The 143,875-nt window shown below is 44.6% G+C and overlaps 1 protein-coding gene across 6 annotated transcripts; it reads left to right on the forward strand.

The window, feature by feature from the left end:
- Positions 1–355: 355 nt before the first annotated feature.
- Positions 356–121,228, forward strand: BMP2 (bone morphogenetic protein 2). Of its 6 annotated transcripts, none has more exons than XM_033056544.2 (4): positions 356–374; positions 92,205–92,629; positions 93,412–93,770; positions 96,026–97,683. In XM_033056544.2, exons 3-4 carry the CDS (start codon positions 93,419–93,421, stop codon positions 96,868–96,870), a joined length of 1,197 nt encoding a protein of 398 aa, XP_032912435.1. In that variant the 5' UTR covers positions 356–374; positions 92,205–92,629; positions 93,412–93,418; the 3' UTR covers positions 96,871–97,683. The 6 variants fall into 6 exon arrangements, with proteins under 6 accessions (XP_032912435.1, XP_032912436.1, XP_032912432.1 ...); XM_033056545.1 differs by lacking the exon at positions 356–374 and adding an exon at positions 91,479–91,497; XM_033056541.1 differs by lacking the exon at positions 356–374 and adding an exon at positions 91,520–91,760.
- The last annotated feature ends 22,647 nt before the right edge of the window (positions 121,229–143,875 follow it).

A 143,875-nucleotide genomic window follows, 5' to 3' on the forward strand; every position in this document is an offset into this window, starting at 1 on the left:
CCCTGTAACCTAATTTCTTCCACCCAGAGTGTCTTGTAGGAATTTCAGTGCCATCCAAGCACGAGCTCCTGTCTATGATTCAGCTTCCTGAAGGAAGGACAAGTTCAGCTGTCATTTGTCCGAACACATCAGGGCTAAATTTCTCCTTTGGGCCCCTACATTGTCCCAAGTGACCTGCCACTCCTGCCCAGGCCCTCCATGTGGTGTGGAATGTAACCTAGTGTCCAGGGCAGGCTGCTAATTACACCTTTAATTTTATTGTGCTTAGGAGGAGACAGAGATCCAACCTTCCCTTACTTACAAGTATGGATCTGAAGAAAGGCAGATAAGGTGTGCTGACAGACGGGACAGCCCGATGGCAAATTGCCCATCAGGTGAGTAAAACCTTCGACTGATGAGCCCCATGAAAGGGTGCCTGTTACTAGAACAATACATGTGGATAGATAAAACTGTGTATCTACACATATATTACACACACAGGTATATGCATTTGTTTCTATGTGCTGTTCCAAAAGGGTTTAGAAAAGAAGAAAACGTGTGTTTTATATTATTCCTGTGTATACACTTTTTTACCTAATACATTCTTCATTTCCTCTGGGGCCTTCTTAAAGAAGTTGCTAATGTATAAGCAGTGCTTATAAGAAACCAATAGGAATTTAAATAGTGTCTTGCAATGCCTAACTTTGGTGATAATTTAAAAACCCCTGCACTTTGTGGCTCAGAAATGACCTATCATTTTGCATAATAAAATAAAAGCAAGGGTCTGCTCCTAACTGTAAATACTGCAAAAATTATTTTAATTTTGAAAATGGTAAGCTGTGGTTTTGTTAGTTGCAAATTGCTGCAACTCCATAGCTTTGAAAGGGGGAACAGCTGATTTATATCAGTTGAAAATCTCTCTTGGATTTCTTGATGTTTTATTCAGAATTCTTGGATCACAATACATTAGAAATCGCTGTGGTAGATTTACCATAAATATTCAGGTTTTGTGGTGCATTATTCCTTGAATAATCCCATTAATTTCAGAGGTTTAAAAGCACTCAAGAGGACAGATTCTGCTGGAAAGAGGAAATGCTGATGAGCCTTGGACTGTGACTCTGCGAAGTATTAGCACAGCCTGCTTTCCAGTGTGGTGCTGAAGTGAGTGCTGTAGCACCAGCTCTGCTCCTTGTTCTGTGTGCTGTTGTGTGCCAGCTGTGCTGGGTTCAATACAGCACCTCTTGGGATGGGCAGGAGCCTTTCCACTGACTTCATCAGGCATTGGGTGTTCAGGGATCTTGAATGAGATCAAATGGCAGCTATTAACATAGCCTGGCCTTCTTCCAGCTTTAGTTATTGCCTGTGGTGCTTATACAACCTGTTTGGTACCTAATTTTCTCTCATTTCATAAAACAGAGAATGACTCAGCCATGCTATGCCACTCGGTATTGTTTGTATATTGTCACTTATCTTTGTATTCAAAGGAGCTAAATCCAACAGCCATCCAGTTATTGACCCTTTCTATATGAGTTTGTGTGTCCAAAGGCTGCCTGTTACCTTTATGTGACTCACCAAAATGATTATGAAAGTTCAAATCCTTACTCATGCTCTCTTAAAATGCTCACTTTTCAAAACTGAGACAGGTATTTGGTGCGGTTGGAAGAAAGACCTGCAAGAACTGGAACAATGGTAAGGTCAAGTTTTGCTACTGATGATGTTTCAGAACAGGAACTGGTTGAAATATTTCCAATTTTAAGATGCTGTTGGTCTCTTTAAATATAAACTTTGGGCAAAGGAAACAAAGCAATAAAGGAAATAACTGCACAAAATATTTCCATTAAGTAGCTTACACATTTCTACACTTGTGAGATTTGAAGAGGGGAGGCACAGTTGATCAGGAGCAGCTAAGTATCACAGGCACATGAGTTTGGTACTGTAGATGCTGAGTGTGTTTTGCACTGGTGACTGAAGAAGGCAAGATATCCACCACTTGAAGTCTGGTAGCTCTCATCACAGCAGGACTTTGCTGCCATTTCTCTCCATTTCTGCCAGCAGTTTGCCCCGCTTACTGAGTTTTCCCCCTCAGGTTATTTGAGGGAAACAGGTGTTTCCCAGGGAGCCCCAGTGCTCACAGCTCTAATCACTGTCTCTGACAAATGGATCCTTTGTGCTGTATGGAGCATTAATAGAGGGTTAGGTGCTTAAAAAAATAAACAGTGAGTGCAAACAGTGGGAAGGAGTAAAGCTGCGTGCGGCTGATGAGAGAGGTGATGTCATTTATTTAGCAGGGGTGATACAGTAGTCAGAGATGCCATGAGGGGAAGGCTCCTTTGAAGGAAACGGGGGAGCTGTGAGGCAAACCACAGAGGAGCTGTTAGTGGCCAGTGCAAAAAGGTTGTTGGGTTTGAAACCTTGGAGCTCAGGTGCAGTGCAAGAGAATAGGGGCTCATTGTTAAGGCAAGGATCAGCACTCCCTTTTGTTCTGTCCCCTGTCCCCCTCCTCCTCTGGCACTACAATAATAATATCTTGTCACTCTTTAGACAGGCTGGCACAGATCATGTTCACTGATGGATGTTCACTCCACGGGTGCACTAAAATGGTTTGTTTCTGTTGATGTATGTCTTTGCAGGCTGTTTTAATGGTAGTGTCAATAAATGAACCCTTCAGCAGGGATTTCTTTCACTGCAGTTCAGTTTAACCTCTGAGTGCCTTGCTGCCTGAGTCACTCCAAAAGCTTTACTGCCTTGCATTGCTTCTGCCTTTTTCTGGAGTTTGCTTTCCATGTGCACAGGCAACTCGCTATATGTGGATGCAATTAACTTTTTATAATGAGTATTTAGTAAAACAAGGCTGAGAAATTAGAATGAGCAGCCAAAAAAGGTAAGGCCTAATATTCACTGAGACAGCTAAAAAGATTTCCCATTATTTCACCTAGGGGTGATGAAAAGCTCTTGAGATTCATTTCTTTAAAGTTGTGTGCAAGACCTGGTTTGTATGAGGTTGTGGATCATAGAACTGAAACTTTGTTCCTGTGGTCAGTTCTCACAAGTACATCAATACTGCAGTAGTACTCTTCCTCAAGACAATGGAACTCAAAGACATCTTCAGAAAACACCCAGAAGGAATATATTATAGTGATAAAACACAACCAGCTTTTACAGAGAAGGTACACCCTCATGTATTATCCTCTGGAGATTTTTTCACCACAAGTGTGTGGGAATGAGAGTTTTGGAAGGAGGTCAGCATATTTTTCACAGCTCTGTTCTAGAATTTGAAATGCTCATACTTGGCACAGTTTTCCTAGCCTAAAAGTGCCATAATCCATTATCCTGCATTTCAAGAATTTAATGATCACTGACCGAGCCCCCTTTTCTCAAGTCTTCACTTAAAAAGGCTTCTCCAGAGAAACTTGTACACCAGCAGCAAGGAGCTTCTGGTGAATATGGAAATGGAATTTTACCGGCCTAGTGCTGACAGGGAAATTTCAATTGTTACTTGGAAAAATTATGAAACTGGTTGCAGTCTTTCCTCCATTTCCATTATCAGCTGAATCAGTCATGGAATAGGATGTGCTTGCACAGAGAGAAAATGTCAAATAACTACAGAAATGCTGACCAAGTGCAGAGATCTGATACGATCCATGTAGCCTCCTAACAAGTTGGGTGTTGGAACAACATTCTGTCATATCATACATCTGCAGCAAAGATGATTAAAAGCAGCCTTCTCCCACTTCAGTCTCTGGCAAGTAGGAGATGCAAATGCCAGATTTTGCTGGGAGTCCCAGCTATTGACAGAGATCAACCCTTCCTGAAATGCTTTTTCTAATTCTTGTCTATTCTATCTGGAGTTTTCAATGCAAATATACTCACTGAGGGAGAAAATCCTCTTTTTCAAATATGCAGTTTATTTTTCAGCCTATATGTTTGCTGACTCTGCTAATAAAGTGGTATTTAAAAAGCTTCATTCTAGAAGAGGGGACATTGTCCCTTCTCCCTTTCTCTTATGTGTTTATTGTAGTGAAAATGTAAGGTTGGCCATGAGGAGGGAGCATTCAGTATCTCCATATCTTTCCTTCATTATTTATGGTTGCAGCTTAGTACATGCAGCCCCAGATGTGAGTAAGAAGAAGGAGGGGTGCAAAAGAGAACTTCAAATGACTGTGATGAATAGTTGAAAGTGAACAGAGGGGCTTTTAAGGCTCCTTTAAAGAAAGCCTAATGCTCTGCTTCCCTAAGCAGCAGGCTACTGATGATGGAAAAGTCACAGACATACCTGCAGAGATTTGGGAAGCTCTTGTTTCACTAGGTCTTTATGGCAGCTAAAAAATAGAATTCCTGTGCTCCTGCCAACTAGGTTGGTGTGTCCAGCTTGCTTTTCTCCTTTCCATTTTGCTCTGTAGGGACAATGTGCAATGACACGGACGGTGCTGAACTCCAAACCATGTCTATTCTTATTTACCACCCCTCCCAAGACCAGGTCCTACTTGATCTGGTACTCTTCCATACTTGAGCAGTGCCATCTTGAGGACTGCTGTTTCCTGCCTGTATTTCTGGTTCTGATGGTGGCATGAAATGCCAGGCCCTGCGAGCCTCGAATCTTCTTTGCCTTACAAAACAAATGGTGACATTTTCTTAGACATACACAACCTGCACTTCCATAATGGCACCCTGGAAATCCAACATTAGTATAAATCAGAAATGAAGAGCCTTATGTCCTTTTCCTTCATCACCCTGAGAGTTTTTTAAAGGAGTTCTTGAATCTTCTAAGTTTGAGCACAGCTAGAATTGTTTAGAGTGGAATCAAACAGCCTTTGTGCACTCGGGGCTCTGCGGGTCACGTCTCCGAGGGGATGCAATGTGTGCCTGCCAACGTTCAGCTGACACTGAGCTACTGCTTCGTGCTGTCCCCTCATGGGCTCCTTCTCTTGTGCCAATTCCACTGCCTTCATGGTAGTGGGTATGCTTTAGGACAAGCCCTGAGTGTGACTGAATCCTGGAGCTGAGGTGGAAGGGCATCCTGCACAGGGCAGCATGTGGGTTTTACAGAGAGCAGAGGGATGTAAAACACAGTGGGTACAACCAGCAGTGCTGCCTTAACTGAGCATTTCCTTGTCTTGTGCTGATTGCACAAGCCCTCAAAGAGCTTCAGCTCCTAAGTTAGCACCGTTCTTGTGAGGGTGAATTCACTGCCTGAGAAGGCCACACCTCTTTGCACAGCCCTTTAGGAAAGGGTAAAGCAAATAAGCACCGTGGTGCCGGAATCAGAGCCATGGCTGATGGAGCCCCAGTGGGGAGAACAGCGAAGAGCCTGAACGGTATGTCAGTAATCATGGAAGTTAAAAATACACTTTTCAGACCCTGAGGACACTCTGGGGACTAAGAAGCTGTATTGATACTAGACTTCAAAAGTTCCAAATAAACAGCAGGATTTTCTCAATGCACAGAAGTGCATACTTGTGATGTCAGAGCAATGTTATTTCTCAGGGCACATGCCTTAAAAGCCAGTCCAGATAAGTCACAATTTATTTAATTTATATTTATAATTGCTCTTATTTTATTTTCCTGTATCTTAGAAACTCCGTTTTAGATTCATACTGTGAATCCCAAGTTTACATCCTTCTGAAGTGAGCATTACTCTCTCTAGGGTAGAGAGCACATCTTGTGTGAGAGCAAGTGATCTTTCAGAGGATTAACATTCATTCTATGCTAGATGAACTTGGACAATTAAAGTAGGAAAGATTACATTGATTTGGTTTAGGAGATACTTCTCCACAGATAAGAGTGAGCCTCTAAAGACAGACATTTCCTGAATGCTTCTCATTCTAAGTGTTTGGAAGACCAACATGTCCCTTGTCCCAGTTCAGGTGGCTTCCCAGTTCTCAAATGCTGGGCAGGCTTTGTCTTTTTAGTACAGAAAAGTGAGAACTGTAGATGCCATTGCCTGGATGGAAATTGCTGGAAATAGCTGTAATTCTGTATTTTCTCATCTGTGTTACGCCCAGGAATTGCTTTTGTGGATGTGTTTTAACTCACTTAGATTAGTCTAGGACAATTTGGAAAGATTGTAGTGTACAGAGAAAATATTTTATATTTGTGTCCTTTCGGCCTAACAGCTCAGTTAGAACCAAAGGTATGAAAAATACTATAAAAGAAAATCAAGTGTATGGATTTTTTGATAGTAGACAGAACCTGTAGAATAATTTTCTGTGATATAAAATCCTTGAATAAGGGCTGTAGGCTGAATTAATCAATGACTGTAGCCTATGTGTACATCAGAGTGATGAATTGTAGCATACTCTCAGAGGTAAAAACCCCAAGCACTGATCTAGAGGAAACAGAAGAGCTTGTGTATTTATGATAAATGCCAGGGAGCCAAATCCCATGCTTTATGAGTTTGTGAGTGTGGCAGTTGGCTGCTGCTGGAAGAACAACCACACTCATGGCAGCAGAGTTTAGACATAGGTTGATCTGAATTAAAATAGCAATCTGCATGGCTTCATGGGAAAGCTTAATTCTGAGAACATCAAACTCCTGTTCTACACATGCAGGGAGCAACACTCTCTCTGTGTGATTGTTTCAGTGTAAAAGGGAGCACCCATGTCTAAGGGGGAAGGAGGAGAATTCCATTTCAGTACATTCTATGTCAGAGGACACTTCATTGCTCAGAGCATGAAGAAAAATGCCCTCTATAACTGCATTTTTAATACAACCAAACTCTTTGCATGAGGACAAAGCTCAGAAATATTGCTGAGTTTTTCTGTATGCATCCCACCATGCAAACTCCCTTGGTTAATATCATCTCTGTGTTCAGTAGGATGTGGGGGTCTGGAGTGCTCTGTTGCACTAAGGGGAGCTGCTTTTAGTGCTGGATTTGAGCTCTATTAGTGAGAGCTCCTCAGAGGGCTGGGCACTACAAAGTGGGACACTTGAAAGCCAGGGGCTGGGGAGAGGGAAAGTGCTGCATGAGCAAGAAGTGAGATTATAAATTAGAGTTCAGCTCAGCACGTTTGGAGTCACATAAATAGCTTAGGGGTTTGTAAAAGAACACCCTCAAGGATTCACAATTACAGCCAAAGAGGAGGGAAAACATAATGCTTTAGTACCGTGTGATTTATGCACCAAATAAGTTTGAATTAGTCACTAATGTGAAGTGGGTTTGGAAAGATTAATAACCTTTACCCAGCACTTATTGTATGATGATCAGCCATAAATCTTCTTTGAGCAAAAGGGGAAGTAGCCAAATCCTTTCTCTCTGGAGATGGGCAGCGCTCGTGCCGTTGTTCAAGGGCTGCCCACTTTGAATTCTTTTTCTTTTTCTTGGGATGAGGCTATGGATCACTCATGGCAACTTGGGCATTTCCAGTTGGCTCAGAAAATGCATGCTGCAGATGGGCCTGGAAAGGGATGGGATAACAGTGTGGAACTGGGAACTCCCATTTGCCTGACTCATACAGTTCACTCATTGGAATGGGCACTTTTGCCCAGTGAGGGCATAGAAAAGGTGTGAAAATGCTGCAGTTGCAAACTCAGCATAGCTGCTGTTCATGGTCTGACTATTTTGGTCCTGAATGACTTTTAAGATCTTTTTCCTACTTGTTGTGGTTGTTTGAAGTGGAAAACTTTCCATTAAGGCTAAAATCCTGTTCTAGTTGATGCTTTGCCCATTTGTATTTGTGCCAAAACCAGTATGACTTTTGATTTCTTCTGAGCATCTGTCAGCTGGTGACCCACCACACCTTCTCTTGTGTGGCCTACATAAGCCAGGGCTTCAAAGAGTGACTTCCCTCCCTGTAAGACTCTACCTCACACTTATTTCCAATAAATTGCCATCCTCTCAATTTTCCACAAGCAACATGTAATTGAGCAGTAACCTCAGTGTATGAAAATCTCTGTGGCAGATGAAAAAAACATTATTAGACCAAAGGCAGCTGGAGTGCAGTCATGGTGTGTAAAGAGCTCAGCTCTCATAGGATCTCTTTCATGGATATTTAGAGTTTAGGACAAAAAAACCCTGTTTGATAGAGGTGAAATTCTTATCAACCTAGGAAAGAGGGAGAGCTGTTTGAGGAAACAAATGTTGAGGAGGGCTGCTAGATCAGCCAAGTGTGAACCCCCTGTAATTCCATCTGAACAGCCAAATTTTCTTAGGGGTTGGGGGCAATGTGTCTCAGAAGATACAGAGTCCATAAGACACAAGGAGTCCTCTGCATGGCAGAACAGGCTGCTGCTGTGTCATAAAAAGATATCTTTTGTTTCATGCAACCTTTATTATTTTAAATTAGTGTTTGGCATTGTTTTGTTACCTGAACTTACTCAGCTGATCTTTAAAGCAGCTTTTTGCTGCGAACTTGCTGGACAAGATGTAATTGTTCTCCATAAAACATCCTGGTGGGCTGAAGCACAAGACTGTGAGGGACCTACTTCTCTTGCTCTACAAGTCCATCCTTACAAATGTCCAAGCCTTCCCTTCCCTGAGAGTGCACCAAGGAGGTTGTTGTGATTTCTGGGAAACCAGGAGTGAGAATTAGACGTGATACCTGCTCTTTTCAGCTTAGCTGAGCAGGCCTAGAGAGGCAAAGTCGCTCCTAAACCAAGAGTGACGTGTGTGCCACCACAGCTGTTGCCCAGAGAAGTTGTTCTGTGTGGCTCTTTTCCCTTTTCCAATGTGGGAGCAAGGCCTGCTTGCTTCCAAGAGGACCTTGGAACAAAGCAAGCAAGAATTCTCTTAGTTTAGTCTGACCTTTTCCAAGCTGATGTGGAAGTACTTGCAAAGCTCTTCAGTGAATCTTTTCAAGAGTAGGCTCCTGGCAATACTTTTGGGAATAATGATCATGGAACCAGAACCATAAAAGGCATTAAAATACTCTTCTTAAGCACACTTCCCCTGTGCACATCTGTGGAATGTGATTTTGAAATGCCTCAAATTCACACTCACACAGAATCTGTCACCGTTCCCTGTGACCTTGATCAGGAGCATTTCTCTTAATGCCTGTTACACTTCCAGATAAGCAGAGCACCTCCCATTGACCCAGGCAGGTCATTATCCTCTTCCCCTTTATCAGGAATCCTTCAGCCAATTAATCACACACTGCTCTGCAATCTTGAGGCTCAATTATGCCTGGACAAGTGTTGCTCAGCTGTTCCTCCTGCTGCAGATGTGCCATATCCTGAGATTAGCTGCGATTCACAGAAGTCGCTGATTCCGTATCAGGCGCTAAGAAAAGCAGGGCTGTCTGGGGGGGAAGTGACACCATCTTGGAAGCATTTTATCACAGAGTAAGTGGAGATGTCTAAAAAATCCTGCTTGCCACCACCACATCACAGCAAGTCCTTCTCACTGGCTGTTGCCTCTCAGCCTGAGACAATTTACCAGTATTTTCTAGATGGAGATGTCAGCAGACTAATAAACTGTTAGTAGTGCACCGATGACAGACAGTAGCTAGTTCTCCCTTGGGACAGTAGATAGCTTAACTTGGAATCACTGTGAGAAACCTATTTTCTCCTCTTTTGTGGAAACCTATTTTATGCACATCAAATAGCTTCTGGTTTTGTTTTTATTTCCCTATCGTTACCATTTGCTTGGGATACTCCATCGTGGATGTGGATGTGTGAAATAGTTTGGTGGTATTTTTGATTAGTCTAAAAATTCTGCCTTAGGTTTTTTATTTTAGTTGTTTGTTGTTTGGGTTTTTTTTCTATAGCTGTGGTTTTACACACTTAATTGTTTGTAGAGGCCTGGGTCAGAGTACATTTTGTGGCCCCCAGAAGCACTATGGGACACTCACTGAAACTATGAGTGAGATGTGCCTTATCTTGGCAGTGTGATTCTGTGTTTGTGACATTGTTCTTTGCAACCATTTTCAGCTACACAGAAGCTCAGGCAAACATTTAGTATAGATGCTTGCAATTTTATAAAATTTTGTTATTCTCTTAAAAAAACGGCCTTCTGATTTCTATAAGCAGACCTGTTTAAAAAAAAAATCTGAGTTTTGAATACTCAATTGTGGTTCCTCCTGTTTTTATTTTTCAAAAGTTCATTTTTAAACAAGACAAGCAGATGTTGAATGTGTAATTGTTTACTATGGAAAATCATAAACTCAGCAAAATAACTACCTTTTATCACTTTCAGGCTTCAAATAAATTCTCTTAGAAACCCCTATGGAATGAAGGCATTTGCATTTCCTCTGTGGATAGTGACACAGAGAGTCAGTGAGCAGATAGGATCTGCTTCTGCTTCTGCCCCTGCCTGGGGGCTCTTTGCACACTGGTGTGAATGCAGGCCACCAAGGCAACTTAAATAGGATTTGGGGCTGTGGAAGAACAGCTGGATTGAGCTGGGGCTGAGGCAGCTGTGAGCACACAGCAGGATTGTGTGTGAGCTCTCAGGGCTGAGCTGGAAAACTTCTGTCTTAAAACACCCAGGTATTCTGCCCCTGGTTTTCTACAGAGCCATTGCTGTGACTTCTCACTCTGATACTCGATTTGCAGTCTAGACCAAGCCTGTGTCTGGGTCAGATGTTGCACCAATGTTGCATCATATATTGCAGCTTTTTTTTTGTAACAAGGTTACCAGTCAAGGGAAAAGTGACTTGGGCTTGTGCTGTCCAAGCTTGTCACAAATCCACTTTGAACGGCCTTTAGGAGCCAGATTCTCACATACAAGCTCTCACTGCCTGGTCTGTTCAGCTTGGGGATGAGTCCAGCTGTGCCAAGACACTGAAAAAGGATTTTTGCTTCCAAGAGTGTCTTGCCATCTATGTGTGGGGCTACAGGAGTCTAATGTGACAGATTTGTTGCTGAAAAAGTTATTTGCATCTTCTTATCAAGAAGATACAGAACATGGAGACTATGTGAACATATGTGTGTAGAAAGGATATTTCACTTGTAACTTGCTGCATTTATTTAAATTCTCAAAAATTATGAGGTAATGCTTGGGCTTGGCTGGTTGTTCAACAGAAAATACTGCAGATGTGTCTATTTTTAATGACACAGCTATTTGATTTATAACACTTTATTATTTTGGCTGTTCACACAGAGGAGAATATAAACTGCCTCTGTTTCTGCAGCTCAGAGCTCTCCAACCATCCCCCTCCCACATTTTAAAATTAATTAAAGGGAACCCTAAACTCAAACACATCTCAAAAAAACCCAAATAGAGGTGGTCTCCTCTTTAAGATGAAAAAGAGGATTAGAACTGGAGGAAACGGAAGTTATTTTGGTGTTTTATAAATAATCTTCCAATTTCCTATCACTTGCCACTTCATCTCTTGTGGGGTTACTGCTGGATTCTGCTACTCTTTTTTTCCCCAGACTTTCTGCATTCTGTGTTGATCAGCCACAGGAGTGGAAAAGAAGCTGGAAAGATGAAAAGAGCTACAGACTCCTAAAGAAGATATAGGAAATTTCTAGGGATGCAGGCAGGAGCAGGACATGCAGTTCAGCTGGGGAATGCTCATTTGCCATCCAGTCCCCATAGGAACCAGGCAGAGATAGGAACAGAGCAGGTAGCACATCTGGCTTCTGATGAGGAAAGTAAAGGACACAATTATTGTATCAAATCCCAAACTTTTCAACCTCTTTATGGCTAGGAATTAAAATATTTAGCATGTAATCTGAAAGGGGCTTATGTAGTGTTGCTTCTCCAGTGTTGGATCTCCAGTGCTGTATCTGTTGCTCTGCTTGGGGTCTTGGCAAAATGAAGAAATGCTGAATAAAGTTTATTTCCTCTGTGGCCAGATTTTATCAGTGTAAAAGCATGTCCTTTTATTTTATTACCGTATGTTCTAAAAGGATCCCTTCCTGCTTGGAAAAAGTTACATGTTTTTCTTGTTTTCAATGTAACTAATTTTAAAATACAGCTTTAAAATACAACTTTACTTAGGGTCTTGGCTGTAAAAGCACCAAAAAGCCACCATCTACATTTCACAGGTGGGGATGTGGAGGTGCAGAAGTATCAAGAAAACTCCAGGACCATCCTGTAGATCAGTATGTTTTTCTGCATAACCCAAGAAACATCACCTTTTTGGGGGATGTTGAATTTGAAAATTGCATTGAATTGGCCAAGGAAAATATTTGTGTTCAGACTCTCCTTATCTAACAGGTGTGACTGGATGTGATTTATTTAGCACAGGGTCTTTACTGAGTTAGGAAAAGAAAGATAAACCATGTGGTGTCTGATATGTAAACTGCAATGAGGTGAAAATATTTCATTCAAACATAAAAGCAAAAGTGAGAGCCTGACCTTAGAATGAGTTATGGTGGCAAAACACTACTGTGAGGTGAGATGAGATGGGACCCTAAACTCAGAGTCCCTACTTAAAGTGTCTGTCAGTTAAAGGAAAATTGAATCCTGTAAGTGGTGCTGTTTTCTTCTGTGAAAACTTATCATTCCTAAGTCCTGCTTCTCATTGCCTTTTTTCCCTGGAAAAACTATGGGCTTTGTTGGTGGAGATTGTACTTTGCCTTTCCCAAGTTCTGGATGGATTTCACAGATTTCATGAGATTTTAGATTACTGTCCTGTGAGCAGATGCCAGCATGTGTGTAAGCACTGCTGTATGCTTTCCTCCTCCTCTCATTTATTACCTTGCAACATCTGAATACAGAGGAAATTAGAGATTCAGATTTGTACTTCTCAAAAGAAAAAAAAAAAAAAAAAAAGAAAAGGAAAAATAGTAAAAGAAAAAAAGAAAAAGAAAGGGGAAAGGATCCCACCAAAATTGCTTTGTGATTCACTGTGGGGTCGTGACCCTGTCCCGCTGAGACTTCTGTTCCAAAGCAGTAACTTGGTAGCTGGAGTTTTTTAAAGTGGTTGTTGATTGGCTTAGCTGTAAGAAAATCACATTTCCCTGAAACTCTTAGGGATACTTTAAATGGGTGGATTATCCAGCTGCCTGATTAGAAGTTTGGGTTATGTAAACACAGAGTGTTTAGATTTAGGCTTTTCAGTTGAAGTCCAGGCAGCTGTTTGCACTTAACTCCATCAAGGAGCCCAGTTAATCAAAGAGCAGGAAGGATTTTTTACCTTCTTAAACCTGTGTCATTATTTCTGCTGTCCAAACCCTTTGGAGTTAGGCTTGTTGCAATGTAGAACAAGGTCTTTTGGATGTTCTGCTGAGGAAACAGGAAAGAATGGATGGGGTTAGGTTAGTGAGATGTGCTTCCTTGTGGATTTTTTCCCTTTTGCTGTGACATAATAATTTTTCCATTAGTTGAAGTCAAACTTGACTTTTTGAGTCTTGGAGAGCTGCTCAGAAGAGAAGGTGGAGGCAGATCCACCTCAAGGCTCTGGCTCTGTCCTACACATGAAGCAAGTCCAACCATGAGGATCTATGGAACCTGTTTACACTGGATTTATTTTAGGTCATTCTTGACAGTGTGAATAGGTAGCAGAGTAACCAACTAGCTTAACACTTCAGGATCCAAGCAATGAAAGAGTCTTTGTGTAGCAAAGAAACAGAGCCTTTCTTCTCCAGGGAAAGAAAAAAAAAAAAAAAGAAATAAGAAAAAAAATCCACAAAGTTCAGTTTATTTTTCTGTGTTCTGTTTTATCCACTACCATTTTGGAAATTTAAAATTTGAGGTGAAGAAAACCCCTTGAAACTCTTTGTAAAGCAGCTTCTCTCAGCGGTTCTCTCTTTACATTCCTCTTCTGATTGTTGCAATTATAAGTTTATTACTTGTTGATTTCTATTTCTGACATTTTTCTTAATTTTCTAAATGTAGAGGTAGCCAGATGCAAAAAGGGAGCACTTTAATGTGCATCTATAGCTTCTGATTAGCTAAAATTAATTTCTGATTACTTGATATAAATAAGATTTGCTGCCTTTTCTGCATGCTCACAGTTATACTGTGTGCTACCAAAACCTAAATATATAATATAGTACAAATTTTTTAAGTACTAAACCAAGTTTGGCAGTAAGAAGCAAAGCATATGAAAATATTTTATTTTTTCTAAAATAATCTTCTCAAAATCTTTGAAATCTCCAGCTATGATACAGTTCTGACCATTGACAGGGAGCTCTGGTGATGCTGTTAACACACAAGTGATGCTCCTGAAGCCAAGGGCCCAGCTATGATCTTTTATTTTTTCACCTAGAGAGCTGTGGTTTCATAGGGCAAGCACTTCCCTGTTAGTTTACTGGATAATAAATCCAAGACCCACAATTCCAGCCTGAATTACTAATCAGTGTCATATTGCAATTATAGAAAATACATTCAATAGTGTTTTTGCTAAATATTGATTTGCTTATAATCTGTAAAAAACACCTTAATTTCTATTTTATAATGTACATGGCTTTCCCTGTAATTACATCTAATGTTTATGATATTTAAAAAAAAAAAAAAAGTGTGTCAAATAATTGTGAAGGAATACTAATTTCTGTTACTGTGTGGTGCCTGGGGACATATCTATTCCTGTAAGAACTGGAATAACACCCCACAAACAATAAACATATGGAAATACAATAGGCAGCAAAGGACTCTGGTGAAAAATTGGTTTGTCTGTGCTGACATTTCATTGTGCCATCTGATACTGAGCTATTGATCAGTATTTGCAGACAATTTAAAGTGATCAGATGGTCCTGGCAGGAAGAGCAGAATGATCCTTTATGTTTTCCTTCCATTTGTTCCCATTACTCCAAAGGTTCATTTTCCTGTTCTGATCTAAGGTGGCAGTTGGATATCAGACCATGGGCATATTGACTGAAATAAGAGTGAGTTTTTGTTGTTATTGCTCATATTGGTTATTTTCCAATAGATACTGCTCTGTTTTCCAGCAGAGATCCAGGTGTCTGGGTGGAATATAATATTGTCATAACCTTTCATGCTTTGACATGTATTTAAGCCTGAGCTTTTCTGATTGCCTCTCCTGCTTGGCAAGTCTTGCTTATGGAAAGAAGCAGGCAGTGTTTCAGATCCCTGCTCCCAGGTAATTCTGGGCCATTCACCATTTCCAGATGTGCAGGAGTTCCTTCTGTGAAGAAAAAAGTGGAATAGCTTTATAAGGTACTGGGGGCAAGACTATTTACACAGACCTGGAGTGGCAGGACAAGAGGGAATGGATTCAAGAGAGCAGGTTTAAATTGGATATTAGGAAAAAATCTTCCATGTGAGGTGGGGAGGCACTGGAACCAGAGAAGCTGTGGCTGTCCCATCCCTGCAGGTGTCCAAGGCCAGGTTGGGTGTGGCTTGGAGCAGCCTGGTCTGGTAGGAAGTGTTCCTGCCTGTAGCAGGGGTCTTGGAACAAGATGATCTTTGACATCCCCTTCCAACCCAAACCCTTCTGTGATTCTGTGACACTGCTGACACTGCCTGGTCTCTTGGAAATGCTCCCACCTTGTACCCACCAGGCCACTTTATGTCACTATTGCTCCATGTACAAAACACATCTGAAGCAGCATTAATTAAGCAGCAGGCTAGGATGCACTTTCCAGTTTGTAACAGTCTCCCAGAAATGGGAACTCAGAATTGACCTTGAGTGGCTCCTTTTTGTTGGGAACATCTCTGCTGTTTACCAGCCAGGTGACTCTGATTTCCAAACACAGAAGATGCCTGGACACTTGGGTCCCCTGGGTCATTATTTCCCTTCAGACTGTGCTCCCTAGGTTTTAGCTGGAAGTAGATGGGCTGAGGAGTGATCTCGTTGACATTCTCTCCTTTCCCTCCAACTTTTGGGATGGTTGCTTAGCAGCCACCCAGTGGGGAATGGTAACAAGTCAGTCCTCCCTCTCTGCAGTCAGGCTGTGGCCAATAAGCAATGTCATGCTTGCCAAGATAAGGGTAATAAAATCTCATGCTTAAGGGCATCAGACAATCAGTGCAGAAGTCAAGCTGGAATCCCTCCCCAGATGTGCTCCACCAGTACACAGCTACCTCAGCCAACAGTGCTTGTGAGTCCCCATAGAGCAACTTCTCTGTGCAAGGAAGGGCCCCTCACACAGTCTGTGTCCCATTTCTGCACCCTGAATCTTCCATGTGGCTGTTCTAGTGCTTACTTGTGCACAAAAGTGAAGTTGGAAAAGCTGGGGGTTAGTCAGAACCTCACCTTGATGTGTTCACCTGTGCTGTGGCTCTGTGCTGTTATGTATTTACCATGGACATGTTGGGTGCTCCTCCTTCCCTTGGGACACATGGCTACACTGAAGTGATTTCTGCAAAATTCCTGCTGTTGTGATGCAGCTGCAAGGGAGGAAGTGTGAGATTAAACCAGCTGCAAGAATTTTCACCTCTGTCCTAGGCTCTGATTTACATCCAGGTGGAAGTCTAGAGCTTTAAATCATCAGCTGATATAAATGGGCACCATTCCACTGAGCTCAGTGCAATGACACTGGCCTCTCCCAGCTCAGGAGTCCCTGAAGAAAATGACTGGGAGTCATTTATTTGGTTTAGCTTGGGAAGTAATGGAATATTTTCTCATCAGCTTGAGTCCAGAAAAGGACTGGAGGTGCTCAGCCTGGCCTTTTGCAAAATGCCTCCTTCCACGGGCACTGGGAGGCAGGAGCCTATGGGAAATAAGGTGTTCTAGTGGCCTTTTGATGAAAGAAATGGATGTAAAACTGTGCTTCCCTTTTAGACACGACACTCTGCGGTCTGGTGAATGCTGTGTTTGCACAGTGAATCAGATTCATCCCAGAATTACTGAGCAGCACCAGTAAAGGAGAATCTCTGATGATGATTCAGTTGGAAAACAGACAGCAGTCAATAACCCACATAACTCTTCTGTCTGTGTGTGGTGCAGCAGTGTAGCTCAGTGTCCTGAGCTCTAAGATGGAATATCTATGTATGTGTTTTCCTAGTTCTCTTCCTGTAGTAAGCTTAAGACAACAGCAGTGAGAACTCTGAATTGTCTTCTTCTGAAGGAAGAGATGCTGCCCTACCCCATCTCCATGACAGACTGCAGTGGGAGCTGGGAATCAGTTGCTACAGCAGAGGTTCTCCACTCTGAAGCAGTTGATCTTTGTCTCCTAAACATTGGTGTATTTTATTAGCTGATTCACCTGCCACATTCATTGATTTTGCATGATTTTTGGAGTAAGTACCTGTATAGTCCTGTATAGTCCAACACTGAAACACAGGCAGGGATTATACTATTTATATATTTATAAATATATCTATATCTATTTACAATTTGTCAAGAGCTCTTGATAAATTAACTGAAAGGAAATAAAAAGAATCTTCAACAGACCCCTTTAGCAGAAGTGGCAATCATGCATGTTCATAGAAGTAAACCAAAGCCTGAAGTTTCTAAGTTTCCTTTCCCTCCCAGGAGTTATATTATCTGTGCTCCAATACTCCTACAGTAATTAACGATAACTCTGGCACTCAGCAGGCTAACTTTAATCTTGGTGGAAAGAAAATCACATAAAATTTAAGAGCAACTCAAAGCAAATATGAGACAAGTAAGAGTATTATTGCCATCATTTGCAAACAATCTCTCAGATTTAAAACAAGAAATTTCTGTGAGTCCAGTTCTTCCTAATTTGCAGTAAAATGTGGTTACCAGCTTCTCCCCCCAAGCCCCCCTCCCACCCCCTGTGCAGTGTTTATTTGTTTCCTGTGAAGTAAAATCTGACTGCTAGGTCACACCCCAGCCTTCATTGAGGGTTTTTACCTCTCAGATGACATAAGGCCCAACTTTCAGTCTGTGTGTATCTAGGAGGAGTTTAGAATGACAAGAATTATTTATACCAACATGATGGTGTGCCTCACAATTTGTTACAGCACCAGAGCCAGTGGCACAGCATAAGAAGTTTTATTTGCCTCTCAGAGTAACCACAACTGCAGAAAATACCCCAACTTCCTGGTTACTTCATAAGGTCTAGCAAGTGATTTCTGTTTACTGTTCTTTTTTTATCCATCAGTTCTTTAGGATGGTGAGGCCATTTCTATTGAAATCAAACTCCAGCAGCAGAGCAGACTTGAGAGTTTAGTGGAGCTGAGAGTACCTCTATTCTAACTAATAAATAGAAGTATCTGTGCAGCAGTTATCAAGGATTTTACTGGAATGGGCCATGTTGTGAAAGTTTGGTTAAGTATGGCTCAGAATTTTCTTACAGGCATTACCTGTTTCTGTTGAATACCACTCTAGAGTTTCAAACCCTAGAAGTACAGGATTTGGGTACTACAAGATGCTCAACTCCTGAAATCTCCCAGAATTAAGATCACCAGGTATTTTCATTATCCTTTTGTTCAACCTGCCTAGTCCTTCCAGGCTTCTCTCTCCAGCTGTAGAAAAACAAAACTTAGCTTTTTTAAAATGCAGTTATTTTTCAGTAAATTCACCCACACCAATAAAGCCAAGAAAGCTGATTCAGTATCAAGTGTCCACCCCGTTTTGCCAAGGTACACAGTGCCATGTATTTACTCTGGGGGAGCCTGCTAATAGCAAATAATTCCATGCCCTCATGTTAGCCATGGCAAGGCTCAGGAGATAAGCAGCAGTTCGCAGAGGAGCCATGGAGAGCGAGGTAGCCCAGGGTGCTCAGGATATAGAGATGTGTGTGTTAGTGCAGGGGAGCAGCCAGCTCTGCACTGCTCACTACCTTGTGTTTTCAGCACCAGAGCTTGGCCCTGACTGCCTCCAATTCTCACAGCCAATTCCTGACCTTTCACTCTCTTATGATCACTGCTGGTTTGTGCAAGAAACTCAGTCTCCTTTCTTGTCCAGAAATTTTAAGCAAATACTGTCGTTAGCATGATTGCCTCTTCAGTATTGGCTTCTAGGAACCAAGAAAAATCTCACATCACCACTGTGTACAATTACATCATCTCAACATCACAGCTGCCAACTCTCACTCTTTGCTGGAGAGTCATTATTTGTGCTTTAAAGAGATGGAGTGACCTCTTTGTGAGCTTCTGAAGAAAGCCCACAGCTGAATGCCTGCCATACCGACAGAATAAAGTGGTCAGATGGGACCTGGGTTGATGAATGCTCCAATACAGAAGCACCTGTGCTCATGGCAAGAGATCAGCTCCTCTCCACTGGAGCAGATCCTAAATCTGAGCTACTCTTCTGTGTCCTTTTAAAAGTGGGAGGCTGAGAATAGAAAGAATAACTGTTGTTCACAGCTAATCTGGAAAAAGAAATCTGGTATCAGTTCAAGCTTCATTTTTAACTGAAACAATTCTAAATGTAATTGAAAACAAGAGCATACATAGAAATTACCAACCTGATTCTTATTCACACTGCAGACTCTTTGCACCTCTCCAGCAATGTGAAAGGTCTTGGAGAATGGTTCAGTTATTTTTACACTTCCATTATGGGGCTGTTTATTGACATGGAGCTCAGAAATATTTATATGAGTGCAGGATTTGCCTTTCAAAGCAGTGGAAAGTCAGCACTGTGTGACTGCTGGGCACTGTGCTTTGACTTATTTAGGGTATTGTTGAGGGGAAAATTAGGGTCTGGACCACGGGTGGGTCAGGGGGTTCAGAAATGAAATGTGAAGTACCTCATCAGCGGGTCATTTGTGTGACTCAAGTAGGCTTTGGTTATTGGCTGGAAGCAAAGTGGCCTCTCAAGTCCAGGTAAAAGCAAATGGTCTCTGGGCTGTGTCCTTGGGCAGATGATGTCATCCCAACTGGCAGCTTTTGGCAGCCCCACCTTTGCTTGGTGCTGTAGCTCTCACTGAGCAACCTGAAGGTGCTACAAGATAATGAAGTACCCTTGTGTCCTTATGGGAGAAGACCTGCAGGTCAGGGTGCTCAGCATCCCCAGTGGGACAGTGCCTGGAAAAGCTTCCTTTGCTGTTGCCTTCTCTGTGCCCATTCCAAGGACAAACAGGCACCATGAGGTTCCTGGGTGACTGAATGCTGTCTGCTGAAAGCTTTAGATTGGCTCAACCTTTACTAAAGCAATGTTAGAAAATGGAGAGGCAAAAGGAGACAATGAAGGAGTCGTCTGGGAGAAACACAGTCATCATGAAGCCAGCAGGAAAAGAAGGGACTGATTATGTAGCTGCAAGAGGGCCCTGCCAGCCTGCAGTGCAAGGGGAAGAGCTGGTGCTGGTGACAGCCCTTTCCTGGGGCGGTGACACCCTGTGTGAGGGAGGTGCTTTGTGCACAGGGAGTTTCCTTCTCCTGCTGTGCCGGTCCTGCTCTGCGGCCCAGACTGTGGTTGTGCCATGTTCCCTTGGTCAGCTGCCTCCCACTGCCTGGGACACAAACAGTTCCTCAGTGTTCAGGTTATAACAGAGTAAACCAGGCCTGCATCTGCCATACATTTCTTTTTTCATGTTTTATCACTTGTCATGGGGTTTCTTAATGCATGAACTCCAGAACTTACAGGAGAATTTAACTTTCCAGTTTTAAATTAATGTAGAGAAAACCTAGAAAACACCAGATGTTTTAAAACTTACACAGAATGAAATAAAAAGACACAAAGTCAATGTCTTAAAAAGTCCTGAGCACTATTTGAGGAATGTTGGAGAGGAAAAAGATGGAGATGTTCAGATTATTGCCAACACAAAGTACTTGACGCTGTTATGCAACATCTAACACAGCAAAACTTTGCTCAAGTGTTTTTTCACATTTTCCCTTCACTTTTCTTCTGCAACACCAATATTTGAATTCATGCAGCACAGAGGAGGTCAGAAGCAAGAACAAGTTCATATCTTCTGGCCAAGCCAAGAATGTTTTCAAGCTCTCCCCCTTCCCAAAGGAGCCAAACCACTAGCAAATCACAGCTTCAAAAATGTTTGACTAAAGCAACAGTTTCATGAATCAATATTAAAAATAGACCTCAAGAATTGGCCTTAAAAAATTAATCCTGCTGCCCCAAATTTCCTGTCACTCTTGGATGTTGTATTAAATTTTGATATGAAATGTATTTTCCTGAATTAGAATTTGTCCTTAAATTACTTATGAACAATGAACTCTTTCAAGAAAAGTAACTGCTTCCTTATCACAAGAATTAATGCTGTGGTTTTTCTAAGTGAGTTTCCATAGCTTATCAAATCCTTTCGTTCCTCTGAGTTGGAGGGGAACTGGAAAATGCCTATCAGTTAATTCTCTTCAATTTCATGATTTTAAATCAGGTAATATTCCACATTTTACTTTGTTCAAAGTGGCTACAAGCCACTATTCATTCTTGTTCTCCCTTGTAGTATCTTTAACCCAGAGGAGCTCTTTTTTTCACTCATTTTACAGCTTCTTTGACTGTGGAACCATATAAACACCAGTCCATTTGTACCTATGTTCTTTTGCAGCCAGTTTGGCTCTGCAAGATCCCAGTGAGGTTGTGGCCTGAATGTGTTTGCCACTAAAGCACTGCCACCTGTGGGTGAATCCCAGCCCTGATTCCCCACAGCAGGGGGAGCGGGAGGGGAAGATTCCAAGAGAGTGATAAAAATATCTGTTCTGCACCATTTCAAAGCTCAGTCATGCTTACTTGGGAGTGTCACATCAGTTTTGTGTGCAAAAGGGACATTTCAACCCTTTGGCCCTCAGGCTGATGCTGCATTAGTGCTAATAAGATTAGTTTCAAGCTATAGCTAATAGAAGAGTAGTAGCAGGCTGCCCAGATGGAAGGAGCCACCTGTGGCCTTGGCTTCTGGCATGCCTTGAAGGTCAGAGCTTGGGAGCCTTTTCATATGGACATGGTGCATTTTAGCTGTTCCTGGTGGTGCCTTGCAGAGGACAGAGCTTGGGTCTGGGACCTTGTCACAAGAGCACCAAGTAATTTCTGCAGCGCTGGTAAGAAGAGAAAAGGCTTCTGAACACTTGATCCAAACCCTATGGCAATCAACAGAACTTTGAGTCTTTTCTTTGGTGAGATCTGGAAGTACTCCCAACTCCTGACTCTAAATAACACTAAATTTCCTGAGTTCAAACCAGCCCCAGAGCTTAATAAAATAAGCAGTTTGATCCCACAAGAAACCTGGGAGTTTCCAGGTTTTCCAAGCAAACCCTGCTTGGCACTGGTGGTGCTGAAGACTTATCCCAGAGCATTGTCTGTGTTCACTGCTGGATGAAGTGTGAGTGGATTTCAAAGGCTCTTCCCATCAGGATTCAGAGAGGAGGATGAGCAAGGGATGAATATGAAACAGGCAGAGCTTTGATAGATGGGAACATCAGTATAGAGCCCAAGGAACAGCACTGGTCGTGCTGAGTCTTGCTTTTAAAGGCACATAGTTTTATTTGTGAGGCCACAGTTTCTTGGTGATGGCCACAGTGGTTGATTAGAGGAATATGAAAATCTGATGATGAGGAGTCACCTAATTTTGAAGATGTCTGTATTTAAACTCTGTGAAATCCTTGGGAGTGCCAATGACTACAAGAACATCACCATGTGAAGTTTAGGTGAACTGCACAATTTGTAATCAGATAATCATTTAAGCACAATTTTGTTGGCGTCAGGATCGCAAGAATAAATCCAAGAGTAGTTGTTTCTTCTGCTGGAGCTAACAACTATGAATTGTAGCAACTGTGTCGTTATATATTGTTCATTATTTCTGGGACCCTGAGAAATACAGGTATGTCATCTGAATATGTATAGTTCCATACAATAATAAGTTCTTTGTACTTTCATTTATGTAAAAAAGCCTTGGTATTCCTTAATACCGTTGAAGTATGTGCTTGAATAAGATGTCATTTGTGAAGCTGAAAGCATATATCTACAGCAAGTATTTAAAAAGAAAAATTGGACTTCCTAATTTGTATAAAAGGGAAACCCATTAAAAGGGTACAAAGGATAATGCTCAGATTATTTTGCAAACAATGGACAACTTGCATAATCCCATTATGAACAGTATACATTTCACAGCCCATCTGGCAGACAATAAACTTTGGGTCTCTGTGGGCTTGAAACACTGGGTATTGTACTGCCAAAAAGAAAAGCTCTGCACATATGGCATTGGGTGGAAAAGCAGTCATGGCATGTCTCACCCCAAACATCCATTATGTTTGTTGGTTTTATGCTTTCTGCAAAATAGTGTGTGTTTAGGAACTGCTAAGCAGACCTGTGTGAGCACTCAGCATGGAGTACCTACTGCTGAAGGGGCAGGATCTTGCCATGCTGGACTGCCACAAAGGCACTGTATAGAACATCAGGCTAATGAATTTGCTCTTCCTGGAGCTATCTGAGCACTCCTAAAGAGATTTTGCTTGGAAAATCCAGTCAGTCATGGGAAATGCAGAAGCTGGAGTCATCAGAATTTGGCTCCTTAAGTTGTGGAATATTTTGATGTCCTTTAAAACACACGTGCAGTGCTGCTGTTAGATCTCAGTTTAACCACTGGAAGTGTTGTGTATGACATTATTGAACACTGCCATCTTCAAGAGCTCAGGGCTGTAACCTCCTGGAAGTTCAGCATCAGTTCACATCACCTGAGGATGTGACACAAGGTAACTGTCCGCACCTGCAAGTGCCTTTCTGAAACATCTGGACTGTGTTGTAGATAGGCTTTGCTGCTACTTTCAGTGTAAGGAATGGAAAGTGTGACCCTTTCCAGGATCCATTACAGGATAGGGTGTACCATGTAGTCAGTGCTGGTACATGTGAGTATCAGGCTTCATTTCAGATCTTTCTGGACCCCTATTACTTATGCCACCAGGTGTCAAGTTCCAACTTCAGTGTAAGTAAAGAGGAAACATCTGCAAACATGTCATATCCACACCTTGGAGAGGTGGAAAACCTGGGGCTTAGCTGAAGAGCTCGTGAAAGTAGCAGGCAAACTGAGTGTTGTCATGTTGATGGGCTTTTTTCCCCATATCTTGACTCATTCAGCTCCTGGGGGTATGTGAGAACCAGCAGAACAGCCAGTGCAAAAAAGAAACACTTTTCTACACTCACTGCCTATACGCTATGATTAATGCTGCCTGTTGTGGCATCACTGCAGTAAGATCAGATTACTTGATTTTACCAATTCCATACTTGTACTCACAGTGGACAAAGTAAATTTGAAGTGGATTTAAACCCCCTGTCCTTTGCTCCCTTCTGATTTCATTATCTTTAAATATTTATGAGTGCTGCAGCCCCACAGTAGCTGAGCCTTCACGATTTCAGCACCGTGGTATTCCTTTGAGGCAGAGAATTACCACTGCATTTTGTAATTGGAGAGTTTAAGGCAGAGCAAGGTTCTCTGTGACCTCTTCAGGGTTACTCAGGTACCCTGAGACAGAATCAAACCCCACATTTGCATGTCCCGACTCCTGTTTCACTCATTGACTCGGCTGTCCTGAGGTGCCCTTTCTGTTCTACCCATCTGGGCAGTGCTAGGAGGGCTTCCTGTGGCAAACAAAAGCTAATGAAGCTCAGTAGCTGCATGTGGGTATTATTTGCTTGAGGTGAGAGGGGAGTTTTCCAAGTGTCTGAAACTGGCATGCTGTGAAAACAAGCAAGATTATTTTATGACTAGGAAAGTATTTAAATCTTTGCTTTAGTGGAGGAGTTTCAAAGGATTGTCATGAAAGAGTAGGAAGCATGGTTTCCTGCTTCTGTAATTTTGTTGCTCTTTATAGTTGATTAGAAGTTGAAGAGAGATCTGAGAAGCTTGTTGGAGCTTCTTTTTGTGGAGATCCACAGCCGATTGCTTGTAGGACATCCATTTGCAGCTGCGTTCTCAGCAATGTTGCTGGTGGGAAGCTGATAGGCTTTTGTGAGATTTAACTTTCTGAAAAACTCAAGTGTCACTCAGCAAGCTCTGCAATGTTCAAACTCTCTTTTATCATGGCACCTTTGATCTGGAGCTTGTGCCTTCAGCACAGAGTCAGGCTGGACTCTTAGTACTTGTACTTTATATTTTCTGTGTCCCATGCAAAACCGTGCAGTGAGCTTGGCACTCTCATCAACACAGATGACAGCAACAGACCTGGGAGTAAATTAGAATATGGACTTTGGGTTGATTTGGGATAGTCACACTTTGGGTGGAAGCTAGGTCCTTCCCTAGCTTGTCCTTCTCTTTTTACACCTCTTCATCTAAAAGAAAGGCCAATTCCCTGGAGACTCTCTGGGTGAGACCTGTGTGGTGATGTAGAATCATTAGGATACACTTGCTTTCTACTGTGGCTGTTCATGTCTAGACCAAACTAACTCAGGGCCTGCTCAGCAGAGGTAGTGAGGATATATCCTAAACTCCCATCTTCAACAGAAGTCTGTGCTCCTGGAAATACAAAGGTATCTCATATTTGAGCAAGTCAATAGGTGGGAAAAACACAGATGCTTACATGAAAAACAGGGATTTTTACTGTTCAGGATCAGTGATGTCTTTGATTGCAAGCCTGAACATTAGAAGTCATAAGCAGCTACCAGAGTTCCATATTAAACACTGAGCAGCTGATGGTCTCCCTCGGATGTCATTGTACCAGTGGACATTAATTCTGCTTCTAGGTTGTGAAAAGGCACCTCCCCTTTCCTCCATATTTGAATTGTTTTGTACAAAAATATGCAAAAAGCTGTTCTCTCTAGTTTGCTGATAAATCCATTTTTCTTCATGTCAAGAGACAGAACATGAGGATGACAAATGCTGCCTCCCGGGAGTTCATATGCAAATGCTTTCCCATTTGATTTAGGGAGAGCTTCACATATGGAAAAGCTGCTGAGTGCACAGCTCAGGAAAGGTAGCAGCCTTTAAACAGAATTAAGGGAAGTGGCCTTAAAAGACATAATGTGGTCTTGTGAGTGGAGAAAAGCAACTGATCTTTCTAAATTGTTCTTTTAATTCAAATCCACTGAAGAAATGTAGTGGCTCTCGCTGACATTTTTCTTTGAATCTAGTCCACATGAATGAGGGCAGCTTTATTGTGCAAGAGTGTCCTGGCTGTACAAATCACATATGCAAAATGAATCCTTCTGCTTTGCATCTTCCAAAGGGCTGAGCCATTAGGTTGTCTGGTCCCAGCTAGCAGGGGGAGTCCCACAGGAGCTGCTCGTCGGCCGGGTGTCCTCGCTCTGCCGGTAGCCGCTGGTCTGACTCTGGGTGTTCTCCTGCAGTATTCCCCAAGAGTCTGCATGGTTAGCAATGAATTCCACAAAAGAAGAAATCCTAGGATCTAGAACAGCAGCTTTCAACTTGCCACCCACATTATCCTGGGGAAGAGGCTGTTTGAAGCTGACAAAACTCCCTTGAGAAGATCTTCACTCTGGGCTTGCTGCCGCCAGATGTTCCACGAGTCCCTTGCCTCACTGCATCTGCTGCTCCTGACTGCAGACTGAGCTCTGCAGGAAGGGCTGCAGTGCCCTGGTCCTGCCTAGTCCCCCTAGGGCCCACCACAGTATAAATCACTTTAGCTGTAACTGATGGATATAATTCTGGGTGAGGATGCACAAACAACCAGCAAGAATCCAGCTGGCTCCTGTACACACATGTGTGTTCTCTGGAGCAGTAGAAATTAAGCAATTGAAGCTGCAGATGCTTATGAAGACTTTGATTACCCACAGGAAGCACTAGATCTATAGAATAAATCAGTGTGGTAATTTCTTCTCAGACTAAAAGGGGTATTGAAGTCAGGAACAAACTTGCAGTTGTTGGGAATACTCTGTGAACGGGTAAGTGGTGTTGTTTTTGGCAGTAGTTACAGACATCTTAGGATGGTAACTGCAGGATCACTGATAATACTCAACCAGCATTCCTGCTCATTACTAACAGGGATTTGGATCACTGCTTCCTTCTCAGAAAGTGATTATTCCAGGCAACAGAAGATTTTGAAATTTGTCACTTTAGCATGCTGTGTTTATCTCAGGAAATAGCGTGTTTGATCATTCTACTTCAAATAGCAGCGAGTTGTTCAGCAACAAGTGGTTCAAAGGTTGAGTGTACTGCAAGTACCACCTTTTTTAATACAGCCTTTGAGATTTTGCTGTGGCTGGTAGGAAAATGGGAAAGAACAAGCAGGAGATGACTAAGGCAGCAGATAACTTAAAAAGGCCATAGAGTCTGTTGGAAATGGTGCAGTTGGCAGGTACATGTTGTACCTTATAGGTGTTTTCAGCCCTGCCTGAGGTCTGCCTGGCATTACTTTCAAACTCCAACCATGTCATTATGGTGGGGGATCTGATATGCAAGAACAATGTTTAAAGAGGCACCTTCCTTTTATTTTTTAAAGTGACTTAGAGATGCAGGTATTTCAGTCTGATTGGCAAGATGCAGAGTCCTATGCAAAGGAGATCAGACATTTTTTGAGAGGTACTTTTTCAAAAGAATTAGACATTTACTTGAAGTTAAAATCTTTTGGAATAATGAGTTAGTTTGGATGTTGGGGCTTTTGATTTTTTTTTTCAAAAGAAAACTCAGTTATGCCAGCTACAAACAATTGATTTATTGAGGATGGGGGAGGAGATGGGAGGGCATTTGAGTCCTATTTTTCATTTGCTTTTGGGACTGACTTAAGGGCTGAGTGTGCTGAAGGTGTTACTTGAAGTATATCAAGAAAATTAATCTAGGCCAGAGGGAGCTATTCTTCATCTGGTTCTTCTGGTCAGGCACTTCTCAAATGCCTTTGCTCACCTGGCAGAGTGAGGACTGAGCTTGGATCATGGCCCTACTGTTAAAGACACAATCATCCAATGCATGGCTGCTGGGACGCTTTTTTCCTTTCAGATTTGGGGTTTTTTTGGTTTACTTTTTTGGGATTTTTTGTTTACTTTGGGTTTGTTTATTTGATTTTTTTTGTCTTTGTTTGCTGTTTTTTGCTTGGGTTTTTGTGTGGCTCATTCTTGGTGCAGTGGAGGGGTTTGTGCCTGCAGAACAGCACTGACAGATTGGTACCTGCAGTCGTTTGATGACCTTTTGCTTCCCTTTTGGCATGTGCACGCTTGCAGAAAATTCGGTTTGAAATAAAATGCATCTCACTGCTAAGCATTTGAGTTATTTAGTAAACATTTTTCCACATGTGCCTAAAGGCAAGCCTGAACAATACAGTGCAAAACAGGGCCTTCTTTGTTTCTTATTAAAACATATTAAGCCGAGGTCTATTCTGGGCTTTACCACTTTTCCGTTTTACTTGATTAAAAAATCTTTGGAAGGAATCATGCCACATTATGCACTGTTCTGCTTCTCCCTTTGCAGAGGCTGCACAGACATTGTTCCTCTTTTGAAGGGATCAGGATTTTTAATGCTTTAGCCCACACAGTGCATCAGAGGAGAGCAGACATCTTCTTCCACAGGTCAGCAAGGGAATCTGGACAAGCCTGTGCTTTGCTGTTGATTTTACTGTTGCCTGGGGTTCAGAGTCCTTCTGTGTGTCCTCCAAAAATGAGACATGCAAATGTACTGGCCCAGTCTGGTCATTTATCTTGTGGAGCTTTCCCAGCTCAATCATCAAAGTGTTTTTGTGCTGAAAACCCCCCACACTTTCCACTCTCATGCCTGGGAACTAAAATCTGTAAGCATTCATCGTCAAAGGTTTTAAGGTACAATTGACTTTCCTACCCTTCTTACAGTACCTTCATATTCCACTGGCTATAAATAATTCATTCTGCCCAATCCTGTGAAGATTATCACCTTGTTCTCTTAATTTCATGTTGCCAACTTCCCCCACAAATACCAATTACTGCTTCTTAAATAAATGGCCACACTGAGTATATGTTCAATTAAACTTCAGGCATTTTTCTTTTAGTTTGCATTTAGTTATGCCCCAGAGATTGACATGACTCCAAGTGCTGTTGGCCAAGGGTACATGACAGAGTGACCTTTATCCAACTCCTCTTCTGCTTATCAAACTGTTACTGACTCATGTCTAGCATAAGTACAGAGTGAGGAGAAGAACTGTAACCATAGTGAAGAAAAAAAGACAAGATTAATAACCAGAAAATGTAAGGTGAAAGACCAGAATATTTCTGTTTGGAAAAGCTGCCATAGGACCTGTCTTTAAACTTCTTTCTTTAAGCTTCTTTAAACCTGGCTTCTATTTGGACTGATCCTCTGTGGTCTCCTCCCTTAAAGATGATAGATATATGACATTTGAAATGTAATTCACTTAAGGAGTTTGACTTAGATGAACACCAAAGAACAAAATCCAACTCCCATGGAACATTGCAAAGGCATGCAATAATGTCTTTGTGCACGGCTGGAATACTTAAATATTTTGAACAATCAGTTTCTTCAGGGAAAAAAAGGATCCTTTTCATGCAGAATGGGCACTTTTCAGAAGAATTGTGTTACGAAAAAACCCATTCTCCATCAAAACATCTGCGATTCATTTCCAGACCACTATTTATAATGATAGCTAATTTGATTCATATTTTCCTCTTTCTCTTCACAAGTTGTGTGTGAAAAGATGGTGATTTTCACATATGGCTTTACATTTCAACTATGCTTGTCAAACAGTCTTTGCCTATAGATCACTAAATGCCAGTTTGTTGAAAAGATTCAAGATCCAAAATTTAATTGGTGTTGAGTTTCTGTGACATGGTATAGATGGTGGGATTTTCAAAATAGCTGGTTAATCTACCTTTATTGCTACTGAAGTCAGAAATTATGTCTGGAAAGGAAGATGAGGCTGCCTTGGAGACAAAGGTACAGTTTCTGCCAGCAAATATGAAAAGAATGGAGCTGTTCAGAGCAGTAGTAAATAGTAGGGCCTGGCTTTCAAAAGATCTCAACACCAAGCTCCTTTCAGAAAAGCAGTGTTGAGTTCTGCCCTCCCTGGTGAGAATACTGGGTGGTGAAGAATGGTTGGGTGTCCTTGGCATATTTAAACATCTGGGCATTCCATTGATGCACCAGCCAGAGATTGGGGTGCATGTGAGAATGTGTCCTCCAGTGGGGATGGTGAACTATTTCAAAACCAGTCTTTTGGTGCTCATGGCTGGCTGTGTTTACAGGACTGGGATTTCCAAAAAGCACCTCCAGAGCTCAAAGGTGCAAATTCAATTGAAAATGGATTCCTGTGTTCCTAATTCACCAAAGAACGTTTTATGTCAGTGCAGTTTGAAGAAGTCAATGTCTGTAAACTTCTGGCCCTAAGATACCTGTGAATGACCTGGTGGAGAGCAAGTGCCACTGATTTTGGTGAGGAAGGTGTTGACATTTATGGAAGAGTAGATACAGAGTTCTGGAGTTCTCTTGGGCATGCCCAGCCCACGAGGAGAGGGAAGGACAAGGCTTTCCACACCACCTTCATGGCCAGAACCAGGCAGGTGTTCACCTCTGGCCATGGGAGTGGCCTCAGTTAAATCTTGCTCCATGTTCAGCTGATAATGGAGTTGGAATGAGGGGTTCAGGGACAGCTGCCCAGTGCCTCTGAGCCCTGTCATGGTCAGGACCTGAGGAGGTCAGCTGTGTGTCCCTTGTGTCACCCAAATCCATGGGTGATCACCCTGCCAAGGCATAGCCTGTGCCTGCCCACACTGAGAGATCCTGGGGATTTTCCCAGTGAAAATGAGGGGCTGGCAAAGTCAGGATGTGGGAAGGCCTGTCTGACTAGTAGAATTAGGGGGTTTTTGCTCTTAACTTCCTCTTGAAAATGAGACTTTGGCTCTTAAGTGAGTAAAGAGCTTTTAAAAACATGAGCTTTAACCCTTTTGAAAAGCCCAACCTTGATCCCTACCACCAGTGATTTGCATTGGTACCATGTGAGTGAAATTAGCCCAGTATATTTTCTGGCATCACCAGCGTACTTGGAAAGTCTGACTATCTCATCCTTCTGTGTCTAAATTCTCTTTTACTCTTGACTCCAAGCCATCTGGGGCAAATGGGGTTTAATCCTATGCAGACCTTTGGAGTTGGGGAGGTTTTTTCCCCCTCTTTTGTTTGTTTTTTTGGGTTTTTTGTTATGTTTTTTTACTATCAGACCTGAGGCATTTGGCTCACAGCCCAGGGTGAATAAAGAGAAATAAGGAGGAGAGAGGAAGAGTCTGACTGAAGTGAGAAAACCTGAGAGAATGATGAGTCAAAGGACAGAAAGTTGGCTGCTGTGGAGGTGGAGGAGTAGTGACAATATACAGAGGGTGTGATGGCACAGGTTGAAGGTTGTGTTCTGTCCTGGGATTTGGTGGAGGAGAAGGAAAAGCCAGAGCATATTAGGCCACAGGTTCTGGTGAGGTCTGACACATCCCTGTAAAGAATTAATTTAGCAATGTTCTACCCTCTCTTCTTGTATTGTTATGAGGATGATGCAGGCTGACTTAACAAGGAGGTGGAAATTGGTGAGGGGGAGCACAGGGAAAAAGGAATAGGCAAATGTGGGTAAAGAAAGTATATGCTGCTAGGCTGAACAAAGAAAGAGGTGAAATAAAGAGAAAGTTAGAGGAAAGTGTCAGAACAGCAGAAAGTTTAGGTGGAATGTAATTTTCTTAATATTCCAACATTTCCCACATGGAGGAAGACCCCAGAATTTCCAGAAAGAACTGATGAAATTCCTGATTGTGTTCTTAATTTGGATTTTTTTTTACATGAGCTAGATAATTCAGATTAAACCAGATAAACCAGAACAATTTGAGAGCCATCACTGTTATTTTGACTGGAATTGTCCAGCCCAATTAAAAGCACAGATTTGTAGCCTTGCCCTGTGCTAGGCAGCTGTAGCTGTGTCCATGTTGGCAAGAATTTCTGTGCAGTCACCATGGGGGAGTTTGGCTGTGCTGGCAGCTCTGAACTCTTGTGCCTGGCTGTGCTGCCCCAGGAGCACAGGGAACTGCAGAGATTGCTGGAGTTGTCCAGGATCAGACAGGGAATTCTGCACAGATAGGGACTGGAGGCCTCTTGAACTACAGCCCAACACATGGGATTGGATAAGCACAGATTTAATGGTGGGTTTCTGTTGAGAATATGCACAATTATGAACACAGAGCTTCTTTCCCAGGAGAATTCCTCAGTACTGATTTGAAAGTTACCATTTCTACCAATATTCTTGCCAGAAAATTAAGTTGGTAAAAAATTTGTTGAAACAAATACAGAAAGGGGGCTGGCACAGGGCTGAAGCAAATTAATGTTAAGGATTCAAATGAATATTAAACCTCTTTTGCAATAGTACATTCCTGCCTCTAATTATGGCTCTGGGTGAGTAGACAACTGTAAAGTCACTCCTGGAAGGTGTACATACAGCAATCAGTGTGATAGCAGCCTTGCAGCTCCAAGTGGGTGGATGACTTGAGCACTATGGTAATGACATATGGAGCCTTCCCTATCTTGGAGACAAATTCCAGCTGGGCTCCCATCAATAGTGGGATGAGCATTATTGCCTATGGAGAAGCTCTGCAACACAGAGACCTCCATTTGTCAGGAAAACAGCCTCCACCACATTTTTTTCCTTTTCCTTGTTGTGTCTTGCTCCTTGTTACTCATCTAAACGCCCTTTTGTGACTTTGGTTTTGTCTTCCTCATACCATTATTTTTCTTCAGCCTCTTTCACTTTCCTCTCCTTGCTTCCCTGCTGTCCCCACTCCTTTTGTTCCCTTCCTCCACAGTTTATGCCAGTAGATGGTGGTATTCAGCAAGTTCTAGGAGTGCCAGCCTCGCTGCCTTTGTCACTGCTGTCTGTCCAGCTCGGCAGCAGGGAGAGCTGCTCGTGTGCCAGAGTTTGTCTGTGCCTGGGTGACTGTCACAGCAGTGACCTGCATGAACAAGAAGCACAAGTTCTGCTAAATTACTCTTTATTTTCCTGCTCGTTAAGTCAGTGAAAGAGCTGTCAGATTGACAAAGAGTCATAAATGTCACCAGGGTCATCAATTATTTGTTGTGATATATGGGATTTGGGAGAACTTTGTGTACACATTTCTGTGGGGTTACTCAACCAGCTGGCAGAGGCTGTGTTGGTTTTGTAGCCTGCTGTTTGGCAAAAAAATAGGGCTGGAAATCATAGAATGGCTTGGGTTGGAAGGGGCCTCAAGGATCATCTGGTTCCAACCCCTTTTGCTGTCCCAGGTTGCTCAGAGCTCCATCCAACCTGTCCTTGAACACTTCCAGGGATGGGGCATGCACAGCTTCTTTGGTCAAATGTTCACCCTCACAGGGAAACATTTCTCCCTAATGTCTAATCTAGACCTACCCTCTTTCCTCTGTAAGCCATCAATTCACTCCAGGTCATTGTAAAAAGTCTCTCTCCATGTTCCTCATAGGCTCCCTTCAGGTACTGAAAGGCCACAATTAGGTGACCTCTAAGCCTTCTCTTTTCCAAGTGGAACAAACCCACTTCTCTCAGCCTTTCCTGATAGGAGAGCTGCTCCATCTCTCTAATCATATTGGTGACCTGCTCTGGGCTCAGCTCCAACAGCCCCATGTCCTTCCTGTGCTGAGGACTAGGGCTGGATGCAGCACTGCAGCTGGGGACTCATCAGAGCAGAGGGGCAGAATCCCCTCCCTTGGTGTGCAGCTCAGGGAATGAGGGAACTTATTTCTGATTATCATTGATCTGGGGTCTGGATGCCCAACACAGGACAATTGGGCCTCTTTATAAACTCTCTTGTGTCAAGCACCAAAGAATTGAAGCTCATGGTACTTCAGCAAGTGAGTTCTCAGGAAGCCTCACCTCTGCTTAAGGGCAGGATTTGCAGCAGGAGGTTGGCTGAGGGCTTTCCTCCTATCATGGGAGGTTTAACGGGACTGTGGCTGCTTTGCACCCTGTGTGATGCCACCAGGAAGAGCCTTATTCCAGCACAGAGCTCAGTCTCTGCAGGTGAAGCTGTGGGTGCTCCTCCACACCTGCATGTTTTATTAATTCATGTGATGTCCATATTCCTTCTTGGGAATTATTTTTATACCAGGACCCTGGTGCTTACTCGAGTCAATGGAAAGCTGTGCAGAAGTGACAGAAATTAGATAGAAATTCTGTTGAGACTTAAAGGAAAGATGTTCAGATTTGGAGGTGGGTGTAGAGCACATAATTCCTTCTGAAAAAGAATGGGCAGCAGTACAAGCAGCACGTGTGCTGTCAGGTCTTGTTCTGCTCTGTGATGCTTCCTGTAAGATCTAACCAGCACTGGCCAAAGCTTATTTAGAAAGAGAAATGTTTTGAATGTGAAACTCTTCTTGCCTTCCTTCTAACATCCCTCTATAGTTCTCCTTTGTGATCTTTCCATCCCAAGCCCCTTTTGGGCATGCTGCAGGGGGAATAGTGTTTATTCTTTCTCTGAGTTTGGAGCTTGAACTCCCTTCCTATGGAGAGCTTGACTCCAGCAGCAGATCTGAAACAAATTTGCTGTTTACTTATGGAGAGTATAATTAGTTTAGAGTAGCCAGAAATTAAGAACTAAAATGTTGAAGTGTGATGCTTTGCTTAAGCTGGAGAATTACTGATTCATCTATGCAGTGTGCTGGGTTGGGTGTCTCTTTTAAAAGATTTTTTTCTTGTATTCAAGAGTTGCTTAGAACTTGCTTCCTACAAGAAGTTTTTTTTAAACAGTTTTTCCTGAAAACTAATACTTTGCAAATCTAAAGCAAGAGCCACTTGACCTTAGAAACCTTAAACATAACCCTCAGAAAGACCTTGTTTGTCCCTGCAGGAGCTGCTGAGGTTTTGATGCCCCAGCCTGCCACTGAGGACTCCCTTATCTCTCGGTGGTGATGTACCTCAGCAAGGCATCTTGTCCCAGGAAGTGTCTCTCTTCCTTTTTCAGTTGCAGCACCCCATTGTTTCTTGTTCTAGCAAGGAGTGTTTCATAGCCAATGTGTCTCCTTCCCATTCTTTCTCCCCTTTGTCATTCCCTGGGGCTTAACCAGCCCAGTTGATAAAATGTTCATCAGCATGCTGTGGATTACCTCATCTGAAGATAAGAACTCAATACACAATTACAATTCTATTTCCAAATAACAGTTGGCCAGGCTGTAATGCCTTTCCTCTTCCTAAGAGAAGAATATTTGATCTGAGCTCCAGAGTGAAGTCCAATGGATTTTGATTCATTATTATTTTTTCAGTACTTCCCTTCTTTAATTTTCATCTAGTTTTTATGGATATATTCCAAAGATTGCAGTTCCACATCTGAAAATCTTTGAATAAAAATGTGTGTTCTCCAAGATCCTGAGATGAATGATATCCATGTCTCCTAAATGTTAGCAATGTTACTAATGCTGCTTTGTCTCCACATGTATTAACAGGACTGCCTTAGAGATGCCTTTTCCTTGTGGAAAAACACAATTAAAAAATCCCTTCCTCTATTATTTTTGATGTATGCTTTATCCAAATTTCTTTTGTGAGGAGGATGCAATAAGAATCAAAAGCAAGAACTATTATAAAGGGGAATTTCAACATCTGAAATAGTATTTAATTTTTTCATTCAAAGATATTTTTTGATCCACAATCACAGTCTTTAGTTTGGGATTTTCATTGAAACTGAGTTTTCAATGAAAACTCCTGAATTTTGCCGACAGTTGAATTGTGTTTGGTTGACGACGCCAAATTCCTTCAACAGAAGTCTTGCCCAGTTCTAATCAGCAGTGCTGGAGAAAACTGTCTGATCCTGCAGAAGTCCCCTTCAATCATGGAAAAGACATAATGAGCTCTGGACTTACTTCCCTCCATGTAACCCTGGCCCACATTGCTGCTGCTCTCCCAAATCATCCTGCTGACACCAAACCCTCCTCAATATGGGGCTGAAACTGCCAGTGCATTTTAACATGTTTGTACCAGCAACATCTGCAGGCTTTGGGGCTCATTCCCAGGGAAATCTCTCAGGCCAAGTGAGAAACATTTAACTAATCCTAAATCCAGTTCTTTCCAGCAGAGAGCTGTAGTGTGGCAGGACCCATTTCAGACCTGTTTTCTCACTGGATTGCTGCTCTCCATGTGAAATGTGTGATGGACACTGGTCCTCTCCCTTCTTCTCAGCCCTGGGTTCAGAGGGGTTGTCCATGTAAATAATAGCATGTTTCTAATAGGTGTTAATTTTAGGATTGCTGGCTAATTGCCAGGTAGACACTTGATTGACTTTACAGTGTAAAGCACAACTCACTTCAGCCACTAGCACTGCCACCCAGTCTTGCTAACCCAAAGTATTAAGAAGCCATGAGTCAAGCTTCTCAAATCACACCACAGGCTGAAAATGATGAGATTTTGTAAATAACATCTTCTGGGGGGTTTATTTGATTGGGGATTGTTCATATTTCTATATTTCATTGTCTGCAGCTGAGGAAATTAGAATCTGAGTATTTTGCGTTTTTTTCTATTAGCAGCTCTACCATTGCCCCCAGTATTGTCATGCATTCCAGTATTCAAGGGTCTTCATAGAAGATCTTAAAAACAGAACTGTCAGAGAAGTTTCTGCCTCCTGGCCTATCAAATTTAACTCCCAAACTTGAGCATAACTTCCTGAAAGTTTTAAAGACAAGCATTTGGGGTAATTTGGAAGATAGACCTAGACCTAGATCTAGACATTTCCAGTTTATGGTACTGACAATTCATTATCATTCTTAGGTTCACATGGCATGAGATAACATTTCCAGAAGGATGTCTGCTTAGCCCTGCTCTCATGCAATATTGCAAACTCTTGGAATTTGGGTTTTGGTGGGCACTGGATGAGGAATAGTGTTCACCTCTGCACACATAAACCAAATGAAGCTGCAGTGTCTCCAGTTTGAAGAAGGCAAAGTAGAAAGTACTTTATTCCTGTTGTCTGTGACTTCTTGGTAAAATGCCAATTTTTGAAGAGTCCCAGACTTGCTCTGGGAACTCCTCTGGTAACCAAAGATGTAGAGGTGGTTTCTCTTGTATTCCAGGACTCTCCAGGTGTGTGCAAAGTATAAAACAGGCACTGATGTTGACGAGATATTCCTGCCAGCTCCTGTCCTTTCATCTGCAGCTGGTAAGGAACCTCCTTTGAAAAGTTTTTTACTAGGAGAAGGCAAGTCTCTCCCAAGGAAAGGAAATGGCTCATAACATGGGACATCTCACATCTCCATCTCTTTCATCCCCTACCAGAAGCTCCACTTCAGCACCCAAAGTATCCTCTAAAGCAGCGTGTACTGTCTTGTACAAGGCTTCCCTAGATACTGTAACATGCAAGAGACACTTCAAGGTCTGGAGACTGAAGTCAAGATTATGGATAGGGGTGGATTTCATATCCCAAACCCTCAGTGCTTGTCTGTAAGAGTGCCTGACATTTTGGTATCAAAGTTTTGTGGAGAAAAATACAGTAGGAATGCTTTTTCTCCAGTTAACCCCTGATAAAAACTCTGCAATTCCATCAACATTAATTGCATGTCTAAAGACAAAGCATCAAATTGTTTCTTTGGTCTTTCTTATTTGGGTTTTACTTTTTCATTTTGTAAAAAAGAAATTATCAGCAGGATGTAACTGCATTTAAAAACACAGGAAATGTTTTTGTTTCTTTAAACCTTTTGGTAGAAAATATTTCTCACTTTCCTTCTTGTTGAGATCAGCATCTCATCTGCCCTTGTCAGGTGTTATCCAGATCTAATCTGAGCAGGCATAAGGAGATGCTTGAAGCTGGCACAATGGCAGATATATCTGAAAAGCATTCCCTGAACAAACCATGTGCAAGTTGGCAGTGGGGGAAGGGAAAGTAAAAATTTTAAGCTGTTTGGGAGAGGCACTGTCATTATGTACTGTATGCATTAAATGCAAACACAGAACAGGTTCAGGTCTGTGGCTGCTGCTCTTAGGTGTGACAGCAGTACAAATGAAATAATGAGATCAGGTAATCTCAGCAGTCATTAACCCTGCAGTAAGTGCCTGTTTCATTTGCCAGGTAGGAGCACTCAGGGACCTCAGCTAAAATTGGCACCTTATTGTGCTAAGCACACACAGACACCTAATTAAAGACAGTCCCTTTCAATGAAGTTTTTTTTTGGTGTAGGTGGGCAGGACAGATAAAGGATAGGAGCATAATCATCCCTGTTCCACAGACAGGGGGCTGAGGAGCTTTGGTCTCCCAGGGACTCTGCTGTGGGTTTGCTGTGCTACCCTGGAGAATTGCTGTGGTCAGCAGGGTCTTACAGCCCTGCTTTGTGCTTCAGCCACAAAATCCCATCCTTCCTCTGCAGAAGGATGCACTGAGTTTCTTGTTGCTTAAATAGAAACCTCAATTTACATGTTCCTTGTTCCTCTTTTTAAAAAACCTCCCTGACCATTTTAGTTTCTCTCATCCTCTCAGTGCGTTAGTCATCATTTAAAATACACACAATGATTAAAATGAGTCTGATCATGTTCTAGTACAATATTTCAGGGTGGCTACTTGGTATGACTTGCATGAGGACATGAAATGCCAGAAGGACCAGTGCAATCAGCAGCAAACCTCTGTGCCAGAACGAGTGGGTGGGGTCATGTGCCGTATACAAGGGATTCATAAATGTTTACTATAATTTGCTGCCTGATTATATTTGACCTCTGTGGGTTGGCACATGTACTGATTTATTGCATCCATGCTATCTTAATTACTAAGGACACAGCTGAGAGCTTTTTGAAATTAAAAGTGACTTATTTTCCTCAATTACTTAAGTGCAGAGGCTCAGGCACATAGGCAGTTGTATTTTTCTATCAAGAGAATATATGATTTGTACAGCCAGTTACACTTGTTTGTGGTTCCCTGGACTCTGGGTATGTGCAGAGGCAGGCACTCAGAGCTGGCTCATAGGGATATGTTTACTAAGACTTAGCAAACTTTTCCTTCTCCCACTGCTGGTCCTGCTTACAAAATATTGCTCTTCCTAGTCTCAGCTGGAACTGGAAGGCAAAATGAGGAAAGTCTCTCAAAGGTTGCTCCCAGAGTTTTTCTACCACAGCTGGATGCAGGTATTATTGGAGACCTCATGAGAAGGATTATTCCAACAAAATTTTCTCCCTGGCCTCGTGGACTAAGGGATACAAACAACTTTTAAATAAGCATCCAAACTTACACTTGCTTAGCCAAAGTGAGACACTGAAGCTTTTGAGGCTGCCCTGCTAACACACTCATTATTGGACCATTTTGAGTGTGTGGCACCAAGCAGGGTCAGCAGGGAGTCATTGGATTTAAGTTTTTCATAGTTCTCATGTTGAAAATGCCTCTGAATAACCAGGTCAGACATTAGGAAATCTGGTTTTCTGTCAGCTATGGTTCTGTCTTGACTTTTGCAAAATTGGGGAAAGATGATGAGAAACTGTTTGTGATTTTAAGTTCTTTGGAACCTGAGACTTCCTCAAAGTCTCCACCTTTCAGAGGCCCTCTCGGTGTAGCCTCTAAAACTGAAGAGCCCAAATTTTTCCTTACTTTTCTCTCAGTTACTGTTGCACTTCTGTGTGCAGAAAAGGTACCAAACTGTATCTATGGATCAGAATTTGCAGATGCTCTAGCTGTGCTAGAGCACAGCTGCAGATGTAGGGACTTAGCAGCTTTATTCTTATTTCACATTAGCTCACACATAACTCAGCTGCTGCTGGTGGCATTTGTCTTCACATCAGGTAGCAGTGCAATGCAGTGACTTTCAGCATCTGATTCCAGGATCCCAAAAATCCTCTGCAGGGTCCAAGACAAGTAGAATATTCACATCTCTTCTGAAAGTAGAAACAAGTTGTAAATTCTGAACTGCTGTAAGAAAGGTGGTAATTAATTTTCTTAAAATCTCCATGATAGTTCAGGATTTAAAATGCATATTGTGAACAGCAACTTCATACAGATGAATGTTTCTCCCTTTAACAGATCATTTGTTGAGAAAGCAGCTGAAATAAATTGGGCTATTCCAGTCCTAAGTCTGCCTGCTTTTCCAGAGTGTAAGGAGGAAAGGGGTAGAGTGAATTATCTATGTGTGAGCTGCTATCAAACCTACAGCTGCTGTAGGACAAACCAGGCAGGCTGCAGGCAGGCAGGACCCCTCAGTCCAGCCTTCCAGCCCCCCATGCTGCTCAGGCCACTTGTGCTACTCCTGAGAGTGCAGCACAGAGAGGGGAATGGTCCCCTGCCCACCCACTGTGCCCCTACAGTGCAGCTGGAGGTGTGATTGCAGAGCAGATAACCAAATAAAACCAGCTTTAATCTTCCCCAGGTTTGGGGCAGGCTGGACAAGCCTGCCTGGGATGCCACATGCATATTCAACAGCTGGTGCCTGAACAGGGTGTTCCCCACTGCTCAGGTACCCAAAGGAGCAGGACTGAAGGTGGTCAGTGTGCTGCTGACATGCCTTTGACTGTAAGGCTGATGCAAATTAAGGTATTGGAAGTTCTCTGTCCAGAATTACTATTACAGCTCCTGTTTCTGTCCAAATCTCAAGTCCCATTGCTCTCACTGCTGTGAGTTGGAATGTGCAGGACATCTCTCTGTACAAGCAGTGCTGGATCTGACAGGGGAATGGATTTTAATGCTCATGCCAGAAGGCCAATCCAGAAACAGACCAATCCAGATCCATAATAACAACAAGTCATTTTCCCTAGATCAGGATCTGTTTATAGATCCATGTAACAGAAGGACATTGAATACATAAGACCTGATCATGGAGGAGAGAAAAGCAGGGGAAAGGCAAAAAAGCACTGGAAACTTGAGACAAGAAGGGAGAGAAAACTGAAGCTGTTGAGATGTAAACACGGATGACGCATACTCAGGTACGCCTGGCACAGGGAGCTGTGTCTGGGACTGTACTGTACCAGGGGAAGAAGGGAAGTGTAAGGAGCACAAAGCTTTCAAACAGGCCCCTGCAACAAGTCAGAACTAACCCCTGGAGTGAGACTGGAGGGAAAACAGCCTTGTAGATACCTAGAGAGCCAGTTTGTGAAAAGCTGTGTAATTAAACCCCGAGTCCAATGGCAGCAGAGTCCTGCATGAAATCATGATTCTACTGAAATCTGTGGCAAAAATCCCAGTGATGTCAGTGCAGCAGCTCCTGGCATTTCCCCATAGCAATCTCTGCTGCCTGTGCTCCTGAGCTCCAGGACTGTATGTGGTGCCATGTCTGCATGAAGAGCAAAGGGCAGTAATAGGTAGATGTGCACCAAAAGCACTTTTTCAGAAATATGGCTCTTTGATTAGGTGGGTTTCTTTGAAAAGTTTTATTTGGGAAGTGCCACTGTCACATCAAAATATGTGAAATCTTGAAGAAAAGTAACTTTTCAGCTGAAGAAGGTGTCCATCCTGGAAAGTGTCATTCATCCCATGAACCTGATGGGACACCAAAGCCACCATCTTGAGTCCCAGTATGCAGGGGCAGGCTGGAATACTGCAGTGATGTTCTACCTCCATGTCAAATTTCACAGCACAAACCCTCATTCTGTTTTGTGAGCGAGGCAGAAGCTGAACTCAGAGGCCTGCTTGGCCAAAACCCTGTTTGTCCAGCCGGTGGATAGGAAAAATCAGCTTCTCCCCAGGATAAGCCAGCATCTTACTGCCTCTCAGAAGGTGCATTGTCACCTCTCCAAGGGTAATAGCACCTCGGGCTGAGTCCCTGGATGCAGGAATTGGACCGGGACCGACTGTGGCAATCGGTAGAGGGGGGCAGAGAGCCGCAGATGGAGCGGAGCCTGCGCTGGGCTTTGCAGCTTTGGGAGCAAATGAGAAGCGGCGTTTTGTGCTGTGCTTTTACTGGAGTGTTGGTCAGTGAGCAGAAACCCTGCGTGCTTGGATGGATGGAGAACAATAGTTCAACAAAGGAGCATGGTTGGAGAAATATTCCTTAAAATGAAGACTGATTTTGCAAACCAAATGCAAAGCCATGACAGGCAAGACTTCATTTTATATGCTGCTAAGAGGATGATGCTTAAGGGCCTGTCTCCAAAGGGAAAATACATGCTCATTTAATTGCAGCTTTTCTGGTGAAGGGAGAGTTCATTTTTATTACTATTTATTATTAATATTATTATTGTTAGACATATTAGAAAGAGCTGTGAGCTGTAATATCCTTCACTGCAACCACATTGATTAGCACTAACTGAGAATGTAGTATAAAGCAACACGAGGCACACAGGACTCATTTGGCCTGTCCTGGTTGTTCCTTAATTACCTGTGTATAAAATAAGAGGTACAGCACCTGTGGAGATTCCCAGCACCTCCTGCTATGCTGAGGCAGGGGCTGCACTGCATGAGAGCAGTAACCAAATCCTGTGAGTGTGTTTACATTTTGAACTTACCAAATCTTCCCAAGTGGAATGCAGGGTCCGGTTTCGGCCAAGGAACTGTTAGCAGTGAGTGAGAGTTAATGGATCAATCTGCTGTCTCTTGTCAGTGCTTTTACTGTTGACTTCTGGAATGTGTTTGATGAAAAGAAAGCAACTTCTTGAGAAAGAAGATACAGATGTAGCATGTTAAGGTTGGGACCTACAGGAACAATAAAGCAATGTTATCAGCGCTTGGCTTCCCCCATGCTGCTTGCCAAAACTGACAATAGAATAGCAGCAAAGCATTTCTTTTTTTAACTACCATAACTGTTTGTTAACCATTTGCTCTGATTCTCTTTGCAGACACAGTCAGATGTTGTGCTGGTTGTGCTAGAAGTGAAAAGTGCTGGATGTTTTATGCAGAGTCCCTTGCTGCCTTTATGTGGCCACTGGAAGCTGAATTACAATGCAATTTATAGGACTGTTCAGCTGAACCTGTTGAACTTCTGTTCAAAACTTCTGTTCAAAATTTCTGTTCAAAACTTCTGAACAAAACTTCTGGCTTCCTGTGCTTTACATGCTGCCCACCAGCAGAATGCCTGTGCTCCATATGAACCTCATGGGATGGCCCCTGTGTCCCAGTGAGGCAGGCTGTGACCCAAACTGCAGTGTGATTTTGGGGCATGTGGGTTGCACCCACCTAGCAGAAGGGGGACCCAGGCTAGCTCCTGGGAATGCTGTGGTGAGGGCTATCCACAATCCACGATTCTACTCTCCAACACCAGGATATTGCTCCTCTCCCAGAGCTGGGGTGTTGGGAGTCAGCTCTGATGTGCCTGCTGGGCACTATGGATACCCCTGTGCTGTGCAGACATAACCACAGAGGCTAAAGCCCAGATCCATGGAGGTATTTAGGCTTTTAACTCTCACTGAAATGAGCAGGAGTTAAAAGCCTAAATACCTTTGGGGATTTGGGCCTAAGTGGTTTACAGAAAGCCTATGGCACAGCAGAGGCTCAGAGATTTTGACTCAGAGGCCAGTGCCTCCGATATGAAATCATTCTTCCTCTCTACATCTGGTAGCAGTTTGCATTCACATTTCCCAGCTCAGGCCATCAAAAATATGCCCATGCTTAGGACAGGAGGTGAAGAATAATTTAGGTAATTGAAACTACAGCAGGAATGTGGTTCTGTCAGAGGGCTGTTGCCTGACCTGGAATTTAACCAGACAAGTAGGGACTGGGGAAACTGAGCGCCAGCTCCTGCCTTTCAGGTGCATGGAAGGCAGTCAGTTTCTCTGGAAGAAGGGCTATAAATAATTGAGCTTATGTGTCTGTTGAAAAGGAAGCCATATTGCTGGGAATGAAAGCAGGAGACATGCCAAACACTTGCCTTGTTATCCACATGACTGTTTATCAGTTATAACTAGAGCTGAGCCAGTGATTCTTAATGGGTAATTCATATGATGAATATCTCCCCCTTACACTATGTGTGAATGTGAACCAGCCATTACTTTCAAATATTTATTTACTAGTCACAATTATTTGTTTAATACTATGAATAATTCATGGTTTGTGTAATGTTTTCAGGCAGTTCTCTGAAAGTAGCCAATACCCAGGCTATTTTCATTGGACAGGAAAGTAAATGTCGCCTTTTTCTGATTACGCCAGTGTTAGCTGAGGATAACTTGAAGTCAAAAGGCTGGATCCCTCACTGATGTAATTTGGCAGAGCTCCATTTTTTTTCCATTGATTTCAAATGAGCAGTGTTAATTCACACCAACTTACTTGAAGGTACTGAAAAGAAGAATTGTACGAGGGAAGAATGACTCCCAGACCATATTGTCCCAGGACTGGCTAAATGTACTGCATTTCACAGTCTCATCTTTTCATTAACATTCTCATATGTAAAAATCCAAAATTCACATTTTAAAATATCATTTTGTATGCATATCTCAGTTGCCTATTATTGAGTAGCTTTGCCTTTGTGATTGCACACACAAAGTGACGATTTTTTGCAGAAATAGTCCAAGTTCAGTTTTTATTTGCAGGGCAGTGGGGAAATTGTTTTGAGGACAAATCTGTGGCTTGTGTTGAGGTTAACCTGAAAAACTTCCTTGTTCAGTGTGCAGGACTTTTCAGTTCCAGTATTACTTTTACCATTACAAAATCTTCCCTTATATAAGTCTCACTGACGTCAGTGGAGCTTTGCCACTTGTATTTGCCTTATCAGATTTCCAATCCTTAAAGCTATTTTAGAAGACGTTTTAAACCACCTTCTCTGGTACCCAGCTCATGATGGGAAAAGTAGAGCAAGGGGTTGTGTTGGATTGTGTCTCTCTGATTCTTGCACCACTTGCCTGTGGTCTCCAAGGGGTGTCTGCCAGAAGGATATGGAATACTTCATGCCTTGTTTGTCTCCTCTGTCTCTTTCTGTTCCAGTTCCCTCCATTACAAAAGCAAATTATGTGTAGTGATACCACAGGAGAACCAGGTTGGAATTAAAAGCTTGGTCCCTAAAAGCAGATTTGTAGGTAGTTCCTGTTTCCAGATTTCCAGAGCAGCGTACCAGGCTTGCACTCAACATTGCTGCAAATTTCCCAGTTAAATCTCTAAACACCTGTGTTTTTCTTTGGTTTTTCTTATCTAGCTGTTCAGAAAAAATTGTAAATGCCACCACTCATATTGTCACCATGATGTGGCCACAGTCTTGGTTGCAGTATCCTTGTGTTCACAGCAAAGGGACTGTTAAGAGCATTTCACAGGGAGAAGTCCTCTGCTTTTCTTTCTTTTTCATTCTTGCTCTTCACTATTTCCTCTCCATTGATGCTATGGCTCCTAGAAATGCAAAGGCATAAAGAAAACAAAAATCACATTTCAGAAAGATCTGTTGTTTTTCTTGCTGGAGTAGCACAACTAATTTGAGTGTTAAAGAATCTACTCAGTCTAAATGTCCAGGTGCACGTCATTGCTCACTACACATAATTTACTAATGAGTGGATCCAGACAAACAGAGGATCCAGCATGCCCTCTGGCTGCCTATAAAAATGAGGAAAGATAATGAAGTGGTGTGAATCAGGGCCTTTCTGTAGCAGCGAGGCATGAAAAAACTGGAACACAACAGCTTTTGCTGTTAGGTACCAAACACAATCTCAACAGGGGCAAATCCATGTCACAAACCTTGAAAAACACGGTTGGCTATTTAATATTTTTCATGTCCCAGGTTTCACATTTCTGGATGTCTACATTGTGAAATTTGTCTACGTTTGGGTTTTGACCATGCAAAGGTAAGCGTGATTCTCAGAAAGGTACAGCTCCTGACCTTTCTTTAATTACAAGCAAATGCAGGGGTTGATGGATATTGCTGTACTGTTGGTCTCCTCTGTTGAGTGAACATTAGTGAATGGCCTTCTGAAAAACAGTGGGGTCTTTGTATTGCAGCCTGCAGCTCACCAGGAACACACCTGACTACACCAACCTCTTTTTAAGCAGAGCCCTGCACAGTGTCAAAGGAAAATGTTTTATTGTAAGTGTAGGGAGGAGCAGATGCATAGAAGAAAGGTCAAAGAAGAAGAGAACCAATTGACTGACTAAAACAGAGCATCTTTGGGGATTCTTAGCAGAAAACCTCTTTGTCTTCCAACCACTGTGATGGTACAACCTTCAGTCAGAAAGGACTGCTGTCACCTGAAAGATATGGTACCTTTTGTATCGAGTCCTTCCAGCCAGCTCAAAGGCAGCAGTTCTTCAGCCATGTTCTGTCATTGCAGCTATGTCCTGGGCTGGGATTCAGGGCTCAGCCCTGCAAACACTTGGTTTCCCATTTGTGTTTGTTCTTGTATGATTCCCTCTTCTGAGACACTCTCAGAGCTGCAGGATGTCAGATTGTCCCTGCTGGCACGGGCAGTGCTGGAGCCAGAGAGCTCACCCAGGCCACACAGGGGAGCTGGCTGCCCATGTGGTGGTGCAGCCACACCGTGTGCCACTGGCTGGGGACACTGTGTCCACCCCTACAGAGCTACAGCAGGGTCCTCTTATGCTGGGCTATTTCAGCAGGACAGACACTTGTCTGTGCCCATATGGAAATGCCTCTGAGGGGGACATTGGCATTAGCATTTCACTTGAGGTCGCAGTGTGCTTCTGAAATGTCTCCCAGTGACCTCCCCTGAACTGCACATTTATGGCACAGAGCACTCATGGAGGACATCAACAAGATTGCTCTGGGATGGCTCCAGGGCTGCACCCAGCCTGGACCAGCTCGTGCTGGTTGCTGCTGCCATTAGGCTGCAGCTCTCTGAAGGAAAGCAAGGAATGGAAATGCCCTATGTGGATGTCAGGTCCTTGGCACTGGCCATTTCCCTCTGTGTTTCCATGTTCCTCTTGTTTTGCACTGCTTGCTGTTACAGATGTAGTCAGAGAGGCTGCAAGTACCCTGACCTTCCTTCCCCTCCCTGGGCCGTGCTGTTCATTTCGTTTTTACATGTATGTAAGTCTTTGGGCAATCAGATTTCCTTTGGTGAGATTCTCCGTGTGCTTGTGCACACACCTTGGTGAATAGGGACTGGCAGGTCAGATAAGGCAGCTGCAAAGCTGTGGGGTGTGTAAGGGGCAAAGGGTGAATTTACTTCTCTCCCCTTGTGTAGTATCTGATCACATCTCATGATAGTCCCCTTCCCCTTACTTGCACTCACATAATTAGCAGCCCTTGCTCTTTCGTGCTGCCTCTGGAGGCTGGCACTGTTGAAGCATGCAGTGCTTCCCTATGGACCCTCTGGCACAAAGATAGGAAGGAGCACTGAAATTAAATGTAGGTGGGGTAGCAATGATAATTATGTTGGATCATAACTTCCACTGATCTAATTAATGCCACCTAAGTTGTGGCTTGTGCAACTGCTTTGATTTATTGGTGATATCCACAGTTGGCAGTGATGTTTTTGCAGACGGCCCATGGCTCTGATACACAGAGTGATAGAAGCTGGATTCCATGAACATCCTGTGATACAGTTACAGTCAGAAAGGTGCCTGTTCACGATGCTCTTTGGAGGCACTGGAAATTGGGGATCCAGGTAGGATTAATCAAATAGTCTGTCTGACCCAATTAATTTGCTTCCAGCCCAAATCCCTCACACTGCTCTTAAAGCAGCGTTTTCCTACTGTATGTGGCAGAACAAGCTCTAGGTGTTTCCAGCATTGACAGTAAAAGATGACTCTCCCCTAAGTTCCAGTTTATGTATTTGTTTTATTGCTCAGGATATGTCTGGATTTTACAGCTGAGTATGTCAGGAATTTAGTTACAAGTTGAAACCGCTTTATAACGTGTGGCTATAAAGATCAAAGGTTGCAAAACCAACCTTGGAGAGCCAGGTCCTGGTCCTGCTCTTCCAAGGCTCATCAATCATGACTTAGTTCTGGCCCATCTCACATGATCTTACATCGTGTTCTGTCATTTGGACAAATGTTTATCCACAGCTTTAGACCAGAGACTCCAACAACTCTTAGGCTAAGTATTGCCATCGGTTCCTGACAGCACTTTCCTGCTTTTTATTTACCTGGATCTCTTTTTCCTCTTCTGATTTTATTCTTCATCTCCAAGTTGATAATTTTAGGTATGTGCTTCTGGCTAGTGGCATACTGGGAATTCTCAGTTCTTCCAGCTGGAAAAAAATCAAGATCAATATAAGATCAAGATAAAGATCTTTGCTGATTCCCTCTGGCTATTTGCTGAAGACCATTACATTTGTACTTACTGAAGTTTGGTGACACTCTGCCAGCCCATGAAGCCAAAATAACGCAGGAGAAACCAAAATAAAGGTTTAATTAGTGAGTCTGCCCATAATCTCCTATCAGACAGGTCACTAAGGGAAGAGTGAACCAGACTATTCCTGCACCACTGCTGTCAGTCTGTGCTGAGGCACTGGACAAGTCACATTTTGGTTTCCCATCTTTGCTTTTCTTTCAGCTGTGAACCTGTTGAGTAAGGTCCAGTCCTTTACATATTGGGGCACCCACAGTCTTGAGACTCCTTTCACTGTAGTAGAAAAAATCACCTTTGTGCAATTTATCATCTCAACTTTGCCTGGGAAAACTGGAACACTTATTGTAAGCTTTTCTGTGAAAGATTCCTTGGTGGGAGATATAGGAAACACTGGTAGGCACTGGGATTACTGGCAAATCTGGGTTTTAGATCTTCCTAAGTTAATCTATCCCCAAGATATGAATTCTGTAAAAGAATTTTTAAAAATTACTTTTACTCAAATAAAATATACTATGCTATCTGAACCAAAATACTTAATTTATTTTTTAAACTGTTTAGCAGCTTCTTAGATGAAAAAATTCAGATTTTCTCCAGTGATATCTCAATTAAATATTTCAATAAAAAGGAGCATCTGTATATTAGATCTAACATTAAAACATAACAGTTGGGTTTTAGTTTTGCCTGCTTAGGTGATAGAGTTTGAGAAAGTCTGTGGGATAAAATGTACTTTAGTATTTTTGAGACCTAAAAGCTTTCCCTGCTTCTGTTCCTGAATGCACTTTTTTGTGGAACCCCAAGGAGTCAATTGAGTATATAGTCAGCTGTCATAAAGTTATGGGGTTGGAAATGAGAATCAATCCAAGTGTCTGTTCAAATAACTCTTTTTTTTCCTTTCTGAAGTGGCTGTTTCTGCAGACCCAGCCCAGTTTTCTCATCCCATACTGCCCATTACTCCCAGGGATTGCTGGGAAGAATAATGAGGAATATAATTTGCTTGTTATTGTGGCTGTCACTGTCATGGCTGGAGGGTCAGAGTCCCATTTGACAGTGACAAGCCAGATTTTAAGAAGTGATTGCTGAGTCTAGGTTTGTTGGGTTTTTTTACTGTCTTGTCTTTGTATATGTGAGAAAAGCTTAAAGGATTGAGCCTTAATTTTTGAAGGTGCCTGAGAAAAGAGTCTCAGGCAGAACTGCTTCCTGTTCTGCTTTGTGCCTTTGAGCGTGCAAGAAAGTTGCATCAAAAGGGAAAGCAGCAAAAAAGAAAAACAAAACAAAAACCCAAACAGGGAAGCACAGTTGCATTATCATTCTGAAGAAGCATTTTTATGCAAATGCATGTAACAGTTAAAATAAAGCTCATGTTATGTTGCCTTTGACTTTTGTAACTGCTGGGGTGTGACAGGATTCAAACTTTTCATGGCATGCCAAAAATATTTCTTAACATAAAGGTACTTTGCCTAGCTAATGTAATTATGTCCATTACTCACAGGGATTCTGTCTTGTCCTGGACTTTGTCTTATTCCCATATTCACTGCTAGAAAGAGATTGATACCAGCATTCTGGTGTTTCTTGCTGCTCACCTCTGGAGAGCCTGCCAGAAGTTTCATGGGGAAGGAGGACAAGAATCTGGCTTGCTCGAGGGTTGGGAATGACAGGAGCTCCTGGGGTGGGGTAGAGCTGGAGGTAGAGGGAGGATTTGGGCTGGTGGCTGCTGCAGACCTGAGGCAGAGGCTGGGCAAATCATACTGGATGGATCCCCTATGGGCCCATGAGCTGTGTTTCCATCTCATTCCCAGGATCCCTGGGGATGAATTGAGTCAACACTGACTTAGGCTGGGGGTCTGGCTTGTGGAGGTTTGTGCAGGTCCTCAGGATCTGGAATTGGTGTGGGGATAAGCCTACATTTGGCATCATGGATTTTCACCTAAGGCCAGTTGGGATTCCACGTAGAATTTGGCTGCTTGGCTGCTTTTGCTGAGGATTAGCATTGGATGAGAATTTCAGAGACATGCAGCAAAAACCTGCAAGAGGACAAAGTTGTTTGTCCTCATTTTTCCATTCCCTCGAGGCAGAGCCTGGAAGTTTAGGTCACACATCCCCTGTGAGCACAGGACCACGTGGAGGCAGCGCTCCCTGCCCTGGGCAGGGGCATGGGCAGCTGCAGAGACCCAGAGCCTCGAGTTGATTTGATCTGTACCTGCCTCTGTAACTATGCCTGGCTTCCTCTGACCCAAATTACCTAACTCAGCTGGAATTTCCTTCCTCATATTCCTGCCCTTACATCTCTGCACTCACCTGCTGTATTTAACTGGCTGCACTGGATGGGGGGGGTGGGGAAACCTTGTGCTAACGCTGAGCCCACCTCTGCCCTTCTCCCCGCCTGGCTTGGAGACTCACTGTGTAAATGGAATTTTTAACATCAAAAGTTTCAATTACAGCAGGAAATGTCAGGCCCACAGAGTGCCACTGTTCCAGGTTTCCCATAAGGAATACTCCCACCCCTACTATTTACCCATATGGAAAAAACAACCTCCGATGGTATTTTTTTAAGTTCTCAGGTAAACGGAGCTGAATGGTATCATCACATACACGGCAGGCTTTCTGCAGGAGATGAAAAAGTGTAAATCATAGCACAGGGTCCAGAGCCTTTACAGTGCCTTTTTCATGGAAGAAAATCCTGAGATGCAGGCTAAATGGGATGGGTGCTGTTCTAGAGACAGCTTAACCCCTGGCAAGTCAGCAGTCTCAGGGAAAGAGGAGCAGCATGGAAACGTTGATCTTGGAGCAGGAGATCCTGCAGAAGGCAGCAAACATCATGCTGGGGAAGGTGGATTATGAAAGAGCCTTGCAGGAGGCACAGGGGGTCAGTGCAATGACAAGAAGAGCTGTGCACCTTCCAGAAGAGCCTGGCTCTGCCTTCCTGGTGTTGGCTCAGGAATTAGGTCTCCTATTCATCCTTTCTTCTAGAGGCTGAACAAGTCTAATTCTCTCAGCCCCTCCTCTGTCACTGTGAGCTCCAAGTCCTGATCATCTTGGTTGCTTTCTCCTTAATCCATGAAGAAAACATATCTGCAGCATGTTTTGCAGGTCACTAGACTCAGCTTTTATTGGAAGAAATGTAAGGCTTTTACTGTGGCCTTAGAGATCACCACTGGTCTTGGCCTTGCTCCATAGCACAGAAAATGCACTGCTGAGATGGGTGATACAGCCTCCTCATTCCCTGCACTCCTGCAGGGACTCCATCATTTGCCTCCAGCAGGAACAGGTCATGCTTTTAATGACAGTGTTCAACCCGTGGGATCATCTTGGACATACTGGTTCCTGGAATTGCAACTAGGGCTTCCAAAACTGCCTGGAGAGCTTCAGTGGTCAAATTAAATCAGTGAATGTAGTAAGGAATTTGGCACTTAAGTCACCTGGCTCTTCAGGATAATTCAGTATATCCTAAAAGCAGGCTCAGTCAGAGTATTGTCCAGCAGAAAAGTTGTTGTTGAGTGTTCAGAAATGCTTAGGATTTCCAAATGGCTCAGCAAACTGAGCCCAATGGGAAGTGTCTGTCTTCATGTGTGCTGAGTGCTCAGGTTACTGCTCATCCACAGGAGGGAGATTTTGTGGGAGGTGAGCTGGTAAGGTCATGTGAAACCTCCTTGTGTTTCACTGCAGGACAGCACAAAATCAGCACAGTGCAATGTGTTCTGCAGACTTGGGGCTACAGCACTCCTGGTGAGGGCAAGTGGCAACACAAGAATTTAATTTTGTAGAAAATGTTGGTGTTTTAAGTGTGCTTTTATTTGATAGGAAGATGAAATGTTTCTTGGAATGAAAATGAAATAGATGGAGAACATTTTAAAAAACAGGCTTTAGTTTGCTGGTTAAAGAATTCACCCAGGCAGGAGGAACTGAGCACTGAATTTTCTGCCTGTGATCAAACAGAGCAGGAATTTTTTGCTACATCCTGTGAGTGAGCCTGGGTGGTAGTGAAGAGAGCTCTGTCCTCAGCAGGACTCAGGGATTTTTGGGATGGGTGGCAGCACTTCTTGGGGAGATAAAAAGGGAACAGAGCTACATGTCAGGAAGCAGATCCAGCCATGGGTTCACTCATGGGCATCATCCTTGGCAACTCAGCTCTGGCCCACGTGACACTGGGAAGACCCTTAATAAACAGAGGAGCAGGAAGAAGGACATGAGCTAGGGTGGGAGAAGGCATCCTCTGAAATCTTTCTCTCCAAATACAAGTTTAATAGATGTCAAGGGTGCTTGTTTGTCTTTTCTTTTTTTTGAAGAAGCTTATTAGCTATGGGAAAAAAATGTAGAGCTGTTCCCCATGATGTAAATCTGTAGAGATTTAAATTGATGGGAGAAATTTGCAGCTTGTGTAAACAGGCATGGCTCCATGAAGTCACAACAAATTACAACAGCTGAGTATTCAGCCCATCATTTTTAATAGGTTTGTTCTTCCACATAAGAGAAGGCAAGGAAATGGGGGATCTAAGGGAGAAAAAGAAGGAAAAAATACAGCATGAGATTTACAAAGTCTTGGCCATCACTTTTCTCAGCCTCTGCATGGAAAACATCTGCATGTCACAGAGCACTTTGATGTCTGCTTACAAATGTGGGATCTCCTACCCTCTGAATGGCACATTCACAGGGCACTGCTTCCCTGATGGCATCTGTTCTCATGGGGAACAGGTGAGCTGAGTATTGCTGAGAGCAGCTGAACATACATCACCTGCTGATTCCAGGGAGGTCATCCTACTGCTCTGTAAATATAAAATATGAAAAGGGTCACAATCGTTGTTCCTTTGGAGGCATTAAAGTTTAGAAGCTGCCTCTAATGACTGATGTATAATAGTAGAGCATGCTATTTCCATGGAAAGTTGATGGCTACTGTTGTGTGGGAAAAGAAATAGCATCTTTCTCTTAGGAGCTGATGCAGGATGTTTCATCATGCATTAGAATTGTGCAGCTTTCTAATTTCAGAGATCTGCTGGGTGAAACACTGAGCAGGACTGCAGGAGACCAGCAGAAATGTTTGCAATGATCCCTGTTGGGCTTTAGGAACCTGGCTGAGCAGTTTTGTGCCAAACCTTTGTGCTGGAGCAGCACCTCCTGTGCACGTGGTGGTCTTCATGCTCTTGCTGCTTTTGGAGGTGCAGGAACAGCAGCAGGTTCCCTGTCCTAGGTTCAACCATAAAATGCAGCTCAGAACAAGGCAGAACAGGAGGGTGAGAACTAAAGGATGCACACAAGGCCAATGGTGTGTGCAAAACAACTGTGCTTTCCCTTTGTTCACCCAGCATCTGAGCACTCACCTGAGATGGAATTCCTTGGGATGTAGGTGGACAGGGACAGCTGATGAGAAGCTAAATGTCCTCTGCAGCTGCCTGGGAGTGATACTGATCTCATCTTAAGGGAGGCATCTGCTGTAGGCCAGGTGATTTTCTTCCCAGAAGTGCCTACTCACTCCATTAACTCTGGTGGGAGGTGAATGTAGCTGAGCAGGTGTGGATACCAGATTGTTGGGATTTGGGTTAGAAAAATACCCCATCCTTTGCTGCAAGGCAAGTGGTGGTGAGGCTGGTTCCTGGGGAACAACAGCAGGTCAGTGAGCAAAGGGTCAGTCAGAGAAAGCTGCCTGAAGGCCTCTGACCTCCCTCCAGCCCAGCAAGAAACAGCATGGTGCCTTTGGAAAACTGACCCTGAAATAATCTGTTACCTTTCACCAGCTGCCAAGCCAGGTAAGGTGTGACTTTGTTTCCAGGTTATCTTTGGAGGTGGTTGTGTTGGAAAAAGCAAAGAGAGTATTTTGTGTGGCAGGAAGTGGCCAGTGCTGGACAATTTGTGAGAAATCCTGTTTTCTGAGCCTGGCCAAACCCAATCTCTCCAGAGGAGGCAAACTCGGCAATGACATCAATGATGATGTGCACTAGATGTCAGTAAAGCTGCTGAGCACTTTGGATGGATTTGCTCTCAAAAAGGAATGTTCCTTTCAATCTGATCCACAGATCCTTTGCCCCCCACATGTGGGTCTGTGCACCTCGCTTCTTCCACACGCTGACGTCAGTGGAAACTCCACGTTGGGACAGGAGCAGTGCACGTGATAATGAGATGCATCACAGAGATAAAGGCTCTGCACTAATTATGGAGGAAAATTCCCCATCCTGCTCCTACCCCACTGTTGAATTTTGTGTTACATAGCAGGAGAGGATGGTTCTGTGATTTATCCTCCTCTGAGATCACCGAAATCTCTCTAAGGCAATACCAATATGAGTCATTTATGGAGTTCAATTAGTAATTTATGAAACAAATTAGCATGATATTAAAGGCCTGATACAGTGGTGTATGTCTGAAGTGATCTGATCAAGGACTTGCAATGCAAACTATTGTATCTGATAATAATAAGGCAAACATTCAAAAGAAAATATTCATTCTGAGGTTACCATCCTCTGCCAGGAACGTGGCACTGGAGCAGGACTAGCACTGCACAGTGCCAGTGAGCAAAGGAGAAAGGGTTTTTTATGGGAATGGCAATAGCTTGTAGATTGCAATTAAGGATTTAAGAGTTAAGGTCACTATTTTTATGTACCTGTGAAATCCTGCAGAGGTCTTAAGGCTGCATGTGGGCCAGAGGATCCCAGAGCTCATCACTGCAGCTGGGTTGGCTTTAAATTCCATATTTTGGGTGCCAGGTGCGCTTATATCATCACACAAAGAAATGCTGTGTTGTTCAGTGGACATTCCCCCTGCTCTTGGTGAACACTCCCACCATGAGCCCTCCTCAGCCTGAGTTTGGAGAGAGACAGTGAATACACAGGAGGAGAGAAGAGAGGTGCAGTTGATGCCACACTTCATGTGGCCAAAGCTTTCCTTCCTCCAGGCTGCCTGACTTAGTTATGAGTGCAGTTGGAGACAGATCTCCAAAAAGGTCCCATGCTCAGCTCTTCCTCAGAGACTTAGGGCCCAAGCAGCAGCCAGGCTAGCAGCCAGAAATATGGACAAAAGGCAGGTAAGTCACAGGGCTGGGCACACTTGAGCTGGATCCCACTCGCTACACAATGATGTGGAAATAGCCTTGGATTATATTTTTAAATTATTTAGCCCTGACCCACATTGCAGTGAAGTCAGTGTGATGTTGTCAGTGACTAAAATGGGCTCTGGAACAGACCTGCAATGTTACCAGTGCCTTCAAATACTTCCTTCACCTGTAGGTTGAAAGTCCTTCTACCGAGTCAATGGGCCTCCTTACTGCTTCCTCCCCTTTCAGTTTCCATGGGCCCCTAGCATGGGAAACAGCCTTATTCATCTTTGTATTTCCATGTCTCTGAATCAGGCAGGTTCTGGGTATATTCCACATAGAAGCCTGTTATCTTTTCAAATGGCAAAAAAGAGGGGATTTTTCCATAGTCACATAGTTTTTCCACAGAAATGTATTCATGAGAGTTAAACTTGCCCAAACTATGTTAATGTATGTGGTCGGCTTCTGTGCCAATTTTCATTGTGAATAAGACGCAAAATAAAAGGGCTCTTGTGTCTCCCTTTCCTCCTCCTTGAATCCCTCCCATAATTTTTGAGTTCATAAGCCCATTTTGTATGTGAATCAGATCAGGAGAGGAAAGGCAGGGGGATTACTTTTCCTTTTAAAATGTGCCTTTGCTTTAAGCTACTGATAGACACATGGAAGTCATGACTGAAATCAGGGGTTGATACAATGGGGTTGGATCTTATAGTCAGTGTAAACTGGGATAACTTCATGTATTCCTGATTTACACCAAAGGAGGACACAGCCCTAGCTCTTTAGCTCTGTTCATTGCTGCCTTGTTATTCCAAGGCATTTTCAATCTGACAAGAGAAATTGTGTCTCTTTTTAATACAGATGCTTGACTTGAGCTTGACAATCTCCTTCCAGAGCGTGCCTGGTGGGTCAGCACAGCACACACAACACACGAGCTGAGTTCAGGCAGCTCTGTAGCCAGATGGCTATGAAACATTCATAATACAAGCTGTAGCTATTATGAGCCATTTCTCTTTGGTGCATGTCCTGACAAGCTGCTGTTATTAAGTTTCAGTGTATTTCTGTTAATGTTACCTACCTATTTTCATTCCTGTGTGCTGTCACACGGAGCTGGCTGGTGTGGTCTTGGGAACTGGGCTTCAAGGCTCCTCCCTGTGAAAGTTGCCAGCTCATTTATTTGTTTCTTTCCAGTGGTTCAAGCTGGTGCGTTATTCAGAAACTTCTGAAAGAGTGGGGTTGGGTAAACCTCTGATTCAGTTCATTTGAAAGCACCCTTGAAGTCCTCCTCCACATCTTACCCTCCTGTAGCTCTGAAATAGGCTTGATGAGGTTCATTTGTAGCCTGTTCCTGACAAACATTGGGGCTGCTGTTGGAAAGGTCCCTCAACTTGAAGGTCCCTGTCCTCACCTGCAGAGCTGGGATATTTCTAGACAAGTTGCATCCAAAAATGTATAATCTTGAGATTTTACCATGCAGAGCTGAGTGAATGTTGCCTTCTTGTTTTTGCATTAGAGGCACTCAGCTTTTATTCACAGAGGATAAAAAAGTGACTTAAAATCAGAGATGAAGTCCTTAGGTATGACAATTATTTTAGTGGAGAGTCATTGTGTGTAGTACAACTCACTATAAAATTGTAAGAGTTGGCCATTCTGGAGAAATCAGGCAACACCTGGTATTTGAAGGAATTACTCGCAATACAAGGAGAGCCTTTTGTTCCTGTGCAGTTGAATATGCTTTTCACCATGGTGCTTAGCTACCCAGTCCTGCAGACTTCCTTCCCTTGACCGTGGCTCTAATCTCCAGTGTTCCCATCCTTCCCATCTCTCATGGTGATACCAAGGCCAGCCAGGTGTTCACCTAAAGAAATCAATGTCTTCGGCTCTGGTACAGACCCTGAGCTGCAGCAAGGGCAGTGGTCCAGGATACCTGCTCACCCATCCACCTCTGCATGTTCAGGAGCTGTTTAGGCTTTGTTTATGGTGCATTCCCCAGCTGCAAAGGGAGAAGGGTTTCCTTTGCAGTTGTATGTAAATTATTGTGGAAATGGAGAGTAATAATGCTCTCATTTTGAGAATTGTCACGAATGCTTGGTTTTGAGGCCAATCATTCAGCTCCTGTTATCTCTAGGAATCAAGATGTTTATCTGTCTAAATTATTGCAGTGTGTCTCAGGTATTTGAAGGTGGTTCTTCCTATTTGTGGGAAAAATAAAAAAAAAATTGTAAAAGAAACAATCTTTGTTTCCCAAACAATCAAAATCTTGTTGTTCTCCAGCAGATCTTTTAATCTGCGAGGAATAAAGCAGATATGTCCAGACCCTCAGCCAGTATAAACAAGTTTAATGCCCTTGGCCCATTATTTTTTCTCATGCAGTATTTTTCAAGAGGGATTTAGGCAATGTTTTAGCATCTTCCTGTTTTCATGTGTCCAGTGTAAGGCTTGACTGAACTACCACTAGCCCTGGTTTTTGGAGGGCTTGTATCCGATGCCACCCAGGTCTCCAGGTACCTACAGATTGAAGGAGGAAGGATGTGACTCATTTGCCAAGCAAGACAATTTCTTTGAAGGGTCAGTGGAGAGATGTGAGCTCAAAAGGTGAAGGAGAAGGAGATGGAGCTGAGTTCAGGTGACCCCAGATACCAACATCATGCATACATGTGCCCCTCAGGTCACTGCTCTATATGATGTTTAGGGAGTGGGTGCCCTCCAGGGCTGCTGAAGGTTTAAGACTTCCCAGCTGAACTGACTGGTGCTCTGGCCAAGTAGAAAATGTCACAAAAAAACCCAACTGGTTGCTACATGAAATCAGAATTTTTATTCCTTCCAAAATAAAGCCCATAACTTCTACTTGCAGTTGGTTAGACTGACTGGGGGACATAAAGTTGAAAGTTGTAATGTTCATAGAGACAGAGACCCCTCTGCCTGACTTAGTCCTGACCCCTCTGGCAGCTCCCAGCCCCACAGAGTACCCCTATGTACCTAAAAACCAGGGTAAATCCTCATGGACCCACAGGCAGTTTCCTTGTGGATGGGGCTATCAAATCAAAGCATGTTGACCCTTCTGGCCAAGAAGGTCAAGTTGCTGCAGTTCTCCCCCACTCTTTTTCCTTTTTTATTTTAAGGGCGTGGTATATTTTGTAAGTTTTGTGTTTATCAAGAAGTTGATTGTGTAAATAAAATTGTGGCCTTGTGTGCCAAATAGCTGGGTTATGATTTCCTGGAGGAGAGCCAAGGTGGTGTGTGGGAGCATGCCAGTGTTAATATGTTCACTTTGCTAAGGAATATGGCATGTGTGGAGCATGGAGGGAGGACACTTCCAGCCTGGCGCTGCTTAACCCTTCCCTGGGCCCCTCCTCTCCAAGCCTGGGCTTCCCCCAGCAGTGCTGCACAAACACTGGGAGCATTCACCGGGGCTGAGGCTCTGCCTGGAGCCTGGCCAGGTCAACAGGGACTTTGCAAGGCTCGGGATCCCAGCCTGATTCTCCTCCCGTGGCGGCAGCCTGGTGTTTCCTTCAGCAAAGGCTGCATCCACAGACCTCAAAGGGGCCTCTGAGAGAGGCCAGGTCAGGCACGTGCCTGGGGATGCCAACACAGGGAGAAGGGCCTTGGGCTAAATGAGAATCAGCTCCCTGACTGTAATGACTTTATTCCCTATTTACAACTAAGTGCTATCCAGAGTTTATCCTATTTCTATCCTGCAGAGGCAGCCAGCAGTTTTCTCTAGTGACTGTTCAAATAGCAGTGGAATCACTGAACAGTTTGGCAGTATTTTCAGCAGGGGATGGTGCTTTATGCCACTGAAGGCAATGGGAAGATTGCTAGGAGGATTTGGGAACACCAGAGTTGTGCTCTGGTTGCTTCATTTGTTACTTTTCCCTGCAAATCATGCAGTCCCCATCTCAGAGCTGCTCATAGATCCTTCCTCTCATCCTTAGGTCATTACATTCTGGAAGTATTTAAAACGAATGCAGAAAATGTAACCTTTTGTTTTCCACCAAAAAGGAATTAGTGAGTCGGCTCCTTTTGCAGACAAAGCAAAAGTCCCAAGGATGCAGGAAAGGACTTCATTTTGCCAAGCAGCAGGGAGTGGAGTTAGCTGTGTTACAGTGGGGAGGGGGTGGGGAGCCTCTGTGTGCAGGGAATTCTTGCAACTCAGACAAAAATAGTGACTTCCATTATTTACCTACCTAAGCCGGAAACCTGCTTGCATTTCAGGCATTTATTGTAATTCCTCACATAGCTGGGATGATAAGCCCTGCTAACTAGTCATTGCATGCTGCCTGAAAATGATAGTTAATGTACACCGGCTACCCAAACAACCTTCTTTAACCCTTTCAAACTTGCTGCCTTTAAGGGTTTGTGTTTGCTCAGGTAATTGTGCTGCTGATCAGCCTGGTCTCAACTCTCTGTCTTCATAAAATTCTGTTTAATGGAACACTTTGCTCGCAGTCTAATCTATATGGGAGACTTCTAGAGCAGTTCACATGTCTGAGATACAGTGACAGTTATGTTTCCAATTTCAAAGGAATCAAAGGGAGCCATTTGGCCGAATTCCACTAAATGTCACCAAGATTTGGATGCATAACTCCTTGAGTAGGCTGGATACTGTGGTTTTAGCCTATTAGTGATCCTGAGCTGTAGCCTGGTGCAGAGAAGGAATTTTTTTCTTTAGCACTCTTTGGTGGCACCTAGGCTGATGTGGAAGTGTCTCCTCTCAGGGAGAGGAAGCATCCACCCGAGGCTTGGAAGTTCAGCAAGGGGAGCTTACCTGTATCCGTGTGTGCTTGTGCGTGTATCCGTGTGTTCCTGCAGCCATCCCGCCTCGCTGCAGCCAGTGTGAATGTCCCAGGTGCAGGAGTGTGCCTGGCTGTGCCCAGTGTCCCATCCCAGGGGTCTGTTCTGTTGGCAGTGTCTCAGTTGTCCCCAGTGTCCCATCCCAGGTGGGCTGTCCCATGGGCAGTGAGCAGTGTGTGCTGCCCTGGCTCTGCGCGGCACCGAGCCGTAGACCTGAGATCACAACTCAAATGCCCGATGGAAACATCTCCTAATCTCAGTTTGTGGGGGAAGGGAGAGGAAGAGTTTGCAGCAGGGTTCCTGCCCAGAGCTGTTTGTGGCAGGATGGGGCATCACATGACTCCCAGCAGGCCACTGTTCCAGGGATTTGGCAGCCTCAGAGATACGAGGTACATGTTGATGTTTGGTACCAATGTTATATAAAAGCCGCTTGCACAACCCCAGCAGCCGATTTTACAAGATGTGGGGAAAGACACATCATTTTCCAAGGGCAGGATTTAGCCCTAACTGCAATATCTTCCCAGCCATGATACAATAACAATACTTAGCAGGCATGTAGTTCTTAACATCATCAAAGTGATGTACAAGCAGCAACTAATTAATCCTCACAACACCCCTGTGAGGCAAGTATTACCATCCCATTTCACAGGTGGGGATGATGTGACTTTAGAAGGTCAAATGACTTGTCCAGAGCTAAACAGTCTGCAATGGAGCTCATTAGCTCCTGGATGACAGCTCAATGTACTCACCCAGCCTATTATCGTATTTTATTATGCAAATCCCCATGGAAATTAGAAGCCCAAAGCAACCCACAGATCCAAACATGGTACCTTAGATTTAAATGCTGGGTCCATTTTGTTTGAAATCAGTTCTGGAGGCCTTACAGTAATTTCACTGGATTTTGGATGGCAATGTCAAAAACCAGAAGAGACTGTCATGCCTGGAATTCTCCAAGGATAACAGAGGTTGTGAAGATGTGTGTCCAGCTTTACCACTGCTTGCAGAGGCCACCAAATAGTGCCAAGCTGGACAGGGTGTCACTGAGAGCAGAAAAATGACAAAGAAAGCCCAGCCTCAGTTCCTGCAGGTGTATTGCAGGCTGTGAATGGAGACTGCTCTTCTTAGCCCCTGCAAGGATCTTTGGCCACATGGTAAAAGCTGGCAGAAGGGACAGCCCAGGCAAGCCAGCCAGCTGCAGTCAACTGGGGTCTCATTCACACCTAGCAAGCTTTGCTCAAAGGCTGATGTTGTCCATGCAAACTGGCACTATTTGGATGATTCAGAACGTAAGCCAAGCCCTGTTTGGCTTGCACAACTGCAGATCTTCCAGAAATTGCTAGGGATTTTGTGTGTGCAAGGAAAGGAAAAGATATTCAGCATATAACATTGGACCAGGACTGGTTCTTGGCTCCACATTTCATGGACCTGTGTGTGTGGTGCTAGATTTCATGAGGGTGTCATCATGCCACTGAAAGTTATTTACACCAAGTCACCCTCCAGGAACTGGGTCACAACTTTTTCTTTCATGAATCTTGGCAGGGATCTCGAGGTTTACTAGAAGCTGAAGAGAGGATGTCTATGTGCAATGCCAAAACCAACTGAGATGCAAAGGGAACTGGGCCCTGTGCCACTGATCAGTGTGTGGCATGTCAGGCTTTGAAGGTGATGGAATGGGACTTTGCTGCTTTGCAGCTCCAGTGGTTGCTGCTGGTTGCCTTTTGCACTCTGAACAGGTGTAAATGACTCCCCAGAGGCAAGGCACGGCAGAATCGGGGCCAGATCTTCAGCTGGTGTCAATCAGGGCCTCGGCTTCAATGGGGCTGCATCAATTCGCCTTAGGAAAGGGTGTAATGTGGGAAACAGAGATAAAGGAACTCATGTTCTAGCACCCTATATCCTATATAATTGCTTCAATGAGAGCACAGCCCAGGACAGGTTTGCCAGATGCCGGGGTGGTGCAGAGTCCAACCCGTGTTTCTCGGGCAGGTTCAAACACCCAAAGGGAGGCTGGATCCAGCCAGGCCAGGCTCAGCTGCCACTCAGTGGTGCCAGGGCTGGGCAGGACGTGGCTGTAGCACCTGGGCACAGAGCCCCTGTAGGAGGCCTTGCCCCCAGCTGCTGGGCTGTGCTTGGCCATGCCTCCATGTCTCCTCTGACCCACGGGAGCTGGAGCGAAGCCAGCACGGGTTTGGGAGCTGGAGCAACAATCGTACCTTTGTTTTGTGGGCAGATGGATGGAGAGATAACAGGGAGTTAATGGATGGCAGCCTCTTCCCCCCTCCAATGTCAGTCCTATCACTCAACTCCTCCCCAGCAAAACGAGGCCTCGGGGATGGAGAAAGAGAGCGAAGATTAAAACTAACCCGTTGCTTTGGAGCTCCTCAGCAAAAGGGGCTGATAAGAGAGGGCTGAAATCAGGAATTAGATTTCAGGGGTAACAAATGAAAAACCAGAAAACAGAAGGATGCTGAGAGGGTTATCAAAAGAGAGTGAGATGGTGAGCATGTTCCAACAGCTTCTTTCAAAAAAAAATAGGAGAAAGATGTTTCTTTTGTAGCAACCATGGACACAAAGAGCTGGTCAGACCACTCTGTGCCCATCAAGGCCCTGGAAAGATGGAAGTCTGTCCCAGAGCTCTAGTAGAGCCTTGCAAAGCTCCACTTTGTTAGTCAAGTACAGTTTCCATGCGGCAGATTCCTGGGAGCTGTAAGCCCTCCTGTTTTGTGCTCTGGCCGAGAAGCAATCCACACTGGAAAGACTTGGGGAGTAGACAGGGCTCATGCATCAGGCTCTGGCTCAGGCTGGGCAATGTGGTTTCAGTTTAGGAGCTCTACTCTCAAAGCCTCCTTAAAGGAGGTCTGGATATAAAAGTCCATATTCTTGCAGTGCAGAAGTCTTGGGAAGATTGTCACCACCTCTGGAGAGGAGTATGATTCAGCAAAAGAGGCTTCACAAAAACCCTGCAAAGTTCACAGCTCTGCAGATGTCACAAAGTTTTTGGAGTCACTATGTGATCCAAGTCGTGTATTTCCCCTGCCAAGACATGGACTGTTCATATATTCAGAAATACAGTAGGAGAAAGGCATCAGGCAGCTTTTCCTCTTTGCTTGGATGGTGAGGAATGGGATGCCACTTGCTGTCTTTACCCAGTGGGTATTGCAGAGGAATGTTTAACTTGGAGGAGGAAGGCAGAGAACTATGGCTGTTCCAGCAAGTGCACAATTAATATGCTTCTTCCCATCAGCTGGAAGATCTGTGTGGAGCTCTGAAAGAGACTAAAAACAGGCAAGGAGGATCCTGGTCTCTTTTCCCTCCTACCTGGAGTGGGGTGAGCTGGGCTGGTTTTGATTCTATGTTTAAAAATAAAGGTAAGCCTGAGGAAAGGGAGGAGGAAAGAGCTGCCTTTGAGAATTTGTTTTGCCATTCCCAGTCAATGAGCCTGTCCACTCACTCGGGCACGTAGTAGTTAATACAAGATTCTTGATAATAATAGTTTGGGGGCTCTGAAAAGCCAGCAGGTGGGAGCCAGATAAACCAGTTGTGAAGGTAAACCTTGACAACTCCTCGGGTGACTCCAGCCATCTCTGACAGGGCTGTGGCCTTGGAATCCTGCCTGCAGCTGCTCTCAGGGTCAGAGAACTCCCTTGAGTTAGCACCAGACATCAGTGACATTGTCAAGCCTCCAAGGGGGTCCTCTAGCAGGTGGATAGGCTGTGAATGTAAGGATTTCCTTCTTTGGAATTTCTGCATTTGGAGCCCTTATCACTCCCCTGGTTTTCACCTGCAGTATCTCTGGGCAGACCCCAAGGCTGGCTGGGGCTGTTGCAATGTCAGGAGTTCTAAAGGTTGCAATTGGCATCCCAACACTTGGGGAAGAGTTGGAATATCAGACAATTTTCCTGGAGCCCAGTCTGAAGAACCATTTTTAGGCCTGATTTACAATAAAAGTTACCTTGATATAATTTTTTTTGTGTTAGGAAAATGTTCTTGGAGGCTTTTTTATCACTAGTTATACGGGGACAAGACCTCATGTGAATGCAGTTATTTTGGTGTACAAGTGCTTTGTACCATACAACTCTTCTTTCCAAAAAGCTGTAGTGCTTTCCCCGATCTAATATACTCCACAATACTCTACCTTGTATGTAAATGACATGTTAATGGCAGAGACTTCATTGCAGGGTGAGCAGAAAGGTAATTAGAGCCTTGCTTTTTATTGTCCTTATATAATACTACTGTGGATATTTTCCACCCCAGCTGTGGCTCCCAGCCTACCCAGTCTTACCTTCCATTGTGGTGTGGATTTTGTATTCCACAGATTCAGGAATATGTGGCAAGATACCACAGAATATCTGTTCATTTTCTGCAAAGGCAGACCTTGTGTCTGCACATGAAGCCAAGGGATGCTCCTCAGTCTTCTACTCAGTGCTCTAGAGCCAAGACCCAAACATTGGATTCTCAGAAGCATCAGATTCTCAAAGATACTGGAAATCTGAACTTTGATTTCTCCTCAAATCTTGTGAGCAGTGTTTGCACATTAGGTCTGTGTTATAGCATCAGAAATCACTAAATAACTTTCTACTGTGCTGTGCAAGCACCTGACCCCTGCAGAACACAACTACTGTGAGTGTGATTCCTCTGGAAGAGCTGGGCTGGAGGTCAGTGTGCTTCTTTTGGGCTCTGGGGGTATGCTGCCTGGGTGGCAGTGCTGGCTGAACCTTGTAGATGGGCTCAGCCATGTGGGACTTTCCCTCAGTATGACAGGAACTGTGTTCTTGGAAATCCCAAACTAACAGAGTCATTCCTCAGCTCCTATCAGGTGTGATTTCCAAGCACAGAGATCAAGGGTGGAAAAAGGAACATACATCAGCATTTTTTAGGCTGTGTGTTATTCCTCCCCAGCAGTTCTTGACAAATTCTGCAAAATTACTTCATAAAACCTTTCCCTGAGGTGAGAGTATTCTTGCACCCTGGAGAAGCAGAAATATCTGCAAGAGCTCAGTAGGCATTTCAATAGAAATATTTAAGGAATACAAAAAAAACCCCACCAAACATTCTCTAGAGTTTCATCCCATGTCCAGCAAAGATACCATCAGAGGTCTTACATCTGGACAATCTTTATGATTGCACATTTAGATCTTCCATGATTCCTGGGGGAGATAATAGCACACATCCCATGAAGTAACTGCTAGGGCTATCAAACCTCTGTCTCACCACCTTTGTGATGCTGAGTCACAAATCCTTTTGTTGAAGCCTGGAGAAGACCCAGCATGCTGGGACCTGTTAGCAGCACAATGACAGGATTATTAGTATTACTCCTATTAACACCACTACTGCTGCTAATATGTTAATGAGTCATATGTTAATAGATTAAGAATGAATTATGTACTGAGGTGATGTATGTCACACTTCGATTTCGAGTGAAGGTCATTTGCAAATGCCATGTGTGCCTTGCTAACGGGATGCTCTTCCCTGCTTAGGAACTCCAGAGCTAGAGAAACATTTGGCTCTGCTCCTGTTTTCCTAAAAGTTTTCCACAGAGCTGCTGCTTGTAAAATGGTGCTGCTCATTTTGCTCTTGTTTTTGTTAATGAAATAAGAAAGAACCCAATTATGTATTTCTGAGGCCCACATTTTCCCATTAGTTTTGAAAGGAAGTAGGAAGATAATGAGAAATACAAGGCCAGTCTTTAAATATGCTCTTTGAGATGCTGGGTGAGGGACAACAGAGCATTCCTCTTTCTGACTCCTGCAATTCCAGAGAAAACTTCCAGAGAAACCTCCTTTATCACAATAATATCCATAGTGTACCCCTGTGGCCTGGACAGTGCCTGTGTCCTTTGCAGGAATACTCCTTAGAATCATTGCAATGATATTTGATTTATATTGCTGGTTTGAAATTTGATGCAGTGATTAGATTTTTGGAGGACCTGTGTTCCCTTCCAGGGGAAAAAGGAACAAGGGAAGGAAGGAAGGAAGGAAAGAAAGAGAAAGAAAAAGAAAGAAGTGGGACAAAAAAGAGAGGGAATGACAGAGGTGATAGTATTACGTTACTGATTGGATAAACTGACAAAACAGCCTACTGTGACTTGGGGAGTTTAATTTTGTACATTTTGGCAACTTCTTAAAGCAGAAAATGAGAGCAGTACTGTCAACAGGGCTTTTGATATTCCTTGGTGTTTATACTAGAGATGAAAGTGCATTCTGAATGGGGGCTGAAGGCAGCAGGCCAGATCCTGACTCTGGCGACAAGAGGTGATAAACAGCACGGATCTGCCCCCATAACACTGCGGAGGAAACGCTTCTCCTGCTGCTCAGGGTGTTGTGAGAGCTTTTTCTGTTCCACCTGGAAGACACAGGATCTGTAAAGGGATTTGTTTTTCCTGATTACTGCAATAAACCAGTGGATAGCCAAGTCACTGGTCTGGCACATGGAGAACCAGGGTGATGTTCCTGCTCTTTGTGGGTCACTGTTCTGTAGAACTGGTCTGGCTGTTACCAGCAAATAGCGTGTGGTTTATATGCAGCATGGAATGACTCCTGCAGGAAAGCAACATTCAAGAATGGCCTCTTGCCTGGGGGTTAAGATATCCCTCTTGGATTTAGGAGATCCAAGTTCAACTCCCTGATCTGTATCAGGCCCTCAAAACTGCATCTTCTGGCTGCTGAAATCATTGGCTGCTCTGGCCAGGTTTGTTTTGCCCAGAAGATTCCTCAAGGACCAGAGAAACCTTTTCCCAGTGGAAGTTTTGCTAAGCTAATGTGTGTAAGTAACCAGAAAAACATGTTGAGGGTGACAACAAGCTATCAAAACCAATTCTCTGAACAAATCAGGGTTCAGACGTGTTTACCAGCGAACCAAATCAGTCTGTGTGCCATTGTGCTCTTTTGCTGAGATTTCATGGAAAGAACTATAAATTGTGATTCTGATTAGCCAGCAAGAAAGGTATCTGTCAGGCAAGTTCTGCCACCCTTACTCATGTGCAGGATTTCATTTCACTGGTTGTCTCAACAGTTTTGCTGGACCATCCCTGTCAGGCTGCTCTGCCCTGCTCCTCTCCGCCTCCAGCAGTGCTATTAAGGGAAGGAGGGAGTTGTGAATTCCCGCAGTCTTTGGTGAGGTACAACTTCCTCCCTTGCTCACAGCTAATGAGAAAGGCTTCACCTCTTCTCCAGACCTTCTGGCCTGTTTATTTATAGAGGCCAGCATCCAGACACTATGGGGAATGCTGCAAACCAGACTTGGGCCTGGGATGTAGCTGGTCCAGCTTGGCTGCACAGTGGAGTTTTTGTTGGGTGGAGGCATCTCAGTGTCCTGCTTGGGACTTAATATCTCACCTCTAAATAAATGCTCTGCCCTGCAGGGAAAGGTGATTCTCAACAGGAGTGAGGCTGGTGGAACCAGGCTTATAAAAATATCTGAGCAGAGGAAGAAAATAACTGCTGTTTTCCAAGAAGATGCATTTTTCTATTTTAATTTTTTAAGGCTGTGATAAAATTAATGTTGTCTATGATGTAAAGAAGGGTTGACCAGAACTTCCCTTGTGGTCAAGCTCTTTTTTTATTGATTGATTTTAAGTCCTCTAAATTTGTCAGACTTACAAGTGCATGGTAACTTCAGTTATAAGAGAATGTTTGTGTCTCTAAGGAAAAATACAGGGGACCCCCCCCGCTTCCTCCTTGCTCTTCTCAACCTTGCAAGGAAACCAACACTTGACCAGAATATTTTTCCTCCCTCAGTGGAAAATGTTGATTAAATGCTCAGGAAAAAATAGCAATTAAAACCCCCAGACCCCTAAATCTCTAAAATCTTTAATGGGAAATTGCTGATTATAGAATAGTTGAATAGTTTTGGCTGAGAATGCACATTGTCATTTTTTGTAGATGTTCAAAACTCTAAGAGAAATGTCTTGAAAGAATCACTTTTCTATTGATAAAAAGAGATCTTTTTTCAAACATTTCTATGCAAGTTGTTCTGTTGTTGAGCTGGTTGGGTAAACCATGGCTGTGTCGCTGAAAGGCACATGAGGGACTTTCCATACTCATTTTTTTTTGTCCTGAGCCAGGAATTGTTTCAGCTGAGCTTTTTGGTCATTCTTCACACCAGAACAGACACCAAGGTTTGGGTTGGGATCATCTGAGTTGTCAAGTCCAGTCTTGTCACACTGCACTGCTGCTGTCAGCCCCTCAGGGTCTGGCATTGGGAGCTCTCTGCATTTTTGGGGCACATCTTTGCTTAGCTGGTTTTACTGGGGTTAAAATTCCTGCTCTTATTAATCCCCACTGGCATACACTGCTTTCCTGCTGACTTGAGTTTGTGCAAGTGTTGTATAAGGAGGTACAAAACATGAAGTGACCGGGGCAGATGACCAGGTTATGGGAAGATGGTGACAAGAACAGCAGAGCTCAGCTGAACTCTGTGTAGTGAGGTCACAAAGGCCTCACTCCTTGAAGAACACAGAATTACTCATCTTCCTTCAAAATCCATGCCTGGTCATGTAGCTGGCTTTTGAATGGAGAAATGTATGGAAGCTGGATACATGAAGGGAATTCAGGGAGGAGAAAACAAGCAATATGAACATGGAAGAGCTTTGCACATGCATGTAAATCCTGAACTCCTTCTCTTGTTCCTGGGAATGCTTCTCTAGTGCATTCCATGGTGCCCAGGGTTTTCTGTGCTAAGAGTCTGATCCCTCTCCCCTCTGACTGGCTCTTGCTTCTGGCTGAAGATTGAGACAATAAATGGATGTTGGCAATCTGCAAGAGAAGAGGTGGAGCCATGTTTTGATGTCATTTGAGTTCATTGACACAATTTAGGATGTGGACTTCTCTGCTTTGTTTTCCCTCAAGGAAAAGAGATACAGAGAAATTAGAGGAGCTCTGGTGTGTGATTGCACTGTCAGTCAGCAGCAGAATCAGCCATGTAGGTTGCCTGTGGGGGTATTTCCTCATGTTGGCTCAGTTTGGCTGTTGTTGAAGTCAGTTTTTCCAGTGATCTCTATTATGGGAGCTGAGGTTGGCCATTCCTCATCCACATGCAGTTGGCAAGGGGCCCTTACACTGGCCAGGAGTGCAGCTCCAGAGTAAACTAGATGCTCACAAGGTAGTTTTCAGTGGCACTATGGAAAACAGAGAACAGAAGGGAATGAGATTTTTTCCCACAAACCTTTGTTTTAAAGGATATTTTGGGGTGTGGGTTCACCTCTCCTTGGGTCTCTTGCCATCAGGTGGGAACTTTTTCAAGCTGTCCCTTTTCTGAGAAGGGCTGAATCGTCCGCCCTAAAGCATCCCTTCATGCAATTAAAACCAGCAGTACTGCTTCTCCAACACTGGGGCCTCCGATACTGGGAGGGGAAGCGGTGGCTCCTCTTTGAAGTCCCACCTACGTGAACATCAGTGGCAGGACTTCAAAGGGAAGCTGCTATTTCCTGTTGGAGCTCAGCCCTGGTGCTCAGCACTGCTAACAAAGCAGTCGGACTGGTTGCAAAGGCACTGATCCAGCAGAGAACTTAAGCACATGCTTAAGTCCCTCAGGACTTATCCACATGGTCTACTGGGTTGGGACTCACCTCCACTGGAGACTGGACTGATGGTCAGGGCTGTGTCTCCCAAGCTGGGTTTGCAAGGGGAAGAGCGAGTGTCACAAATGGGTGGATGGTGCTGGAACACTGGGATCACCGTTTCTTACCTTGGGACAGCTGGGCAGCAGCAGGAGGGGGAAACACCACAGGTCATTCTATAGAAATTAGCAAACAACCAGAGACAGACCACAGGCCACAGTGACTATCAGCAAATGCTTGTGAATCACAGATTCAGAGCTAGCCTAAATCAGCACTGTTGAGTTCAGGTGAGAATCCAGCCCAATAAATAGAGTTGTAAAGGTGGGAGTCTATTTGCAAGCAGGTGAGAAATGCTAAAGGCACAATCATTCAGCCCCACCTTTTACTGGGTAATATTTTATTTTTGTGTTAGTTCTGCTGCTTTCTGTGGAGCTGCTTGCAGGCTAACAGATGGCAGCATGGAGATGTAATTTTCTAACAAGCATTATTTAGGTAATTCGTGTAATTTGTACCAATTTATTCTCTCAGTTTTTCTCCTGAGGCTACAGACAAACCTTGTGGCCATGATGTGCATCTGATACACATCTGATACCACCCTGCCCTTGCCCTGGTCTCAGCATCACATCATCCCCTCTTTAGCAGTGCAGCATCGCAACCTGCATGGAGCCTCATGTGTAGCAATTAAAAGATGTCTGGGAGATGTTCCGTGCTGGGAGTGTGGATAGAAGCTCACAATTGGAAAGGCTGCTCTGCTTTGTGGAACAGATGGATTGGATTGAACACTGAAGCAGGCTGTGGGAATAAACAGGTCAGGAAGCCTGAGAAACCCCAGTAGGTTCCAGGTCCTGCTCCCTTAGGTTGTCCTGTTCCTGGGGTAGCACAGCCTGCCTGTTTTCCTTCACCTTGCCCATTCATTCACTCATTCCCTGGATGCTGATCCCCATCCCAAGTGAGTGAATCGAGAACACTGCGTTTCCTGAAGATTATCCTCTGAGACAAACTAGAAACATCTTCATTTGGATTATGAAATATCTGTGCCTCCAGTTTGGGATGTCATTAGCAGATATCTGCCCATCCATCCACATTTCCAGGAGAAAACTGAGTTTGATCTCTTCACCTGACAGAGAAGGTGGTGACCTCAGAGACTTAGAAAAGTTACAACCCAGCTTTCCTGCTCCTGCAATATCCACCAGAAGCAGCTGATGTGATTTCTTGGGAAGGAAGCCTTCTGTTGTGACTGAGGCATGGAACTTGAGCAAAAAAACTGGTTTGGAGCTGCCACAGGTGTCTCAGGTGGCCTTGCAAAGTTCACTTGGTCTCTTTTTCCTTTGGTCTCCCACTGTAAATTAGGCTAATAACCCCTTGCCTGTGTGGCTGCTAGCCAGGTAAGGGTGTACCTCACTGCATGATTTGCTCTTGAGCAGGATTCTCCTCCAAAAAGAAGAAATAATAACCAATTGAGACAGGATGGCTTTTTGGAAGGGCTTCTTGCAAAGGCTCCTTGGATTCAAAGAAGGTGCATTTTTTAATCTTCTTCATTTGTGTGGTTTCTACCCATGAGTTAGTACTAAAAGGGTTTTATCCGATTCAGGGTGTACATGCAAATATTTCTATTTGAATAATACTGGAGAATAAATTTAGAAATGTTTGAAGAGAGTATGAATGCCTCAATCTGCTAGGTGGAAAAATTACTACTTCTTGTGGGTAACCCAACCTGTTTAAGTTGCTAAAAACATACCTGACTTTAAAAAAAAAAAAAAGAGAGAGAAGAAGGAATCGCTGAAAAGAGAACTTTTAAAAAAAACAACTCTCTTCAGATTTCTAGTTTAATATTTCAGTATGCAACAGTATTTTCATAACTGCAGCTTTTTTGGGTAGAGGTGGGAGAAATTAGAATATATTAAAGAACTCTGGAAACCACTTTCTATTTGTAAAACATGTTGTGTGTGTATCATAACACCTACAGTACTTGTAGCTGTGCCAGATTGTGCATTGACTGCCAGAATTCTCCTCACTAAAAGACATTATACTACTTTGTGGGTATTGAAAACAAATATTTTGAGGGGTGGGAGCATTCTCATCCATAAAACGTTTGTCGCACTCGCAATATTCACTCGTAGCCTTTTATTTGAAGGGTGCTGCATTTTCCAGCTGCTTACCATGAGTGGAAGGATAGGTTTGAGGAATGTTTTGCTCTCCAGCTGGTCTTTGATGTGTATTTTTTGCAATCTAGCAGCCCCTAGGGGCTCTGGAGGAGATGAGGGCTTCGGGATGCTGGGTACCACACAGACGTAGTAAAGGACAGTACTGGGGATGAAAAGTCTGGTGGTTGTTTTCAGAAGTGCAGCCCCAGAGCAGCTCTGTTTTTGGGAAGGGTGGGAGATTGCCCAGATGGAGCAGGGAGTGGGGTCTGGCCTGTGCAGCCATGGGGCACTGCAAGGGGCACTGCTGGCACAGTGCCGTACCTGGTCTGGAAATGACGGTGATGGGAGAGCTGCACTGCTGCTGGAGAGGCTGCAGGGAGATGCAGACACTGCTGATATCTGCCTGAGGTTCCCAGTTAACCCAGATACCCACAGCTTGTACATCTTGAGTGTGGCACAGTGGTGCTTCCTTGCCAACATGAGATGTACCCTGACATATCCCCCTGCAGAGGAGGAGTGAGGAAGCAGAAAACCAGGTTAGAGCCTCTGAGGTGTCCTTGGTCCAGCCCTGGAACAGCCTCCACTCATGGAGCCAAGCTGCCTTAGACTGCTCTCACCCACTGCAGGGTTATGCCCCAGGCACAGCCTGCTGCACTCCTGTGCCAGAGCCCAAGAGGAGCAGGGAGCATTGCCTAATGCCCTTCCGTGCCCTCGTGGCATCAGCACATTGCAAGCTGCACTTGCCAAGCTCTAAAGTGCAGACATTTGCTGACATTTTATATTACGTTTCAGTGGCACTCCTGTGTTTGTTTTGTATAAAAGCCACGATTAAAATGCAAGCTAATTAGTAGCTACTTACTAATATCTCCTTGTTTTTTAATCATAATAGACAGATGCAATCAGTTTTCACAGGTATAAATGAGTAGTATTCTGCTAAAAACTGTAATGGGCTTTAATCCACAGCTGTGCAGTTTGCTGGGACTGGATAAACCTGTTGGTTTTTAGAATTTGTTATTAGAGATGGATGATTAAAATAGAAAGGAAATGGAAAGACTTTTAGAGCCAGTTAGGAAAAAATCTTCAGGAATGGACTTTTCTGTTTTTTGGGGTTTTTTTCCTGTCTTTCTAGAAATGACACTATGTGGGATGGATAGAGCTGCTCCAGAGGCTTCAGGGCACATTAAAGGGTAATAAGAAGGGCATGGGGTGAGAAAAAGGTTCCTGCTGGGTTAAAGAGGGACACCTGATAGCTCATCTGGGAGCAGAGAGTCAGGTTTAATAATGTCCTTGCTAAACGCAGTTAATAATTGAGGTCAGGGCCCTGGGTGAGGGCAATAAGGGGATAGTCTCCCATGTGTGGAGTGATGGGGTAAGGACAAGCTGTTCAGAGCACACAAGTCATGCTGATTGCAGGCACACAGCAGAGCCAGCCTGGGTCACCTGGGAGCCTGATGGCAGCAGGTAGCTCACAAAGCACTGCTTTTTTTTTGTTTGTTAGGGGTTTCTTGGTTTTTTTCAAATGCCTGATAGTTGCATTGCTTGCAGAATAGGAGGGGAGCATGGAAGTGATGGTGCTGGCTTGGCAGAGCCGAAGTGTTCACTGATCAATTTGAGAGATCTGGGTAAGAAAACAGGCTTATCTTGCTCCATCTTGCTGCTGTGGTAATGTATAGCTGGAATAAGGAACTAAAGGGCTATAAATGTTTCCACCAGAAGGATCAGGTTTAGGTATCTGAGGTCATTATACATGCTGTACATCAGAGTCCCTTCCAGAACCCAGGGCAGTCATCCTCAGAGTGCTCTGCTGAAGGCAGGATTACCTTTTCCTTGTTTAGGTGAGGAATCAAACTATCAAATACCTGAGAGACTTGGCTACAGCTGTGCAGGGAGTCTCTGCCAAAGCAGTTAGTTCTCACTCTGAGCACTGGTGCTGGCCACTTCCCTTAGGGCACAACTTATTTAATGTTCTGCTCACTTCTCATGGCCTGTGTTTGTGGCCCTGGTCCTGCCACAAGGTGCAGATGGAGGAATGCCCACTGGTTTTGGTGGGGCCATGGGCTGTGTGCTGTAAGCCTGGGGCTTTTAGCAACAGGATTTGAGCTGCAGCTCTCCGCGATGAGGCACGTGCCATTCCTGGCACAGCAGGGAAAAGCAAGCTCAACCCATCACAGTTTCTTCCACCTCATGGCAAAGCTGGAGGGAGGATGGGAAAAAAAGCTGCTCTCTGATTACAGCTCATGTATGTGCTTTGGCAGAGAGAACACAGTGTAATTGTGGGCCAGAATTTTGCCATTAAGTGGTAAATCCCTGAAAACCGTAATTCTGCAGGCTTCAGGCGAGGGAAAAGCCTCCTAGGTTTCCCAGCTTTGCTGTGGAGGGTTCAGCTTCAGACACTTGCCTGGTTTCTGCTGCAGCAGGGCCCCCCATGCACTTGGTCAGCCAGTTTTATTGCCATTCCCATTCCATAGGAAAGGGACACTGCCTACCTAGGCTGGGAAAAGCCCTTTTCCTAATCAACACATTGCCCAGCACAGTATCCAGACGTTGCTTAGCACAGGCAGGGTCCTGTGAACTGCAGGGACTGCTGTGCCAGCAATTAATAATAAATCACAAGTATCATACAAGTTCTCTGACAGACCCTTCCTTCCTTCCACGGGCTCATACTCCAGGCATGGGGTAAGAAAAACAAAAAAGGAAAGGAACAGCTTACTAAATGACCAGATTGCATTAGTTTGGCAGTCCTTGCTTGAAAAAGGCCTGGTAGCACATGAAAAATTAATCAGTACGTGAAGGATTGGAATATAAGCACAAGATCTTGTAGACTGATGAAGGACTGAAAATAGTGCATGAATAAGTAATTCATAGCTTATCATCCCAGTAATCATTTCCTCAGTGATAATAACTTTTTAGAAAGCTTTAAACTGAACATGGCACGGACTTAAAATTTAAGGTAAATCCGGGTGACATTTTGGCTGTCTGTGAGATTGAGTGGCAGAGGGGGGATGGCAGGAAACCAACCTTTTCTGTGAGCTCTTTGTGCAGGGACACGTGCTGGTCAAGTCCCCAAGAGCAGCAGCACCCAAAGGGGCATCTTTTAAGGGATGCAGCTTCATACAATTCCTCTCACATCTAAATGCTGCACTCACCCTGTGTCAGTAAAATCCTGGACATAACTTGTGCCAGCTGGACCTTTCCTGTCCCTGCTCCTGAGCATGGGTCATAATTCCAAAAAATAATATGTGGTTTGCAGAAAAATATTATACTGTGAGGCATAAGTTAATTGCTGCATTTCCTCACTTTTTAGGCTTGGCTTTGTCAGTGCCATAATGTTCTTTTAATGTTGTTATTGTTTCTTCCATACATGAAGTGTTTTACAAATGATGGATGGCCGAGTCTCTCTGATGTTTGGTTGCAACAGCTCAGTTCCGTGTGCTGCTAAGGCGTCAGCCAAAGGAGACATTAGGGGTCTGTGTGTGCAGCTAAGATGGATTTGGGACTTCTGATGCTCTGGCTGGCTGTTGTGTGTCCTCACAGACAGCACTACTGAGCAGATTATGCTGCTGTACCCCAGCTGTAACTCCAGCATTACTCCGTGTTCCCAGGGGAGAATCCATCCCTGCTGGTAGTGGCAGTGCCCCCCAAATCACAGAGTCCCAATTGTCCTCGCTGAGCAATTCGTTTGCCACATGTTTAAAAATGAATGTAGCTATGTGAATAAGAGGAAAAGTTCAGGCAGAGGAATAATTTATAATTCCCAATAATATTGCTTCTAGCTACTGCTCTATAGTGCCAGTTCCTGCCCGCTGTGGTTTGAGCAGCTAACAGCTATAAAAGTTTGTTGACCTGAGAGGCTTAGTATCAACCATAGGTACAGTCAAAGTCAATATGGAGGCTGAAAATCCAGTGCTAATAGAAAAATAGAAGTCAATATTTAGGATGTGAGTCAGGTACTTAAAATAGGAAAGTGAAACAGATGAGGGCTGTAGCTGCAAGAGTGCTGGAGGTGAAATGTTTAGATCCAAGGACCACTGCTGATTACTATCTTCTCCTCTAACAAGGTTGCTTATTCTGCTTCCAAAATCCATTTCCAGTGGCCAGGCCACCTCCCTGACCTATATTCCTCAGACTGCCATTACGTCAGAGCCTGCCTATTTGGGGCTATAAGTGAAATCCTCTGTCTTCTAGGTGAAATCCACAGGTAATTATATGTGGGGCAAATATGGGCTGGGGCACGGAGAGGCCAGGAGAAGAGTTTGGCTTAGCTGTGTTTACACTGGAAAATCCCCTTTCTAAGGCTGTACTGTTAAGTCTTGGAGGGGAGGGGGCACAGGGAACTCCCCCCAGTAGCTGCTGGGAACAGGGATTTCACAGTGTGGCTCTTCCAGAGAAGCATCAGGTGGAAAAGTAACCAGCCCTAAGTGGGGGTTTTCACGTGGGAGAGGGGCACAAGGAACTGAGAGCTCTTACCCACAAATAAAAATGCTGTGGCCTTATTTACACGGTGAGGGACAGGGAGCAATGCCCAAGCATGCTGGTGATGAGTTTCTGTGCCCTGCAGTGAGGCAGTGTTTTCATTTCTACATCCTTTCCACAGTTTGGTTGCAGTGGACCAGATCTCCTACAGATGTGAATCTGTCCAACCCCATTAGAGTCAGTAGGGCCTCTTTATTCCAGCTTCCACATCTCCTAGTTTTTAAAGAAATTCTCACCTTCCAGGTTCTCCCATTGCACTTTCTTTTCAGAGAGCCTTGGTAGCCAAGAAGGTGTCCCAGGATTCACAGTGACATTGTTTTGCTACTGTGAGAGGACCCCATCATGTCATCCTCTGACACATGTGATGACATTCCTTTGTTTTGGCTTTGAAGTCACAATATTGTTCTCACAGACTTGTCCTGATCTTGTTGTGACAAGGTCAAGTCCCGTTCCATTCAAGAGAAAAGTATCAATATGAGGGTGAAACCCTGGTATTAATTAAGCCCTGAGCAGTAACTTCAGGCAGATGCTGCTGCCTTTGTTTCTTGCATGTACAGTGCTCCAGCCAACGCCACTGGTTCATGGGGCAATTCCAGTTTTGGCTTAAAAAAGGTACATATTCTAAAAATGTTGCTGGACAGCAAAGAACCAGGTTCCAATTTTGAACTATGCTCCAGTAACACCAGAAGTCACAGGGAGATCAGCCTGACAAATTGTGTCATGGTACCACAGGGTAGACTGGCAAAATCTGCTACTACAACTATTTTCTTGTGAAAAGTAAAGTTTGTTTCTGCTGAACTATCTGAAGTATCTATATAAATTTGAGCTTTTAATTTTTACATCCAAAATGTCCAAATATTTAAGCTGAAACAATTTTATTGCAGTAGAGTTCCTGTTTCATGCAGCCTCATCTGATTATTGTGAACCAGGTTTTAATTTAATGTAATTGCAGATGTCTATAATTGGAAAGTATTATTGTAATATCAATAATGTTTGGGGTTTTTTTCTGACCAAGTGCTCAGGCAATATGGCATGTCAGCACACCCTAAAATGTATAAACTGGGTTATGCAATGCCTGGTAGCTATTGAACAGAGTATTCCAGGTGCAGAAACTGAGGCCCACTGCACAGAATGATTTGCACATTGTTCTTAATGCAACATGTTGTGGGCTCAATGTGTAACTGAATCCCAGCCTGATGGGATATTTCTGAAGTGGGAGAAGTCCAACCACCTCATACTCCCCTTTACTGTAGCCTTACTTTTTCTGGGGAAGAAACAAACAGATTTCTGTTCATCTCACCTCAGGGACCAGTATTAAAGTGGATATGGCACCTTTCAGGCCAGCTTTTCCAGCTGGAGAACTCTCAGAGATAAGCTATCCATACATCTGGACATAAAGGTGTATGTAGGGGTTTCTCTTAAGGCTGGCAGGAATCCAGGGCTTCTGATTCTCCAGAAACCTCAAGAAACTTTCTTTCCTTTTCAACTTCAGGTAAAGCAGCAGTTCCCTTTGCAGCAATCTCACCGAGGCTGCACTTCAGAGCCTTTCTGCCTCTGAGGGGAAGGCTGGGGCACTCCTGGTGCCCTGGCTGCCCTTGGCTCCTTGCTCCATCCCTGCACAGCAGTAGGACAGCCTTTCACCAGCCTTGCCCCTGGGGATTTTGTGGCTGCACTACAGGCTGGGTGATGGGAACTCACTGCTGACCCCAGCACGCTGCAGGAAATCCCTCTCTTTCCCTGCTGGGGCACAGGATGCCCACTTGGGGTCACACACATCATCTACTGCTTCCAGGTATTACAGCAACACAGGCAGAGCTCTTTCCAAATCTTTACCTTTGGTAGGGCATAAGGCAATCAGATGCAGGATATTTCAAATGAAACCTTTTTGAGGCTCCTCGAACCATTGTGTCTGATGGAACTTTATTTTCATGGACTGGGAGCAGTTTTCATCATCAAACCTCTGGGTAGGCCCAGGATTTCAGAACAGATGAGCCATGAGCCTGTTATAAACAAAACAGAAACAAGGCTTTGTTTGCAGACTGTTGTATAAAGTCCTGGGTATGGGTCAAAGGCTTTGAAGGTTGTGTTGTAAATATAGTTTTGTCAAACGTTCTCATTACAACATATAGACTTCCTATAATCTGGACAGAAGTTCAGCAGGACAGATTTTAGAGGGACAGAATGTCCTAAACTGATGTAAAATTGTTTTACTCTGCATAAACATGTCATGATTTTTAAAGAACTTAGGCTCTTTTAAGGACAGAAACTTGGAATGTCTTCCCTCTGAGAGTACAAAGATTTCCTATGTGAGCTTTGATGAGTCAGGAAATATTGGATCTTAGACTTATCACTCTTGCAAGACTGAATATTGCATATTCTATGGCTCAGGAGGTTGTGATTTTGCAGAGGTGTTGCCCATTGAGGAACAAAACTTGAATCACTGTCACCTGGACTTATGTCTGAAGAGATGTCCCTGAGGAGGTCCCAGGGAGGAATATTGACAAGTATTTCCTTACTTTGTTTGCCAAAAAGAGGATGGGAAATATCTTGACAAGTGGACATGAAGAACTTTGCAAGGCTGCTCTAAAAATGAGTTGCAAGACCAAGCAACAAGCCCTGTATTGAACCCATGACTGTTCAGAGCAGAAGAAGAAACCTTCTTCCCTGTCATCCCAACACAAAAAAATTAGATGCCTGGACAGTTTCAAACACCAGCTCTAATTCCCAGACCTTCCTACAAAACTGATCATGCATAGAGAGAAGAGAAGAGAAAAAGTTTGAAAGTAAAATAAAATATCTCTAAGAAGCTATTTGGCCACCAGAATAATAATATAAGTGAGAGGACAAGAGCCCTCACACCCTTTCAAATCCCCTGGGAAATGCTGGAGTGAGCAAACAAACTGCTGGCTCCTGGGCCAAGCTGCTGCAGGTACATTTGACCCTCTTGCCCAAGCTGTATTTCATTAATGTATCTCAAGGAGGATGGGCTGTTAAATGATTCAAGCTGGATAAGATTTGCTGCAATGGAAAACTTGTGTGCCTCTGAGCCTCTCTGGTTGAAAAACCCTTTGCAAAAATAGATTAGCCAGCCATCATTGTGAACTGGACTGTTAACCTAAGAGTAGAAAATACAATGGGGTTTGAAACTGCATTTTAATTTGTCATGCTGCTGAATAATTTATTGTACATCTCACCATATATTGAAATTAAAACCTGAAGTATGACATACAGTAAATAATTCAGACTGGCTCTTTCATCGAGTGTGAGCTAGGTTATTGATACTTCATTTTAGTGACATAGACATCCATGTCAGCTCCTCCTGGGCTCTCTAATTTTGCTTCTCTTGGTAGCAGTGAAAAATTTAGGGCTACACAGGGAGTCAGAGGGCTGGGCAGAGTTGGGGTTGTTCAGCCTGTTGCAGCGCTTCAGTATTTAAAGTGGGCTTATAAGAGAGATGGGGACAGATTTTTTTAACAGTACCTATTGTGATAAGCTAATGGTTTTTAACTGAAGGACAGTAGATTTAGATTAGATATAAGGAAGATTTTTTTTATGATGAGGGGTGGTAGGTGCTTCATCCCTGGACACATTCAAGGTGAGGCTGATGAGGCTCTGAACAACCTGATCCAGTTGAAGATGTCCCTGCTCATTGCAGCGGGGGCTGGACTAAATGGCCTTCAAAGGTCCCTTCTAACCCCAATTATGCTGTGATTCTGTGAAATCCTCCTTTAGGCAGTCCACAAATTCCTTATATACTCCTTCAATTCTCCCAATAAAATGTCAGTAAGGAAAACTCCCTGTAGCCTGAGAAGCAAGGACAAATGAACTGATCTGAGAGTGCAGTCTCACAAACACTTTAGGAACAGCCACGTAACCTTGAGGAGAAAGCTGGAGGTATTGATGCAAACCAGCACCTATGTCAGATGTGTGCATTCCACGGGCAGCAGGAGCCAGGGCAGCAGCAGCTGGGGTTGGCAGGTTGGTGGCACGTGCTTGCACCTTGGCAAACACAAACAGATGGTTACAGCACAATTGTTTGTGTTATTTGAGATCGAAATCTTAACAGCTAATTAGTATCTCATTAGGGTTCTATTTACATAGCTAATGAAGGTAATTTATGAGGAAAGAAAACATTTGAGACTCCCCAGCACAGTCTATTGACTTGAACTGTGGTGGAGCAGACAGCCAAGTGCATTTAGAGCCTCCTTTTTCCCTGGATAAAAGGGACAACAAAAAGACATTCCTCCATGGGAAAGTGTGACTTAAACCTCCTGGTGCCTCAATTCCCACTAATCAAGGACAATGAGTTCTCCATTCTCCATCCACTATTTAGAGTACTGACTTCTAAGCAGACAAAGACAAAAGACATGGTTTGCCTCTGCTTGTTTGTTTGTTTATTTGAATCTCAAAAAAAAGAAGAGGGGTCATTAGACAAGGTCAAAATATTGCATTGGTCCTGTTCAGCCCGTTTCAGAGGAGGTCTCTGTGTGTTATTGAAGGTAATCCAGGCTTTACTGCAGAGCAGTCTGAATTTGTCATTCCCAGCTGCAGGGAAATATTTGCTAAATGGGTTTCTCTAGTGAAAAATCAGTTTCTCTGCTTCTTTGAAGAAGTAGAAGTATCCAGAGCAGTGCTTTGGGTGGCTGTGCTTACCTGCCTTGGCATTCCAGCACTCCTCTGCCTTTTTGGCAGAACTGCTTACAAGAGACAATCTTTTAAAATTAAGAGAAGGGAGATGCTTGTTTCTCATCAAAATCAAATATTGACAATTCCTGTCCACTCAACCTTATGTTCTTCAACCATTGTTAAGGAAAAATATTTACAAAGATAGGAGAAAGTCTGAAGCTAGGGCCCACATGGGGATCATGGGAGACTGCCTTTGAGGAAAAGATCCTGGTGTTTTATCATGTTCAGTCTGGGATGAGTCCCAGAAATATCAAGATACTGTAACAATTGTTTTTAGGAAGGAGTAGGTCTTCAGCTGGGTTGAGTACTCACAGTTTCAGCTAAGCTTTACAAGTTCAGTGGATTTAGACTTCGTGTTCATTTCCAAGACTTCAAACAGGAACACTGAAAAAGCTGCAAACCAAAGCTGAGCTAAAGCAAAAACTGTTCCATGTCACACTAGTACATATTCAGACCCAAAAGAAGCTATACAAAAATGTGAATCTGTGATTATGATCTGATTGTAATTAGGAGCAAATTGCACTCTAGAGATTAAACCACTGGTAGAGGCTGTAGAGAACTTTTGTAGATCTTTGGGTGGGCACAGGAGATGAAATATCTAATGATGACATTTGGGCAATAAAATCAGAAATAATCCATCTTCTCTTCCTCACTAATAACTCCTTGAACACTTCATGGTCTTCCTGAGAATCTCAGTGGTGAGATTCTCAAATTTGTGCTTTGCTGGCTTTTCCTCCCTTTGCCACTTATGGTGCAGTGGAAACTCTGGATTCTTGTGCTGTTGCTGATCCAGTTGGTGCAGATCACCAGGTCACCCAGGAAATCAGCTTGGGAAAATCACTCCTCTTTTTTCACACATCCTTGTTGCTCCTCCCCCCATTCCTGTGTGTGTATCTCTCTTGCACTAAAAAGAGAATTTTAAAAAAGCAAAACACTTTGAAGGCTTTAATATCAGATATGAGCTCACTTGAGCTTTCATTGCCCTTTTTTAAATCCAAAAAAAGTTTATGTTCACTCAAAATATCAATTACTTGAATCTAATTGGAACCATTTTATGTAGCTCCAAACTCATTGCTTGATCTCAATAATAAATGATCTTACAAAATATTTTTGTTACTAAAAGAATTGTAGTTGTACAGGCCAGATCATCAATCATGATTTCCTTTTGTGGGCCTAATGTCAACCTTGTGTGATTTTGAACAAAACCTTAGCTGAAACATTAGCTACTGTACCTTCAGCTGTGACAGGGAAAGGAACATGGCTCCTACAGATTTTTAAATCCTGGTTTACAAGTTAAAGACTTGTACTGAGCTTTACTTGTTAAATGAATTTACATTGCATTTAACTATAAAGGAAAGAATATATTTGTAATGTAGAAGTGCCAACCTTGATCAGGACCCCACCAAGCAAAGAGCTGAGCATGTGCTCCAAGAAGGTTTTACTTTGCAGACAAACCAGCTCTTTGAACCTGTCCATGGCAGCAGTTTTGGAAGCAGAGATGGAGCAGGACTGGGAAGGAGGGATCTGCTGGGAGTGATGGTGGCAGCCTGGGCTTTGCTCAGCTACGTTGTTGGGACTCTGCTGCTGGCAGCCAGGCTCTGTGCTGAGCAGAGGGCATATGCAGCAAGGAGAGAAGGGTCCTTCATGTCTGGGATGAATTAGCCATGGGGAATGCCAAGCCTGAATCCAAACAAGGGGCTAGCAAACTGCAGCACACATGGGAGAAGTGACTTTGGAGTGGTTGTGCAGAAACTTTGATACCTCCGCCCAATTTATGGCTCAATAGTGAAGGAATAAAACTTGATTGAGGTTTAACTAAATAATTGTCTCTATGACAGATTACTTTTGGGACCATATGTTCATTTGATGAACTGAATAAAAATATCTTCACATCCATCCTTGAGCTTTTTTTAAAAAGAAAACAAAACTGAGATACCTGCCCTGAGGTACTGGTCACACATCCTCACCTGGAGCAGCACTTTCTGCCAAACATCCCTGCTTCTCTCCCTCTCCCTCTTCCTGTAACTGCTTCCCCCCTTTCACCTACCAGCAGAGCAGCACCTACAATTGCTCCCTAACCCAGAGAATATAGTCAGAGTTAGCTAAAATGTCTGCAGAAGTTTCATCCTAACTTGGAGACACGTGAGGCAGGGAATGGTTGGGTGTGAGAAGTGGAGGAGGCCCTCAGTGAGGATGTGGAAGGAAAAGGCAAAAAAAAACAGAAAAGGGAAAGATCCCTTTCCCTGCTCTCTGCAACCAAGACAGGGTTTATGGCCATAGAGTGACACCCCAATGCAGAGAATGCCAGTCACAAGCTGGCAAGTTTGGAGCAGCTTGTGGATCAAACTCAATACAGAACTCCATCATGGTACTTCCATAGGTCTGCCAGTTCAGAGCTCCACTGATCCCAGCAAACCTGTGCACAGTTTGTGCAAACACCCCTCAGCCCCTCTGTGGGAATGAGCACTGGGTGTTCAGGAGCCCTCTCACCTCCCCACAGCTCTGGCTCCCTGGGGTCCCACCCCAGCCTGCTCCAGAGCTGCTCTTTGGATCACCACAGCTCTGCTTTCAAGTGGTTTCCCCTCTGGGTGCCTTTAAACGATCCCTTATCAGCAGCTCCTGTGCAGATAAAAGTGTTCACCGCTGGGTGAAATCCCCTGCAGCTGACTGAAGTGCTGACAGCCTTAACCCAGGTTCTGCATCCTCTGGGCAGGCAGAGGTGGGCATGGCCTTGGGAACACTTGCCCTGGTGCACACTGCAGTTCCTGGGAGAACATCCAAAACCAGTGACTGAGGTTCTGTCAGGACACCCCTGTGCCTTTGGGCTGGGCCAGGAAGTTCTCTCCAGGTGGTTTCTCACCGTGGTTTGTTCTGACATCCCTGGGACCATCCCCAAGCAGCAGTTTGCATGCAGACACCCTGCTGAGGAAGCCAGCAGTGAAGCAGGATTTTCCATGCCAGCTGGACTCCATGCCCAGGAATGTTCCCAGGCACACTGGATTTACTAGTAGAGGTGTAGCCTCAGAGGAAGAGATACAAACAGGCCTGTGGGTCTAGCTTGCTCCCGTGGAATTTTGCCCTGGGCTTTGGAAGAAGAGGGTTTTGCTTCTCTGAAAATGCAGTGGGTTCACCAGGAACATGGAGCTGTGGGAAGAGAGGGAAGCAGGAATGAGGTGCACTTCTGTCAGGGCTCTGAGACTGGGCAGTGAGAGGACAGATCACTTTGGTATTGCTGCACCTGCATTTCTCTTTAATGCCTCAAGGTGGGTATAAATAGAGTTTTCCACACAAGTGAGGGAACAGTTGCAGTTTCAGTAACCTGAAGAAGCTAGAGGCACTTTGCCCCCTGAATCCCCATTTCTGGCCAGGAATCCTTGCCTTCCTTCAGCACAGCAGGGTGGCTGAACTCCTCCAAGCTGCAGGTGCCAAGTTCCATTTGCCCACTGTGCACCACTGCCTTTGCAAGGACGTGACAGATTTCCTTCAGAGGGTCACAGAGTTGGCTTGGAATGGACCTTAAAGATCATCCAGCTCCAACCCCTGCCTTGGACAGGGACACCTCCCACTAAACCAGGCTGATCCAAGCCCCATCCAGCCTGGCCTTGAACACTTCCCCACAGTTAACTTGAGGTTTCCTTTTCCCCCTTGGGAGGGGATTTGTTGCTGCAGTTTCTTCCACTTTTAGGATGGGAAATATTACAATAAGAGAAAAGCTCTAAAGGCTCCTCATTCAGGGGAGTTATGTATCTTTTTCTGGTTTTATTTCATTGTTTATATCAAAGTAGTGGTATTAGAAATGCTTTTATCACTAATGAAGAGGTTGCCAGGAGCAGTTATTCCTCTCTTGAAGAGCATTGGAAAATACTGTTTCTCTGAACATAATGGTGATAGTCCTGCTAACCTGCTGCTCTGCTTAAAAATGTTGAAAGTTTAAATGCTTAAAAATTTAAATTATGTCCATGAGGCAGCTCAGGAGCCTCCTTTCCACATGAGGTTTTGGGAAAGCCACAGAGCAAATGGCATTTAGTTGGGATAGCAGTGATTTCACTTCATCTTAAGAGGAATAAATCTTAGTTTTATCATATAAGTAGATATTCCTTTGGAGAGTTCCTAGAAAAGCTTTTTCATAGTTTTAGACGTGGAAAATTGAGCTTGTTTTATCTGAACATGCCCAACATTGTACATGAATGAAAGGAAGAAAGGAAAAAATAATATTGACATATTACTTCAGTGGTGTATTTTTTTTAATCTATCACAGTTCCTCAGAATTAATGTCTGACATTTTAGAAGTTGCTTAGGGAAAAAAAAAGATATACAAAACAGTCTACTTTTTATTAAGTTTATTTTGTAAGGAAACTATTTTCCCACCAGCTGCAGAAATGAATGTCACATTCGATTGCACAACTTGGATTTTCAATTTTCCACTGGTAGGGAGAGAGCAGCCCTATTTTTTCCAAGGATTTATTCACAAACTTGAGTTTCAGGTCCTTAGGATTCTTCCTAGGCTGAGTGAGCATCTGAACCAGGGCTTACAGTTTGTTTAAAATTATTTAAAGTATTAATTTGGGGCTTGTGGTGATCTTACTTCTTTCCTGATTCAAGTGCTGGCTGCCCTTTCTGGCAAAGAGAGACAGGAGGAATTTTGGGGCAGTTCCTTTTTTGAACTTGAATGGTTTTTTGAAACCCATTGGCTGTCAGGGCTTATGCAGAGGTCTGGGATACAAAAGGAAGCAGAAAGCAAGGGAGACAGTCAGGGTACAAAATAAATGAAGTTTATTCCATGCTTCCCCAGTTTGTTTGTTTAGTATTTTGATTTATTTGAAAGGAGTTTATTGTACAGCTGACTAAAGGAATGTATACAATGTTTAGTACACCCACCTTAAGTGGATGTGAATGTTTACTGAGCCTCTACACCTAAATACTGGAGAGGAAACAGAAAATATAAGGAAGGACAAATCTACAGTAACACAACAGCAAGGCTGCCTAAGTCCAGGTAGAGAAAGCAGAATTGATGGGAATCATGGAATTAGTAACTGGACAATGCTGCACATCATGGATATTTCATGGCATTGCTTTTCCAGGCTGATGGATGTGCTTACTTTTAATGAGCACATGGAGTGAGGCTAGATAGGTCACTGCAAATATCAGAAAAAAGCAGGAAGCTGAGGTGTGGTGAGGGAAGGCAGTTAAAGTATTAAAGAATATAAAGGTTGGCCCAGGCTTTCACAGAGTGCTGAGCAGATTGGATGCACAATGCCCATCCTGCACTGGGGCCTGGAAAAAATCAAAGGAAGGAGGTGATGGCACAGCAAATGAGGGAATTCAGTGTGTCTCTCTCCTATGGAGACTGATCCAGGTTGGGAACAAATCTGTACATGGATACCCTAACTGATACCTTTATTATCCTGACCAAGGCTGTAAAAACCCCTCTCTCTTCAGTGCAAACAGACTCTTAGCACATCAGAGCTTTTCTCTCTAGTTGAATGGGATTATCATATTCCTTCTAGGATTTATGAGTTGCAGTAAGAACTGTGGACAAGGCACTGCAGGAATTTGTCAGGAAACTATTGGGTAGTAGGTTTGGTATCAGGCTTTTAAAAAATACCTCCACAAGCTGAGTACTGAACATCTCACTTGAAGTTTTGGGATTTTAACACAAAGACTGTGTCTAACCTGCTTAAGCATTGTTGAAAATTTGAGTATGAGCTCCCCAGGTGTTTGGTCCCCTGTGTACCTCTCAGTAAAACCAGCCTTTCTCTGGTCTCTGCCCCTTCTTTCCTCCTGTAAAATGGAGACAGTGGATATTCCTCCCCTTGGAGAGGAATGTGGAGGCTGGACACGGGGAGATGACTTTGACTATGGCTCTATGACTTAAAGGTTCCAGATGTTTTGAGGATAAACAGGACCTTGGAGCAGTTGAATGTGTGCTGCTAATTAATTAATTAATCCCTGCAATCTGGAATGCTGCAGAGGGAGTGCTGGAGCGGACAAGAGCCCAGGACCAGTCAAAGGATGCTGTTCTCCTAAGACCCCTCCCAGTCAGTTGCTTTTGTAGCAAACAGGCTCCCAGATAAAAGTTCCATGGTGATGTTTGAATGGGGACCTGTGTCCATCAGAGCCCCTCTGGAATCTGGGAACAAGGGATGGGATTGAAAGCAGCTCACAAATGGATTTGCTGCCAGCGCGAAGCAGGTGCGGCAGCTGATCGCTTGTGCCGAGCACATGCACGGAGCAGGCACAAATCTTCACTGTTGCTCTCTGCAGTTCTGCCTAGTCTTAAGAGGATATTTAAAAACTGGAATGATAATGACCTGAGCAAACATGACTTTGCAGCAGAAAATAAAATTGCAAGCATTCACTATCAAAGGCAAAGAAGTGTTAGAGAACAAGAATGCCCGATGATGCAAGGTTTTTCATCCTGCAACCGAGCACAGAAAACCTTTTCATATGCCCTAAATCTGCAGCTACAATAAAGCCTTCATACAGACAATCTGCTTAAACAGAACGTCATGCTTGCCTTTATTTTATTTTAATTGCAAAACATTATCCAGTTTCACTGCTAAAATATGCACTTCTTAAGGCAATATGCGTAACTTTATTTTATCCTCCATTTTGCTTGACGTCATCTCTGCAGTGATGCAATTATAAGCTCTTGAAGTGGACCATCGATGACGCAGCCATTTCCCTTTCTTGTGGGAGAACACCCTCACCTCATTGTCTTTCTAACAAGACTTATATAATTAAAAAATCCCACTTTGCTCCAAATCTGACCAGAAGAGTTGGCATCCCTGTCTCTTCATTGCTTAAACATGTAAGCCCGTACCACCAAAACAAGTAGGAACTTTGCCACTGTCTTTGAGGCAAGACTGAGCCTTGGGATCCCAGATATTTGAGATTATTATTGGTATTAACCTAATATTTAACCCCAAACAATGGCAGTGACTAATCCTTAGTGGTTTTCTTGAAGATCTTGCAGGAACTTACAAGTGAGGGTCAGCATGATCATCCTATTTCCATGGTGGGAAAACCAAGGCACTATGGAAAATAAAAGGAGACATTGCTGTTGCTGGGAAGAGAACTGGGATCTTCATGGCCTACTGAGTTGCCCTAGTCTGTGACTATCCCTACTGCATGGAATTAAAAGTACACCAGTGGTGGCAGTGCCTCAGCATCTGCCCAGTGATGGCTTGGTTGTTCTCCAGGCTGTACCGAGCTGTTGTGGCATTTCCACCTCTTCGTGATAATAGCCACAGGTCAAATGCTGGATTTTGAAATCTGGAACTCTGCAGCATCAAAGGAAAAAACATTAAAAAAAAAAAAGCTTATATTAGCCTCCCCTTTACTTCTTTCCCCAGTAATTTTGTTAAAAATTGTAGGATTGCTGCAGCCTGTATCTGCACTCGTAACAGAGCTGGGAGCAACTGCTATCGTTCACTAGCAGTGGAGACCTACTGGAAATTGAGAAAATCCTGGGTCTGCATTGTATTTCCTGATAAATTCCAATTTCCCTGCCACTATGATGGAAAGCAAGCTGAGATTTGATGAATGAAATTGAGACTCACTGTGAAACAGAGCAACAGCTTTGAAGAGCTGCCAGATTTCAGCAAATGTGAATAAAAAAAGAAATAGATATTTCTGAATAAGCTGCCTTTCCTCTCTTCAAAAACAAATCACCTTCTTGTAAATTATCTTCTCAGGTGAGAATCCATCCTTCACACAACAGGAGACAGGCTGTGCAGCACAGCCAGTTGATAGATGTTAAAAGATAAACCACCAAATGGCAAACTTGTCTTTGGAAAACAGTATTAAGTAATATTTTAAAGAATGGCCACACATCATATTCACACAGATGCCAACAGGAAGCACAGCTCAGGAAAAGAAAAGCTTTCAGATAATCTCTACCCATTACAAAGGCAAAACCTCAACATCACTAACACATCTTAACTCATTTTCAGCCCTTGCCCTGCTCACACTTGGTGCTGTACCATGTATACATTTCATACTTCAGCACAGACTTTTATCAAGAAGTTTATTCACTGAAATGTGCAAAATCCATTAAAAAAAAGCTCACTACTATTAATATTTCATGTCTCACATACTTCTCATATCCAGGGGACTGTGGTCTAATTATCAAAAATGCTCTGCGTTGGTCACAGGGGCCGCTGGAGCCAGTAGTGAAATGTTGAATATCACAGTGCACAGAGTGCTGCAATGTTTCTGCAGGCTTGTGTCTCTGTATAGAGCAGAATTTAGGCCATTTTGCTCAGGATTGCAAGCTGTGGTCACAGACCCCAGGGAGCCTTTCTCATCTAGGTCCTCCAGCTAAAGTCTTCTACCCACAGCCACCAGCAGTGCTGGTTGCAGTGTAACCAAATAGGAAAAAAATAGACTATGTTGTAGCAGGGTATATATGTGATTTTGTACAGGACTTGTAAGGAAAAAAGTCTAGAGGGAAGAAAAGGTTTTCTTCTTTTCTGTCTGCCCTGGAAAAAGGATTCTCATCTTGTTTTAAAACATGTCGTTTTCCACCCTTTTACTAAGAAAACCCAAGAACACCCGAAGCTGATATCTATCAGCTGTGTTTGGGTCCTAGCAAGGAACACCTGGATCTGAAACATTAGCAGCAGGTGCCACTAATTGAGTATTTACTGGCTAAACACCTGCAAAAAAAAAAAAAAAAAAAAAAAAGGCATGCAGGTGGTAAAGAAGAAACGAATCAGTGTAGTCAACTATGCAAAGTTCTGGGGGGAGAATCGAAATTTCACAAAGGAGGTCAACAACTATGCACAGTCAGGTTTGCTAAAATGGATCTTTTCAGTGTAAATGGTGGTTTCTCTTTCTGGCAGAACTTGGGCTGGAGAGCAGGATTGCTCTTGAAGTAACTCTGTAAAATGCAATAACATTGTGGCAGCCCACCTCGATGGGGCTGGATATTTAGCTGACGTATACCACTCAACTCCTCATTTTCAGAGAGCTTGTGGGGAATTTCAGCTGCAGGGAATGCATTGGTTGAACTTTAATTTCTCTATCTCAAGTGCTGCTACCCAGCTCTAGGAGTGGGAAGAGGATAAGGGCTCGTTTGTGGAGCTGGAAATCTGGATGTGCACATCCAGACTTGTTTGCCCTCCAATTCATTGTACCTGAATACACCTGTATCTGATTATCTCTGTAATCATGAAGATGCTTCTCAGCTGGTGAGCTCAGGTGGGCTGGTGCTGGGGGAACAGTGCAGAAGGCCTGAACTAAAGGCAGAATTTAGTTGGTTTTTGTGCTGAGGAGATCTGGACCACTACCAAACCTCTAGGAATGGCATTTTGAAGGCCTTTCCCCCCATATTCCACAGTACTACTGCCTCAATGGAGCTGCCTTGGTGAGAAACCTTGGGGAAGGTGGGGGGCCATGACTGAAGTTCTGGTGTGGATGGGTGGAGTGAACTCAGGGAGGGTGCTAGAGGTGTTTCAGTGCTGTTTTTTGGGGCCTCGAGGAAATGGATAGGAAGGCAGAGTTACTGCCCCAGATCAAATAGACTGAGACATGACAAAGTATAAGGGCAAGGTGTTTTATGGCCAAGAAAAGACTCTGAGAGCCTATTTATTTAAAATCAGAGAGGGGCAAACCTACAAGACCCTGTTGAAATCAGCCCAGAGAATCTGCAGGCCTTCAGAGCAGCCACAAACACGTTTTTCCCTTCTAAGGCTTGTTATCCTAATTTAGAAAGCTCCTGGAGATAACGCTGTGCTGGGCATACAGTAGAGCCTATGCTCCAGGCACAGGGAGTAAGTGTTGAGGCAAGAAATGACTTTTTCCTGGCATGACCCACTAAGATTGAACTGGAATGGCAATTAGAAGTTGAAGTGCTCATTTAATGTCAGTGATGTGTAAACTATGTTGCCATTGTTATTTTAGTGCTGATTTACATAATTGGCATACCCTGAAGTCACACTGCACGAACTTTCAGTTCATGCTAAAGACTTGCAGGAAGTCATAAAATTAAACATTATCTGTGCTGGAATGCAACAGAAAAATAACTCAGCTTTTGAGGGATTTCACCTTGCTCAGTGTCCCCTCTAGCACCGTGTGCACGGCAGGGAGTGAAAATCAGGTTAGCGAGTGTTGGGAGCTGCTGGCATGAAGGAGCTGTAGCAGCTCTTTAATTAGGCTGGAGCAGTTCTGGGGTGGTTTGTTTTGCTGGTATGTACCTCCCTGGGCGAGCTCCTCATCCTGCAGGGATGCTTCATGGGAGTTGCTGCAGTCGTGATGGGGAATATAAGGGAAGAAGGTCCACAGGAGGAATTGTTGCAGTCCAGATGTGCTGGATTCCTGTCTCAAATCGGTGCTCTTCCTATACTAAAAGGTCATAAGAAGTAGGGAAAAGGCCGCTCCCAAAGGAGGAGCTGCTAATGGAGCTGTCTCAGTTGTTATTGCTCTAAGTCCTCCTCCGCAGTAATTCAAGGTGTCGCAGGCTGGCTGTGCCTTTTGCAAATGAAGCCCCTGAGAGATATTGGGAAGAGGAGGTGGAGCACAGAGCACCTGCCTTGCCGGGAAGGCACCAGGACCCTGGCTAATGATGGTGTGCCGATTGCTTTGGCTTTGATGAGGACCCTAAATTGCTGGGTATCGCATACCTATGCAAGGGCCTGCTCCTACCGCAGAGCCCAGGCGGACAAACAAGAGCTGGGGCAAAGCACACAGCCCTGCTCGCGAGTTACTCGTTGTATCAGGAGATTCGCCAGCGTCAGGAAGAGATCGAGGGATGCAGTTGGGATTGGGAGCCCAATCGCGCTGGGCACGGAGCCGCCTTCTCCACCCGTGCCACCGCTGTCCCGCTCCATGGGTGATGCCGGGGGCTGTCGCGGCTGCAGCCCGGGGGGCCCCGCCTGGGCACGGGGGGGTCCCGGCCCCACGGGGAGCGCGGCTCAGCCCCGGAGCAGGTTGCGGGGCCGCGGGCGGGCGGTTCGCGCCGGGGCTGCCGTTCCGGGCCGGGCGATCCGCCGCCGTTCCACCACTGGAGGGCAGCCACATCTTAAAAAAACCACCCGGCCCAACCCCTCCGCCGCCCGCACGGGGCTGAGCCCGCATCGGATGCGCCGCGGCAGCGCTGCGGGAGGAGACTTCTCCGGAGTCCGGGCGCTTCTCTTTTGGAGAGGGGAGGGGGGGAAACCCCCAGATTTCCAGCCCTCGCCCCTTCCTCCGGCAGCGGGCTCCACGCTCTGGTGGGCTGGGAAAAATAAGTACATATATGTGTTTTTAAAGTACTTCTAAAGCACCGGGATTCTCCCGGTACCTTACGTGACCTTCGCACCTTGCCACCCCGGCAGTCCGGGGCACGGCGCTAATCCGATTTGCGGCGGCGGAGCGCTCAGGCTGTACAATGGGTCATTGTTCGACCCGGCCCGGTCCCGTTCCGCCACTGCCGTCCGGAGCGGGACCCGGGACCGGGCGGGCCGGGGGTCTTTCCGCATCGGACCAGCCGCCGGTACCACAATTTAACGGGACAGCCGCCCGCCACATCCCTCGTCCCCGCGGTGCTGCGAGCGACCCGGGCGCGGGCGGCAGCCGCGGCGAGGGAGGGAGCGGGCGAGGGAGGAGGGAGGGAAGGAGCGAGGGAGGGAGGCGGCGTCTCCTTTAAAAGCCGTGCGGGGCCGCAGCCCGCTCCCACAGGGCGGCTGTGATTGGCGCGGGCCCCCGAGCCTCCGGGGTCGTGACATCGCCGCGCAACAAAAAGCCCCGGCGGCGGCGGCGGGCGGCCACCCCCGGCCATGGTGCGGTGCGGGGCCGGCGGGGAGCCCGGCGCGGTGCCCTAGCGCGGCCGCTCCACGCGGGACGGCGGCGGGCGGCTCCCCACCCCTTTTTTTTTTTTTTTTTTTTCCTTCCCCTCTTTTATTTACCCTCCTCCCTCCTTTTTCCTTTCTTTTTTAAGGGAGCGGAGACAAGTCAAGCTTCATCTTGATGTTGCTGCGGGAGTCTCGGTAAATGTCCATCTGTCTGATGAGCGTGATGCAAAGGACATTTTTGAAAAGGAGCTTTTTAACTCCGTAGACACGTAGGGACCCATTCACGGGCAGGCACACACACGCGAGGAGGAGGAAGAAGAAGAAGCAACTTCACGATCGCTGCTTTTAAAAGGGAGAAGCTTTTTCCCTGGCTGGGACTTGCCTTCTGCCTCCTCAACCAGCTGCTAAAAGTATGTTTCCGAGGCGGACTGCACTACAGGGAACTTCTATTTTCTGCTCGGCAGCTGTAGAGGAGCAGCAGCGAAGTTTGGAGTAACACCAAGTGATGCGGGAAAAACACCCCGAGAGCAGAACACCCTCCTGCAGACACAACCCCTGCTGCTGCACACAGGTATAGCTCCGGCGGTCGCAGATCCGCTGAAAGCCTTCTCCGCAGGATGACTCCGTGGGCCACGGCGGAGGTGCTAGAGCTCTGGAAGAGAGAGGGGGGACGGGACACTAATCATAACTATTATTGCTATTATAATAATCCAGCCCAAAGTTTCACGGGGGAGAATGTCATCCTGTGGGTTTGGCTAAGGACGTAGCAGGATATGTATTTTCCTCCTTCCCCCTTCTTCCACTCCGCCGAGGGAAAACAGCTCTCCTTTTCCCTCCGCTGAGGGAAGCCGCTGCCCTGCCGTGGGGGAAGCGGAGCCGGCCCCGAGCCCCCGCGGCTCGGCTCAGCGGGGCGTGTGTGGGGAAGCCCGGGGGTCGGGATGGGAGCTCAGCGAGGAGCTGGCTGTGCTGGGCAGCCGCCCCTTCCCTTCCCGGTGAGCGGCGGCGGGAGGCCCGGCCCGGCGCACACCTGCGCCCCGGCCCCGGCGGCGCCCCCGGCCGCGTCCCCTCCTCCCCTTCACCTCCGCGCTCCTTTGTTGCGGAGCGCCCCGCTCCGCTCCCCCGTCCCGCCTCGCTCCCTTTGATCTCCTGCCACGGGGATTTCGGTGCCGCCGCGCACCTGAAGCGGCCCCTCGGGGAGCTCCGCCGGCCGGTCCGCGGCGGGGGCTCCGCCGGCCATGGCCCGGCGCCCGGGTGGGTCCCACCTGCGGACCGTCCCCGCCCGTCCCCCCCACACCCCCGGCGCGGTGTCCGCGCTGACTGGCTCCCATCGCCTCCTCCTCCTCCTCCGCGCAGGTTGATCATGGTTGCCGTGACGCGCTCGCTCCTGGCGCTGCTGCTCTGCCAGGCGCTGCTGGGCGGCGCGGCCGGGCTCATGCCCGAGGTGGGTCGGCGGCGCTTCAGCGAGCCGGGCCGCGCCGCCTCGGCCGCGCAGCGCCCCGAGGACCTGCTCAGCGAGTTCGAGCTGCGCCTGCTCCACATGTTCGGGCTGAAGCGGCGACCCAGCCCCGGCAAGGACGTCGTCATCCCGCCCTACATGCTGGACCTCTACCGCCTGCACGCGGGGCAGCAGCTGGGGCAGCCGGCGGCGCTGGGCTTCCCGCTGGAGCGGGCGGCCAGCCGTGCCAACACCGTCCGCAGCTTCCACCACGAAGGTACGGGCGGGCGGGGGCTCCGCGGGCTGCGGGAGCGGAGGGGAGGGCAGGGCAGGGCCGGAGGAGGAGCGGGGGGCGGATTCCTCCCGCCGGTACCGCGGGGTTCGCGCCGTGCGTGTCCCGGCTGGGTGCGCTGCCCGACGGGCTCTGCTGCGGAGCTCTTGCTCTGCCAGCTCCCTTCTTCCCACCGGGGCGCTCCCGGTTTATTGACTTTTGCCGCTGAACCAGCGCGGCTCCGCGTTAAGCGTTCCCACAGATGGCCGCTCTCCTGCGAGGCTAGAAAGCAGGGAAGGCTCCCTAATGCGCGGCTGAGCCGGGCCGCTTAGAACCCTTGTGTAATCCCCGTGAGAGATCAGTGAAACAATCGATCGCGACATCCTCGGGGGCTGCTGTGCAGGAGCGCTGCAGTGCCCAGGCTGGCCAAAGCCCCGTGGCCGCGCTCGGCTCTCACCTGCGAGGTTCCAGCAGCGCCTCCGCATCACCTCCGTGCCTGCAGCCCCCCGAGGCAGCGATAGTCCGGGGCAGACCCTCAGCCCGCAGTCGGGGGCGATTCCCGGTCCCGCAGCCCCAGCAGCGGCGATGGCATTGCCCGGCCCGGGGAGCCGGTGGGGCGCGTGTCGCTCACGTGCTTTTTTGGGAAGCGTTTCCCCAGGTTGTAATTGCTCCTGGCTGCGGCTCTCCACTGCTGCCATGCAGTGGCCCCGCTGCAAAAGTAATGAAAACTCAGTTTCCCTCTGCTTGTAGAGTGAAGCTGTGCCAAAAAAAGATATTAATTAGTTTTTAAGTTTCTAAAAGGAGGCGGCCTTTGAGAAGTGGATGTGCTGTTTGGTGGAAAGCCTTATGGTGAGGGAGGTGAATGGTGAAATCTAACCTTTCCTCATCCATGTCTCCCTACATGGGAAGTAAAAACCTGGCAGTTAATGAGGAAAAGCCAGCAGCACGTGGGTCATTCATGTTAAACCCAAGGAATTGTGGGCAAGAGGCTGGATGAGAGAAGAGTTGAAAGGGCACAGTTGATAAGGTTTAGGCAGATGTAAGAATACACAGTTTGAAGTAGTCAAACGATTACAGCGAAAGCTGACTTTGTTAGAAAATCAGTGTTACAGTTTTTAAAAAAATTTGTGGAAAATGAATGTGACTCCCATTTTTTTTACTGCATTTTCACTGCATTAGTGACTTCTTGAGAGCAGAAGTTTGTCTTGTGACCATTCAAAAACATTTGCACGTTAGCAAATACTGGCCTGGTCCTGAAAGACCATAAGGCTGAGCCTTGCCTTATGCAGAAATTTGTACTGGATTCAAAGGAGAATGGTTACACGAGGAAGAATTGCTAACAGCAGTTATAGCTCCCCCTCAGAAAGTGATTTTTTAAAATATATTTTTCCTTTCAGTATGTTTAGCACCAAAGTTAAAAACCATGAGAGGCTTTTCTTTTGGGAAGTACTTTTAACTTAATGTCTGTAGCAACCTGAGAATACTGTACTCCTTCTGAAGCTCCATTCAGTTTTTTCTCAGGTGGGAATGGCCTGGAGTTTAGTGATTCCTTGAATATTTGGTTTTGGTGGTTTTATAAGCTTTTTGTTTGTAGGTGACTTTGTTTCATTATCTCTTCTTCATCCACCCCTACTTCAGCAGTTGAATATTCCTGCTGTTCTTATGGACCTTTTGGGATGTGCTTCATAAAGTACCGTTATGGATGCTGAGTTCACTGTCTCTAATTAAACACACAAAAATCCATACATTATAATTTGTAGGTCACCTAAATTGCACAGTAATGTTTTTCAGAATGGAGTTTAAAGGATTGATGTTAGAGCTGTGTTCTCAGAACAAATCAGAAATGCAACAGTTACTCAAAGTCCTCCACCAGTTTTAATGATTCTCTGGTAGCTTTAGTGCTTGAGTTTTTCACTCATGTCCTTGAAGTCCAAATTAATGCTGTGTATTTCTTGTTTCTAATGTAACTACCTGGAAGGCAAAGGCCACCAGGATCCAATCCAAATGTGTAACAATGAATGAATGAAGTATTTTTAATTTCATGCTGTACATGCTTGCATAAACAAACTAACAAGGGACACATCATTTTCTGCCTGAAAGTCTTTCAGGTCTTGGATGTCACATATGGTAGCTGTCATTTGAAAACTGCCATCAGCAGACAGTTTAAGGGATATGATTGGTTGTCTCAGTTTCTGATGTTTTCCTTTTTTTCTCTCTTTTTTTTTTTTTTTTTTTAAATTTTCCCCGTTCAATCAAATTAGAAGTTTTGGAAGAACTGCCGGAAACGAGTGGGAAAACATCACGGCGTTTCTTCTTTAATTTAACTTCCATCCCTAACGAGGAGTCTATCACCTCAGCTGAACTCCAGATTTTTCGGCAACGGGTGCACGGAGCCTTTGAGAACAACAGCAGCTACCATCACCGTATTAATATTTATGAAATTATAAAGCCAGCCACAGCCACCTCTAAGGACCCTGTCACAAGACTTTTGGACACCAGGTTGGTGCATCATAATGCAAGTAAATGGGAAAGTTTTGATGTAACGCCAGCTGTTTTGAGGTGGATTGCACATGGACAACCTAATCATGGGTTTGTGGTAGAGGTGGTTCACTTGGACAAAGAGAACAGTGCCTCCAAGAGGCACGTTAGGATTAGCAGGTCTTTACATCAGGATGAAGATAGCTGGTCTCAGCTCAGGCCATTGTTAGTGACGTTTGGGCATGATGGCAAGGGACACCCGCTCCATAAAAGAGAAAAGCGTCAAGCGAAACACAAACAGCGTAAACGCCACAAATACAGTTGCAAAAGGCATCCGTTATATGTGGACTTCAATGATGTGGGGTGGAATGACTGGATTGTCGCCCCGCCAGGGTATAGTGCCTTTTACTGCCATGGGGAATGTCCTTTTCCTCTGGCAGATCATCTAAACTCAACAAACCATGCCATTGTTCAGACTTTGGTCAATTCAGTGAATTCCAAAATCCCCAAGGCTTGCTGTGTGCCGACAGAACTGAGTGCTATTTCCATGCTCTACCTTGATGAAAATGAAAAAGTTGTATTAAAGAACTATCAAGATATGGTTGTGGAGGGTTGTGGGTGCCGCTAACACAGCAAATATATTAGACAAATGCAAAAAAAAAAAAAATAGCTGACACTTTAATATTTCCCAATGAAGACTTTATTTATGTAATGAAATGGAAAGAAAAAAAACACAACTATTTTGAAAATATATTTATGTCTACGAAAAAGTTGGGAAAACAAATATTTTAATCAGAGAAATATTCCTTTAAAGATTTTAAATGTATTTTAGTTGTACATTTTATATGGGTTTAACCCCAGCACATGAAGTATAATGGTCAGATTCTTATTTTGTATTTATTTACTATTATAACCACTTTTTAGAAGAATAGCTAATTTGTATTTATATGTAATCAAAAAAGAAAAAAATATAGGGTTTGTACATAATTTTCCAAAATTGTAGCTGTTTCAATTGTGTGTATTTAAGTTGAAAAGAATACATGGAAGGTTACTATGGCAAAGTGCATAGCACATTTGCTTTCTGCTGTGCTACTGTTAAGGTCACAAGTTCAAGTCCAGAAAAAAGTGGATAATCCACTCTGCTGACTTTCAAGATTATATTGTACAATTCTCAGGAATGCTGCAGGGTGGGCTGTCCAATCCATGAGAACTGGCATCCTCTTTAGGTGGAACATTTGGATAAGAACCAGACGTTGCTGATCTAGTATAAATACTGCTATTCCCAACTAATTTGCAGCGTGAATATAAGGGCCAATAGAAATCCTATGGGAGGTGGGGGTGGGGGAAGACTGAATCCTTTCTAGACCTACAAAAAAGTGAACGTTTGATGTTTCCTTTAAAAGTCCTGGCCAAATATAAAATAATAAAAACTAAAATGTCATCCTTTTTTTTGTGATTATCTATGCTAAAGAGGAATACTTACCTAATTTGTACTGGCCCTTGTCTTTAACAGTTGGAAAAACCTTGCATACTTCCTCACCTCAGATGAGAGCTCACTTCTGTGGAGTGTTACAGTGAAATTAATCTGCAAATTTTGCCCTACATACAGCAAGCTGTTGTCATATGCAGCCTCCTCTCTGACCTCAGCTGATGGTTTTGCTGTTTGGCAGATTAGCCTCTTCATTTCCAGGGTTTTGTGTTGGAAACCTTTTTTATCTCCTCCCAAATGTTTAAATCTATTTCGGATAATAAATCACAGAATTCTGATGTTTCTTTCTGAGAAGTCCAGTCTGTAAGAAGAAATGGTTCACTTGTGCAGTCATCACAAGAACAACTTGTGCTTGCATCATCTTGCTGGTTTTTAAGCCCTTCATGTAAGGGGCAAAGTGGGATTTGCAGTAGGCAAACAGAGCATTAAAGCTGATCCTGACTGTGCCTGTTGTGTGTTCCACACCTGGTGTGGCAGGCAGAGCCTGGGGCGTTGTGTGAGAACTGTGCTGAAATAGGAGAGCAGGAAAGGAGCTTCAATGGGCTTCTTGGTCATCCCCTGGAGCTCTGCTGTGGGTCCAGTTCTGGATTTGGTGAACTGAGGTGACACTTCCTGAAGCCATGTGTGCGATGTGCCTTGTAAGGACCTCTCTGTCAGCTGTGGGAATCTCTGATGTTTTGTTAATTAACCCTTCTGTTTTTTTCTCCTGGCCTTCCCCAAACTTCTCCTTTGTTTTACTAGAATCATCTGGGTTGCAGCAATGGTACTAAGGTGGGTTGATCAGAAAGGCTAACCTGATGATGTCCTCTTGTAGAACAATGCTTTGCTTCTGTTCATCACAAAAAGCAGAGGGTCCAGAGAATAGGAGAGAAAAACTCATTAACTGCTGGTTGGTTCCATTTTTTTCTTAGAATGGAAAAGAACTTAAAAATCTCTTGGGCTGTAAGGTTCTGTAGTGAGATAAAACTGATGCATTTCTTTGTACCAGGAGTATTTTTAACAGCTGTCAGAGAACAATCCAGCACTCTGCAGTTGGGCTCTGCTTAATTTTGAGAGGTAGCTGATGTTGGTCATGCTGATACTGCATAGCAGCCTGTGGGTTGGCTGAGTGGACAATCCCAGGTGCTTTTTCAAAACGCTGGTGCTGTTCTGGTGGCTGATGTTTTTAGGGATGAAGCATCACATGTGCAGGAGTTTGGTTTACCTTTTGCTTCTTTCTTGGTGCTGGATGAGTTTGTGGCTGTTGCTTTGGCAAGGTTGTCAGTGCTGAAGTGGAGGTTCAGCAAGGATTCGGTGTTTGTGTTGTGTGGTTGTGTAGTCAAGTCAGAGCTGTGTTACTGTACTGTAAAACCTAAGCTTGATAAAGCTGATAAGTGCTGAAAATTTAATGATGAGCATAAAAGTTGTGATCCCAGCCCTGTGAAATTGGTCAAGAACCCACAGCACTTCCAACCAGACCCTCAGCCCTGGTGTTGCAAAGCTGGAGCCTCACAGTTCCTTCATGTGTGATGAGACTGAGGGAGACTGTTTACAGAGTGGTGACTGCTGTACTTCTCCTGTAAGGCATGAGAACACATTGATGCTAATTTTATTGCCAAAAAGCTGACTACAGCACTTGTCTATGCATGAGCAGAAGCTGGCTCATGGCGCGGTGCTGCATTCCTTGCACAGGCAAACCTAGTGCTTGACAAGGAATTGCATTCTTAGTAAAATATACTGGGGGGCCAATGTGTCACTGCAAATTTAAGACCCACTCTTTCAGGTGTTTCTGTAACTGCTTAGTGTTAGCCACAGAATCATCAGTTCCATACTGATTTTGAGGAGGAAATATGCAGGTGTCAAGCTCAGCATGTCAATAAATTTCTGTAGAACTGTTTTTGTAATGTACCTTTAAATCCTTAACCTCATTCTCTATGTTGGAGATGTGAGTGCTGCACTAAAGACTTTTTCTAGGACTTAAAGTAAAAGAAACAGAACAAACTTTCACAGATGAGTAGTAGTAAGTTCTCCTAGAGATCTGTTGGGTTCCTGAATTCTGGATGATCAGACAGCCTTTCTGAAAGGCTTTCTTTGGGCTTTCCAGCATCTTTTGAAAGTCTGGTAATGACTGCTAAAAAATGCTGCATACTAAAAGTATGCTGTTACCACAGCACACTAGTACTCTAGTTCTTTAGTACTTATTAGTATTATAGTGCTCTACAAGGAGAAAAGAGCTAAGCAAAATATTAAGGCAAAACTGCCTTTGTTACCCTATAGCTCCTAAATGTTTTGCTTCTAGGCACTTATATAATCTATATAGGCAGAGATTGTGATAGATAATGTCACCCTTTGTGCATTTCAGATAAGCATCTCTCTAAACACAAATGTGATCAGCATGTCTCCTTGTCCTTTTGAGAGTCAGTAGCACCTTTGTCGAGTGGCTTGATAATTTTTGCACAAAATTCAGTTGGACTTCTGAGGTCAGCAGCATGTAGAGGAGGATCTTCAGTTGAGGTAAGCTCTCCCGAGAGCATTGGCCAATCCCATCGAGCAGGGGCTGCTCTGCTGGGCTGCCCTGGGCTCACCACAGCCAGGTGTGGAGCCTTCCTTGCCCATCCAGGCTTTGGGTGGCCACATCCCTGCTCCCCCCGGCAGGCAGGTGAGGCTCACATCTCCACCGTGAGGCTCAGAGAGGAACATGATTTGTTGTACTCTCAGCTGGGGAGGAGGAGCTCATCCACACCGTGTTTGTGTCAGACTCACTTTGCTACACTATTAGAAGAGGATCATTATTGAGCTATTTTGTTGTATGGTTATTCCTAAGTTGTTGATTTTTGGGGTGGTTTTTTTATTGATTTCAGGAGGCAGCTAATTGCCATATGGCAGCTTGATGTTAATGTTTTATGAAGATCAGGAAACAAAAGTTTATGAAACAAAAGCTTTTGTATAGTAACTGCAGAGTTTCAAGAACTGTTTTATACTTCCTGACAGTGCAGGTCTGGCTTAATGGTTTGTTTTTATTGCTTAAGAGTGTAAACCTTTCTTTAGCCGATGTGTGGAAATTATATCCTCATCCCGCATTACGCATTTCTTATTGCTCATTACTCATTCCTGCTTTCATTGCTGTCATCTGCAATCAGAGCTTTACTGTTTCAACTGCATGCAAAATGCTCCTATCCTTTGCACAGTAAGATACTTTTCCTTAGCATTCACCCACCCTTTCCAAAAAAGAAAAAGGAGGGGGCAAAGGGGGAAAAAAAGGGGGGAGGAAAAACCTACTCTGTCTATATTGTTTTCCTCTGTTTTGGGTGGAGTCTCTGTTAGATTTTGGTTGCTAGATGGTTTCTGTAGTAACAAGCAGAGTAAAATCCAAGCCTGAAAAGGCACTTTTAAAGGTGCCATATCTTGCCTGAAGTATTATTTATCTAATTATGGATATAGAATGTTTAGTTTCTCCTTTATATCAAGGCAACCCCTTTTGGGAGGGCAGACTGCTGCTATGAGAACTTGATATATTGTGATCTTAAAACAGGAGAACCACAAATCTTGTTCCCAGCTGACTTAAGCTGCTGAAAATAATAAGAAAAAAGCCAAAGGCATTAAATGCATTTTTAAAGATTGCTACAGGCAACAGACCACTTTGTTTTTTAGTTACAAAGGAAAGGAACAAGAAGCTAGGTTCAGAAGGATACTTGGATTGTACATGTTAGTGCAGTAAGGAGGGTGTTGGATACAAGCAACAGTGGTTTGTTTTGTTAGACTACTGTGTACAAGGAAAAAAATCCCAGCTCCTTCGGAATATAACTTTGCTGTACTCCACTTTTTTTTGTTTACTTCTCCAAAGAGGTTTTGCAGGTGTGTGCGAAAGTAGGCACACACATGGTTACTGCTTGTGCCTTGCTTAGGCACAAGAAGAATTCTGAAAGTATTTTAAGATTGCTACTTTCCTGTCTCTCCAGCACTAATCCTTCATTACCTGTGTTCCTGACAGCTTTGCCTGCAACAAACAGTAATGGTTTCCTAAGGTGGAGTTTCCTTCTTTTGGAATCTCATCACCTGTTAGTGCCCTCCAGGATTTAGCAGCCTTCTGTCCATGAGCCCTGTGAAACAGTAACTTGGAAAAGCAGGTACACTGGGTTTGTCCTGGTTCTGTGTCCTTTGCAGAGACAGCTTTGTCCCAGCCTTCAGCAGGAATCTTTGTTTGGGACAGGTCTGGAGGTATGCACCACTGGGCACAGCAGGGACTGTGGGTGGAACTTGCCAGAAATATGAGGGCCAGAGCTCATTTCCATCTGTATTTCCATAGTGCTGTGAAGGCACTCAGCTGGAATACCTGCCTGGGCTTGTGTTGCCTTCCATAGAGGAGCAGAGGCTGAAAGCTCTTGCACCTCTCCAGGGGCGGGGAATTTGCAGTGGGCAGCCTGGTTCTTGACTCAGGAGAGGTGGATTTGCTCTTCACAGTTCATTCTTGCAGGGCCTTCTGCAAAATATGCTTGGCTGCCTCCACAGAAATTAGACCAGAGCCACTGTGGGCGAGGTCTGCAGTGGAAGGGAGCAGGCCAGTGTGGGTTTAGTTTAAAAAAAGGCAGGGGTTTTCATTGGGGAAGTAGGGAAGGACCCCACAGGCTTTTGAAGCTGAAAGTGTTAAAAGCTTCAAAGGGGACTTCAGGTAGAGAGAGAGAATTGATAACATTATGAAAGTTCAGGTTCCCACAACAGCTGGACTGGGGAAGATTTGCAATTTAATGAGGCTGATAATCCCATTAGAGATTAAATTAAGAAGGTTTTTCTGGGAGATCACCAAGAAAATTGAGTATTGTACTGTAGCTTGGCTCATAATGCCAAGGCTGACATGTACTTCTTGCACTGCAGGACACTGCTTCATTCAGTGTCTCATTAAAACAAAGCCTTCAACTCCAGCAGTGTTTCACTACAAACAGCAGTAAATTATTATTATTATTTTTTATTACTACTACTATTACTATCATCATCATCATCTTCCTGGAAACAAGATGCAGATTAAAAGATGACAATATCAACCAGATCTGCAAATCAGCAGAGCTCTACTGAGTTGGTTCTCAGACAATCCATTTGTTTTTATTAAAGCAAACCCTCAGGAGGCAGGGTGACCATGTATAAAAAAATTATGTATTTAAGGTAACGATTGACATAACTCCTGTAGCTTGGAACTTGCACAAACCACTTTTTATGGCATCCTGCACACCCTAGTGATGGGAAAGTGTTGTATGGAATAATGACTCTGTAACCACAGACTTCAAAAGTATAGAATGTCTGCGGCGTGATGGAAATGGCTGTTTCCACATCAATAATCCACTCACAGGCATATTGAAGCTTAATTGCAAGGCCAGTGGTGATGGGAGGAGGAAGGGTGAAGGGCTATCTGCCTGTGGCTGTCTCTGCTTTACAGCCAGAAACAATGATTCAATTCATGATAAACTTGAATTTTGCATTTTTTTCCTCAGGATTTATTGATAGCTTCATATGGGACTTCATAGACCAAGGGGGAGTTATTGACTTCTTAGGAGTCAGGAAGAGAGACAGGCTTTGTGTTATTTCTTACACACATCACTCTGGCTTGTTGTGTTAAATTATTCTATTTTAAGGGTGGTTCTAACACAACTTTTTCTCCTGTTTGCATTTTCTCTCTTCCTTTGAATGAAAACTGTTTTACTTAAAAGCAATCTCTCACTTTGAGTCCAGCTTTTTTGGTCCATTTTCATGAAGAATCCTGATTTTTCTAGTTGACATCATAATGGTAGAGTGAAAGCTGTTTTGATGTCATGGTCTGTTACTATTGGACCAAGTCCTAATGCACATGGAATATGTTTTCCTAGCCCTGGCACTGTAAAAGAAAGGTGGGGCTAATAGCTTTGAGTGAAAAAATAAGTGGTTTTGTTCTGCAAAACACTGGTATTATTGTTATGCTTTTATTCCTGTTGTTCAAATGACAAATATGTTGTTATTTTACTTCTTTTGGTGTCCAGACTTACAGGAGGATTACTTTAAATCTTCCCTTGCTGGAAAATCTCATGAGAGCACCATGGAGCCTGAGATTCTTAAAAAGAAAATTTCCCCATGTTCTCTGGGGAGAGGCCTTAGAATGGCACCTCGAGACTCAAAGATCAGAAAGAAATGGAATTGAAATTTTCCTTTGCTTAACCACTAGTACTTTTAAAGTCCATCAACATTTTGAGTTGCTTAGGATTAGCAGTAACCCATGTTCTCTAGATGTTATTACTGAGGGGAGGATCAAAGACTAATTGATTCATATTTCCTGGTCTGGTGATTTTTTTTTTTTTCTTTTGTGTTATTTTTTTGTTTTAGAAATAGTTAATGGTTAACTGCTTCTTGACGTGTTGGGCAAAGAAGTCTCCCAGGTTTGTAGATGAAAAGATTTTAATCTTTGAAAATATAACCCAGATGTACCCTAGAGGGCAGAGTCATTTAGAGAGAGCTCCTGCACACCTGCTGGGTTACTGGTGCGTGCCCACTGCCAGTTCCTTGGAGAGAGGGACCAAGCCCTGGGAGAATGGTGTTGGGAGTGTGGGTGGAGCTTCTGGCTTCTGTGAGCAGCAAAAACTGGAGAAAATGGCCTGTGTGCTGACTCTCCTGTGTGCAGGTTCTGAGAAAAAAGAGCTCCAACAAAAATACATTAAAAAGAAAAATCAGCATTTTGCAAAGAGCTCCCTATAACCCAGCAGGCCATGCTGCTGGCAGATGGCTTCTGCAGCTTGGGCCTGCTGGAGGGTCTGAGCCTTTTTCTGAGGGTTGCCTTTAATTTTCAAATAGAAGCAGTTTAATTTTTGTTTCATAGCAAAGAAAATAATCACAGTGTTGTTCTTTTCAAGAGGTTTTTCTTCTTGAGATCTGAGCCACTCAGGGGGTTACTGCCTGCTTTTCCATCTATGTGGTGAGCAAAGTTTGTTGTCAGGCCTTTCTCCGTGAGCCTAAGTGTCTGGGAAGAATCTGGGAAGGTCTTTGCAGCTCTCAATGGGAATATTTCCTTCAGGGCTTCAGGCTCCATTCCTCTCTTCTTTACCTCCTGCTTCTGGGGGGGAGGGGAAAAAAAGAAGGTCAAGTACTGGGACACTTGGAAGAGTGTGCCTTTACCAAGCTTTGGTTTTTCTCTTCCTGGAACTCTTATTACACGATCCTAGTTTTCTGAGCCAATTGTTAGCCCAAGGCCAAATCCTTAACCTTGGGCTAGATAACAAAAGCACAGCTGAGGTGATCTTGACTCTTTTAAAAAGGCTGTCTGCTCTTTGATGCACTCAGAATGAGACGCATAATTCATTTCAGCTCCAAAGCTTGTTCTTAGCATGGGAAATTAGCAACCTCCACGATAAAAAGTCAGCATGTTAGGGATGTGTGTGTGTGTACATGTTTTATGTTGATCTCTGTCTTCCACTGTATTCCACATCCTGGAGGGTGTTGGTGTGTCTAGGGAGAAGCCGAGACCAAATCCTATCTGGGAAGTTTTGCTTTGTGTCTGCATCTGTTCGTACCAAGGCCTGAGGACTTGTGCCAATGATAGGAATCAGCATTTGGAAAATGTGGATTTCTGACTTGCAGCTCTAAATGTAGTTGGAGTGTATGCTCAAGAGAAATCAGATCAAGGTTTCTAATGGATGTCAGAACTGGTTTGTGAAGTACAGCCCTCACCAAGGACCCCAGAGATGAGTGTGGTGTCGTTCAGTGCAATGTCTGGCTGCACAGAAACTCTTCTTTACGGTGTGGAGCTCTCTCCAACAGGTCCTTTATGAGCTTTTCCTTTGGAACAAGACTCTTGCACCATTATCCTGTTTTGCTGAAGTCTCTGTGCTGCTCTGAATAACTTTGTTGGGTTTATTTTGTGCTGTGATCTAGCAAGAAACTGATGTCAAGAAACAGCATCATTGGTGCTGTAGTGTCAAGTGGGCCAGGTCATGAAAAATAGTGGAATTTAGAGGCAGGCTGACAGCAACGGGGAAGGGCTTTTGTCGGTAAAACTTAACAGGAAATCTGCTAGTCAAATACAACATCAGGAAAAAGTGGAGTGTAGCAGTGGGGCCTCCAGACCAAGGACAGGAGAGACAGCAAACTACTCAGCTGTGCAGCTGGAAAAGTCTCCCTTGTTGTCCCTGTGTGCTAATTCTCAAATAACTCTTCCTGCCACCTAAGTGTTTTGTAATGATATGTGCCTTAAAGAATTTGGAGATGCCTAAATGCACTGCTGTTTATCCTGTAGGGTAGAGATAGATAGCTCCATTATATGGCATAATGACAGGTTTCATCCCTTGGTAACCAGTTTGCATGAGGACCAGGTCTGGCCAGTATTAAATTGGAAAGCAGAGATGGCTTTGTGATTAAGGTGCTGGAGTGGGACGCTGGAAATCTGGGTTCAAGTTGTGGGTCAGCCATAAACTCCCAGTGTGACCTTGAGCAATATAATTATTCCAAGACTTCAAAGGTATCTAAACAATTTGGACACCCATTTTCCAGTCATTTTAATTAACTGGGATGCTTTGAAATGCTCAGCTTTAATCTCTCTGTGCCTAGGATTCTCATTTGTAAAGCCAGGATAATAATATTTTCTTGCTCATGAGGAGGATGTGTGCATTAGGGATTGGGAAGTGTGCCGCTGCTTGGAATGCAACAGCTACAGATCTTGCAAGCCTGCTGAGTGGGGGAACATGCTGAAGGGTTTAAATCCAGGTATGGGTGCTTTGTGCTGGACAAACAGCCTATTCCATGTGGGCAGGAACTGGAGGACAGCTCCTTCCTGTGATATATTGCCTTTGTTTTGGTTCATGGGGGATAAATACCACTGCAAGAAAACTGCAACCAAAATATTCACTGAGACCAACAGCTGATTTCTTCAGCATTTCATTTTGCTCCATAACAACATCTTGCTGTTTCTTTAGTATCCTGTCATTCTTTAATACTGAACATTAAACTTTTACAAGGCACAGTGAGTAGTTATTAACATTTCCATTTCTGGACTTCATAACAAGCCGTGCTCCCCCTTTAACGTCACCTACGGTTCTGTCCCTTTGCCCACTGTTATGTGACTGTAATGAAAAGCCTGCAATGCACACAGGCAGAGGGAAGGGTTAAAAGGGCCAAGGGAGTCTTTAATTCCTTCGTTTTCTGACTTTTGTGGGTTTAATACACAATCTTAACATTCCATTAGTAAGTGGTTGCATTTTTTTCTTTTTACCCAAAGAGATTAAAGGTTCCTTCAGATTTTGCATTTTTTCGCTACTCTTTAGTCATGTCAGTTCTGTGTGCTAGGCAGGGAGGAGGTGACCATTGGTGCTGCTCTCAGAGCTCAGTGATGAATGTCTGGGAGTCCATAGGGGACTGCTCTTCCTTAAAGAATGGCTACCAGGGTAGGGAAATATTTCCAAGCACCTGGATCTTGGGTTCCTCACTGACCATTACCCAGCGAGTCAAGAGCTTTGTAAACTGCTTGTGAAACCCTGAAGTGTTACGTGCTTCAGAACATCTGATCCTGCTCATTAGGAAATTAATCAATATGTCAGTGGTAAATAGATGTTGAAATAAGGTTTCATGTTTAAATATGAAGGAAAGAGATGGCTGCTGCTCTAAACAGCTTCCTCTGAATCAGTTGCATGGATGACTTGGGTATGAATCAAATCAGAGTCCTTTTCACTCCTCTGTCTATTGGCTCCTTGTCACTGCTCTGTGGGCAAGAAAATCTGACTCTCCCACTTTGTGTTAGAACTCTGCTAAGCTGGTGAGGGAGAAACTTGTTATTTATCATAACTAATGCTCAAATCTTGCTCAAATTTTCCCCTTGAAATTTAGGGTTCAAAGCAACTATGAACCAGAGTTTCTTTAATGTGCTTGTGGAGTGGGTGAGCAACTATTTCTCAATTTTATTCTAAATTCTGTATTCTGAGCATCCTGGACTTTGAACAGCAAATTTTGCTCTAAAACTTTGCTGAAGTAAGATAGTGAAAATTCTGGTTGTAATTGTCTCTGGAAAGTGGCAACCAAGAGTTGCTAAGGATTTGGGGTGGCAGCTGCTATTTCCAAAGATTTTCCTATTACTTGGATTTAGTTTTTTACTGAAAGCGAGCTGCCGAGAAATACTGTCAAATTATTGCTTCATATTTGTGCAAGCAAACATCATCTCTAAATATTTTGTAGAATAACAACTGCCTTAGGATTAGTCCACCAAACATTTTCAGGTAGCCTCTCCTCTAAAGAGTATGATTATTTATGCCTGTTTGGTAGGTGCACAGTTTAGAAACAAAAGTAAACAAAATAGGAAAAGAACAGGTCTAGATATGTACCAAAAGTTGAAATTACCTTGGATAAAGAAAACTGCCTTTGTATCTTCCAGGGAAAAATAATGCAATGAATTGACTGAAAAAGACCAAGAACTGAATATGGCAATGCCTTTTCTTTTAGTGACCTGATTCAGCAAAACTTTAATGTTCTTATTACCTATTTCGTACTCTTGGCCCATGACAACTTTTGGCCAGAACTTCATTTAGTACACTGTTACAAACTATGATATCTGCCTGATTTTATCAAAGTTCATGAACCTTTTGAGCAGCGACCCCCCTCATGCCCCTGGGGTTCTAGAAAGGGATTTATGGTTTCATGTGCAAAACAGTGTGAAACTTGGCACTTTCACAGGGCCTGAACTCTGACAGCTCCAGGAGCTCTAAGTGAGCTCAAACCAGCTCAAGAGGCAAGGTAAAGCTTTATTGAAACTCTCTGGAACTTGGACCAAATTCCACTTTACAAAATCTGGCCCTTAATGTGCTGTCATTGCCTTATCATTGACATGGAGGAAATCCATCCTGTGTGGTTGTTGTGAATAGATTCAGGAACATTGATCAGGTGCTCCACTGAGGATGGTGGAGTTGGAGCAGGGGTGCTCAGAACAGCGTTGCTGACCCAGAGATGTGAATGTCTGAAGAGTTGGTGTATGGATAGGACAAGTCCTGAGCTCCTTCCTGCTGAGGAGCCAGGGCAGGCCAGTCCTGGGGCTGTCTGACAGGGTGAGTGAGTCACAGCCAAATCAGACACTCCTTTACATCACCAGCTTTTTCAGGGCCTGTGCAAACTGCAAGCTCCAGCTCATACTGAAGGCCAGGTTTACCTCATACTAACTCTCCTTTCACTGAGGTTGGATGATTATGAGGGGGAATTCAGCTAAAGGTCAAAAAACCTTGTCCCTGATTTATGAAGGTGCAGCCAGTATCCAGGTTCATTAAAATACCGCATCAAGTTCCTGAAGTTATCCATCTGCAGCTTGGCAGATGCTATCATTTTTTAAAGAATTGAAGTCACTGGAACTATCTGATGCTGGGGATTGAGCCCACAAGGTACAGAAATATTTCTTCCTCTACTCATTTCCTGGCTTTGTCCTCTGGACTGCCTGGCTTTGGAGCTTTCATCACTCAGGTAGGTCACGTTATGCCTCTTCTTACCAGGTCCTGAAATGTGCCAGTGTTGCTCACCTGAAATGGCTGTCAGTGAACACTTCTGTGTTGCATTGCTGGTATTTCTACACTGTTTAAAGTACTCCAGGGATCCTCCACAGGTGGATTTGTCAAAATGGACCTTTTGCAAGGCACTTGTGATTGTTGCATTCACATGGTGTGGATTCCAGCCGTGATCCTACAGCGTGCTTCTGATGGCAGGCACCTTGGCCCATAAAATCCCAATGGGAATATTCTGCTGCTAACTCATGCAAAAGCCTGGTTATCAAGAAGTGGGTTTGTTTTTCTGACCATAGGCTAAACCCTTTCAGGAGAACGTGAAAATCCCCACATCTGCTGGAAGGGGCAGTGTGGTGGGGATAAGCATTTTGGGAGATGTATGGAATACATGAGGGACTACATTTTGGTGCTGGTGCTGGACAAAGCTGACTGGTGGGAACTGGACCTGCTGCTCCTGAATAAGGAAGAACTGTTTTGGGAATACTTGGCTGCAGTGTCGTGAGATGGCTGGTTAAGAACCTGAGGGAAGTGAGAAAAGCAAATAATGTAATAATCACTCAAAATTTCAAGCATGTGGACTTTGGCTTCTTCAAGGAACTGGTAAGCAGAATCTCCTGGGAGTCTGCCCTGAAGGGCAGAGAGGCCCATGAAAGTTGCTTGATCTTCAAGGACAGCCTCCTCAAAGCAGCAGAAGAACAGTCCATCCTGATGTTCAGGATGCTGAGCAGGTATAGCAGGAGGCCAGCGTGACTGAACGGGAACTCCTGACTGATTTCAAATGCAAAAAGGAACAGTATGGAGGCGAAAGCAGAGACAAGCAACCAAAGAGGAGTGCACAAATATTGCCTGGGCATGTAGGAACAGAGTCAGGAAAGCTGAAGCTCAGCTGGAGCTGGAACTGATGAGGCTTTTGGAGTGCAAGCAGGTCATTTCTACATGCAACACAAGGGAGACCAAGGAAGATGTGGGCTCTCTGCTGAATGAGGCAGCTGATGAAAATAATGGGAAAATGCTCAAGTGTTCAATGTTTTGTTTTGGTTTTCATGAGCAAGGCCTAGTTTCAGCTCTCTATGCATACTGTCAGAGCTTGAGAGAAGAGGTGGTACATGCATTAAAGAATTAAAGGTCTCATAGGTAAATGAGGCACTATAAGCTCATGGGGTCAGTCAGGATGATCATGGGCTGCTGAGGGGCTGAGACTGTTTAACATCTTTGGCTGGCCTTGATGAGGCACAGAGCATCCTTAGAGAGTCTGCAGGGGATACCAGCACAGGACAAGTGGTTGGCAAGCTGGCCAGAGGAACCATCAGAGAAGTAAGCTGGGAGATGAATGCCAGGTCCTACTCCTGGCACAGAAACACCCTATGCAGGGGTGGGGGTAACATTTCTTCACCTGGGGAGATGGGAGTCCTGATGGACCCCACATCCAGTGTGTCATCCACTTGGCTCTTGCAGGAATAAAAGCCAATTCTTGCTGGTTTGCCTGGCCTGACTGCTCCCCTCTGCTCTTGCTCATTAGGACACCACTGGAGCACTGCATCTGGTTTGGGACTCTGGTAGAAGCACAAGCAAGCTGGGGAGACCTCAGGGAGCTGTGCTGGGTCAGCAGCTGGGATGGTGACAGGAGGAGAGGTGGGGGAGCCCAGATTGATTTAGCACTCTGCCATCACCCAGGGGCTGTACATCTGGAGATGAAGCCAGACTCTTCTCAGATGTGCAGAGCAGGAGAGGAGGCAGCCGCCATGGATTATAGCAAAGAGAAATCTGACTGAATACAAGGACAAAATTCTTCACAGTACTAATGTTTCAGCACTTGAACCATGAGAAATTGTAAAATTTCTACTTTTGGGAGAGTTCCTGAGCTTGGCTAGTAAAGGTCCTGAACAACCTGATCTAACCCAAAGCTGGACTGGCTCTGTGAACAGGAGCTTGAAAGAGAAGAGCTCCAGAGGCTCATTAGTATTTCTGATTTTGTGACAGAGAGAAAAAACACTGAGCAAGAGCAATAGATGAAGTAATGTGAATATGGTGAGTTTTTGTTTCTGTGTACACCATGTTATTTCTACTTTGTGCTCTATTTAACAAGCAGAGAAAGAGAAAATGTGGTTCTTTTTTTTTTCTTCTCCCCAAAATCATCAAGAATGTGTAGGCAGATGTACTGAAGTATGTAGGTCTGGGTGTCACATACTTGTTAAAACTGTCTAATATCAGTGAAATAATATAAGTAATAACTGATCATTTATTTTTGCAAGTGTTTTTTCTCATGAATAGCAGTTTTTAATGAATCTTAGCAATAGGTTAAAAAAGATCTCTGTGTGTACTCTAGACCTTAAAGCTAGATTCGTCCTCAACTTTCATAACACTGCAGGATAGGAAATAATTTCTGTAAAAAAATAAAACATTTAATTTTTTTGTTCTCACAAAATTATCGTAGCATGAACAGGAAGATAATGCAAGGACACTTCTGACCAGTTAAAATATTTTAGAAAGCAAAATATTTGGCAGCCACTGGCACCTGCTGAAATACAAGCCCATGCTGGAATATCAGGCTTCTGCTGAAATATGTGCTGAGTGTATTTTTATGTTTTAAATATGACTTCCCATCCTGGTATTTGCAGGTGCATTGCACTAAAGCGAACACAATCATTTTGTTAATTGCAGTTCAAGCTCATTAGGGAACTATAAAGGCAGAAGAATGAATGTAACCGTGCATTAAATGGTAAATGATTTTGGGGTGGGAAGCAGTCAGGTGTGTTGCCCTAGGCTATGATTTTCCCCAAATTAACATACATAGCAAAGAAAGAAAGAATGAGGCGGGTGGGAAGAAAGAAAGGCCACAGGTCACCAAAGCAAACCTCCCAAACTCCAGTGGCACTGGAGGGAAACTCAGAACAAGTGCTCAGTCTGCCTGGAACTGGCTTGCACCAGCACAGGTTTGTTATTGGTTTTTCGCTCATTCCAGCCCAAAATGGTGAAATCCAAAGCACCTCAGCATTGTTCATGTAGTGAACGTGGAGCTGAGATCTGGAAGGTCACAGCACAGCCTGGGACACCTCTGGGATGGGCAGCATTCGTGGCTTGTACCGCAAGCCCATCTTGAAGCAGTGTGTGCTTGAGCAAACAGCCAAACATTCCCCTCTGAGCATTCATGGAAGGTTTGTAAACTCCAAAATGTGTTTATTGCAAAGCTTGGTTGCTCCCATCTCCCTGCCAGACGCTGGAGCCAGCAGGGATCCATGGAATCCCAGATGGTTGGACAAGCACGTTTTGCTGCCTCAGAATAATAATCACTGAGTGAAATGAAAACCCTGGCCAGCACTTCAGATCTGAGTAGCAGCCCTGAGTGTCTCAGGGGTTGGGTCTCCAGATGGACACAGCTCCAAGAGCAGTTTCTTTGGCTGGGCCATGATTTGGATCTTCTGGAAAATCAGGCTCATTTCTGTTGCCTCTTGTTTTCTATTTTACCTTTACTTGAAGTGGAAATAGTTGTTTTGAGCAAGGAGGAAGGTGCTGGGAGAACAGAAAGCAGAACTGAGTGAGAATTTTCCCCTGGAATTATTTTAGCTGATACTGATATATGTTATTTTATGCAGTAACCCCTATTTATTTTTCTTTGCTCTTGTCCATTTCCCGAAAGCATTTCCATTTTATGATGCTCTAGTGATCTGTTTAAGCGGTCTCCAAAGGCAAAAGTTTTGTGATTTTTTTTTTTTTTTTTTTCTGAATATATCTGTAATATCTGAATGGCAGCTGAGATGCAAATGACCTAAGGTTTTTTCTTAAAGCTTTCAGAGAAAGAACTTTTTTCTGTCTAGTCCTAAAAAGTTCCTTTGATAGAAAAGACAGAGAGAAATACCATGATTTATGAATACTTCTGTCTGGTAAAACAATATACTCCTTAGCCAGTGTTTAATCATATTGGGTTCAATTTCTTTGTTCTTTAGTTGTTTCCCAAAGAGAAAACAGACTTCTGTAGACAGTTCTTGCTCCAAGCTTAAACATAGCTACGAAAAGCAATTAGTACAAATTAGCAAAAGTGTGTATAATAGTCACTAATTTTATAATTATTCACAAAAATAACTGCACTCTAAAGCCCAAAAAGTGTACATAATAGAGGATTAGTGTTTTTTTTCTTCCTCTGTCTCATGTAGCTGGTGCTGTGTAGGGTCAGGGAAGAGCTTCTAGAATGGACTTGGTTGAATCTTCTCCAGCAAATCCTCTGTTCTTTGAAGTCCCATCTTTGGCAGCTGCAGCCAACTTGACTGTCCAACATGGGACCAGTAAAACCAGATTTTGCTGGTAGACCCAGTCTCTGTGGTGGCTTTCTTTTGAAGAACCAAATATGGACATTTAGTTTGCTTTTGGAGGCACATCATATATAATGAGGTGGATATTTGTTCCTAACAGCTTAAACACAAAGGTGTGTTCTCTTGTCTGCTGTGTCTGTTCCCAATTAATTCACTTGCAGCTTTTCTTAGCACATTTGCTATTTGCCTATTGTGTGTAGTAGGTCTGCAAAGACAATGTAGGCAACTTTATGAGTCTGAAATGAAAGTTCTCAGCTTGAGGTAGACAGATGATGAGCTGCTCAGCCCTGTGAGGAAAAAGTAAGAATAAAAAACCTTCTTGCCTGACACCTGATCAAAAGTCATAATATTAAAAAATCAACCATGCCCATGGCTAGTCTGGTACGAAATCACCTTATTAGTGGCATATAGACAAATATAGTAGAAATACCTTGTAAATATTATAGGAAGGAATTGCAGCCATAGTGGGGTTTTCTGTTATTATGATGGGTGGATCTGAAATCTCAAACTTCCCAGGCATTTGCTGTAAATCGGGAGCACCCCTTCTCTTCACAATGTAGGAGTTTCAGTGGCAGAACTTCTCTGTGTGTGTGTGGCATGTGGCTGAAGTGGGGCTGACACCACCAGCTCTTTGGAAAAGGAAAAAAGTTTTTCTTGCCTTGAAACAGTGAGATATCTGCCAATTTGAGCAGCTCTAGCACCACCGTGCTGTTGAGATTTGGCAACAGAGCAACATCCACTTTGCTTTGCTGCCAAACTCGGCCACTTAATGAACATTTCCAACCTCTCCCCTTGCACGTGCTCGGCAAAACCTGGATACCCTGGTCTTTGCAGAGCCGGCTGGGGCTTCTTCCTGCTGCTGTCCCCCAACCACGAGGGGTCTGTCCCTCGGGGAGATGGAGGGGACACGGCCGGGAGGAATCTCGGCAACGCCTGCAAGTCGGGGTGAGGATGTTCCCGTGTGCTGCAAGAGGGGGATGGGTGTTTGCAGAGCTTCTCTGTCCCTGCATGCATAGATACATACGGAATGGAGGAGGAATGAGAGCACCAGACTAATGTATGTTGGGGAGGGGGTATAGAAAACTTTGTGTTCAGCATGTTTCCTTCCAGAATCCTGACGTGGAGCTGGCATTTTTCCCTTCTGCAAAGGCCCCAGACAAAGCTCCTCAGCTCCCTCTGTGCTGTCCTTCACTCAAGTCCTGTGTCTGCTTCAACTACTGGCGTCCCTTCAGCAACTCCAAAGGTCCCAGCCCTGTTGGAATTTGCTTCTAGCTGTTCAGTGGATTTTTTGTAGCTTTATTTTGATTTTTTTTTTTAAGTCAAGGACATCACACACATGTGTGCAAACTGTATTTAAAAATGTTTAGGATATACCAAAATTATCTTGCAACTTTAATTCTCTTCCCAGCTCTACTCCCATTTTCTGTGCTATGATACAGCCTTTAATTAGACCACGACAATTACAGACCTGCTTGGGGAATGAATCAGGGTTGTGTGGTAAAAGACACCATTGTCCAAGGATCTCTACCCCATTTCTGGCAGGAGTGGAAAGATGGATGGTGAGTGAGGTGGGGGTTTGTGGAAAGAGGAAGAAGTATTAAAGGCTGTTCAGATGTTCACTAGGGAATTAGCACTTTCAGTGCTTCTGCCAGACTGATTCCAGGCAAGTTACTCAAACCAAACTCTTCATGGGTGGTCACTAATTTAAGTGTTCCTCATATTCTGGGTATCTGGCTTGAGACCCACGGTACCGAACTGAAAACCTGGGGAGTTGCAGGAGAAGCTCAGGAGAGCTGCTGTGCAGAAAATACCATTGTAAAGCTCTGAAAAATAAAAAATCTTTGGCATGCCTGATTGCACTGTCCCCATAGCTGTGGATGCTTCAGCTCCCTTTTTCCTTCTTTGCCGCCCAGCCTGGGAAGCTCATCCTTTTCTCTATGCTGGGAAACAGCAAAGAGAAATTCCTGTCTGTGCCATGTGCAGAGGCCATGGCACACCAAGGCACTGCTACTCTGCCTCTGGCTTGAGCCCTGGGTGCCCAAGGGGGTGTGGGAGCACACGGGGCTCATCACACCAAAACCCAATGGCTTTGGGGGGGGTCACAGCAGCCCCTTTCTCTCCCCCGCCGAGCCCGGGACAAGCACCCTGCCGGGAAAACAGGAGTGTGCTGTCATCATGCACATGCATGAGGAGATGGGAAAATGGCTCCGTTTACCGTAATTCTGCCTTTTTCTCACTTTTGAGTGCTTAGCTTTGCAGGAACATTAAGTCGTCTTTATCTGTCTGAGTAGCAAACATCCCGGTACACCCCCCAGCAAAAAAATACTTTCCTAATGGTCCTTTGTGCCTTTCTGGCTTGTTATTAGGAAGAAAACTTGGAGGCACAAATGTTGATCTTTTGCTGCACAGCAGTTTATGGCTGGATAAAAGGTTTCTGAAAATAGGCTTGATTTAAATAAAACAAACTCTCTCCACTTTAATTTTTCATGTGTGAACGCTTCAGAGAGCGCTTCTGCGAACGTCATTGCAGCGCATGCCATTGCGTGCCAAATTAGAAGTTTCAGGGGCTTTGAAATTAGGCATCTGTTATCTCTTGCCTGGGGTTTACTTAAGGAAAACAAGAATTCAAAACATGAATGCGCGCAATCTTTACAAAAATACTTATGTTTACAGTTTGACCTTTACTTTCTAGTGTTTAACCAAGGGCCAAGTATTTGGAATTATGCTTTGGCTTATAAATGTTTATCATCTAATAGAGATGACACCAGAGTTCTTGCAAAAATAAGAGTTCCTTGGAATGATGTGGCTGAGAGAAGTTTCACAGTAGGGGAAGACAGGGAAATGATTGGGATTTTTTTGGGCAGGTGTCCTTGCCCTATCAGTACCCTCCTTTTCTGGGAGTGGCAACACAGTTCCCCACTGCCTGGCCCTGTGCTGTTCTTGTCTCCAGCTAAAATTCAGGGCCCTGGATTTGGGGAGCCCCAAAGGCCATCCTGCAAAGCTGGTGGCAGTGCTGGGCAGCGTAAGAGCTGCAGTGTTGTGAGCCTAGGGACAAGTTCATCCTAAAGGATGAGCCTTGTGAAAGCTGTCTTACAGTAATGGGGCTGTTCCTGCAGCTGTGCAGGAAAACCTGCTGGGATTTGTCCTGGATTTCTACAGAATTATGTAGGAGGCTGTAACAGGTGGAATTTCTGATCAATGCTTTGAAGAAGCTGGAAGAAGGGAAGGGGATGGTGTTAGATATGGTGTAGGAAGGGCCACTAGGAGCTATCATGCAGCTCCCAGGTTTTCACTTTTTCTCCCTTACCGTGCAGTTTTCCAGTTTCCTGAGCACCTGAAGTTGTTGTCATTCTCTATAGGGGTTGCTGGGGTTGCCCTTAGCTGGAAAGTGGTACTTTTCACTGTGCCTTTTCCACAGGTGCAGGAGGTCAGTAGGAATTCTGTTCAGGAAAGGTGGCTCAAGCAGCTATTCCTGTGTCTCTCTCTCTGCTGATGTAAACATACAGGGATGATGTTTGGATTTCTCTGCTGTCAGTGAGGACAGCTCTGGCTCAGTCTTTAATGATTTTCTTTTATCAGTTGTTTGTTGATGAGCTTATTTCTTGATTTCTTTCCCTTCTTGAACTGTTTTTTCACTTGGCTGAAGAACAGACTCCTCTTCCCTCTCTCTTTGTATGTACTATTCCATTTCTTTTCCCCCAAATTTGGCAAGTGCATAAAATGTGAAGCAGGTTGACAAGCTTTCTGCCAATGTCTCCAGCATTAAATATGATTCAGTAACCCAACCTTGAGGAGGTGTAAAAGTCCAATAAAACCTATTCAAGATCTTGTTTTGGAAGGCTTGCATGAATAGGGAGTGAGGAGTCCTTCACCATGTCATACCTTCCCTTCCTCTCCAGGAACAGGGCTGATAAGTTTTGTTTCCTGCCTGCCTTTGAAGATATTTTTTAGTATATTAAGTAGTGCAGATATTATGATGTTGATGGTTTTGCAGGCCTGGTGGTAAGGAAGAGAGTCCCACCTCTGTCCTGTCTTCACCCAGCAGGTAAGAGCAATGTGTGTGGAACACAGCCTTTTGAATCCACAGGGCATTTTTTACTCTAGAATAGACAGAGATGCAAACACAATTTGTTAAGTTGCACATTTGTCCCATTTCCTGATAGAGGCATAGCTGCTCATTAGCTCATATGAACTGGAGAACAACAACAAAAAAAACCCCTCTGAGGTATCACTTTAGATTCAAATCTCGGTTACAAGAGATGTGTGACTCCAGTTGCTTTGGGAAAGTTATTCCTAATGGCTAATGGGTCACTAAGAGCAGGATGTCGCCCACCTTGGTTTATAACTCTTTAATCCTGGTTTAGTATTAGCAGATAATGGCAATGCTAATTTGAGTGCTGGAGGTGACCTATGGATCTGCCAGCTGGAATCATCTGGCTGCAGGAAAAGCAGAGATTCTCAGATTTAGGACAGGCTTGCAGGCTGTTAGGCTGGACATACATGTTTATTTAAATTATTTACTCTTGGTTAGCAAAGAACTTTTCTTTCTCCTTTGTTAGGAAAAATTTGTCTCCCAGGTTGGGTGGCCAGAATTTGGATTTTGCTGAGAGAAGTGCTTGGCATGATCCACTTTGCTCTGTGTCTGTGTCTGGTTTTTCAGGGTGCTTCAGCTATTTTCCCTCTGCTTTCAGCACTGTGGTTTCTAAATCCCTCTTGCTTTCGATGGCCAGTGGCAGATGAATTCCTCTTTCTCTCTTATGAACGAAGAGATGGAGCAAAGGGAGAGTGCAGCCACTGGAATACCAGTGTTTCCATCAAATTTATGTATCCTCTGTTAGGACAGCTGTCCAAGTCCAGTGAGTATTTATGTGGAACAGTTGAATTTAGTAGCTTAGCATCTGAATAGTGCCATTATTTTTTTCCATGCAACTTTCCAGTACTTCTTTCAATTTTACCCACTTGTCCAAACAGGCCATTGTGCAGTGTTATCTCTGAAACCACTGTCAGATAACACTGCACAATCACTGCTACAGTACAGACATTGGGTGGTTAATTATCCACTCCTCTATCAGCATAGTTGTGACAAGGGGACTTGTCCTAATGGGGTGACTGGTAGGAAGCTGGCTGCTTTCCTCAATCTGCAGATGCTGTTTTATGTTGTCAGCTGCATGTTTTGGTTCAGAGTTTGCTACGTGCACACTGATCTCAGTGCCATTCTCATATGTCTCTCAGGTTTGTAGGTACTGCCTGGTGACCTGGATGGCAGCCTTTCACCATGCAGTACTAAAAGCAGAAGAAATAAAAGAAAGGGAAAAAGCCTCCTTAACCCACTAACCCCCTATTCCATTAGAACATTTTGGTTAAATGCCAGTGGAGGGTCCAATGCAGAGCAAACATTTCCTCTCAAGTTTCTAAGCTGTGTGCTGGGCAAAGCAAACATCCCAAGGGCAGAGTGCAGGCCCTGCCATGCCAGGTCAGGGCTGTGTGGCTGGTGCCAAGCTGGGTGGTAAAGATCTCACCAGTGACAGGAACAACACACAGCTTTACTGAAGTGTGCATTTTCTGGGCTTTTGTCATATCTGCACTGTATTGGCATCTCTGCTGTGAGAGAGGATCAGGTCTCCTAAAGGATGCTCCATGTGTTTTCTGTGACCTTTCCTTAGGTTTTGGGTGAAAGACAGCCTGTGTGGTACCTATTTCCAGTAGTGATTGGGAAACAAGCTTCATCAAACACACTTTTATCCCCAAGCTTTCAGTTTTCAACCTGAGCTTTATAAAACAGAATTATAAGCAGTTTTAATTGTCATCACTAACTCAGACAAAATCACATTTAAACCTGAGGTTCTGCTAAGTTTTATCCTCAAAACTTTTGTAAGGAGTCCATACCTAACATCACTTTGGTCGCCTGGCCCCTACATCCACCACACCCCTCTATTTTTCACATTTCTAGTTTGCTGTTGAGCTCTCCTCGTTTTGTAAGAGATCTTGTAGGAGTGTGAACCCCGTAGCTCCATTGGCAGGTGAGTGCTGCTCTCTGCGTTGCTCTGCCGGGGTGCCAGACTGTTCCTGGAGGCAGGAGATGCTGTGTCACCCGCTGGAGAGGCTGTGCTGTCTCTCAGCACATTTCCTGTTGCTGGGGATTGGAAAAGCTGCTTGCTCTGGGAGCAGATGGCCGCCTCTCCACCCATCCTCTCAGGTGTGGGGAGGCAGCCAAAACCCAGCTTAAAAGAGCAAAGCGTAACCTGTTCAAAGGAGAACAGAAAGGAACATTTTTTTCAAACAGCTTAATGAAGCACTTGTTAAGGACTGTCAGGGACAGATTTCCATTCTACACAGGATATTCATTAGGAAAGTAAACAGCCTCCAGCACCATTTGTAGGAACAAAGCAGCTTGCATTTTCTAACGAGGTGTTAATTTAATGAAGGAGGGAACTGGCAGAGGAGCAGGAGGCAGCCAGGAGCGACAGCCACCTTTTCCTGGGAGGAGGGGGCACTGTGCCGTCCTGCTTTGCCGGGTGCTGGAGGAAGGTGGGTGCTGGGCACCCCACACGGGCACGGACAGCCCTGGGCCAGGAGCTGGGAGCATGCAGAGCTCAAAGCGGGGCTCCCCAGAGCCAGGAGTGTCACTGAACAGCCAGGTCCCCTCAAGGCGATGGTTTCAGGGAAACCTTGTGGGCACTTTTTTCCCAGGCACCGAGACTGATGGGATGTGTCTGCAGGGGCAGCTTCCACTGTGCTGCCCCTGGGCAGGAACCCAGAAATTCATTTGGTCTGGGGCCATGCTCCTGCTCTGTGCCCTGCTCCAGGGTCTGGACTCTTGAGGCTTCCCAAGTGTGCTGTCAGAGTCCCTGATGCTTATTGTGACCCCAGGGCAGGGTAAAGTGACAGGTACTTAGGTGTCAAAAGAGCCAGATATTTATTTGTTTCACAAGGAAAAAAATCCCGTGGAAGGGTTCCACATTTTTTCCTATTAAAATGAAACAAAACATTCTGATTGATTTCCTTTCTGTGGGAAATTTTCCTTCTGAAGTTGATCCCGCACACAGACACTCGTGAAATGTCACAGTTTCTTGCAAAATAGAAACTCGACAGATCGGCCACCTCTGGTTGAGATATCCATGGATTTGTGACTCACTGGCCTGGAGCTGGTGCAGGGCCAAGGTGTGTTCAGCAGTGGGTCATCCTGAATGAGGCACAGCTCCGGGGTCACTCACAGGAAAGGGGGATGGAGTGTCCCAGCTGGCCTTTCCAGAAAGGTGAGAAACAGCCAGAACACTTTGCCCTGCTGCAGCTGGGGGATGAAGGCAATGTGTGTGCTCCCAGGATGAGCCAGGTGTCACCCAGGGAGGCCTGGGAGGTGAGGGCGAGTTTTTCTGCATCTCATGCCAGGACTTGAGCCTCAAGCTTATCCCTTATTTTCATACATGTGTGTAATTCCCACCAGGAAATTTCTACCAGAGCGTCCAACCAGCTCAGTTGCTCTCTGTGGGGACAGGGCCAAGGCAACCTGCCCTCCCAGCTCTGGGAGAATGGCAGTGCCTGTGGAGTTTGGCTGGGGACAAGGTTTAGGAGTTGGAGGAAAGCACATGACATGAGGCCAAATCTCATTTTAGATCCCGTCCTGGTTTTTGATCAGAGCATACAGCACATGGGAGAGGAGAGCAGAAATAAGGCCACAGGAGAAATTCTGGCTGTGAACCCATGCAGTCATTGGAAGCACTGGAACAAGTGAGGTAATTTCTCATGTTTATACTTCTGCATGCATTGTACAATCCCTGTTCCTCCTCCTTGTGTCACTGAGATGTGAAGGGAATTTCCTGCACATGCACAGCATTGTTGTTACAGGGCATAAACCACTTCAAGTGGTGAGGAGGAACAATACTCTGTTCTGGCTGCAAAAACACAAGGTTAGGAAAACTCCCACTCCCTCAAATCATTTTCCTTCTGGCTGCTAGATGAATATTTTATTTGAAGATTAGGAGAAGTGGCCACATTTAGCAGCTGCTGCCTCGTTCAGCACTCTCAGGATGCTGAGGTCGGCTCTCCAGTGCTGTAAATCAGCCCAGGCTTTGCTGGGTTAGCTGAGGAGGGGGCTTGTGGAGAGCCCACATGGAGCCCTCATTTTCCAGTGCATTGTAGCTTTTCTGTCAGACCTAAAAGCAAAAAGCACATTGGAAGGGGGAGGGTTCACCTCGCAGTCTCTCACCTTTGGGTGTGGTTCACTCACCCCAATGGGACAAGTTGGAAATAAATGTCTCCTTAGGATTTGGGATCCTGTGACATAGGAATGTATGTATTTCTTTGGCTACTGAATAAAAAATGCTGGTTTGCACTGGGAGTGAAGGGTGGTGGGACATGTTCAGTCACAGGGTCCTTGTCAGTTGGCCAGGTTTGGAGTGATGCAAAATGACTCAATGTTCCACCAGAGTCCAATTAAAAGCAGATGTGCAAATGAAGTTCATCTCCTGCCCACCCCTTCCTCCTGCCCCCTGGCCTCTGCATCAGCTCTGCTGTGTGGCTTAGGGCAGCAGAGCTTTCCTGAGGGCTGGCAATAAAACAATTCCAGAGCTGTCTCCCAAGCCCCAGGCTAGAGGGGAGCTGTGGAAATGCAGGGCTGAGGCTTAGGGAGAGAGAGCCATCCCTGAGAGCAGCCCTGAGGCTGCTGTGATGGGCACAGCTCCCCTTGCCTCCCACTCCCTTGCAGCACCTCCAGATCCCAACTTTGCTGATGTCCCACCTGGGCAGGGCAGCTGCCACCAGTGAGGGGACAGGCACGGTCCATCAGCCAGACCTGAGAGAACTGGTGGTGGCCCAGACACTGGAGTAGCACCCCTCTTCCTAAATTGCACTTGAAAGAGGCTTCAGAGTGCAAAAAAACAACAGAGAAAGAAAAAAAAAGCCTGAAGAAAAAGCCAACCCTCGTGTAAACCCCAGGGCTGGAGGAATAAAAGTGCTAGAAAACATTTATATTGGGCTCCCTTGATATCAACACAGATGAAATGGATCCCCATGCTTTCCTCCAAACCACCAGGCTCTAAAGTGGATTCCAAATCCCATCCCCACTTTAATTTAAGGGCCTCCCAATTAGACCCCTGGATGCCTTTCAAAGCTTTGTATAAATTGGAGATTATGCATCCAGCAGCAGAGGCTTGTTCCTCTCAGAGCAGCCACTGGCCAGAGCACACTGCCCAGGCTGCCCTGGATTGTGGCAGGGAAATTTGGGGGCCAAATGTGATGTCCATGTGGCCCATGGAGGGCAGCTCCAGCCCTGCTGCCTCAGGACAGGTTTCTGCCATGGGGTGTAAGAAATCCCTCAGTGCTGCTGCTGGGGGCTGGAAGTGGCAGGGCTGTGGGAGTGATGTTCTCCGGTGTGCTGACTGAAGTGGAAAAAATCTCAGGAGAGGGGGGAAAAAAATTCCTTTTAGGTTGATTTTGAAATGTTTTTGCTGTTCTTCCTCTTCCCTCCTCCCCCAAACCAGCAATCAAAAAAAAAACTCATTACAGAACATGGCACAAATTCAAATAGTTTTGGTCGTGCTGTATTTTTCACGGTTGATTTTAAAGCCTTGTTGTTGTTGTTTTTGCCCAGAACAAGGATCCTCCTGTATTTATATAAGAAATAATACAGTCCTAGGTGGTGGAATCCTTCAGTGGGAGAAGGAAGAAGCAGAGTTTTTTCATTCCTGTGTGAACCTCAAATGTTTCCTCCTGTCCCACTTGCATCCCCTCTCCCATCTGCCTCCGCCCCAGGGGCTGCTCCCACTCCTGGAGCCTGTGGATGATGTTGTCTGCAGGACTGAGCTGTCCCCTGTGTGAAGGGGGCACAGGGATCTGTTCCTGTGGAATGCAGGGGAAGGAAGCTGTGGGCACAGCCACCTTCCTGCAAGGGCTGGATGAGGAGCAGTGAATGACTCCTTTTTCCAAGGGTCCCACAGGATGGCTGGAAAAGGCCTCCTTAAGGTGGCAGATGGTGTTGTGGTCTTGCATTTCCCACCTGCATTCCCTGCTGGAATGTCAGATCCAAAGAGATTCTGAGTCCTGTCCCAGTCTGCTTGGAGATCAGGAGCTGCCACTCACAATGCTTTGGATTTGCAAGAGAAATGAACCAAACCAGCTGGAGAGAGATCATTTTTTTAAGCTGCATATTGATGGAAGTGTGATCATTGCCCTGACTTTAACAATCTGCCATCGGGCTGCTGGGCCCAAACTCAGTCTTACTGGGCCAGCTCATTGCACTGGCACTAACTGGCTTCAATCAGGGGATTCATTTAATAATCAATGATTAAATGGGCAAGGGGTAGGGAAGTCATTTACTTGGGCTTTTCCACATCAGTTTGGGTCTGGACTTCCTGAGGAGCTGGAGCTGCAGGGAGTTCTGAGCCTGGGTCTGTCGCTCAGCAGATTCCTCACTTTTTGGACCAACCAATGGGTGCCAAATACAGGATTTGATTTTTTTTCATCTCTTTAAAGTCATTTTTCATGGTCAAATGCCCTATTTGGCATAGTTCAAATTAGGACAGTCTTTGTTTTTGGCAGAGCAGTGGAACACTTACAGGATGGCTAATTTGCTGCTACCAGAAATGCCAACTGCTTCAAACTACTGAGCCTTGAGTGAGGCAGGTAGGACCCAACTGAACTTTAAGTTCTTTTTTTCTTATGCACAGGAATGTCCTGTTTTTATCAGTCTTCCCTTGAAACATGAGAATTCTTCTTTAAAAAAACCAACAGGCAGGAAAAAAATAATTGCAAAACCCCAAGGATAAATTTGTGTGTCTTTTAATGTAAAAACCGCAACGTCACCATTAAACTGTCAAATTATCCTCTGTTTAATTTCTGTATAAAATTTAGAACTTTCTGCAGACAGCCAATAAACCTCAAGGTGATAGGAGCTGTTTCTGCTTCCATTGAAGTTGGTGGCAAACCTCCCATTTATTTGGTGTAGGATCAAACCCCCAGCACATAAATAATCCGGCACTGAAAGTGCTCTATGATTCTTCTGTCCATATCTCTCCCTTCCTCTGTGAAAACTTCTGAGGTTGGGCCCAACATTGATCTCATGCACAGGTTGGGAGCATCTTTCTTTCTTTCTTTCTTTCCTTTTTTTCCCCCCCTTCTCCTCTTTGTGGGTTTTGATCTCTCCCTTTGAAATGGAAGCAGATTCCCTGCAGGGTGCTCTGTGATCATTTGCTGGGTGTAGTCGCATGCTTTCACTTCTTGCTGTAGGTGAAATGGCTCATGTGCAAGGATATTAACTCTCTGCTGGGCAGGAGCAAAGTGCTGCATTCCTTCTGTTTTCCTGGATGCTTAACAGAGGAGGCAGCTTCCCTCCAGCCCCATAAAGCCTCGGTGTGTGCCTGGAGTCGTGCAGAGCTGTGGGAGTGCAAGATGTGTGAGAGGAGATGTTTCAGGGAGAGCCAGGTCTTGGACAGAGCCATGTGTACAGTTAGCCTGGGATAGCTGTGCTAAAATAGAAGATATCACCCCTTCCTGTAAATTCATGCCCAATGTTGTCAATTATGATCTACTGCTGTAGGAGAAAATGTCATTTCCCCTTGCGTTCACCTGAATGAAGCACTTGGAGCTGGAAGTTGAGGAGGGAAATTACAGTGATGGGAGAAAAAAAAAAAAAGTCTGTTTTAACAGAAGAGCTCTGGTTAGGCCCAGCCCAGAGAAGTATGTAAGAATGTGCTTGTGATTTGCTTCCAACAAAATTTTTAAGCCTATACTTAACTATAAGCATGAGTATCTCATTGCTTAAGGTTAAGCACGTGCTGAAATACTCATCTGGAGGTAAGCCCTGGCTGGCAGGGCTGGAAGAAACAGAGATCACATAATCAACCTCCAAAGCAAGAGCCTAATCCTACCCAGTCAGCTATTCTGGGGGAGTTTCCAGGAAGGCAAAGAGGTTGCAGGAGGTGGATCTGCATCTCTGATCTTACAAATTTCCTGGCAGGTTCAAAAGCGACTGCTCTGAACAATACCAGAGGTGTTTGCAGGATTGGCCTAAGGCTTTGTCTGCAGTAACAGATGAGGTTAACAGGCTATTTAAAAGAAACAAACATCCCCGCCTCCCTCCAAAAATTTCAGGAAGATGGCCCCTGTGGTTGTAGTGTAGTTTTAGAAAATTAAGCTCTGAAACTGTTCCTACAGCTCTAGGAAAAAATCAGTCTTTCCTCCTTTGCCTCAGTTTTGTAAATTCATATCCTGAAGTCACATCTGTATTATGGAGTCAGTCTGGGCATCTCTTCTTACACCCTCACCTCTTGGATTTTTTTATTATTAAAAAAAATACCAGGTGGTGCTAAGCAGTTCTCCTTTAAATGATGTTTACTTATTAAGTGGGAATTGTAACAGGAAATTTTTCAAATAATTGCACCTAAAGAATGTGTGTGTGAGTATGTGTAATGGGGTAAACTATGCTTTTTACTCCTGAAAAAATACATGTGCACACACATGCACAAAATAACAAGGAAGAAAGGGAAAGGAAAAGCATTTGCTTAGGGATATGGAATGCAAAACTGGTTTTATTTAACGCCCTTGGAGAACATTACAACATCAATGAATGTGGTGCCATCTCCCACCATCTGTGAAATCCAGAATCGTGTTTATAGCAAGCAGAGAGAGGCAAACACAAAAAGGAGAGAACACAAGAGCAGAGTGGGAGCGCTGCTGCAGGGGCTGAGCTGGCCACGCTCTGCTGGGGGCACAGGGAGGGGCTTTGGGCACTCCAGGCTCCATCCAAACTGGGCTCAAGGTCCTGTTTTCATTGCTTCTGGCAAAGGCACTGTTGAAGCCCCTGGATATCTTCTATCTAGTGCAGACGTGAGGGAGGTGATTGAAGTGTTTCCAGGTGTTCCTGGCTCCAGAGAATGCTCAGGAGGGTTTTTGGTGGTTTGTGCTCTGCACTCAGGGTCTGTCAGCAGTCCCTGGTCTGTCCTGCAGCACCGCAGCCCTGGGACAGCTGGGACAGCCTGGCCACCCCACAGGGACAGCAGGATCACTCCCATCACCCGGGGGTTTGGTGCCTCTAGGAACGCCCTCTGCAGCCACTGCTTCAGCCTCTGGTTCAGCTGGATTGCACTGGAGAAAAGGTCTGGTTCTCAAATCCCAGTTGTGAGCTTGTTTGGGTTTGTTCCAGGCTGAAACAATCAGGTGGAATAACGTGGATGATCATCATACGGCATGGAAACGTTGGGAAGGCACTGGGTGGTAGGTGGGTCCTAGACAGCATTCCAGCAAAGACCTCACCCTTGGATTTTCATGGAGCTGATGATCCACCAAAAAGGTAACAACGTGCTGGAAACAATAGAAGTTATCTGCAAGTATCTTCAGGAAGGCCTGAGGCTTTCAGATGCAAATACAGAAATATATTTAACATCTTGACTTCTATTCTTTTGTCATAATACAAAGTGGAAAGACAATGTTTAGTAAATGTTTACATCTTACAAAGGGGAGTTTTGCAGATTGCATTGTAGCTCTTTGGGAGGAACCAGGAAAGAGCGCAGGATGTTAACAACATAAAAAAGAATGGCAATAAAACCCACCCCTAATATTAATTGTCTAAGAGGAAATGCATCTATCTCTCATCAGGACATGGCAGACTCTGCTTTGCATTGCTGGAAGCCTGAGAACAGTAATCGTTTTTTGGCATGGAGAAGCAAGTTCTTACATACTTGAAACATAACTCATTTACAGTTGTTTTGATGGATGCTTAAAGCAGCATGGAGAACCCCCAGGTCCCTTGGGCTGGTGAGCAGCAGAGCTCAGATGTAGATCTGGCTCAGCTTCCTGACGTGGGAACTGGAGGGGACTGCTCTGATTAAACACCTCCATTCTGTTTTGGTCCTGAGGTTGGCTGTGTTATGCAAGGAAAATCTACCAACAGTGTTCCCTGTGAATTAATAACACACCTGAAAGGATTCTCCAGGGATTGTTTGCACCAGCAGGACAGCACGGAGCAACCACAGCGGTTCTGCAGCGAGGTGGCAACAGCTCACACTACACTCCCCGAGGGTCTGGGCCCCAGGGGGCCAAGGCTGACCCAGGGCTGGCAGGTTCAAGGAACAGGGATGCCTAAATACTTCAGGGTAACCTTGGGAGGGAGGAAGAGCCCAGGGAGCTGCAGCCTCATCCTCTTCCTCCTTGAAACAGCAGCTGAGGGTTACCAAACACTGGGGTCAGTGCAACAGTGTCACAGGACACAGGTGATGGGGGAAAGCAAGGGCTGACCTGTAAGAACGGCCCCCAAACTCTGTGTGTGTATTTGTGCCCAGGTCTGCGTATGGAGAGAGGTGGAACAACAGGTTTGTGGCTGCAGTGAAATCCTTCATCACTGGCCAATGCCAGACAGGGTGTAAAAACCTCAGCTGTTGATGTTGTTTACTCAGATGTGAGTCTTTGCCCCACGTTTCAGTTCCTCCCACACTGCTGTCCAAAGATGAGTTGGAAGATGAAGATGAGCACAAACTCCTGTGGAAAGTGGCTGGTGCCCAGCCCCCAGCCCATTTCTCATGGTGCCCAGAATTCAAAGTGGTCCCCATGGGCAGTTTCTCTAAGTGCTGTAAACTGTTATATATATGCTGAATTATATTCATTCCATTCTGAATCACATCCTATGAAGCTGCAATGAATGACATTTCGTTTGTTGGCAGGAAAAGGAATGGGGTTATGAAATGTGACTGTCAAGGATTCCTGTGTGTAACTCAGGTGTGGCTTTGTATGGGAAGGAGGCAAGAATTTCTGCATGAAGAGTGGAAATACACTTGTGGAGATACAGAGGAGCTGATGCCAAGCCCCTCAGAGCCAAATTTTTCTTTCACATAGGGTACATAAATATCTGTGCACCTCCCTCCTTCCAGGTGAACCAAAGACCTGCTCTTCTGCTGCTGTTATTTTCACAGCACATTCACTCCTCTTCTACACGTACCATCCCTAGAAAACTGGGCAGAAGTACATTCTGATAGTTAAATAACACCTAATTTTTTTTTAGCCCAATTTTCCTGCATCTCTTTCTATTCCTTCGTTTCCTTTCCCTCCCCTCCTTTCCCTTTAACTTCCAAGCTAAGATATTCATAATCATATAAAATCTCCTCTAGGATCTTCTGTGAACACAAGTGAGCTCAGAATGCTTTTTACAGCCAGAATCTTCCACAGTAATGCTGTATCCTAACAAAGTGGGAATGATCTGCAGGACCTTTAGCTTTTTACATCCATGAGATTTTGGATTTTGTTTTCTCAAGGATCTTTTTCACAGATACTGGCCATTACTGGTCTTAGACTTGCTCATGTTGGGCTGTGATAATGTGGCAGCTGGGATAAATAAAAGAAAGAGGACATTTAGGATATCTGACTTCCAACATGATTGGTACTGGGAATTTTTATTTGTTTTTATTGCATCAGGACAAAATTTGCAAAATCTCCCAAACTGGCTTAAAGGCTTAAAGCAGCATTTTAAAAAGCAATTGAATGTTTGGGCTTTGGCCTCCCTCACATTTTCTGTGGGAGAATATCAAGTCAAATGCTCAGAAGCATCACAGTTCTTCAGCCAAACTCCTTGTGGGTACTTGGTAGGTTTCCCTTCCCTGTTTCTAATTTGGTTTATACCCCAAAGCCAACTGGTTTTTGCTTTTCGTTCTGTGGGTGGGAAAGCTTGTGAGAAGGTATTAACAGCTATGCATCCCAGGTGAGTGATTTCTTCTCTGAACTTTCCTGGATGCATGGAGGAAATTCTTTTCCAAATCAACAGCATGTTTTCAAGCTTTTGTTGTTGTTGTTGTTGTTTTGTCAGGCAGATCTACATCAGGAAATCTGAGCACCTGGAGAAGGTCCAAGTGCAGACTGAGCTTCAGGTCTGAGCTTGGACTTGATAGATATTAATAACAACTACAAATCTTTCATCAGCAGTGCTCATAATGCCTGAAATATTGTGTATTGCTCAGGGTCTGGTGTTCTGGTTGTGCACACATACAGGATAAGTGACTCCTGCCATTTCAGCAGCCTTCACCTCTGGTTTGTCTCTGATTCCCAGCTGGGGTTGGTGCCCTGGATGCTGCAGCACCAGCTTGGGTCGTGTCTGTCTGTCAGGTGTGGCCTCCAAACCCCTCCCTTGTGGTGGGGCATCAGCTGGGAGCTGCTCCTGTCAGAAATAGGCACAAAATGAGAAGGTCACGGGCAAGCTGCAGGGTCCTGGGGGGAGCCACACTTTGCTGAGGGCTCCTGACCTCCTCCAAGCCATCCCACCTTCCTGGACATAGCACCTGGCTGCTCACAGGAACTCACTGTGCTCCCACCTCTTCCCACTTGATCCATGAGGGAGAGCTACATTTCAAAGCCCTTCTGTCTCCTTCTTTGCTGTTGGCTGTGTTTTGGAAAAGGTTTTTGTTTCTCCTGCAGCTGTTAGAGGGGAGCCAGTCCCTGGGCTCTGGTGACAGCCACCTCCTAAGGAACATCTTTCCAGAGGCAGAGGACAGCTGAGTCTCTGTCTGACCTCAGAAGAAAGACTGTCAAAAAGAGAGGCAAAAAATGTGAGGATATGATTTTCTCTTGGGGTGGAAAGGCACTGAGGAATCTCCTGTGTTTACCTGAGCTTGCTTTCCCAAAACCAGCTGGTTTCTGTCACTCTCAGAGATGTCCCCTGAGAGCTTAATGGGCTTCATTGGCCGCAGGTTTGACTCAGGGTAGTAATTCCTGAAGCAATTCTTTACCTGGGGCGAAATGTGTGCTCCAAACACAGCAGGGACCACATAAAATAGATAATTGTTCTTTATTCAAATTGTACTTTGTGCTAGTACCACAGTTTCGTCCTCCAAGAAAAGATTAATGATCAAAACTTTAATTACCTTTCCAAATTAAATTTGTTAAAATTCTATCTCCAGTGTGTGTAGGGGAAAGCCCACACTAACATTCATTTTAAAGCTCAATTCAGGACTGAGGGTTTAGGGCTTATAATGAATTTAGCAAGGTACTAGTTAGGCTTTGATGCTAATTATTTTAAGTATCATAGGTTCTGATTCACAAGACAGTAATCACAGGTCGTTATTACTGACATTATTAGGTTAAGTTAAAAATTAGCTTTTAGGCTTAGAGCCTCATGTACTAATGCACTCTGAAATGAAACACCTGTGTGATGCCTTAACAGAAAATTGAGGGAAATTATCTCCTTAATTAAACGAGCTGCAACCATGTGTGTTGTTACACTGATGAAAAATGGTATTTGCACCTTTAGACAGCAATTTGCCATTGCTGAAATTGGTTGGAAAAAATGATCACAGATTTTGTAGAAGAGCTGTGAACTTTGCTTTGAGATATTGGGGTCAGTGCCCCACATGTTTCCAGGAACAAGCTGAGCCAAAAGTAATTTTGTTGGCTGGACTCTTAAATATGCTAAAATAGGATCAGCATGTGAGGGCTTTGTGTCTTTAGGAAAACACACACACACACAAATTCAGTTTTCTGACACAGCTTTGATGGCAGGAGACAGCACAACAGATTCTTTTCTTTCTGAGACTTTCCTATTTGAGTGCCTCTGCCACATCCAACAGCAGCTCTGGCATTCACAGAGATGAAGCAGTTCCAGCAGGACTGGCTTTTATCTCTGAGAGAGCTGTGGCAGCTGGGATGGATCCCCTCACCTGTGGTGCTCAGGATCCCCATCTGCAGGTGATGGCCCTGCTGCTCTCTGTCCAGCACCCTCAGGACCTTGAGACAGCACAGAAAGGGGGCTCCAAGAGGCCCTTCCCTCTGGCTTTGCCATGGACAATTCCTTTCCAGGTGCACTGAAAGGTACTAGTTTTAATAATGCTTTAAATGGGATGGCTATTTCCATATGGACTATTCTACTTCCTTCAGCTTAGGTTATCTGTGGTACAGAAGCTTGTTTCATTGGGAAGGGCCCAATATTTGCATTTCAGTGGAACCCTCTAGGTATAAAATCCATTGAAAAGGATCTGCAGGCGTGTTTGTGTGGGATTTTGGTCCCTTTGCATCTCACAAAGAATTGACAGATATTTAATTCAGAGAGGGAAGGAAGTAGGATAATGTCCTCATCTCCAAGTGTAAAGTTTCTTTACAAGGAACTACGGAAAGCATAGATAACTCAATTTGCCCAAGAGCATAGCCTGAAATAGGGCACAGATTCCAACCTCTAATCCTTCCCTGCAGCCATAGGATCATCTTCCTCCTCTTGATCATAAGGAAAAGCCAGGAGCTGCTTGCACTGTTGTGCAGGAAGGCAGGACAGGGCACTGCACCACGGGGATGGATTAGGATTATGAGGGGCAGCACCTGGAGTGCGGGGGCCAGGGAAAAGCAAATGCAGCAGTCACCAAACCAGTCTGGCTGCCCCAGCCCAAGGGAACACACCCCTCCCAGCCAACATCAGCCCACGGGGAGTTCAGCACAGAGCAGGACAGGCCAGCAGGGCTCCAATTCACCTCTTGCCCTTCACACGGGGGTTTGGGTTTTCTTGCAAAATGAGCCTGGTTGTGCAGCATTGTGTTTTGGTACACATCCATTATATCCATTTTTCTCCTCCAGCTGTCCAAAATAGGGCAGGGGTTGGCTTTCTTTTTTGGAATGAGCTAAGAAAAATACATGAAAATGGAATCTTCTCCTACCAAAAATTGTGTCTAGCTGAAAAGCTATCTGCATCACCAATATGCACTCATATTTACAGAACCAGTCTGGATTGTTCTGATAAATCTCTCTGAGTTAACAAGGACCAAAAAGGGAGACTATTCCATTAAAAGTGTTGTGGGGAAATGCACAAGAACATCTACAGAATATGGAACCTCAGGAGCTAAAGACTCCCTATTGCATTTTGTGTCTTGAAATAGTGGCAGATCCTGGTTTATTGAGTTCTAAAAAGAAAAATAATGAGTGCTTTACTCAGTTGAATCTCAAAGCACTTCAATGTGCTGAGCATGCCATCTCTTTTTGGTTTTCTTTTTCTGAAGAGAGAGGGGGGGAGATGGAGGAAGAGCTGGGGAACTTGGCACCGGGAAATGGCTCTTTGACTCTCATTCCACTGCTTTTGCTGCTGGGTAATTAGTTGGTTGCCAGCGGTGTATCTGGCTGTAAACAGAATTCACTGCATCACCCAGGAATTGTGGGTGGTGGGAAGTTCTGCCCATGGGGCTGTGGATTAAGTGTATTGGTGCTGGAGGATAGGGTGTTCCTGTGAAGAGAGAGCCCTCGACTTAGGAATGTGTTCCTCACAAAGGTATGCCAAAGCCCTGGGGCTCCCTGCATCGAGGGTGTGATGTAAGATACAGCTCTTTGTTGAGAGCTTTTCTCCTGACATCCTTGCAAGCCAGGCAGATGTGGGGATATCTCCCAGCAGTTACTCCTGGAAGGAAACGTTACTGAATATCCTAAGGGGTAAACAGTGCTCAGAGCTGAGTTCAGAGGTGTTGTCTCTGTTTTCTCCAGCTCTGAATGCACTGCTAACTGATTTTAGGTGAAGCACTCATGTCTTACAAGCAGTGGGCAGTTTCCAGTATGGATCCCAGACCTGCAGAGGTGTCTTCTTTGAAATCCAGAGGCATGAGGAATCTGCCAAGACTTAAGAGTTCCATTCCAGACCCAAAGCTCAGATCACACTCAATGAAGGAGCTGCCACAGGGAGATGGGAATGGATGTCTTGGAAGAGCATGAGGCAAGCGGTGAGGCTGATGCTGGGCTCCATCCAAGCCCTGCTCCAAATGCCAGCTCCTTGTAGCCAGAAGAGATGAAAGTGGATCAAGGTGATGGCCTCTCCTGAGGATGGCAAGCAGCTGTGACCTGCCAGGACAAGGTGAGCACACCCTGCACCTCCCTGTGCTGCCACCTGCCTTTCCTGGTGTCCCTCACCCTGCTTTGCACAGCAATCTTCTGTTACTTGCTAATGAGGTGTGGAGGTGCTTTCTTCTGTAGCTTCTTGGGGCTGTCTGAGTTTCCTGTCTGTGATGAGGAAGATACCAAAGCCACCAGCCAAAGTTGTGCTCAGCTCCATGATTCCCTGTGCTCACTCCTTTGGTTCATTTGCATTGCAGGAAAACTGCTGCTTTTTCATCTGTGAATTGTATTTTCCATCCTGCTATTTTCATTCAAGCTTGAAAGCATTCAAGGATGAAAGCAACTGCTGTTGTGTACTTAATAATAAGGATCTTCAAATGTTTATTCCTAGACTTTTAAAAAGTCTTTCTCATTATTCAAGCTGAAATTTTACCCTGAAGTAGTCTAGTTTCTGACAGGTTGTTTGAAGGGATAAGGTCTTTAGTCCTAGATGGAACTGAGGGAGGAGAAGAAAAGGGATAGAGACAGACAGACAGAAGCAGATGGATTCTCCCTTTTTTACCCCTGTATTTCTGTGCACCAGCCTAGTGTCTGACATTCCTGGTTATGTGAGAATCCAGGGTCCAAGCAATGACCATGCTTGGTTGAGATCAGTTGCTTGCCCTTGGCTTTCCACCTCTTCCAGGCAAATGCCCTGTTTGGAGGGAAGAGGAGCTCCTTGTGGCCTCCAAAATTCACTGCACAACTAATGTTGAATGCTCAGAAATCCTCCTAGCTGGAGTTTCCTAGATAATGCTGTTTATATCAACTTTTCCCTTCTGCTTTAACAGAGGATCAAAGCACTAGGAGCAGAATGCTGTCATTACACAGGTTAGGATTTCTGTATTCCTACCTCAGATTTTGATTCAATTTGGGAATCATGTGGAATTCTACTGAGGCCAAGTGGGTTCGGATGTCAAATCCAGAATGTCAAATCCAGAAAACAATTTTCCTGTTCATGTGATGTGGGTGTGCCACAATCCCTCTGGCCTTGCCCCTCCTTTACCTGACCAGGCTCCACCTCAGCTGCACTTCCACTGGACTTGAGCTCAGCCTCAGTTCTTGAAAGGAATACAAATTCCAGCCAGTGTTTCTGCCTTTCAGCTTCCACCAAGAGCACTTCCAGTAGCTCTGCTAGTGAATATTAAAATCTACTTACTGCCAATAAAGCACTAATGATCTGTGCTTCAAGGGTACCTTCGATGTGATGATATCAAAGCAAACCAATTCAGGGTTATCCCATGCCCATGCTATGGATGGAAACATTGATTGCATGGAGAAATAAATCCTAACTTCACTGGCAAACTGTGCCATAATGGATGGTGCCTCATTCTGAGGGCCCAGAGCCTGGCAGTGATGGAGGTGTGAGAGATCCAAACTAAAACTGGTGTGCATCTTCAGCAAACCATCGTTGTTGCTCTGGTGAGTCCAAGTCAAACACTTCATTTGAAAGTTCCCATGCAGAAAAGAGACCCCAAGGAAACTTTTCCTGAAATTGGTCCCAGAACAAAGTCAGCTCCACTTGCAGGCTGTGAGCAGCAGGCTCCATGTGCAGAGCTGCAAACCTGACATAAATCAGAAGGTGTTTGCAGCACTCAGCTGGAATCAGGGTAAAGCAAAGGGCTGTGCATTACTCACTTTATTTTGGCAGGATCTCATGGTTTATCAGGCCATGTAGAGCCCCTGCACACAGGTCCCTCTGTGGGAAGCTGTGGCTGCTCCCACCAGCAGGCAGGGATGGAAATCCAGCCTGGAGGAACCGCCCTACCCCAGCCCAGTGCTGGGGGCTTGGCCCATAGGTCTGTGGGACAAGAAAGGTTACAGACAACTTTGGTTCTGGGGTCTCCACACTGCAGTGGGTTTGGCTGAAAGAGCACTTCAGCCATTTCTGATCAGGTTGAGTGCTCTTGTCCTGTCCTGTGTCCCTGAGTGGTTGCATGCACAGGGACAGATGGCTCAAGAAGGGGGACAGGCAGGGCTCTGAATGTGTAAGGTCAGCAGCCAATTTTTGGGCCATGTTGACAGAGTTTCTTGCAAGGCAAGTGATGGAAAATGTAGGCAGTTCAATGGGAACAGTTCCTAAAACTGAGCAGATTCTCTCATTTGTCCAGTTGGGCAAACATCTGCATGTGACCAGAGGCTTCTGCGTTAATCTCTCCCTCTTGCAGTTCTGGGTTATCCTTTCATGTGAGTCATAGTTTGTATCTATACAAAGAGAAGCTTTAAACTGCCTCAAGTGAGGTATTTTTCCAGTACTTTAGCACTAATTAATCATTAAAGTGCCAAGATCAAAGGGTGGGGAGCTACAATGTTGGTATGTTCTTATGATCACATTGCGGCCAGTTCCTCTCATAAATCCTGGTATTTTGTGAGTTTCAAATCAAATCTCCCATGGAGAATGATTTGGCAACAAGATGGTGGGCTGCTTTTCTTTGCACCTTTCAGAAGAGAGGGGAGCTTTGACTCCATGAGGAATGCAGGGTCAGCCCCACAACAAAAAGACCAGCCATTATTTGGACATCTTGGCATCCAAACAAGCCAGTGATTAAGGCATGGATATTAAAACCCAATCTCATGGAGTGAGAGTCCCTGTCCTGAAGATCTGGTAGCTCAGACAGAGAAGCAGTGAAATGGTGGGAGCCTGGAGCCTATTCCAGGGGTAACTTAAGGCACTTCAGGGTGTGAACTGCATTGTGAGCCAGCAAGACTTACTATTGAAGTGCTTAAGTTACATCTGAAAGTGAAGCTTTTAAAATAATGCTGCTGCTTTTGAAAAGGAGTAGCCTAAGGCCGTGATTTCAGCGAAGCATGAAGCTCAGTGCTCAGTGCTGCTGTTCCCTCACCAGGACGGGACAGGGCAGCCCTGGCACCTGGGGATGCTCCAGCTCAGGCAGAGGCTGTGCCTCGGCTTGCTCTGATCCCTGCACCTTCCCAGAGCCGGAACGTGGTCCTGCCTCCTGCAGTAGCCACAGGGCTCACTTCCCCTCTCTGCTGGGGTTAACTGCTGTGGAATCTGCAGCACCCAAATCCCTGGGATCTGGGGAAAACCAGCTCTCGTGCCCATGGCTTATTGAAGATTGAGAGAGGAGCACAGGGAGTGCAAACAGCTCCTGCTGCTGGTGCCCACCCGTGCATGGGAACCCCCAGGGCTGGCTGCTCTGGAGGAAAGGCAGGGGATTGTTTTGATTTTGTGGGGACTGAGCAGACCAAAGGGCTTGGTGCTTTGTGTGTGGAGCAGGAGAGACTGGGGAGCAGCAAGCCAGAGGTGAGGGACTGAAGGAGGGGCAGGGCCAGACAAGCACAAGCCAGTGGCACAAGTAACAAAACATCTGTAATGGCCAGTAATGGCTGTCCTAGAAGCAGATAGAATGGAGCAAGACCATTTCTGAAATGTCTTTTTTTTCCATAATACGAGATATTTGCAAAGGCCACTATTCCTCCTTAAAAAAAAAAAAATATCCTTTTTGCTCCCTTTCATTCTTTCTCTTGTGGGATGCCTGGGACTTGACAGCATGGGCTCTTGTCCAACATTTGTTCTGACCTAGATTTTAATCTCTGCTTTTCCCCCCCTACCTTCTGCTTAGCTGGCTGCTACCTCTAGAAGACATGCACATAATCTATAAAACATTTGTGTTTCCCAATAATTTTCATTTCTAGGAGATACTCAAGACTGCAACAAAAAGTTTTAATTTCAGTTTTGGGCTGCCAGGGTCACCTAAATAAATAATTGTCAAGGGATGTGCAGAGCTTTGTTTTGTAACCCACTGGTTGTGACAGATCAAAAGCAAAGACAAAAGGAAGGAACAAACTTTCACCTTGGGAACACTGGTACCTGTCAGTGATGCAGGGCAGGTTGTCAGAAGAGCAAAAGTGACCTGTGCCATTTATTGAAAAAAAGTTTTAGTGGGAAGAGTGTTTGTCTGGTGGGAAGCTGGAAATGCTGCTTTTCATAGGGAGAGGCAGAGCAGGCCATTCCCTGCCAGGGGTTAGAACCACCAGGTTGTCACATCTGTGTGCTGCCAGGGAGCACAGCCTTCCCCAGCAAGGAGGTGAAGGCTTGGGGAGCACTGAGCATCCCAAGGCGTGGAGCTCTGCCCTGCTGGCTCACCTGGCCCTGCTGCAGCACGGGGACAGGTGCTGGGGAGCATTTCCCATGTCTGCCATGCTCATGGCAGTACTGGGCAAGCACAGAGCAGCCCTCAGCAGCAGCACTGGGGGGGATTATCCCTCTCCCTCCACTCCAAACTCACCGAGCCACGTGTGTGCACAGCCCACATTCTGTCCTTGAGGAGAACCAGGTGATGGGGCAGCCCCACCGCCCCTCTCCTTTAGGTGTGCACCACCCAGTGCAATTCATCTGCGCTAATCCTGTTTGATGAGCCAGAAAGAATGTTTCAAGAATGTTTCATCCCTCGGTAATTTTGTTAACCTCTCCTGGCAACAACAACAACAAAAAAAAGGCAGGTAATGAAGTTGTTTGAAAGAGTGTAAAACCTAGAGAGCGTTTGGGAAGGGTTCCGAGGCGGCTGCAGGACTTCTCCACATGGCTCCTCACTTCATCTGGGGCCTGTAAAAAAACCCAAACAACCTTGTGGGATACTGATTCAGCCCTTGGTTTCTTTTTTGTATCCATTCTGCTAACCGTGCCTTAAATTTGGGCCACATGCACGATGGTTTTATGATGTGGTACTGTGGGGAAGCCTGGGCTGGATCTACCAGAGGCTCTGCTAATGGGGCTGCTCCTTCAGGGAGCTTAGGATGCTCCAGCTATTCCCTGTGCCTCTGTGGGAATGCCTTCAGCAGGAATGAATGGCTGGGGGTACAGTGGGTGAGGTGATGGGCTCTGTCAGAGTGGCAAGAGGAGCAGAACACTTTCTCACGTGCTGAGTTTTGCCGTCCCTTGTTTGGGCACAACAGGTTTGGTTCAGGTTCATTCCTGAGTTAGCCGTGTGCTGCTGCAGGAACCACATCCATACATTGTCTGCTCCTTGCCCAAATGGACAAAGCAGGCAGAGAGGGATGGGGCTCACCCTGGGGTCTCACTCCCCCACAGCAGGGCTCGGAAGCAGCACAGCTCACGAGCCCAGTGTAGTGCTCAGCGCTATCTCACAATCAAAACCTAATCACGAGACTGTCCTGCTCCTTTCTGATCATGTCACATCCCAAAAGCTTTGTGGAGGATCAGCCAAATCTCCTGTGTTTTCATTTGCTAAGCTCAGTCAAGTGATACAAAGCCCAGAGCGCTTTTTCTGCCAATCTGAATTTGCAGTGATTAAATTGTGCTCTTGTGAGGGTTAATTTTCGTGGACAGATATGAATAATTATCACTTAATATGCTTAAGAATCATAAGGAATATTTGGTACTCTTTACAGCTACTTAGCTAACTGAAATTGGCATAATTCTTTTGAATTTAGGCTCTGTAATTCTCTGTAATTCTCACTCTGTAAAAGTGATGTTTCTTTTTTCCTTCTCTCCTAATAACCTGATCCCTGTCTTCATATCTTTTCTCCTCTTTACCCAGCATTTTTTTCTCAGCTCAAATTGTTTTGTCATCACCTGTTCTTAAATCTGCCACCTGACACAGAGATTGAGAATATTTAGATGAGTAAAAACAAGGACCCTTGTTTTGTATATGTGTCTGTAGGTATAATTTAAAAACAAAATTCAAAAATGCATCATTTATTCATTATATATTTAAAAGGCTAATTATTGGGGTTTGTACAGAACTAAATGACTGAATTCTGCAGCTAGTGCAATGCAGGGTGGCAAATTGGGATGCAACAGTTTATGTACTGAGAACAAACCATTCCAGTGGAACACATTTTTTCTGTGCTTTTGATAAATGCAAATAACTTGAAAGAGTTCTTGATACAAGACAGAACCACAGCAATTTCTCTAAATTCAATAAAAATTAAGGCAAACACAGTCAAATTCCTCTTTGCAAAGAGTAGCATAAGCCCAGTAACTTGTGACTCAGGACTGAATTAAATTCTGAGTGAGACACAAGACCTCTTTATTAGACAAATATATTTCTGCCTAGGATTCATCCAGGGAAAAAGTTTCTTTACAGCAGAAACGTTTTAAAATAAAATTTACCCCCAATTTTTTTCTGTCTTGAGGCCCTGCTAGCTGAGCAGCCGTGGTGCTGATGAACTTAAATTTATTGCTCACAGGGGTATCATGTGCCTGAAGTGGTACTGGAGTGACCATTACCCACAGCTCATTTCTTCTTCCCAATTGCTTGGCCCTTGAATCCCTCAAGGAGGCCACCAGTGACTCCTCTCTGAGAGGCTGACACCCACACTTCCCTTTGGGGTGGGATTAAACCAGCAGGGTCCCACCTGAAGCCCTGGCTGCACAGACTCCTGTGCTGTGGCACATGGGAGATGCTTCCTGGCTGCTCTCCAAAGCCTGCCATAGGAAGACATGGAGAAGGTGTATGATCATTTCCTTGGCCATTGCAGGTGCAAGGAATTCAGTAACAATATTTGTTCTGGAGCCAAATTGCTCTCAGACTGCCTCTTATGTTTATTCAGTTGAGGAGAATTACCCAGCTTTTGGGCTGTGCAAGTCACTGGGTAAGAATTCCCAGACAGGGTATTTTTCTTCCTTTTCTTTTATTCCCTTTTAAAACATGTGTCTAGACAGGTGACAGGCAAATGTCAGATGGTTTGGCTGCATAGCTGAATGGTACCCTCAGTCCATCCCCCTGAATGCACTTGACCCACCCCAGTTCCTGGAAATTGGGCTGAGAGCCTCAGGAGAGCAGCCTGTCTTGGGAGCTTTTCATGTCCTCCTGGTGTCAGGGAGTTCAAAGACCTTGAAGCCAGAGAGCTTTTACAAATACTTTGCTCTTTGGATTTCAGATTCTACTGCAAAACAAGAAACAACCAGGAAGCACAAAATGATCAAAATTATTAAATACATAATTATTACTGGCCAACCCTCCAAACCTTAACATAACAGAAAGCTTAGTTTGAATTCAAAATGTAGTTTGATAACAGGAGAAGTGTTTGAATTCCCTTTTAAGCTCATTTAGACTTGGAGCTTACTGCCAATAGCAGTAAGTGGCACAGAGCACTGCAGACATTGCATATTGCCATAGAATGGGCTATGCAGGACATTTTACTGGAAAATCTCATGGTTGTGGTCACAGGCTCTTTGTTGAGCTGTACAGATGCAGTTGGACAAATCCATTTGATTCCAGTAGGATTTCACATGTGTTAAGTCTGGCTGGGCTCACGGCTATGTTTGCAGCACTGGATCAATTCCTTCCTGCTCTAAAATAATGACAGAGCCAAGGCACAGTTAATTAAGGGTGAGTGAAGGCAATCAGAAGTCTGTTAGATTGTCTGTCCATCCATTTGGTTACTTATTTGTCCAACCAGTGCTGCAGCTGCTCCTAGCTCCTGGGCAATGGATAACCAAGTGTTTTGGTAAAGTCTGTCCCATTTTTACTATGCCATAATTAAAAAAATTATTTTGGATGTGGGTTTTACTTTAGTAAGTCCACCTAGGACATGCTCCACCCCAACTGGGGCACTTCCCTCAGGTTTTGTTTTGATGTGGTGGTAGAAGGGGATGGGAGAGGTCTGGTTCAAAAGGCAGAGCTTTGGTTTGGCTCTGGTCTCTCCTGGCTTGATGCTGGCACACAGCAAATACCTGAGCTGAGCCAAAGCACCAAACTCAGTGTGGAAGCGGAGGTTCATTGCCATAAATTAGGTAGGAATAGAGAAAACCACTGATTTCTGCCATCCAGCAGTTCATTCCTGTTCTTATTCTCATTAGCAATCTATAAAAAAAAAAAATTGCAAGACTTGACTCTTCTCTCCAGAGCCAATAACATCCCCTGTGCCAGGTGGAGCAATAATTCAAAATAGGGCAGACCTAGGAGAGAGTTAGATGGGGTTAGGAAGCAAATTCCAGAACTCCAGCTCCACTGCACCTGGTTCCTTACTGCTAAAGGCTGAGTAAGGAGAAACTCAATATTGCTGCTCTGCAGCAACACTGGAAGATTGTAATTTCCATTCCATTCAAATTTTAACATGAAGAAAAGTATTTATGTGGCTTGATAAGTTCCACGCATCCTTCCCACCTGTTTCCATTTTAATGCAAAAATAGAAACTCTTTAGTTCATACCTTGTTTCCAAGTTGGCAGAAGTCCCTGGGTCACTCAGTTGTGCTATAACTTAGAGTCTGATGTAGCTCTGTGTCTCTGACTAAAGAATGAAAGATGAACTCTTTAGGCAAAGGGGGGCAGTGGTGCAAGACTGGTAATAGGTGCCATAGATGGGCTTGGGCTGGAATTAGAGCCAGGTTCCCAACTACTGTTTGGAAAGGACATCAGAAAATCTGTTTATCAGGGAAAAAAAAAAAAAAAGATTATATAAAAATTATGTTTCTGCCTAAGAAATAAATGCTTAGCCCAACTCCAAAGACCCTCCCAAGAAACCTGTCCTTCGTTCAGTGTTACTGATCCAAGGGCAGCCACGGAGCTGCCCCAGCCTGAGGAGCTGCTTCACATACAGCTTGTCAACATGGAGAAAGGTTCTTTTTTAAACACTGGGGGATGTCAAGGATAAAAGACTTTAGTGAATAATCCTGAATAAGGAGCAAGCATTTAAACAAAGAGGCACTGTGGAATTTACAGACAAATGCATGAATTGGTCTATTGTAAAATGGACAGCATTTTATTCAAGGGTGCAGTTGACAGTTCCAGCCTTTCAAATTTTTACCAAGTCTTAGAGGCTAAGTGCTAAAGAAGATAAAAAAGAGAGATGCTAATCAGTGATGGGATTGGATCTGTCCTGAGAGTTTTGATAGGTTCAGACTGGACATCAGGAGGAATTTCTTCAGTGGCAAGGTTGGTAAACATTGCCATGGGCTGCCCAGGGAGGTGGTGGAGTCAGCATCCTTAGAGGTGTTCAAGAAATGACTGAATGTGGCACTCAGTGCCACTGTCTGCTTGACAAGGTGGTGATCAAGGCTGGCTCAATGATCTCAGAGGTCTTTTTGAACCTCAGTTGATTCTGTCATAGGATGTGTGATAATTATCCCACCTCCAGCACACCTGGATTGGCTTCAGTGCCAAAATCACTGTCCTGTAGATGGTGAAAGGGGAAAATTCAGCTGGGCAGTCTCAAGTCCCTGCACCTCCATCACCTCCCACCCAGCCATGTTAGACCTCCCTTTCTGTGCACAGAAATAGCAGTTCCCAGCATGGCAGGGTGCTGATGTCCCATGTGCAGTTTCTATTGCACTGTAGGAACACTGATTGCTTTTATGCTTTGGAGTCAATGAGAAGAGAAAAAAAAAAGTAAAAAAGAACTCATTCTGCCTCAGCTCCTTGGCAGAAGAGCAATAATTTCAGTGCACACCCCCCACCAATGCTCTGCTGGGTTACAGCAGTGGTGTTGCCTGCAATGAAACACCACAGCTGTGTTCTGCTCTGCCTGAGATGGGAATGAAATGTTCTCTCCTCCTCTTCTGTTTGAAACAAGGGCAACAGGATTTTGGATTACACTACCTGAGTGGTCAACATCCAAATTATTTATCCAGATGTAGTGCAGCAGGGCAAAGAATCCCACCCAAAAAACCTGTGGTGTTACTTCAAATATGTATCTGAGTATTTCCATGCTTGCAGCTCCTCTGTGTAGGTGTCTAGTGATTCCCACTGATTATATAACCATATGTTTTATTTTGCTCTTTAAAAAAAAATATTCAACACATTTCTGTGACATGTTAGATTAGCTAAAATAACACATATAATAATCCTGCCCTGATTGAATTTAATGCCACCATTCCCTGATTCAGGATTAGGCCCCAGTGAGGAAAAGTGGAAGTGTGTGGAAGTGGTTGGGACTTAAATACAGTCCCCTACACTGGGGACACACTGATCTCATTTAGTACAGAAATAATATTTTTCCATAGCCTGGATGTACACAGATGGTCCAGTCCTGCACAGTACAGCAAAAGCTCCTGCTGAACTAAGAAGAGGAAAATCAGGTTGAAGATTTGGGTCTGCAATTGAGGTCACTACAGCAGGATCAGTGTGGTTGGAAATATGCAGATATTGCAGTTTTTCTTTGGAAAAAGCTGTGGTCCAAACACAGTGCTCAGCTCTGAAGAGTCACAGCAAGAACTGTACAATTCCTGCAGTAAATCTCTGCTCCCCTTTCACTGAGGCTCTCTGCAAGCACCAGGCTCATGTTTGTGATACAGTTCTGCAGTGGATTATCTGCATGTCCAGCAAACAGGTTCTCCAGGTACAAACACCCAGAGGGGTAACGCTCAGAAACTCCTGATAACTCCACAACAGAGCCAGGGCAGACCTGAGTCACAGTGCTCAGGGATGCTTCCCAAACACACAACTTTCGAGGATGAGGCACAAGGTGAAGTTTATCACAAGTTTGGCCCTTCCTTCCAAACCCTGAGACAGCCAACTGATGAAGTGAGAATGAATGGGGTAACAGAGCAGAGGTGACATTTTGTGACACAAGGAAATGGCCTGGCAATGCCCTGAGGGCAAAGCCTCCAGGAGAACTGGATCTGTACCATGGTAC

The sequence above is a fragment of the Catharus ustulatus genome, chromosome 3 (genome assembly GCF_009819885.2).
Source record: "Catharus ustulatus isolate bCatUst1 chromosome 3, bCatUst1.pri.v2, whole genome shotgun sequence".
Classification (NCBI taxonomy): domain Eukaryota; kingdom Metazoa; phylum Chordata; class Aves; order Passeriformes; family Turdidae; genus Catharus; species Catharus ustulatus.

Bases quoted from the DNA above. Each gene is read 5' to 3' on its own strand.
- BMP2 (XM_033056544.2), top strand. From the start codon at position 93,419: ATGGTTGCCGTGACGCGCTCGCTCCTGGCGCTGCTGCTCTGCCAGGCG. The intron at 93,771-96,025 runs GTACGGGCGGGC...CAATCAAATTAG, and splicing joins CCGCAGCTTCCACCACGAAG to AAGTTTTGGAAGAACTGCCG.